The 144,179-nt window shown below is 43.2% G+C and overlaps 4 protein-coding genes and 2 pseudogenes across 10 annotated transcripts in view; 2 read left to right on the forward strand and 4 right to left on the reverse strand.

Moving 5' to 3' along the window:
- Positions 1 to 1,931: 1,931 nt before the first annotated feature.
- Positions 1,932 to 21,300, reverse strand: slc25a18 (solute carrier family 25 member 18). Of its 4 annotated transcripts, XM_023971728.2 has the most exons (11): positions 13,977 to 14,149; positions 13,623 to 13,814; positions 12,511 to 12,824; positions 12,116 to 12,238; positions 11,041 to 11,096; positions 10,648 to 10,738; positions 7,362 to 7,477; positions 7,068 to 7,251; positions 4,966 to 5,138; positions 3,328 to 3,403; positions 1,932 to 3,236 (listed from the first exon to the last, which is right to left on the reverse strand). In XM_023971728.2, exons 3-11 carry the CDS (start codon positions 12,528 to 12,530, stop codon positions 3,095 to 3,097), a joined length of 981 nt encoding a protein of 326 aa, XP_023827496.1. In that variant the 5' UTR covers positions 12,531 to 12,824; positions 13,623 to 13,814; positions 13,977 to 14,149; the 3' UTR covers positions 1,932 to 3,094. The 4 variants fall into 4 exon arrangements, with proteins under 4 accessions (XP_023827496.1, XP_023827497.1, XP_023827495.1 ...); XM_023971729.2 differs by lacking the exons at positions 13,623 to 13,814; positions 13,977 to 14,149 and adding an exon at positions 21,151 to 21,300; XM_023971727.2 differs by lacking the exon at positions 13,623 to 13,814.
- A 309-nt stretch (positions 21,301 to 21,609) lies between these two features.
- On the forward strand, positions 21,610 to 90,567 carry LOC111953013 (chromatin remodeling regulator CECR2-like). 2 transcript variants are annotated; one of them, XM_023972078.3, is made up of 19 exons: positions 21,610 to 21,932; positions 60,740 to 60,834; positions 62,365 to 62,548; positions 62,802 to 62,929; positions 63,356 to 63,436; positions 63,596 to 63,654; positions 63,958 to 64,118; positions 67,488 to 67,577; positions 67,673 to 67,829; positions 68,473 to 68,602; positions 71,947 to 71,984; positions 72,144 to 72,235; positions 72,375 to 72,501; positions 72,987 to 73,357; positions 73,563 to 73,703; positions 73,879 to 74,710; positions 86,585 to 88,436; positions 88,539 to 88,606; positions 88,725 to 90,567. In XM_023972078.3, the coding sequence occupies exons 1-18, from the start codon at positions 21,813 to 21,815 to the stop codon at positions 88,585 to 88,587; spliced, it is 4,707 nt and encodes a 1,568-aa protein (XP_023827846.1). In that variant the 5' UTR covers positions 21,610 to 21,812; the 3' UTR covers positions 88,588 to 88,606; positions 88,725 to 90,567. The 2 variants fall into 2 exon arrangements, with proteins under 2 accessions (XP_023827846.1, XP_023827844.1); XM_023972076.3 differs by having other exon boundaries at positions 21,611 to 21,932; positions 73,560 to 73,703.
- A 12,062-nt stretch (positions 90,568 to 102,629) lies between these two features.
- On the forward strand, positions 102,630 to 109,998 carry LOC139023021 (adenosine deaminase 2-A-like; annotated as a pseudogene).
- A 1,591-nt stretch (positions 109,999 to 111,589) lies between these two features.
- LOC111953058 (RIB43A-like with coiled-coils protein 2) lies at positions 111,590 to 113,027 on the reverse strand (annotated as a pseudogene).
- A 1,295-nt stretch (positions 113,028 to 114,322) lies between these two features.
- Positions 114,323 to 120,625, reverse strand: LOC111952999 (NADH dehydrogenase [ubiquinone] 1 alpha subcomplex subunit 9, mitochondrial). The gene is made up of 11 exons (XM_023972057.2): positions 120,519 to 120,625; positions 118,654 to 118,824; positions 118,327 to 118,424; positions 118,084 to 118,175; positions 117,654 to 117,795; positions 117,361 to 117,463; positions 115,540 to 115,610; positions 115,392 to 115,468; positions 114,937 to 115,032; positions 114,676 to 114,742; positions 114,323 to 114,584 (listed from the first exon to the last, which is right to left on the reverse strand). Exons 1-11 carry the CDS (start codon positions 120,571 to 120,573, stop codon positions 114,414 to 114,416), a joined length of 1,143 nt encoding a protein of 380 aa, XP_023827825.1. The 5' UTR covers positions 120,574 to 120,625; the 3' UTR covers positions 114,323 to 114,413.
- Positions 120,626 to 125,759: 5,134 nt separating this feature from the next.
- Positions 125,760 to 144,179, reverse strand: part of dyrk4 (dual-specificity tyrosine-(Y)-phosphorylation regulated kinase 4) — a 36,995-nt gene continuing 18,575 nt past the window's right edge. For 2 of the 3 annotated variants that reach the window (XM_023970740.2, XM_023970741.2), the window contains exons 2-13: positions 136,962 to 137,036; positions 135,406 to 135,555; positions 134,658 to 134,972; positions 133,878 to 134,014; positions 133,142 to 133,282; positions 131,492 to 131,630; positions 131,234 to 131,315; positions 130,938 to 131,110; positions 130,742 to 130,802; positions 128,636 to 128,765; positions 128,294 to 128,475; positions 125,760 to 128,157 (exon numbers count right to left, since the gene is read on the reverse strand). In XM_023970740.2, coding sequence (XP_023826508.1) covers positions 127,889 to 128,157; positions 128,294 to 128,475; positions 128,636 to 128,765; positions 130,742 to 130,802; positions 130,938 to 131,110; positions 131,234 to 131,315; positions 131,492 to 131,630; positions 133,142 to 133,282; positions 133,878 to 134,014; positions 134,658 to 134,972; positions 135,406 to 135,555; positions 136,962 to 137,036 — 1,854 coding nt within the window. In that variant the 3' untranslated portion in view covers positions 125,760 to 127,888. The remainder of the gene's footprint in view (positions 128,158 to 128,293; positions 128,476 to 128,635; positions 128,766 to 130,741; positions 130,803 to 130,937; positions 131,111 to 131,233; positions 131,316 to 131,491; positions 131,631 to 133,141; positions 133,283 to 133,877; positions 134,015 to 134,657; positions 134,973 to 135,405; positions 135,556 to 136,961; positions 137,037 to 144,179) is intronic. The other variant, XM_023970742.2, reaches the window with a different exon arrangement.

Consider the following 144,179-nt stretch of genomic DNA (forward strand, 5'->3'; position numbering starts at 1 on the left):
GTAGGTAACAACATCTCCACCCCGCTGATCCTCAACACTGGGGCCCCACAAGGGTGCGTTCTGAGCCCTCTCCTGTACTCCCTGTTCACCCACGACTGCGTGGCCATGCACGCCTCCAACTCAATCATCAAGTTTGCGGACGACACTACAGTGGTAGGCTTGATTACCAACAACGACGAGACGGCCTACAGGGAGCAGGTGAGGGCCCTCGGAGTGTGGTGTCAGGAAAATAACCTCACACTCAACGTCAACAAAACAAAGGAGATGATTGTGGACTTCAGGAAACAGCAGAGGGAGCACCCCTCTATCCACATCGACGGGACAGTAGTGGAGAGGGTAGTAAGGTTTAAGTTCCTCGGCGTACACATCACGGACAAACTGAATTGGTCCACCCACACAGACAGCGTTGTGAAGAAGGCGAGGCAGCGCCTCTTCAACCTCAGGAGGCTGAAGAAATTCGGTTTGTCACCAAAAGCACTCACAAACTTCTACAGATGCACAATCGAGAGCATCCTGTCAGGCTGTATCACCGCCTGGTACGGCAACTGGTCCGCTCACAACCGTAAGGCTCTCCAGAGGGTAGTGAGGTCTGCACAACGCATCACCGGGGGCAAACTACCTGCCCTCCAGGACACCTACACCACCCGATGTCACAGGAAGGCCATAAAAATCATCAAGGACAACAACCACCCGAGCCACTGCCTGTTCACCCCGCTATCATCCAGAAGGCGAGGTCAGTACAGGTGCATCAAAGCAGGGACCGAGAGACAGAAGCTGTTTTTCAATCTCAAGYCCATCAGACTGTTAAACAGCCACCACTAACATTTAGTGGCTGCTGCCAACATACTGACTCAACTCCAGCCACTTTAATAATGGGAATTGATGGAAATGTATGTGAAAATGTATCACTAGCCACTTTAAACAATGCAACTTAATATAATGTTTACATACCCTACATTACTCATCTCATATGTATATACTGTACTCTATATCATCTACTGCATCTTGCCATCTTTATGTAATACATGTATCACTAGCCACTTTAAACTATGCCACTTTGTTTATATACCCTACATTACTCATCTCATATGTATATACTGTACTCTATACCATCTACTGCATCTTGCCTATGCCGTTCTGTACCATCACTGTCACGTTCCTGACCTGATTTCCCTTATTTTGTATGTATTTAGTATGGTCAGGGCGTGAGTTGGGGTGGGTTTGTCTGTGTGTTTTCTATGTTGGGTTTTTTGTGTTCGGCCTGGTATGATTKTCAATCAGAGGCAGCTGTCAATCGTTGTCCCTGATTGAGAATCATACTTAGGCAGCCGGGGTTTCACGTGTGGTTTGTGGGTGTTTGTTCCTTGTTAGTGTTTTCGCCACACGGGACTGTCACGATAGTTTCATTTGTTATTTTGTATCGCATATTGTTTTCGTGTCTATTAAATTACCATGGAAACTAACTACTCTGCATATTGGTTCGATCCTTCTCGCCTCTCCTCGTCCGATGAGGAGGACGACATAGACTATCGTTACAATCACTCATTCATATATCTTTATGTAGATATTCTTTATCCCTTTACACTTGTGTGTGTATAAGGTAGTAGTTGTGGAATTGTTAGGTTAGATTACTCCTTGGTTATTACTGCATTGTCGGAACTAGAAGCACAAGCATTTCGCTATACTCGCATTAACATCTGCTAACCATGTGTATGTGACAAATAAAATTTGATTTGTGTGTGTGTGTATTTAGTGTTGAATGGGAATATATTGGATTAGAGAATGGATGAATTATTGTTACTTACCAATGTGATTAATACATACAGAAATGTGAATATTCAGTATTTTCATTTACAGTTTGTTCTCTCCAATTAATAATAAAATGGTTATTCCAGACCCATCACAAACTGTAGTGTTCGGCATTAAAAATGTACAAAACAAAATGCTTTTATTTCCACCATAGAGTTCGCAAGAAGCTAGTGCTTTAAAATGGCTCTTATCATAGGCTTCACTAAATTGTACATCAATACAGACATTCGAACACTTTCAACAATTATGCTGAATTCCAAATGTTAAGATTTACACACAAGTTAAATGTTGTGGACAAGAGATTCCATCAGCAAAATAAGGCTTTATTTGTATTATTTTTATTGTGTGAACCGACATGTCATTCATAGAAGCATTAAAAAAGTTAAGCTAACAGTAATACAGCTAGAGGAGGTTTGCTTCCGAGCCTCAGAGTTGTGGTGAACAGGAAGGTAAGGCCTCAGAGTGCAGGCCCAGCAGTCTAAACTATAGGAGAGGAGCCTGGCTGTTCAGCAGGTTACAGTACAGAGATAGGATTAAAGCATTAACAACTGACCCTATACAGTTAACTGCCAGTGCTTGACACAGAACGATTCCAAGATTACAACTCTGGACTCAAGGATGGGAAAGCAACTCACTGAGCTAATGTGGAGGTTAAGTCCTTTTTCATAAAACAAAACAAAAAGGATCTCTCTCTGTGAAAGGTGAACCATTTGCTTTCAAATGTGGGCCAAATTCTAGTTTAGACTTCTCATCAAACATGGCAATGTAGTCAACATTATACAACATTCATAAAAAGATTTGATAGTTTGAAAACAAATTTCAAGAGGGTTTTGTCACTGAAATAACACGATAGCTTGGCAACTTCCTTAGTGATGGCAAACTCAAGGACCCTTCTGCATAAGAACCATGGAGAGTTAGCTCTCAAATTGAAAATACAACCCTAAGACACCAACCTGGCTGAGACACACCTCCAGATTAGTCACATACATAAACACTCAGAAGCCTATATAACCTATAGAACCCTGCTTAGACATTTTAGAAATCTAGACAAACATAATTAGTGTGCAATGTTTCCCATGTTAGCAGTTAGAGCCTCCCCATCATACTTCACTCTCTTCCTCATCATTTGGTTAGCTGATTGTGACCTCTCTCTCGTTCGGTCTTTCTCTCGCTCCATGTACTCCGTGCWCATACAGTTAGGGCTACTCTCCCCTCTCTCCCTCCATTCACTTTCACTGCTGAATGAAGCAGTATGTTCTATACTGTAAAGGGTCACATTCTGCTGCTATTCCAGTAGCCCTAGCAACTGCTCTCCTACGCCCAGAAAGTAGACTCCCTGTGCGATGCCAAAGAGCGGAGCAATGACCAGAGCGCGACATGTCGCCCCCTTGAGGAATGTTGCCGGGCCCTCTTTACTCCAGATCCGCCTATGGAAAGGTGAGAAACCTGCTGTCGGTGAAAGGTTTACACATACACATTGGAGCAGCAAACGTGTGGGTTTTCCAGTGCATGCCTTACCGTGTGCAGTCAACAATGCCACGGTATGTGTCCTCCCCCTCCCCCTTCTGCAAGGTCTGTATACGAGTCTTTATGACTGCCAACAAACACACACACAGAAATCAATGTCAACTCAACTGCCCTTCTTTATAAAGTACAGACAATGAGGGCATCATTGTGCTCTGGGATTCCTGAGTTATTGATAATACCGTAGTTCATTCCATTGCACTTGGGGTATCATTTAATTGTAATCCGCTAAGTAAATTCAATAGCCTCTGCAACCCCAACCCAACACAGGATTCAGACCTTAAACTGTCKATTTTTAACATCTGCAGTGGCAAGAAAAGTGTGAACCCTTTGGAATTACCTGGATTTCTGCATAAATTGGTCATAAAATTTGATCTGATCTTCATCTAAGTCACAACAATAGACAAACACAGTCTGCTTAAACTAATAACACAAACAATTATACATTTATGTCTTTATTGAACACACTGTGGTAAACATTCAGTGTAATAACTGGTTGACCCGCCTTTGGCAGCAATAAACTSAACCAAATGTTTTCTGTAGTTGCGGATCAGACCTGCACAACGGTCAGGAGGAATTTTGGACCATTCATCATTACAAAACTATTTCAGCTCAACAATATACTTAGGATGTCTGGTGTGAACCGCTCTCGAGGTCATGCCACAGCATTTTAAAATCGGGTTGAGGTCAGGACTCTGARTGGGCCACTCCAGAAGGCGTATTTTCTTCTGTTGAAGCCATTCTGTTGTTGATTTACTTCTGTTTTGGGTCGTTGTCCTGTTGCATCACCCAACTTCTGTTGAGCTTCAATTGGTGGACAGATAYCCTTATATTCTCCTGCAAAATGTCTTGATAAACTTGAATTCATTTTTCCGTCGACGATAGCAAGCTGTCCAGGCCCCGAGGCAGCCCCAAACCATGATGCTCCCTCCACCATACTTTACAGCTGGGATGAGGTTGATGTTGGTGTGCTGTGCCTTTTTTTCTCCACACATAGTGTTGTGTGTTCCTCACAAACAACTCAACTTTAGTTTAAACTGTCCATAGATAAAGTAGCAACWGTGCTGAACTTTCTCCATTTATAGACAGTTTGTCTTACCGTGGARTGATGAACATCAAGGCTTTTAGAGATATTTTTGTAACCCTTTCCAACTTTATGCAAGTCAACAATTCTTACTCTTAGGTCTTCTGAGATCTCTTATATTCGAGGAATGGTTCACATCAGGCAATGCTTCTTGTGAATAGCAAACTCACATACTTCACATACTTTTTCCAACCTACACTGTAAATGTTTAAATTATGTATTCAATATAGACAAGAGAAATACGATAATTTGTGTGTTATTAGTTTAAGCACACTGTGTTTGTCTATTGTTGTGACTAAGATGAAGATCAGATAAAATMTTAGGACTYATTTCTGCAGAAATCCAGGTAATTCCAAAGGGTTCACATACTTTTTCTTGCCACTGTACATAAGGATTAGGTGGTGTWATTGTGGGCATTACAGTGTAGGACTGAACAACATGTACTGCTCCTGAATAACGCGTATGTTACTGAATGACACTGTGAATACAGAGGTTTATCTCTGCTTTATGGCGCTCCCCCAGCCCTTCCCTGTCTCTGTCTCTCTCACCGTCCAGTGGGGTGACAGCTACAGCTGCCACTGATCCAGCTGTGCAGCCTGCCATGAAGGACTGCAGGAAGGGGGCCCGCTCCTGCAGGTGTCCATGGCTACTCGGCTCTCCTCGGCCCAGCGCATTCAGGTTGGCGAACATCGGGAAGTAGATCATAGAGAAAGGGACGTCCCTGGAAAATGAAAAATAACAGAGGTATGCCTCAGTCCACAGGAGGATTAACCCTGCCAGACATAACTGCAAGAACCTATTGATTTGCAGTACCAGTCAATTTTGGACACACCTATTCATTCCAGGGTTTTTCTTTATTTTTACTATTTAATACGTTGTAGAATAATAGTGAAGACATCAAAAATATGAAATAACACATATGGAATCATGTAGTAACAAAAAAAGTGTTAAATCAAAATATATTTTATATTTGAGATTCTTCAAAATAGTCACCATTTGCCTTTATGACAGCTTTGCACATTCTTGGCATTCTCTCATTCTCTCAGCTTCATGTGGTAGTCACCTGGAATGCATTTCAATTAACAGTTCATTTGTGGAATTTCTTTCCTTAAWGCGTTTGAGTCAAATCAGTTGTGTTGTGACAAGGTAGGGGTGGCATACAGAAGATTGCCCTATTTGGTAAAAMACCAAGTCCATATTATGGCAAGAACAGCTCAAATAAGCAAAGAGAAATCGTTACTTTAAGAKATGAAGGTCAATACYGAAAATGTCAAGAACTTTGAAAGTTTCTTCAAGTGCAGTTGCAAAAACCATCAAGTGCTATGATGAAACTGACTCTCATGGMGACCGCCACAGGAAAGGAAGACCCAGAGTTACCTCTGCTGCAGAGGACAAGTTCATTAGAGTTAACTGCACCTCAGATTGCAGCCCAAATAAATGCTTCACAGAGTTCAAGTAACAGACACATCTCAACATCAATTGTTCAGAGGAGACTGCGTGAATTAGGCMTTKATGGTTGAATTGCTGCAAAGAAACCACTACTAAAGGACACCAATAAGAAGAAGAGACTTGCATGGGCCAAGAAACACYAGCAATGGACATTAGACCGGTAGAAATCTGTCCTTTGGTCTTGAGTCCAACCGCCGTGTCTTTGTGACACGCAGAGTAGGTGAACGGATGATCTCTGTATGTGTGGTTCCCACRGTGAAGCATGGAAGAGGTGTGATGGTGCTTTGCTGGTGACACTGTCAGTGATTTATTTAGAATTCAAGGCACACTTAACCAGCATGGCTACCACTGCATTCTGCAACGATACGCCATCCCATCTGGTTTGCGCTTAGTGGGACTATCATTTGTTTTTCAACAGGACAATGACCCAAAACACACCTCCAGGCTGTGTAAGGGCTATTTTACCAAGTGCTGATGGAGTGCTGCATCAGATGACCTGGCCTCCACAATCACCCGACCTCAACCCAATTGAGATGGTTTGGGATGAGTTAGACCACAGAGTGAAGGAAAAGCAGCCAACAAGTACTCAGCATATGTGGGAACTCCTTCAAGACTGTTGGAAAAGCATTCCTCTTGAAGCTGGTTGAGAGAATGCCAAGAGTGTGCAAAGCTGTCATCAAGGCAAATGGTGGCTACTTTGAAGAATCTAAAATATATTTTGATTTGTTTAACACCTTTTTGGTTACTACATGATTCCATGTGTTATTTCATAGTTTTGATGTCTTCACTWTTATTCTACAATGTAGAAAATACAAAAAAATTAAGAAAAACACTTGAATGAGTAGGTGTGTCCAAACTTTTGACTGGTACTGTATTTTGGGCTTGATTAGCCAGTGTGCCAGTCAGACCCGAGATGCACTGTACATAGAATGTAAGAGACAACTTATTTACAAAAAATMTCAAATGTTGAACAGAGGGATGCGATATGTGGTGTACGTAAATGAGGTAGCCTTCACCAGAAGTAAATCTGAAAGTCTTTGCCACGAACTAATCACCACTAATGAGACAATGAGACAAATCAGGCCTGACAGTGAGTCTAGCAGGTTACCTCAGTTCACTCAGTTCAGGACTACTCAGAACTGAGCAACAGAAACATGCTGTTGCCTATGTGAATTTGAGAGAAACAGAGAGAGTGTTTGACCTCATCAATGTGGCTCCTGCTCCCCGGTAGAGGCCAGGCAGGCCGCGTGTTTTCAGTAGCTCCAGGGTGATACGGATGGCAGTGGTCCGTGGTGGTGGGGCTGGCTGGGATGGAGGGGGGGCCACCAATGARGGCACTGGACCAGGAGCTGCAGTGGGTGCTTGGACCACTCTGGTTATGGCAGCTGTAACACACACACCACATCAGTGTCAAAAAACTTCAGCAGTAGAGTCATTATCACTGCCTAGCACACACTGAGCTGTGGCCTAAGGACAAATGGTTCACAGAACTCACCCAACCTTCCTGCGTCTTGCAACTGGATCTTGAGCATCTCCATGGGTGTGGTCACTATCACCTGACACGTCCCCGCCCCACATCCTGCCAGTATCTCCCCCCATAGGGGCAACTTCCTGTGGGACACAATGACWGGGTTAGCAGGCTAATAAATAACACATAGCAATGGCACCACCATTCTGATAAATAGACACAGTGCACTGTAGCAATAGCACCTCCGATCGTCTGACTTTATTACAGTAATGTTATGTTAACTAAGTATTATCCATCTGATGACCTTTTTGCATAAATACAGTTGAAGTCGGAAGTTTACATACACTTAGGTTGGAGTCATTAAAACCCATTTTTCAACCACTCCACAAATTTCTTGTTAACAAACTGTAGTTTTTGCAAGTTGGTTAGGACATCTACTTTGTGCATGACACAAGTAATTTTTCCAAAAATTGTTTACAGACAGATTATTCACTGTATCACAATTCCAATGGTCAGAAGTATACATACACTAAGTATACTGGTGCCTTTAAACAGCTTGGAAAATTCCAGAAAATTGTCATGGCTTTAGAAGCTTCTCATAGGCTAATTGACATTGAGTCAATTGGAGGTGTACCTGTGGATGTTTTCAAGGCCTACCTTCAAACTCAGTGCCTCTTTGCTTGACATCATGGGAAAATCAAAAGAAATCAGCCAAGACCCCAGAAAAAAATATTGTAGACCTCCACAAGTCTGGATCATCCTTGGGAGCAATTTCCCAATGCCTGAAGGTACCACGTTCATCTGTGTACAAACAATAGTATGCAAGTATAACACCATGGGACCACGCAGCCGTCATACCGCTCAGAAAGGAGACACGTTCTGTCTCCTAGAGATGAACATACTTTGGTGTGAAAAGTGCAAATAAACCCAGAACAACAGCAAGCACTTGTTAAGATGCTGGAGGAAACCGGTAAAAAGGTATCTATTTCCACAGTAAAACGAGTCCTATATCGACATAAGCTGAAAGGCGCTCAGCAAGGAAGAAGCCACTGCTCCAAAACCGCATAAAAATGCCAGACTATGGTTTGCAACTGCACATAGGAACAAGATCGTACTTTTTTAGAGAAATGTCCTCTGGTCTGATGAAACAAAAATGGCCATAAAGACCATCGTTATGTTTGGAGGAAAAGGGGGAGGCTTGCAAGGCGAAGAACACCATCCCAACCGTGAAACACGGGGGTGGCAGCATCACGTTATGGGGGTGCTTTGCTGCAGGGGACTGGTGCACTTAACAAAATAGATGGCATCATGAGGGAGGAAAATTATGTGGATATATTGAACAACATCTCAAGACATCAGTCAGGAAGTTAAAGCTTGGTCGCAAATGGGTCTTCCAAATGGACAATGACTCCAAGCATACTTCAAAGTTGTGGCAAAATGGCTTAAGGACAACAAAGTCAAGGTATTGGAGTGGCCATCACAAAGCCTGACCTCAATCCTATAGAAAATGTGTGGGCAGAACAAAAAGCGTATGTGAGCAAGGAGGCCTACAAACCTGACTCAGTTACACCAGCTCTGTCAGGAGGAATGGGCCAAAATTCACCCAACTTACTGTTGGAAGCATGTGGAAAGCTACCCTAAACGTTTGACCCAAGTCAAACAATTTTAAGGCAATGCTACCAAATACTAATTGAGTGTATGTAAACTTCTGACCCACTGGGAAAGTGATGAAAGAAATAAAAGCTGAAATAAATCACTCTACTATTATTTTGACATTTCACATTCTTAAAATAAAGTGGTGATCCTAACTGACCTAAGAGAGGGAATTTTTACTAGGATTAAATGTCAGGAATTGTGTAAAACTGAGTTTAAATGTATTTGACTAAGGTGTATGTAAACTTCCGACTTCAACTGTAAGTACTTTAAGGCAGGGGTTCTCGAAGTGGAGTCCTAATGCTGCCGTTTATCTCAATATCAAATCATTTCTGGATAACAATTAAGTACCTTACTGTGATTGTTTTCAATTAAGATTGTGCTATGCAGAAATCACTCCGCCATTTCCTAGTTGCTAAAACTATAATAATTTGCCTAATTTCAGTTTGTGACATAATAAGCTAGTATAGTGTAGAGAATCACTAAAACCATCTAAACCGCTGTGAAATATATTTTCATAACCAAAAATATTGTTGTTACAGCTGCTTGAAGCTGGTGCACAAAACAAAGTAAAAGAGAAATAGCATACATAGAATATACAGTATCTACCGCTTCATAGAGCTGCTTTCAAGTAGAATGATAGATCTATAACTCACATTTCTGTGTCAATTTGGTTGGGTCYCCCACAAATCTACATATTGCCACTTTCAAATGGTCAAAAAGAAACATAGCAAAGAGCAATTTCTCACACAATTTTGCTAGGATTGTCTGGGAGTGGTCTGAATGGTGAGGGGAAAACTGAAAATTAGCTGTTATTGGCAGAGAGGTTTGGGATTCTCTTTCTTATTGGTCTATTAACTAATTGAGGTCACCAGGAAGGCCAAAACTCCATCCCACCAAAACAGGCTGAAATTTCATGCAGCTCTTACACTAAAAGGGCATTGTCGTCAATTTCCCAGTATTATTCCAACCTCATAGTGTGGAAATGTATATAAAACACAGGAAAATCATGTTTTTGACTGCACTGGGCCTGACAACAGATTAAACAAAGTTTGGCCAAGGGATCCGTGGAATAAGTTTAGAGGGTGTAATACAATACAATGTAATATTATTAATCTACAATTTATGTTCTTAACCATGGGCAACATGGGTCTGTGYGGGATATTGGTATCCACAGTAATCCACCAATTATCAATTCTGTTTTCCTTACCCAATTTTTGGTTCATAAATGCACTGTATTTCTTTTGCTTTAAAAGTGCAACGTCTTCTCTCTGCCTCAAGGAAAAATCTAAAGTTGCAGGATATTACCTTTAAAGCTGCAACAACAAAACATCTCTCTGCCACATGACAAAATCTGTAGAATTGCAGGAAATCCGCTTGAACTGCAACATTTTCTCTCTGATGCCAAGAGGTGTGCCTTTTAAAATGTTCCTTCCCAGGGCCCAAAACTTTGTTCCTCCTGGCGATGCACTGCCGAAGTCATAGTAAAACTCCTTATATGCTGATTTATGAGGGGGTCCCTGATGAAATTGCTATCACAAAAGGGGTCCCCGGCCCCAAAACGTTTGTCCCCGGCCCCAAAAAGTGTTTCTGTTTATGTATCTTTCAGTTGAATTGTGACAAAAGTGTAGGTGCTGTTCTKGGACTAAATGTGAGTTACCCATCCTTGGAGAGTTTCTGTCTGAAGATATCATTTGCTGCCAGTTTGATGGCTTTTTCTGGTGTGACAAGAGTGAGATTCACTACTGCACCTGAGGGGTAATGGATTATAGCAACACAAAGTACTGTTAACGTCATACACAAAACCTTCCCCTGCACTGCACTGCCATATGATTAGCTCTAGGCTAGTTACTAACTATGAGCGCTTGATTGGTAGGCCGTCATTGTAAATAAGAATTTGTTCTTAACTGACTTGCCTTGTTAAATAAAATAAATTTAAAAATACTTTAAAAAAAGTACAATACAAGGTTTACCACAGTTATGTCAATTTAGGTAGTGTTAGCTAAATTCAAAACACAGAATTGTACATTCCATGAATCCAGGGAAATAGTACCTCTATACATCCCAAAGTAGCCTTCCATCTTAACGGTCTTCGTCAAACAGTCCAGCCTTCACATAACAAGGAGAAATATTAAGGTAAAATCAGTTTGGGTTTACTTTCTGAAGAATTCCATCCATGAAATTCATGATTTATTTTATAACATTTATAACTGATGCTTATTGACCATGCATAAACAATGAATACCTGAATGTTATGTAAATGTTGAGCGGCTTCACTGCAAGTAGATTGTATGTTTTAATAATAATAAAAAATGTAAAAATTAATACCATGTAGGTAATTTGCATTTCCTTACAATACAGTGTCTTGTAAATCTTAACATAAACCCTACATAGTTGAATGTTGGTTGTTTGGTATCACTTAAACACAGCTACAAACACAAACATAATTGATGGACACTTTACTTTAATTGGTTCACATTGGGATTATACATTGATGTGATCAACTTCATGAGCAGCTACTAGATTGTTACTTAATTAAAAGACCATGTGTAGTCAGGATGCCAAAGGATCACTCCTGTGCCAACCAGTAACTCACTGGGCCAACATTCTGTCTTCACCAAGGTAAATATAGGCACAATGCCCACTCAACCCTGTTGCCATAGCACTGTCTTATCTGTACAGATGTATAGAGATAGATAGCTGTCTGTACTAGACAACCAGTAGAGCCAAGAATGTCAAGAAGTAATACCATTGAGCCAGGAATAAGCTTGTTTCCCTGTCGGATTTATTGTGAAAGCCACTCTATAAATATAGCGCTCACCAATACAGCACCAAATTATTGTTTTGAATGCAGATGTGCAAAAACACATTTGACCCAATCTGCCCTCATGGACAGCTTAGTCGGATTACTTGTAAACAATTACTGTGTGTATGAGTCAAAACAGAACTATTTTCTCTTTTCTTCCAATTCAATAAACTGTATTCATCCCACAAGGGGAAACTCCCTCTTTCAAAAGGAGCGTCTCCCCGTCTCAAAGACCTCAAATCCCTGGTGCGAGTCAGAGGACAGGAAGTGTCTCAAGTCCCTTGTGTGGATAAAATAAAAGAGGAGCCAAGGCAGTACTCACATCCCGGTGTAGACTCGGGCACCCTGCTGGTTCTGCAGGCGGGTCTTAGCCAGATCAATAGGAAACACACAGGTCACACCCACCAGCCCTGCCACGCCCCCATTAATCAGCTTAGCAGGTAGGCTGCGGAGATGGAAACCACAAAACACAAGCACACGCACGCACGCAAGACGACAGAGGGAAACAAATCCATGCAAAACACCCGGACAAAGAGGAACAGATACATACATACATACATACATACATACATACATACACACACGGAAAGACACAGACATAAACACTATGTAAATGCACAATGTTAACATAGGGCAAAACAAAATGTTTTCTCCTTTCACTCTATTGTTAGATTGAATCCTCAAGGTTTTAGGTGAAGAGATATTGTAATTGTGTACCTAACTTTCTGCTCGGCCATCCTGGCTGTCACTGGGCTCCAGGCCCACGTCAGTTTCCTTCCTCCTCCTCCGATCGGCACACCTGCTCAGCCCCAAGGTGTCACAACTACCGTACCCTTACTGGCCCACCTGACTCCAGCACAAATGCAGCTTCCCGCCTCTATGGTATCAATGTGATGTTTGTTCTTCCACAGTGGGGAACCATTGGGGTTCCTCTCCGCTATAATGTGGCACCCACCACCTGAACTTAACCGGTGTCCTCTGGCCAGTCTTCCTGCTCTGCTGTGCTACACAGGAATACAAGTGGTCCCTGTCTGTTCCAAAAGAGCAAGGCCACACCAATGACATGGGTCAGGTTACCTTTTCCCATACCTCAGTATCATACAGAGGTCCTTTTATCTCTGTGTTAACTCTCTGAACTGCAGTGACAACTCTTTATAGCAATAGCTGTTCAGGGTATTGCAGAAATGTAATGTCCACAAACTGAATCAGAATTCTGAAGCCCATCCTGGTTATTATTGAAGCCCATCCTGGTCATTCATTACCAGGGTCCCAGATCTGTTTGCGCCATCATGCCACTCCTTGTCATGTTGGCATTGGACAAGGAGTTGAAGGTTAGCACAAACACGTCTGTTACCCAGGTAGGTCAGTCATAATACTGAGGCAGAATTTCCTGGGTCTCCCACATGTCTTAAGTCTCTCTAATCTTATTGCTAAAAGGGATAAGACTATTTGATCTACATAGGAGGGCAGACCTGAAAGATTTCCTTTTGCCGTGTATGAAAACTTGTAACATTGGTTTGACAACTTTTTTCTGCCAACAATGATTGTCAGAAGCTGGTCTGTACAACATTATTATAGATAATATTACCCAAGATGTAAAATTGACATCAGGTGTTCCCACCTTAAAAATTACCCTCTTCTCCTCTGTCCCCCCCTTACCCTTTTTTCCTTTCTTAATTTTTTCTCTCTCAGCTCCCTAACTAATCTCCCTCTTAATCTCCCCACCTCCATTCCCCTTCGGTCTATTTTTACCTCAGTAAACCTTCCCTCTATCCTCGCTTCTCTCTTCCTATTAAAATACAATCAATTCACCTTTCTCCATCTCTCACCTTTCTGTTGATTTCTCCTCAGTTCTTATCTTTCACCACAACCATCCTCCTCTTTTGAACCYTTCCTCTGGATCCCTCTCTTACTACAGCTCTGTACTTGCATTTCTAGTGCCCAATCACATTCTGCACATGCCTTTCACTGAGCCTCTCTGTGAAACTTTCTTTCAGCTCCGCTCCTTTCACACTAGTCCCCTGCCAAAACACAGYCAAGAGCGTCTACCCCACGCCAACCTCAAACCCAAAAGCCCCAACTTCTCCAATCTGCACCAGATCATCGAGCTCAGACAACATAGCTTGTTTTAAGTCTGACATTTTTCTTTTTTTTCATAAGAAAGATAGCAATGGGGAACTTACCCCTCTCAGTGCATKCCACAAGCAGGATCAAGCTGTCCACTTTTCTTTCGCTTCAACAATGTGTGCAGCAATGGTATTCAAGCGAGAGCGATCTGAGAGACCTAGTCGCCACTCAGGGGCCGTTGCACAAACACCAGCATTGTCCTCCTGCCTAAGTCCCTCCCTCTTGTGGTGACTCACTGTGACACAGCCCCGGCAACACAGCTCTGCACTAACGCAACGCGACATAAACTCTGCCTATAGTCACACCACAACGCTACAGAAACTCAACTCCCCACTCACATAACATGCTGACTGTGCAAAAATATTGCTAATATAATCCACAAAAACCTGAGCTGCAATACTAAGGCACTTTATGTATTCAGTAGCAGCACAAACATGACATAATACCGCAGCGACCCAATATGAGCCACAACTGAAAGTGACACTGATATTTAAAATTCAATTAAACAACAGTAAACAAAAACGAATAGTTGAAATTCTATTCAAGCATTTAAAAAAGAATTGTAAGAATAATATATAACTGAAACAACCAATGGAATAACAGCAACTCAGCATTACTGCAACAACTGATTCCACTAACACAAGCTCCACCCTGCCTTGCCCCAACTGGTTTATATAAGTATGGATTTTAGATTTATGTTAATGAGAAAACAACTTCTGACATTGAAAATCAGTCACATCAACTGGCAAATACTTGCATTCCAAAAGTAAATGTCGCTTTTCGATGGATATTTCTCATTTGGGTTACAATCTGTTGTCACGTTACAGTACAAAGACAAATGTAAAAAGGGCTGGTAGAACACTTTTTCTTATCTTTTGGAGTGGTACACAAGTCAGAGAGTCTTTGAAACTCAAGTGGAAACAGGTGCGAGCTTCATATTATACATTCTGCATGCAGACTGCAGAGACAGACTGGACTAAATTTTCAATTGCCATAACAAGACAGTGCTTGCAACCCCTGTTATATCCTATCTACAACTTTTATGTTTACATTTGTTATTATCTCATTATTGAGCATGTTTATTTTCTTCCACAATGACAAGGTCGTTGTAAGAGTGGAAGCATTATGGATGGTCTTTTTGTGGAGGAGAGGACTTGTCTTCTCCGAGCTGGCCGTTGAGCCTTTCAGAAAGCGCCAATGAGAGAGCGGCTCTCACACCAGTGTGTCGCAGTGGGTAAATGTGGCCCCCAGACTGCCTGGTGTCAGGTTACAAACACTGGACACCCCTTAAGTCCTGGTGAAGAGGATTTCACAGAGTAGACTGTGATTATGTAATGTATTCGTATTACAGAGATCCTTTGTTTGGCCATATTGAGTCAGTGAGTTCTGGCTCAAATACTGTACAAGTATGTCCAGAGGAACAGTAGACAAAGTCATCACTGACAACGTCATGGGTATGATATTGATGACCAACCTGGGGTTGGATGCATGATCCATACCTTTCCTATTGCCTCAGTTTCATCAATCAATGTCCTATAAGGTTACACATACAGACAGTACTCAGAATAGCACAACTATAGAGTACTTACACACTTTTGTCCCTTGCAACTAGAGTGCTTACACAACCAACTAGAATTCAACGCAAACTACATGATGACAAAGATCATGCTCACTGAGGTGACTCATTATTTGTAATCGTGCATGGTCTTTTAATCTTAAAACAATGGTCAGTCTATATTAGGACAAAGCTAGTGAGCTGCATGACATGGTATTGGATAGTCTTTTTGAGGCACATAGATGGCATGTTGTTGATCCCCTCTGAGAGTTGTGACTGGATGTTCTGAAAGAGCCTGGATCATTGAACAAAGTCCACGTTCTAAAATGAGTAGCCTACCTAAGCTCGACCACAGCCACACAGGACAACAGGCAGTCAGGATCTGTCTGTCTCCTAGCAACATGGCAGCACTGAAGGGGCACAGAGGCTCCCAGGGGACCTAAGCCCATCAGACCATTGACAGCACTGTGAAAGCTGTCCACCGCCTAGCCCTGAGGTGACTTCTCAATCAACCCCAGCCCTAATCAAATCAAAATCAAAATGTATTGGTTGCGTACACAGATTTGCTGGTGTTATAGCAGGTGCAGCAAAATTGTGTTTCTAACTCCAACYATGCAGTAGAATGTCTCACAAATACAATACAAGTAATTWAAAAAAATCCTTATTGATGTCACTTGTGAAATCCACTACAATTAGTGTCGATTAAGGGGAGGAGACAGGTTAAAGAAAGATCTTTAAGCCTTGAGACAATTGGTAGGTGCCAGGCGCACCGGTTTGTGTCAAGAGCTACAATGCTGCTGGGTTTTTCACGCTCAACAGTTTCCTGTGTGTATCAAGAATGACCCACCACCCAAAGGCCATCCAGCCAACTTGACACAACTGTGGGAAGCGTTGGCATCAAACTGGGCCAGCATCCCTGTGGAACGCTTTCGACACCTTTTAGAGTCCATGGCCTGACGAATTGAGGCTGTTCTGAGGGTAAAAGAGGTGGGGGTGCATCTCAATATTAGGAAGTTGTTCCTAATTTTTCGTATACTCAGTGTACATACAGCGTGAGTATACAACAGTATATAAACAGAATATGAGGTTGTCAGCGTATACACAGTGTACACGGTGCATTCGGAAAGTATTCACACCCCCTGACTTTTTCCGCATTTTGTTACGTTACAGCCTTATTCTAAAATGTTTTAACTTGTTTTTTCCCCCTCATCAATCTACACACAATACCCCATAATGACAAAGCAAACAGATTTTTGGACATTTTTGCAAATTTATTACAAATAAAAAACTGATATCACATTTACATCAGTATTCAGACCCTTTACTCAGTACTTTGTTGAAGCACCTTTGGCAGCTATTACAGCCTTGAGTCTTCTTGGGTATGACACAGAAGCTTGGCACGCCTGTATTTGAGGAGTTTCTCCCATTCTCTGCAGATCCTCTCAAGCTCTGTCAGGTTGGATGGGGAGTGTCGCTGCACAGCTATTTCAGGTCTCTCCAGAGATGTTAGATCGGGTTCAAGTCCGGGCTCTAGCTGGGCCACTCAAGGACATTCAGAGACCTGTCCCGAAGCCACTTCTGTGTTGTCTTGGCTGTGTGCTTATGGTCGTTGTGCTGTTGGAAGGAGAACCTTCGCCCCAGGCGGAGTTCCTGAGCGGTCTGGAGCAGGTTTTCATCAAGGATCTCTCTGTACTTTGCTCCGTTCATCTTTACCTCGATCCTGACTACTCTACCAATCCCTGCCGCTGAAAAACATCTCCACAGCATAATGGTGCCACCACCATGCTTCACCATAGAGATGGTGCCAGGTTTTCTCCAGATGTGACGCTTGGCATTCAGGCCAAAGAGTTCAATCTTGGTTTCATCAGACCAGAGAATCTTGTTTCCCATGGTCTGAGGGTCCTTTAAGTGCCTTTTGACAAATCATGTACCTTTTACTGAGGAGTGGCTTCCGTCTGGCCATTCTACCATAAAGGCCTGATTGGTGGAGTGCTGCAGAGATGGTTGTCCTTCTGGAAGGTTCTCCCATCTCCACAAAGGGACTCTGGAGCTCTGTCAGAGTGACCACCGGGTTTTAGGTCACCTCCTTGAACAAGGCCCTTCTCCCACGATTGCTCAGTTTGGCCGGGCGGCCAGCTCTTGGAAGAGTCTTGGTGGTTCCAAACTTGTTCCTTTTAAGAATGATGGAGGCCACTGTGTTCTTGGGGACCTTCAATGCTACAGACATTTTTTGGTACCCTTCCCCAGATCTGTGCCTCGACACAATCCTGTCTCTGAGCTCTACGGACAATTCCTTAGACCTCATGGCTTGGTTTTTGCTCTGACATGCACTGCCAACTGTGGGACCTTATATAGACAGGTGTGTGCCTTTCCAAATCATGTCCATAAATTCATTCAATCCATTTTAGAATAAGGCTGTGATGTAACAAAATGTGGAAAAAGGGGGTTTGAATACTTTCCGAAAGGCACTGTAAGGCATTAGTCTCAAGGTGCAGGAAAGAGTACCGAGCAGGTAGCTGGCTAGTGATGGCTGTTCAACAGTCTGATGGCCTGGAGATAGGAGCTGTTTTTAAGTCTCTCTGTCCCGGCTTTGACATCATTTTTTTTTTTTAAGTACAATGAGGGAGAGGATATTATCCTGGCACCACTCACCAGGCCTCTAACCTCCTGCCTGTAGGCTGTCTCGTCGTGGTTGGTAATCAGGCCTTCCACTGTCGTGTCATCAGCAAACTCTATGATTGAGTTGGAGTCGTGCGTAGCCACGCAGTCATGAGTCAATGGGGTCTGAGCACACACCTCTGGGGAGCCTCTGTGTAGAGGATCAGTGTGGTGGAGGTGTTGTTGCCTACTCTCACCACTGAGGAAGTATAGGACACAATTTCACAGGAAGGAGTTCAGACCCAGGGCTCTGAGCTTAGTGACAAGCTTGGAAGGAACTATGGTGTTGAAAGCAGAGCTGTAGTTGATGAACAGCATTCTCACATAGGTATTCCTCTTGTCCAGGTGGGATAGGACGGTGTGCAATGCAACAGCGTTTGCATTGTCTGTGGATCTGTCGGGCGGTATGCAAATTGTAGTGGGTCTAGGATGTCGGGCAAGGTGGAGGGGATATGGTCCTTGACTAGCCTCTCAAAGCAATTCATGATGACAAAGGTGAGTGCTACGGGGCAATAGTAATTTAGTTCAGTTACTTCAGCTTGTTTGGATACAGGAACAATGGTGGATATTTTGAAGCAAGTGGGGTCAACAGACTGGAATAGAGAGAGGTTGAATATGTCCGTAAACACCCCAGCCAGCTGGTCTACGCATGCACTMAGGACACAGCTTGGTATGCCGTCCYTGATGGCAACCTTGTGAGGGTTAACACGTTTGAAAGTCCTACTCACAGTGGCTACAGAGAATGGGAGCCACAGTCCTTGTCAGCAGCGGGGGCCCACGACGGCAGCTCGGTCTTGTTTTCCTCAAAGCGGGCAAAGAGCGTGTTAAGTTTGTCTGGGAGTGAGGCTTCGGTGTCCGATGTGGCTGGTTTTCCCTTTATAAGCCGTGATTGTCAGAAGTCCCTGCCCAGTGACGCGAGCTTACCAGATGAGCTAAATGCCTTCTTGCTTGCATCAAGGCAACCAAAACTGAACAATGCATGAGAGCACCAGCTGTTCCGGACAACTGTGTGATCACATAGTCCCTGTGCCCAAGAATGCCATGGTAACCTGCCTAAATGAGTACTGGGCCATAGCACTCACATCATGAAGTGCTTTGAAAGGCTGCATCAACACCATCATCCCAGAAACTCACTACAATTCGCATATGGCCCCAACAGATCCACAGATGACACAATCTCCATTGCACTCCACACTAGCCTTTACTACCTGGACAAAAGGAACACCTACGTGAGAATGCTGTTCGTTGACTCCAGCTCAGCGTTCAACACCATAGCGTCCTCAAAGCTCATTACTAAGCTAAGGACCCTGTGACTAAACACTTCCCTCTGCAACTGGATCCTGGACTCCCTGACAGGCCGCCACCAGGTGGTAAGGGTTTGCAACAACACATCTGCAGCGCGGGTGTGTGCTTCGTCCCCTCATGTACTCCCTGTTCACCCACAGCCACGTGGTGACACATGACTCCAACACCATCATTATGTTTGCTGATGATCACCGACAACGATGAGACAGCCTACAGGGAGAAGGTCAGTGACCTGTGAGTGTTGTGTCAGGACAACAACCTCTCCGTCCATGTGAGCAAGACAAAAGAGCTGATCGTGGACTATAAGAAAAGGGGGGCCGAGCACGCCCCGATTCACATCGACAGGGCTGTAGTGGAGCGGGTTGAGAGCTTCAAGTTCCTTGGCGTCCACATCGCTGATAAACTATCATGGTCCAAACACACCAAGACAGTCGCAAGAGGGTACGACAACCCCTATTCCCCCCTCAGGAGACTGAAAAGATTTGGCATGGGTCCTCAGATCCTCATAAAGTTCTACAGCCGCACCATCGAGAATGTCCTGACTGGATGCATCACCACTTGGTATGGCAACTGCTCTGTATCTGACAGCAAGGCGCTACAGAGGGTAGTACTTATGGCCCAGTACATCCCTGGGGCCAAGTTTCCTGACATCCAGGACCTTTATATCAGGCATTGTTATAAGGCCCAAAAAAATGTCATAGACTCCAGCCACACTAGTCATAGATCTCTCTGCTATCGCATGGCAAGCGGTACCGGAGTGCCAAGTCTAGGTCCAAAAGGCTACTTAACAGCTTCTACCCCCAAGCCATTAGACTGCTAAGCAAAATGGCTACCCGGACTATTTGCATTGACCCCCTTTTTTATGCTGCTGRTACTTGCTGTGTATTATCTATGCATAGTCACTTTACCCCTACCTACATGCACATATTACCTCAACTAACCTGTACCCCGCACATTGACACGGTATATAGCCTCGTTATTTCTATTTTGTGTTACTTTAGTAAAAATAAAAAATTATCTGCATTGTTGGTTAAGGGCTTTTAAGTAAGCATTTCACGGTAAGGCTACACCTGTTGTATTCGAGCATGTGACAAATACATTTTTGTTTTATTTGACATGCCTCTTGTGTCTGAGCCATTCAATTGCAACTCCACTTTGTTCCTGTAATGTTTTTGCCTCATTGATTGAATATAATAGAATACAGCTAGGTTAAATCGAAGGGCAGTTTCCATTTGTTACTGAATATGGCAATATGGAAAATGTTAAACAGATGGTTGTAGTCTGGAAATTGCAGTATTGCCCTTTGTCTTCAATCCATTGTAAAGTTGTGTAGCCTACTTATAAATTTGTGAATTATGCTATGTTATTTTGGTAGTCCGTTTTAAGATAGCCGCCCTATAATGGCAGTTCAGAGACAAAATAACAGCGTTTCAGGCCAGTGGTCACTCACCTCCTGATCAGTGCACACTTATCTCCTTTAGGCTACATGCGCTTTCCCCTTCCTGCGATGGGGGGAGCCACCGCTTTAGATTCTAAACGTACTTACTCTCCATTGAAGGAGACTGCCGTTACAAAACAAATGTATTCAAAACCTTTTACTCACTATTCTAGCTAACAAATCTACACTTAACTGTGCTTTTATATAAACTGCATGTTGAAATATGAAGGCTAATTGCTGGCCTATAATAGGAGTTGAATAAGGAGATTATTACCTAACTCATCATAACTGGACCAGGGAGGACAAAACAAAAGAAAAGCAACATCCAAAATACGGTCCAGTGATCAAATAAATGTAAGTCCATGTAAATGCACCTGCCGCTTTGCTTCAACTCTTGAAAACGCGCAACAGAAGAAGCACTCACAATTTTTATGCAGATACGGTACTTTTGAAAGACCATTCTGAAATCAGTAGCATACCCTTTAAATAGGGACCGGTCTATCAAGTCGAAGTGGTGGTGGATGTCTGCAGAAGATAGCATAAACAAAACAAATAAACCAGATAATCAAATGTTAGTACCAATATATATTAATTTAAGTAGAATTGCAAGTAAACAAATATTTTGATGTGTATTATAAAGGCTTGGTGGATTTTTGTATATTTTAATACGCTGCGTAAGTAACAACACCCCTCCTTGCGCCGAGGTGGTAGCACCACCCCATCTGTTCAGCTCTTGTGAAATTCTGATTGAAACAGATTGTAACTTGCTAGCTAGCACTCTCCGGACCGGGTTGTAATGGCAACTGACTGGATGGAACATCAACAGCAACTTTTGTAATTTATTTGAAGGAAGTTTCAATTAAGGAGGTTTTACACAAACCTTGAGGAAATTATTTCTAATGTGAGAAACCAAGTTATACAATTTTCGGTCCGAAAATGTCCCAGGGATGTACAATTTCTGTGGAAGAGATCCAGTCTTGGTGGGAAGTACCCGCCATAGCCCACTTCTGTTCGCTGTTCAGGACTGCATTCAACCTACCAGACTTTGAAATTGAGGTAAAGAAGTTCTGGAAAATACATTTAGAATTTTGGGAGACATTTTTTTTCTATTTTTGACTGCTATATTACAATTTCTTTATTTTTGCCTCGTAGAATGCGTTTGTAGGGTAGTTGAAAAGTACCAACAGTTAACGTTAGCTATAACTTAGCTCATCTTACTATTCAGTACTTCTCTGTTTAACTTACCTACTGTAGCTAGCCAAGTTAGCTAACGTTACTAACTAGCTAGTTGGCTAGCAAGTGCCTACAGTAGCTAGCTAAGTCAGAATGTTTGAAAACTCGTTAAGTCCCAGTTGAAATAAACGTGAACGTTCTATTTCATGGTATGTATGCTGTTACTTTGTATAACAAGCAATGTAACATGTAGCTACACCAATGGTTGTATTTTGATAACAACATTAACTAGCTAACGTTTAGTTCTTGCCAGCCGAAACAAAACCATGTGGTGGGATCCATTTGTTTTCATTTGGTGAAATCGAACGTTTCGCTTGTGTTTATAGCCATCCATAGTAAATCGCACGTCTTTGTCCAAATGTTAACCAAGTTATAGATTAAAACAAATGTAAATTATATCACCGTGAAATAGCTCGAAGTAATAGCTATTTGTAACGTAATTTATTAAGACGAGAGCCATAACTATTCTCTTTAGCGAATACTCTCAACGCAATAAATCACATGCACGTGAATAAAGGGTACTGTTACTTGCAGGTTGTATCTTACTTGTTTTTGATCCACTGTTGCCATGTTTTTATCAAATAGTCAAGTTCATGACGAGAGTTTCGAGTTTATTGTCTAGCAAGCCATCTGGCTTGGGTAGTATTTGACATTCTGCCATTGTTTTATTATCTCATGTTTTAACGTTAGAATGAMGAAACAGTCGTTCAAAATTGTTTTCTATGAAGCAAACAGAAATGCATGTCGAGCGTCAGCGTACATTAGTCGGTCATTTCGCGCGTTACTTAACTATGTGGGAATAATTTTACGTATTACACTTCTGTTACATAATTCAACTTTATCATCGGTTTCTAGCAATTCCAACAGAGTGGTTTCGTTTGTAGTTTGCTGCTCCATAATGAACACTGCTTGGCTGATTTAGTATGCAATAATGGGGATTGTTTGATCCATCGAAAAATGATGGGACTTGAAGAAAATGTGTAAGGTCAACAGCCCCCATTACCCATCCACCCCCACCCCTCTCGGGAGTGAAAATCACACGCAGGCATCGCTTTGTTATTGGATGAGGGATAGGGTGGGAAGCATCACCTCTAGTTTGTAGTAAAGTTGATATGATCTTTTATAACTGTTAACAGGATATATATGAATGCGTGTGAATATAAAACACAATACTGCAGCAATCGGCGAGTGATATCATGATACAAACGCCCCGATTCTGTAGAACTCCGTTTTGCACAATTGTGTTTTACGCGGTGCGCGTCTTGCAGCCACTGCGAGCGATTGACTGTCTATCTTTAACCGCATCACTAGGCACAGATCACTTGTGCTGCCTTGCCTGCATCCAATGTAGCTGATTTAGAGGAACATCTTATTCGATGGATCGTGTAATCATCGACGCATATCAATAACTACATCTATGATGGTGAGGTTTTGATAGCAGATTTGTCCTGCGCAAATGCGCACCATAAACCGAGCCACCGATTTGTGACACTTTAATTTATAGATTTGAAGTCTTAGTCAGGCACACTCTTTGTTGTCCAAGGTCACACGTCTATTGTGCTCTGGGCAATAAAGTTAAGAGTAGAACCTATATTTCAGAATGAATGTCAAAGCCCTTCACTTAATTGATATAGCCAATTCAATCTGCATACCACTTAAAGTGGTGAAAATCGACTTACCTCCATTTCAAAAATACTTCTGGGATTACGTAAAGGGAGAGTGTGCATACTCTAATCTGTCTTTGTCACTCTTAATTGCTAGAAGACAACATTGTAGAGAGTACAGATTGTATTGTGCTGTCTTTGAAACATTCATTTAGTAGATAACACTATCTGGAGCATTTGCTTAACATGTGGAAGGAAACAGTTATTCTCAGAATGTGCTTAACTTTGTTATGCATATTAATAAATGTGCCTTCTCACACCGCTACGGTGTGCAATAAATCCCTGGTACGCACCGTCTTTTGTGTGTTAATGCTCACTTAACCACTTTGCTTTCAGTATAGACCCAGTCGGTATTAGAATGCAGCCCTGTCTACCTGTGGGGGAAAACAACCTGTGGTTACCCCATTGGTTTACAGCAAAAACTACATTTAAGTCTAAAGATTACTTTTCAACATTCCCTGCTCCCGAGTGTTCTCAGTACTTAGAAAAACGTAATATTGTAGGGCTTCTTATGCCCCTTTTCACAAAGGTGCTAGCAGTCATGTGAGTGATTGCTAGCTAGCCAAGACCAACAACACAAACAAACTGACTATACAGATACAAATAGTGAGTGGAGTTTAGTATAGTCRGTTTTATAAGTTAAATGTCTTACCTGTGATAATGTTTTCCACACACATAGCTACATGTAGCCTACTTGGACACCGGGTCCACACATTTCTCACTCTTCCATGTCCCTACATGGGAGCATTGCAAACCATAGGTCGGGGTATTTGACCTTCTTACATGTACATTGACCAACACTCCAGCTTTTCAYCAGGTTTTGTTAATTCTGTATAACTAAAAGCTCTTTTACAATGGGAAATGTTTGTTTCCCTCTAAATTGTGGTTGAGGGGAATTCCTTATTACGTCAATATATCTCTTGTTTAGCTATAGAGAATCAAGCTTTCTGTGATACTGTAATGCAATGACAGATTTAGGGTGRGTTTGTAAATTAGCTCTGGCTATCTACTCCGATTTCAGAGTAGTGATAGTGCGCTGAATAACTGATGAATTAACGATTGCTCAACACCTGTTGAATATGGCCTGTGTTATCAAAAAATATAAAAAATTGGTGCCTGCAGCACAGTTACATGCTGACCAAACCGCTCGCATGCGCTCGCTTTGCAAAATAAATGTACACATGCATGTTATTCAATCATTGCACCCACATTGCTCGCGTGCGCCAACGAGTGTCTGCGTTGCCAGGCGCAAAAATAGTCGGTTCTATTCGTGAAGCTGAACGCGAGGCAAGTCCTGCCTCTCCCATCTCCTCATTGGTTTATAGAAGCAGATACCCACGTGCCATCTCCTTATTGGTTATCCCCACGTGGGCGATTGAAAGATGAACTGAGGTCGTCCAGTTGTGGGAATACACCTTAATATGAAAGTTCGATGCCAATCGCCGTAGAAATGGCCTGGAAGGAGGAGAGATGATTAGAAACGATTCGGGAGACTGTTTTGTGTGGCTTAATTGTCGGAGTAGAGGACCTTGTGCATTTCAGGGAAAATAACAACTCAACGTTTATGTCCCAGGACAAATTAGCCAGCAACAGCAAGCTAGCTAAATTGGACAAATTAATGCTAAATTGCCATAAATGTTTAGTGCCTTTTCTTTTATTCATAAATATATATATTTTTTACCCCCTTTTTTTTCTCCCCAATTTCGTGGTATCCAATTGGTAGTAGTTACAGTCTTGTCTCATCGCTGCAACTCCCGTACGGACTCGGGAGAGACGAAGGTCGAGAGCAATGCATCCTCTGAAAGACAACCCAACCAAGCCGCACTGCTTCTTAACACAGCYCACATCCAACCCGGAAGCCAGCCGCACCAATGTGTCAGAGGGAACACCGTACACCTGGCGACCTGGTCAGCGTGCACTGCGCCCGGCCCGCCACAGGAGTTGCTAGTGCGAGATGAGACGAGGATATCCCTGCCGGCCAAACCCTCCCTAACCTGGACGACGCTGGGCCAATTGTGCGCTGCACCATGGGCCTCCCGGTCGCGGCCGGCTGCGACAGAGCCTGGGCTCGGACCCAGAATCTCTGGTGGCACAGCTAGCACTGCGACGCAGTGCCTTAGACCACTGCGCCACCCGGGAGGTGTTTAATGCTTTTTCGACCTGTCCCAAAATTAACATAATTGGTTCGGTGTTTGTTTTGATATTTCAACCTGCGTGTTGTGATCACGTTTGGTGTGGGGGGACAAAATCAAGTTGCGCACGATGGCTTCCGTTTTGGGCATGGTGTTCGTCAACAACYCTCTGGATAACAACCTAACCAGCTCTGCCTGGGTGAGTAAAATGGTCAGTGAGGTGTCCTGTCATTTGTGTGTGGAAGTAGCTAGCTAGCCTACGTTAGCCAGTTAGAACGGCAGTCAAGCACTCATGCTGAGGTCAGAACGCTCGGAAACAACCCTACTCCTCAGCCAGAGCGTCCAGTGTGCACTCTGAAAGGGAAACGCTCTGATTTTATGTAAGGCAATCTGACAACGCTCTGAATTTACATTTACATTTACATTTAAGTCATTTAGCAGACGCTCTTATCCAGAGCGACTTACAAATTGGTGCATTCACCTTATGATATCCAGTGGAACAACCACTTTACAATAGTGCATCTAACTCTTTTAAGGCGGAGGGGGGGGTTAGGAGGATTACTTTATCCTATCCTAGGTATTCCTTAAAGAGGTGGGGTTTCAGGTGTCTCCGGAAGGTGGTGATTGACTCCGCTGACCTGGCGTCGTGAGGGAGTTTGTTCCACCATTGGGGTGCCAGAGCAGCGAACAGTTTTGACTGGGCTGAGCGGGAACTGTACTTCCTCAGAGGTAGGGAGGCGAGCAGCCCAGAGGTGGATGAACGCAGTGCCCTTGTTTGGGTGTAGGGCCTGATCAGAGCCTGAAGGTACGGAGGTGCCGTTCCCCTCACAGCTCTCTGGCAGCTTTACGGCACTCTGGCACTCCATAGTGAATTTACAAACGTGCCCTGAGATTCCCTGACGTATCAAAAAGTTTGTTCTGAAGTGTCTGTCCTATATCTAATGACAAAGTGAAACCTGTTTTTGCTTTGTCATTATGGGGTATTGTGTTTATTAATTTGAAATGTTTTATTTAACCCATTTTAGAAAATGGCTGTAATGTAACAACATGTGCAAAAATTCACGGGGTCTGAATACTTTCCAAATGCACTGTATATAGCTATAGCCAACGTGATATCACTCTCAACCAATCTGATATATTCATTGCATAACATGACATTATGTGTTTAGGGGCTCTGACATCAGTCATTTGGACATTATAATTGCAACCTAATTGAACCTTTTTTGTTGAAGCATTTATTAATAAAAGCAAGGTTTGTCTGAAAGCCTTACACAGGTAGGCTATTTATACACTGGCCCAAATGGAACTGAGCAGAAAGATTGCCGGTTCTCCTCACTGTTTGAGACAAACTAAGCCCAATCAGTGAATTGTGGTCCTGGGTGATCTAATGTGTTACATTAGCTTGCCTATAATGGAACAGCGCTTAGTGGATAGCTCTGTTCCTCATTTGGTTTGTTCTGTTTTTAGCCCTAATGTCTGCTCTTAAATGGCAGTGCTGATAAAAGCAGGTGGCTTGCTCAGTAAATAGCACACAAATCCAGGTTTAAGAGGATCTAGTGTCTTTGATGTGTCCTTGTCTATGGGGTGATCGTATGACCAAACCGGAGTAAATGATCAACTGAGATGAGACTAAACCTGTGTCTCACTTGACTGAACGGAGAGCCCAAGCACTTTAGGAGATCACTTCAAGCTCTTCCTGTATTCACCAGCATGTATACATATGCAGCCTAAATCACCTGTTGCCCAGACTAGATCTAATTACAATATTTTAATTGAAGGCTGCATTTGAGCCTTTAGGCCCACTTCTGGGATGTGAGTTCGAGTTTATAATGCTCAGTATATCTGCGAAGCCTTGAGGATATGTGGCCACACAGCTAGGATGTTCAAACTATGTTCGACCTGTTTGGATGGACTCCACGGTTCAGCGTATGTTTGAGAGAGCCCCCTCACTGGTGGTGTGGAGAGAGGGGTTCCTCTGAGGGGTTTCTCCTGGGGCTCGGTGAACACTCTGGGGCTCTGTGTTAAGGCAGGGGGGACGCTCTATATTTTTTTTAACGCTGCATACCATGAGATACCGTGGAGGCAAGCAGGCCTACAGTAACATGGTAGTCTTGACGAGTCCAGTCCACCATTGTCTCTGTCTTGAAGAGTAGTCCAACCGAAATGTTCCTTGTCTTAAATGTTTCCGGTTAAAACACCTATTTTTGGGTTTGATTAATTACGGCCAGTGAATAGAATGTTATTTCTTATCAAATCCTAGAACGTGAATAACATTCTTTACATAGAAGATGCAACCAGGCTGTTTCTTTGAACTCCACCACCACAGATCTTAGAAGATACTCATTTCCTGTGTTCGTACTGTCTGTGTCTTAGTGCTGCACAGAGCTAAGTGCCACCATCTGTGAGCATTGAGGTTGGGTTAGTGAAAGGAAAGATTCATCTATTTTGAATATTATCATTTTTGTGCATCTCTGAGCGATGTTCTATTGATCCTCGCGATTGTTTCATGTCTTCATGTGTATCTGAGCTATTGCCGTTCAAGCAAGTATAAATACAGCCGGTATGATGATTTTTGCAACTTTCCTTTTTAAAGAGTTGATGTGGAGGGAGGCAGGAAGTGGCTGTCATTCCCCTGACAGAATGGTCCGTCCTTCCTCTGGTATCGAGTGCTGGGTGATTTGAGTCAAACCTAGGTCAACATTTCATAAGTCTGTCTGTCCAGCATTTTGGACATAGCAACGCATGTCTCAGGGAGGCTGGTGTCCTGTCTTCCACATTCTCTAACACTGGATGCACAGGTTGGTCAACATTGTGTCCACTGAGCACTTCAACCAACTGTCCCTGACACATTCATTGGCTCTTGTTAATCTTCTGTTCTGGTTTTGTCCTCTTCTGTCAGAATTGGCAGTTGGGAGGAAAGCAGGGGTAAACGCACGTCTAAAATGTTTCGTATTGTAATTTGTGCTTGGCATCAGACTCATTTTGCGCATCAGTTGCAGTTCTGTATTCGGATGGGAATTCACAAATGGGCATTCAATCGGCAGGCAGCGCTCTGACTGTGTAGCTACTTTTCTTCAGTACTTTTTTCTCAGTGTAGCCTACTTTTAATAGGTAAAATATAAGATTTACTTCAAGCAAAACATTAGGAAATGTAGCTGGCTACATTCTGTCTATGATTAACAATATGATGGCCATGCTCATTTACTTGTGTGGCTGCTAGCCAAATAGCTTTGTGTTTAAGTTGTCATCTGATGAGAATTAAGCTATTTTCTGCCGAAATATGTTGCACTTATGTATTATCTGTGGAGGAAAACTATATTTGCACGTCGATCTCTTGATGTTCTGCGTTTTTAAAAATGCATATTTTTGAACTAGCACTTCTGAGTATTGGGCTTCTTGTGTGGAGAGAGTGTAAAGAAAAGTTTTAGGCCTATTTTGATACCGGTCATCTCTGCAGAGGAAATTATCAACATGCTAGAGAGGCAAACGTGTAAGGATTGACCTAAAGAATGTATGTAATGCCTTTTTCCCACAAGGTAGGGAGGGGCCTTAGCTCTACATGGGTCAAATAGCTTGTCTCTTGGTCATAAAGCTCAGGATGGTGGGAATGGCTCAGTGGGAAGAATGCACTGTGGATTTTTACCAGGAGCCCTCTTATGAATGTCACAGAGCAGAACTTTTGTACCTTGTGAAATCGCTACCAACTGGACATTAACAAATCCAGTGGGGAGGTGGTGTTGTCGAGCGGCTCTTCTTTTCCGGGCTGTGGTTCCGGTGGGTGGTGATGGAGATTTTTCTTGGCAGGGTCACAAAACGMCCCCTTGCACTTTGTTCCCCTGTTACACTTCACTGTCGCTCCCAGTCTCCCCTGGCCAAAGGGAGAGGGACTCTGCAGGAAGAGGCCTCGGCCAACCTGGCCGTCCCCCTGCTTCTTTGTCTCCGTGGAGGCACGCTTGATTTCCTGGCAGTGTGGCTGTGAAATGAGCCCTGAAATCTCAGAGCCTCCGAGCCTCCCCTGGATCCTCCAGGATGTGCCTTCCACCACCAGCACTGCCAGCCAGAGCCTATCCTTCTACTGGAGAAAGTTACATATCGGGATATTATTTTTGACAATATATCGTTCTGAAAATATCACACTATTTTTGTGCTAGTTTGCTGTCCCTGGACCAAAACTCCAGTATTTTTCATTCCTAGCTTGTTCTCAATCTTTTTAATTAGGGAGCCAATTTAGTTTTTAGCGCTTTTGTTTCTATAACTGATCAAAACTTGTTCACGTGGCTCTCTTGTCCCTCTACAGCAGACATAAACTCAGCAAAAAAATAAATGTCCTCTCACTTGTCAACTGTGTTTTATTTTCAGCAAACTTAACATGTGTAAATATTTGTGTGAACATAAGATCCAACAACTGAGACATAAACTGAACAAGTTCCACAGATGTGTTACTAACAAATGGAATAATGTGTCCCTGAACAACTGGGGGATCAAAATCAAAAGTAACAGTCAATATCTGGTGTGGCCACCAGCCGCATTAAGTACTGCAGTGCATCTCCTCCTCATGGACTGCACCAGATTTGCCAGTTCTTGCTGTGAGATGTTACCCCACTCTTCCACTAAGGCACCTGCAAGTTCCCGGACATTTCTGGGGGGAATGGCCCTAGCCCTCAACCCTCCGATCCAACAGGTCCCAGACGTGCTCAATGGTATTGAGATCCGGGCTCATTGCTGGCCATGGCAGAACACTGACATTTCTGTCTTGCAGGAAATCACGCACAGAAAGAGCAGTATGGCTGGTGGCATTGTCATGCTGAAGGGTCATGTCAGGATGAGCCTGCAGGAAAGGTACCACATGAGGGAGGAGGATGTCTTCCCCGTAAGGCACAGCGGTGAAATTGCCTGCAATGACCACAAGCTCAGTCCGATGATGCTGTGACACACCGCCCCAGACCATGACGGACCCTCCACCTCCAAATCAATCCCGCTCCAGAGTACAGGCCTCGGTGTAACGCTCATTCCTTTGACGATAAACCCGAATCCTACCATCCCCCCTGGTGAGACAAAATTGCAACTCGTCAGTGAAGAGCACTTTTTGCCAATCCTGTCTGGTCCAGCGACGGTGGGTTTGTGCCCATCGGCGCCGTTGTTGCCGGTGATGTGAGGACCTGCCTTACAACAGGCCTACAAGCCCGCAGTCCAACCTCTGTCCGCAATAGGCTGAGAGTCTGAGCACTGATGGAGAGATTGTACGTTCCTGGTGTAACTCAAGCAGTTGTTGCCATCCTGTACCTGTCCCGCAGGTGTAATGTTTGGATGTTGGATGTGCAGGTGTTGTTACACGTGGTCTGCCACTGCGAGGACGATCAGCTGTCCTCCCTGTAGCGCTGTCTTAGGCGTCTCACAGTACGGACATTGCAATTTATTGCCCTGGCCACATCTGCAGTCCTCATGCCTCCTTGCAGCATGCCTAAGGCGCATTCAGGAAGATGACCAGGGACCCTGGGCATCTTTCTTTTTGTGTTTTTCCAGAGTCTGTAGAAAAGCCTCTCTAGTGGCCTAAGTTTTCATAATTGTGACATTAATTGCCTACTGTCTGTAAGCTGTTAGTGTCTTAACGACCGTTCCACAGGTGCATGTTCATTTAATTGTTTATGGTTCATTGAACAAGCATGGGAAACAGTGTTTAAACCCTTTACAATGAAGGTCTGAAGTTATTTAGATTTTTACGAATTATCTTCCAAGACGGTCCTGAAGAAGGGACGTTTCTTGTTTTTGCTGAGTTTATATGGTGTGCAATATGTTTATGTTTAACATCAAGTTGCAATGATCACAGTATTGAAATGCATATTGAATTGTGAGAATCGCAAAACATATCGTATCATCACCTAAGTATCATGATAATATCGTATCGTGAGTTTCCTGGACATTCTTAGCCCTATTGGAGATGTGTTTGTCACTGTGCTGGTATTTGGTTCAGCGTGTCTGATTCCATACATCTTCATCAGCTGTCTGACGTTATCTGGAGAGCAGCAGGGAAATTGGCCTCTTTCTGGGGCTGTTTATTAAACTTGAGACAGGCAGAGGGATGAGAGCGAGGTACTAATTTGCTTTGAGGGTGAATCGATTAAGAGCCACGCTGAAGGCGGACGAGACGGAAATCTGTCTGCTTCAGCTGCTGCTATCTGCACAGACGATACACTGAAACAGGTTCTGGTCCGTAAAAGATCAGGGGCATTCTGCTCTTTCCATTCTTTATGGAGCCAACCTACTGTGGAGAAGAGCCACAGGACCTGACCAGGCAGTTCTCAACAAACTGAAATTAACAAGTAATGTAGGTTTCTAGGTCCTTTTACCATTGTGGATGTTGTTTATTGGTCTGAAGCCGTTGAAAGCATTTCACAACCACTGCGTTCTAATTCCTACTTTTAAACAAACTCCCGCCGCCATTAGGGCTGGGAATTCCCAGGGACCTCACGATACAGTATTATCACGATACTTAGATTCCGTTACAATATGTATTGCGACTCTCAAGATTATATATCAATTGCAATTTGATACTGCGATTGGAACATCAATACATTTCTCACTATATATATGGTTATCCACTAACTGCACACAGTGGGTAAATAAGCACTTTAGTGATATCACTCACTATTTGATATTAAACTCTCCTTAATTAGGTCTTTGATCTTTGTGAAATACATCAATCAGAGAACCTAAKGTTCTCAAACAGCCACATCAAAAGTGATTTGTATTTTGTATAGAGAAGGAGAATCCTCATCCACCCTACTAGCGAGGCCTCAGAGTGCAGACAGTCCAGTGTATTTTACCAAGACCCATATAGGTATTCATGTTCTGAATAATTCAGTGGGTCTTTCTAATATTTCATTAACAGTATATCCAAAAAGTTAGATTTTGAAATCTAATACATCCGATAATAAGCACCGAGCTCTGACAGAGCGGTGCAGCTTTCTTGCCACCACTTTGGACGATTTTACATATTGTGGTGGTCGTCTTCAAGGTTGTTTCTGCAGGTTGCAACAGAAAAGTGAGCCTGTCAGGTAGCCTTCGTTCTCGCACAGCATCCAGCCTAGCTGATGCGACATGAAGCATGAAAATGCTAATATACAGTGCATTCGGAAAGTTTTCAGACCCCTTAGCTTTTTCCACATTTTGTTATGTTACAGCCTTATTCTAAAATGGATGAAATCATTGTTTTCCCTCATTAATCTACACACAATACCACATAATGACAAAGCAAAAACAGGTTTTTAGAATTTTTTGCGAATGTATAAAAAGAAACACCTTATGTAAATAAGTATTTAGACTCTTTGCTATGACCAAAAAAAAAAAAATCCCCAGCAATCTACACACAATACCCCATAATGACAAAGTGAAAACAGGTTTATAGACATTTTTGCTTTTTTATTCATAATAAAAAAGATACCTTGTTTACATAAGTATTCAGACCCTTTGCTATGAGACTTGAAATTGAGCTCGGGTGCATCCTGTTTCCATTGATCATCCTTGATGTATCTACAACTTGATTGGAGTCCACCTGTGGTAAATTCAATTGATTGGACATGATTTGGAAAGGTACACACCTGTCTATATAAGGTCCCACAGTTGACAGTGCATGTGAGGGCATAAACCAAGCCATGAGGTCAAAGGAATTGTCCGTAGAGCTCCGAGACAGGATTGTGTCGAGGCACAGATCTGGAGAAGGGTACCACAACATTTCTGCAGCATTGAAGGTCCCCAAGAACAAAGTTGACTCCATCATTCTTAAATGGAAGAAGTTCGGAACCACCAAGACTCTTACTAGAGCTGGCCGCCCGGCCAAACTGGGCAGTCGGGGGAGAAGGACCTAGGTCAGGGAGGTGACCAAGAACCTGATGGTCACTCTGACAGAGCTCCAGAGTTCCTCTGTGGAGATGAGAGAAACTTCCAGACAGACAACCATCTCTGTAGCACTCCACCAATCAGGCCTTTATGGTAGAGTTGCCAGACGGAAGCCACTCCTCTGTAAAAGGCACGACTGCTTGCTTGAAGTTGGCCAAAAGGCACKWAATGGACTCGGGCCATGAGAAACAAGATTCTGGTCCTTACCCTGTAAGCAGTCAATGACTAACTTCTCTGAACAGGGAAGAAGAACAAAAATAACATCACAATTCTCTGGGATTACATTACATAGGATGAAGAAACTACTCTGAGCCGCAGCTCCATACTACTTGTCAGACAGAGAGCTGATACTATACACAGTGTGCAAAACATTAACAACACCAGGGATTGCAATTCAAGCAAAGCCAATATGCGGTGATAATGTATTGGGCCTATAGCCTACTGCACAAACCTAATTTGCTACAGTACTGGTTTAATAGGTTCATTTTGCATAGGCTTGCTTTTTAAGTCATGTTAAAATAAAAAAAATCTTGAGTGGTTGATCTTGGCTTGCATTTTGACTCTGATCTTGACTCAAAGTTAGTGTCCACTGATTGGATTTAACCATTAAGAGATCATAGCTTCCACTCGGATTCACCTGGTCAGTCTGTCATAATGTTTTGTACAGTGTGTGTGATTGCTGTTGGGGGGGGTCTGTGGATGGCTTTTGACAAAGTTTGGTCCAAATCGAAGGATTCATATAATACTCATATCTTTAAATGGCTTTTTTTTTTTTTGTGTGGAATCATTAGCTTAATTTCTTAAATTATATTTCAACAAACTGATGCATGAATGTTAATCTGATTCTAACAAACTATTTCAGAACAATCTGATGGTGGATGTCAATCCTTTTTATTGTACTTTTTGAGGTGGACTGACCCTACTAAGTTGAGTACATTTTCGAATATTATGTTTTAATGTCTGGATTCCGTCCGCATTCTCCGCACCACAGGTTTTTATAGCGCCCATGTCTCCCCACCCAACTTGGGCTGGGCTGTTCAGTGTGCCAGCGCTAAATAGCCTTTTATTCATCTAGCCACCAGAGCGGAGCGGCTCCAGCCCTGGCATCACCATGACTAAACCCCAGATGGTGGCTCTTTCTTTGCCTTCCCTCTGGAGGGTGGAGGTGCTGCTGACTGGGTGCTGCTGCAGCCTGTCTTGACTGGGTGGGGGCTTCTATTCTTCCTAGGCCTGCGCCTGATTGGAAAGGAAGATTTAGTCCTATTAGAGCGGGGAGCTGAGTGAGCAAGGCCTCTTGTCTAAAAGCAAATGGATTAGAGTGAAAGATCTATAGAGTTTGTGACGTCCCCCAAGTTTAGACGGTGCCCTCTGGTATCCGCTGATTTGCAGTGTGTGGATTATAAATCGGAGATAACAGTCACTTAAAGCGTGCTGCTGGAGTCTGGGTTGAATTAAGGGCTTTGATGTGAGGGTGGGGGGGGTCCTCAGTGGAGCTTCTGTGGTTTTTGGGAGTAAGTGAGCGTTGGTTGTGGGATCTGCGCTATCAATAAGGAATGGGTCAGCTGGCCATGTTGCAGCCAGCATAACGCTGTGTCTTGAAAAAGATCAGCGGTCATAGCTTTACCTTTTTTAACCCTGGCCTGCTCAGCTCTTTTGTCAGCCATACAACAATAATGAGCATTTCATCATCCGTGTGTTTTATCGTACCGTCTCAGCTGAATACATCCAGAGTTCTCTCGTAGCTCTGCGCTTCACACCACCCAGCCTCCCAACACATCCCACTCCGACTCATCCTCTGAATGTGCCACACCTGCAACCCTCACACAGCTATGTTGGGTAACTCAAAGTGCAATCCTTTTCACACCCTGCTGTAATCCCTCAAGGATATGGATCCTTCATTAATACACAGGCACTCATACACACATTCTTAGTCCTTTAGAGTGCATGTCTCTCTAACAACCATGCCCAGGCATATTGTAAGAGCCAGCTTCCCTCCCCCAGCTGTGATTGACAAGTGAGAGGAGCAGTACATGCATGAGATGGTTTCACATCAGGAGATGGGGGGTGAGGGTCACGTACACTGGGGTTTGTTTCAACCAGCTCCATTGTTGCTGCTCCCCATGGCTCCCTCTCTCTGTCTCCAGTCTGGGGCAGCCTCTACCCTCGCTGCTCTGCTCTCTCAAGGGCTCCTCTTGTTGTTGGCTTGTAGAGAAGATCGAACATGGTAGAAGGTACGTTACTTATGAGCTTCTCTGAATCAGGTCTTGTCTAGGGGGATTCCTTGAAAGCCAGCAAAAACTAAGCCTAACTAATATGTATTTAGTGTGCCTGGCAGCCGTGTGTTTGCGTGCCACGCTCAATACAGTGTGATGCAAGATCACACATTGAGCAGGTAAGAGCGGGGTGGGAAATCTTTCGGACAGGAGGGCAGTGCTGTTCTTCCCTCAAGACAACAGGGAAGAGGGGAGTGTGTGTTGGTGGGGGTGAGTGCATTAACCAGCGGGAATCTCCCCACCGCCTCAGACTGGGAGAGGGGGTTTGCTGTTTGTGTGTGAGGAAGGCGTCGATTGGGGAAGACGTGTGGGACTAGGGCTAAGGGAGGAGGGTTTAAGGTGGTATAGATGGGTACAGGCTTGAGTCTGTAGTCAGAACGACCTTAAACAAAGAGTGTTCTAAATGGTTCTGTCAAGCATGCGTTTCTCTGTGATTTGTTTTAAGTCAATGTTTCCTTGTCTTTAGTAGCCTACATGATGTTCCCTGTAAGTTATGCTGTGTTTTTAGTTTCACCTATTGCTCCTCCCTAGTTCCTGTCTCACTTCACTGTTCCGTTGTCTCACTTGTTGCCGTTTCCCCTGTCTCACTGCTGCTGTTCTCATGTTGCTGCAATTCTAGTCCTACCTCTGTTCTCCCATCTGCCTCGTGGTGTTTTCTCTGGCCCAATGCTCCCTCCCTCCTGCCTCCTCCAACCACATTGGTCAGATTTTTTTTCTTCTTTTTTCTAAATGTTAATGGGCCCTGTGAGTGTGTGTTGGTATACAATGTGGGAAATGAGACCATAGGTGGTTGGCGTAAAGCAGGAAACTCCAGTTCTGGGGGGGGTTAACTTCTTATGGCTGCAATCCCGTTAATGGGATGATATGACAACAGCCAGTGAAAGTGTAGGGCGCCAAATTCAAACAACAGAAATCTCATAATTAAAATTCCTCAAACATACATGTATCTTATACTATTTTAAAGGTAATCTTGTTGTTAATCCCACCAAAGTGGCCGATTTCAAATATGCTTTTCAGCGAAAGCGCCACAAACGATTATGTTAGGTCACCACCAAGTCACAGAAAAATTCAGCCATTTTTCCAGCCAAAGACAGGAGTCACAAAAAGCAGAAATATAGATAAAATGAATCACTAACCTTTGATCTTCATCAGATGACACTCATAGGACTTCATATTACACAATACATATGTCTTGTTCGATTAAGTTCATATTTATATCCAAAATCCTCCGTTTACATTGGCGCCATGTTCAGAAATGCCTCAAATATCCTGAGAAATTGCGAAGAGCCACGTCAAATAACAGAAATACTCATCATAAACTTTGATGAAAGATACATGTTTTACATAGAATTAAAGATACACTTGTTCTTAATGCAACCGCTGTGTCAGATTTCATAAAGCTTTACGGCAAAACACAATATTCAATCATCTGAAAACAGCGTTCAGCCACAAAAGCAAGCCATACAGTTACCCGCCCAAATTGTGCAGTCAACAAAACTCAAAAAAGCATTATAAATCTTCACTTTGCTGATCTTCGTCGGAATGCAGTCCCAGGACTCCCACTTCCACAAGAAATCATCATTTATGTCCAAATAGGTATTTTTGTTGCGTGTTTGGTATACAAATCCAAAGTCTGGGAAGTGCGTTCACTAAAACCTGACAATGTCCAAAAGTTCCGTAACAGTCCGTAGAAACATGTCAAACGTTGTATTGAATCAATCTTTAGAATGTTTTTAACATAAATCTGGATAACGTTCCAACCGGAGAATTACATTGACTTCAGATGAGCGATGGAACGGAGCTCCCTCTCATGTGAACGCGCATGGTCAAAGAATGGTCACCTCATGGCAGACCTGACTAATTCTCCTCTCATCCGGCCCCCCTCACAGTAGAGTCATCAGACAAAGTTCTACAGACTGTTGACATCTAGTGGAAGCCGTAGGAAGTGCAAACTCATCCATATCTCGCTGTGATTTCAATGGGAGCTTGGTTGAAAATCTACCAGCCTCAGAATTTCCACTTCCTGTTTGGATTTTTCCTCAGGTTTTTGCCTGCCATATGAGTTCTGTTATACTCAGACATCATTCAAACAGTGTTAGAAACTTGAGTGTTTTCTATCCAATACTAATAATAATATGCATATATTAGCAACTATGACTGAGGAACAGGCTGTTTACTCTGGGCACCTCTATGCACCTTTCTTCCAAGCTACTCAATACTGCCCCTGCAGCCATAATAAGTTAACGTGTTTACCCGTGTGGTTGTGTAGGAATGAGCGTTCTGATGCTGGCCTCCCATCTCCTGTGCTTAATGATCCACACCCAGGGGGCTCTGCTGTCTGCACGGCAGTGAGCACAGCCCAGGAAAGATCTGCCCAGCCACCTGTCACAACTGGCCCTGACCATTGACTGCAATGAAAATCAGCCGGAGCCCCTACTTGATCGATGGGAATCAGCAATTTGCTAAGTGTGTATGCCTCTGGTTTACCTATGGTCATTTCCGTGTAAAAGGACCCATGAGCACCAACATGTGAAGTTTATAGCATGTCAAATCTGGTGTCAAATGAAAGATAAGAGACCATATTTTTAAGAAAAGGCATATCCATTTTTCAATTTTTCTCCATCCTACAAATTTGGAATAAGTAAAGGCTTTGATTTCTGGTCAAGCAGCTGGAAAAGGAGTCTTAGACAACATCTACCAGAAAGTCGTTAAAAAGGTATTAGAAATAAATAGCCCTGCCAACTAATATCAACACTTGTAGTTTTGGATAAATGTTTCTGCCTTCTGTAAGTTTAAGAAACGTTGCCTCCTTTATGTAATTTTGTAATTCCTCTCCCTCATGAGGGAGGATAATGAAAGTTCGTACGTCTACCTTTAAGTTGTTACTTCTGTCAGTTTGTTAGTGTTTTCACTGATATCAATCTTTTTGAATTATTAAGTGATTAAAACACAATTCCGTTGCCAAATAGATAACGGAATTTCCGAAAATTCTGTAYAGGAATTTTTGCAATCGAGTTGGCCACAATGGGAATTCATAGTAGTTACAAACCACAGTTGGCTTCACAAGTTGACAGTACATCACAGTAAAGAAAAGTAGAATAGAGTACACTATAATGAACTGAACTATACTCTACTTTGCTGTACTGAAACCTGCTGTACTGCTCTCTGTCCAAACTTGTGAAACACAGATGTCTATGATAGGTTCGGAATTGGTCGGGACCAACAAATGTTGTCTTATTTGGGGGCAGAGCGCATTAAAATAATAGCCAGTGTGTAGAATAATACCCATTGTAGGTGAAAAAGTCCAATACCGTGGAATTGCCCCTATGTGTTATATGGTAAAGTAGTAGTAGAAGAGAATTCACATGTAAACAGTTTTGTTAAGTCCAGTCATTGTTTTCAGGGGCCAAATGGAGACCATAACCAGGTAGCACAGAGGGCATAATGTTAAATGTGGCAACATTGCTACGGGGCTTCACAGCTTGCAGCAGTAAGTGCGAGATGGGCGGACCCATCACAAGTTCCAACGAACTGATTATGCATCCGGGATAGGTGGTATGCAGGCAAGGCATCCATCTTATTTATCTATCTTCTCAAGGTCAGGTATGCAACTGACTTCTCTCGATGTTCTCCAGAACGAATGCATGGCACATCCTGAGGATGTGAGGGCGTCTTCCTGTGTTATGGTGTGTGCTTTGCTGCGTGTCGTGTGGGAGGGGAGGGTTGAGTGTTGTCAGTTGATGGCTCCTGGAGGAGAGTGGGGGGAGGTAAGTGAGAAGATAAGAGCTTTCACACAACGCAGATAGGCCTCCCCTCCCCCGACCCCCTCGTCTAACTGCCTGCTTGAACTCCTCCTGGAGCTGTAAACGGCACTGGCATGGAAAGCGTCTGGTGTGAGGCTCTTCAGAGAGAGGCCAGCCTTGATACCTCGGCCTCTCTGGGTCTGCTAGAGCTCTGGGGCCGCCAGATACAGTCTCAGCGGCAGGGCTTATCACACCAGGCTTTCTCTCCTTCACAGATATGGATTAGGCCACACATTGTCGTTGGGACACGAGCAATGATTGGGAGAACTGGGTGCGACTATATATATATATTTTTTATCTTAAAATGCACCTACCATGCTCCTCAGACTTTTCTGTTGATGAGAGGGTCAGGCTTGTGACTGACTGAGCACGTGTCCTGTTTTCTCTATAGTTTGGTCATATGGCAGATGACCATCCCCAGGAGGAGGGAGGGGGGGCTCTCTAAATGGGCAGTGGTCTTTGACCCCGGGCTTCCCTGGCTCTACCTGGGGTATCTGCCGGCCTGTGGAGCGAGGAGCTCTGGGCTCTTTGTGCTCACTTCCAGCCAACCTGCTGTGTTAACCCACCACAGAGGCCCTGTTTACACAATCAGCAAATGTTTGTGAAGCATGTGGGTGTTTTTCTCTCTGACCAAGAGGCTTGTGGTGGGGTTAGCCCATCGTTGACAGGAAATATGTCTTGTGTTACACGTTATGACAGTTCTATGCACCCATGACTGTAAGTCGCTTTGGATCAGGGGTGTCAAATTCATTCCATGGAGGGCCTTGTGTGTGCAGTTTTTTTCTTCTTCTTTCAATTAAGTCCTAGACAACCAGGTGAGGGGAGTTCCTTACTAATTAGTGACCTTAATTCATCAATGAAGTACAAGGGAGGAGCGAAAACCTTTAGATACTCGGCCCTCCGTGGAATGAGTTTGTCACATGTGCTTTGGATAAAAGTGTCTGCTAAATGGCATATATTATGCTGCTGATTTGCTCATGGCAGAGCCTGGAGTTCCTCTGCTGTGAGTCAGAATGCCGGACGCCAACCTCTGACCCTGTAGTCCAGGTGTGAAGCTGCAAGTGACCCCTGAGAAATAGCTGTCCAGGAGAAAAAAAATCCTATTACAAAATAATGGTTTTTAGCCTTTTCATTGATGGAAATACATTTGAGTGGTCATACTTATCGGTCAATAGGTTCATTTGTGGGAATGTGCATCTAGAAACATGGGCTGCGATACAGTACAGGAACGATAAGTTTTACTTGGTTTGCGATTTGGTTTGATTAGGGGAAAGAAGTGATCCAATACGGTTCGATACTATTCGATGCGCTAAAATGTTTTGCATGGACATTTTCCATTTATATATGTAAAATCTGCTGCTAATGGGAGCTCAAGAGCTGTGCCTCTCTGAGCTGGGATGACTTCTCTAAACTGTGTGTGTGTGCACCTGAGCGGAGCCATGGCGCAGACTGAGCATCTACCATCCCACAAATCACCCACTGATTAACTTGTTATTTTTGCAGATTAAACATTTTTTGAGCTAGTACTATGTCAATATTTATATTTTATATACAGTTGAAGTCGGAAGTTTACATACACTTAGGTTGGAGTCATTAACTTGTTTTTCAACCACTCCACAGTTTGTTAACAAGAAACTTGTGGTTTTGGCAAGTCGGTTAAGACATCAACTTTGTGCATGACACAAGTAATTTTTCCAACAATTGTTTACAGACAGATTATTTCACGTATAATTTACTGTATCACAATTCCAGTGGGTCAGAGGTTTACATACACTAAGTTGACTGTGCCTTTAAACAGCTTGGAAAATTCCAGGAAATGATGTCATGGCTTTAGAAGCTTCTAATAGGCTAATTGACATCATTTGAGTCAATTGGAGGTGTACCTGTGGATGTATTTCAAGGCCTACCTTCAAACTCAGAGCCTCTTTGTTTGACATCATGGGAAAATCAAAAGAAATCAGCCAAGACCTCAGAAAAATAATTGTACACCTCCACAAGTCTGGCTCATCATTGGGAGAAATTTCCAAACGCCTGAAGGTACCACGTTCATCTGTACAAACAATAGTACGCAAGTATAAACACCATGGGACCACGCAGCCGTTATACCTCTCAGGAAGGAGACGCGTTCTGTCTCCTAGAGATGAACGTACTATGGTGTGAAAAGTGCAAATAAATCCCAGAACAACAGCAAAGGACCTTGTGAAGATGCTGGAGGAAACGGGTACAAAAGTGTCTATATCCACAGTAAAACGAGTCCTATATCAACATAACCTGAAAGGCCATGCAGCAAGGAAGAAGCCACTGCTCAAAAACCGCCATAAAAAAGCCAGACTACGGTTTGCAACTGCACATGGGGACAAATATCGTACTTTTTGGAGAAATGTCCTCTGGTCTGAGGAAACAAAAATAGAGCTGTTTGGCCATAATGACCATCGTTATGTTTGGAGGAAAAAGGGGGAGGCTTGCAAGCCGAAGAACACTATCCCAACCGTGAAGCACGGTGGTGGCAGCATCATGTTGTGGGGGTGCTTTGCTACAGGAGGGACTGGTGCACTTCACAAAATAGATGGCATCATGACGAAGGAAAATTGTGGATATTGAAGCAGCATCTCAAGACATCAGTCAGGAAGTTAAAGCTTGGTCGCAAATGGGTCTTCCAAATGGACAAACCTCCATCCTATAGAAAATTTGTGGGCAGAACTGAAAAAGCATGTGCGAGCAAGGAGGCCTACAAACCTGACTCGGTTACACCAGCTCTGTCAGAAGGAATGGGCCAAAATTCACCCAACTTATTGTGGAAGGCTACCAGAAACTTTTGACCCAAGTTAAATAATTTAAAGGCAATGCTACCAAATACTAATTGAGTGTATGTAAACTTCTGACCCACTGGGAATGTGATGAAAGAAATAAAAGCTGAAATAAATCCTTCTCTCTACTATTATTCTGACATTTCACATTCTTAAAATAAAGTGGTGATCCTAACTGACCTAAAATGGGATTTTTACTTGGATTAAATGTCAGGAATTGTGAAACTGAGTTTAAATATATTTGGCTAAGGTGCATGTAAACTTCCGACTTCAACTGTATTAGCATGGCATTTAGCCAATTTAATTTAATGCACCTTTGGATTTTAACCGGTCTCAAAACAGAATGGTTTGTAATTTTACGGAGAGCTTCTCCTGCTCTCACCTATGAATAAATGCAAATTACCCTGTTCAATGAAAAATGACCAAATACACTGACTGTTTTTAAAGCAAAACTACCAAAACTATTTCTTAAGGTGAACAATCCAAAATTAAATCTGAATGATTGAAAACCCCCAGTGAGCATTTTGTGTTGTCTGCTCCGGTAGGCTACACGACTCAGATAAAACACTATTTTCTACAGTACATTTGGTAATGATTACCCTGCAAATTACATTGGTTGTCACTCAACTAATAAAGCCCATGATTTGACATTCTGTAAGCCATTTTACAAACATCTAAATGAAGCTGTATGAATGGTTTATTAGAACAGGCCTAGGTCTCGCTGGCGTGAGCAGCTGTGCCTCCAGCACTGTGCGCTTAGTTATCTAACAGTCATACGCAGTTACATGCATAAAATGTCTAAGCTACTGAACCGAAGTAGAGGACTCATTTCAGTCACAAAATGAGAGGTATTTTCGGGAATGAAACGATGAGTAAAAAACATTAGTGGAACCGGTAATTCATAACATTTCAATCGGTGACCGATGCATGCTTAATTTGGATTGGTTTGGGCTCCGGTGGAATCGTTATCCCTATTAATTTAGTTGAATTAAATTGGTGTGTGCATCTTCGTTAGTCCTTATGAGTCTTATCACATGTGCACATCATGCAAATACAGAGCCTACAGAGGTGCTGCTACAGCTCCTGTTGCTGCTGGAGTGTAATGTGATTTTTATAAGCCCAATCAGCGCAACAATTCTAAATGTAATCGCGTGTTAACAGTTTTGATGGCAGTTATTTTTAAAAAGTTTACTGTTTTTATTTCTCAACTGGTAATTGAAGCACGCTTCCCATTCACCATTCAAGTGCTTAGGCAACGGTAGGCAGGCTTCAGCGCATCACACCACTTTGCAATGTGAGCTGAAAGCATAATGCCTTTTTGAAAACGTTTACTTAATTGTGTGAAACCTTAACGTTTTACTTCATATTATGAGGCATTTCTTATCTTGCTTCAAAGTAGCCGAGACAAAATCCACTTATTATAAAAGTGGAGGCAATTATTTAATCAAGACTTCCATAGGCCATTGAAACCAGTAGGCTATTTCACATGTTCTACTGGTTTTCAAATCAACCTTTTGTCATTGTCCAATAGCCAAAGTCCCAATCTTAGTCATATTAGCAACTGAAACTGCTCGCATGTGGAGTGCGCTTTTGACAATTGTGTTTTCTAGGCTTGGGTGGTATACCCTATATCGGGGCATTTGGATACTGTTAACTTTTTTTTTTTTTTTTTTTTTTTTTTAAGTATACATGTTTATTTGTAACTACTTAAGTAAATACCTGCAGTCAACTTGTGCAATATGTTAGGAGATAAAGATGCTTGTGTTCATTTCACCTTTAACAATTTTTAATTAGGAAACTTACCGGTAGTCCCCAGTCACATGGTGTTTGTTTACAAGCCTTGATAGTCACTCACTGTTGTGTTGTGCCGCCAGGTGATCTACACTAGAGGTCGACCGATTTATTATATTTTTTTCAGCGCGGATACCGATTTATTGGAGGACCAAAAAAGCCGATACCGATTAACTTCTTATGGGCAGGTGGGACGTTAGCGTCCCACTTGACCAACATCCGGTGAAATTGCAGAGCGCGAATTACAAATGACAGAAATATAAATATTTAACATTCATGAAAAAACAAGTATTATACATCAAAATAAAGCTTAACTTGTTCATCCAACCGCTGTCAGATTTCAGAAAGGCTTTACGGTGAAAGCACACCATGAGGTTATCTGAGGACAGCACCCCGCATACAAAAACATGAAAAACATTTTTCAACCAGGCAGGTGCGACACGGAAGTCAGAAATAGCGATATAATAAATGCCTTACCTTTGAAGATCTTCTGATGGCACTCCAAAAGGTCCCAGTTACATCACAAATGGTCCTTTTGTTTGATAAAGTCCTTTTATATCCATAAAAACTCAGTTTAGCTATAATCCACTGGTTTCCCTCCAAAATGCATACAAAATGAATCCCAAACATTACCTATAGACTTATCCAAACAAGTCAAACAACGTTTATAATCAAACCTCAGGTACCCTGATACGTAAATAAACTATACAATTTAAGACGGGAATAGTATGTTCATTACCGCGCTTTCACCCATGTGCATGGAAACACTACAGCCAAAATGGGAACCAATCAATCAATCAAGTTTATTTTATATAGCCCTTCGTACATCAGCTAATATCTCGAAGTGCTGTACAGAAACCCAGCCTAAAACCCCAAACAGCAAGCAATGCAGGTGTAGTAGCACGGTGGCTAGGAAAAACTCCCTAGAAAGGCCAAAACCTAGGAAGAAACCTAGAGAGGAACCAGGCTATGAGGGGTGGCCAGTCCTCTTCTGGCTGTGCCGGGTGGAGATTATAACAGAACATGGCCAAGATGTTCAAAATGTTCATAAATGACAAGCATGGTCAAATAATAATCAGGAATAAATTCAGTTGGCTTTTCATAGCCGATCATTAAGAGTTGCAGCAGGTCTGGGACAGGTAGGGGTTCCATAACCGCAGGCAGAACAGTTGAACATGCAGGCAGGGCAGGGACTGGGGACAGCAAGGAGTCATCATGCCCGGTAGTCCTGACGTATGGTCCTAGGGCTCAGGTCTCGAAAGAGAGAAGGAGAGAATTAGAGAGAGCATACTTAAATTCACACAGGACACGGATAAGACAGGAGAAGTACTCCAGTAACAACTGACCCTAGCCCCCGACCTAACTACTGCAGCATAAATACTGGAGGCTGAGACAGGAGGGGTCAGGAGACACTGTGGCCCCATCCGATGATACCCCCGGACAGGGCCAAACAGGAAGGATATAACCCCACCCACTTTGCCAAAGCACAGCCCCCGCACCACTAGAGGGATATCTTCAACCACCAACTCACAATCCTGAGACAAGGCAGAGTATAGCCCACAAAGATCTCCACCACCGCACAAACCAAGGGGGGGCGCCAACCCAGACAGGAAGATCACGTCAGTAACTCAACCCACTCAAGTGACGCACCCCTCCTAGGGACGGCATGAAAGAGCACCAGTAAGCCAGTGACTCAGCCCCTGTAATAGGGTTAGAGGTAGAGAATCCCAGTGGAGAGAGGGGAACCGGCCAGGCAGAGACAGCAAGGGCGGTTCGTTGCTCCAAAGCCTTTRCGTTCACCTTCACTCCTGGGCCAGACTACACTCAATCATATGACCTACTGTAGAGATGAGTCTTCAATAAAAATGTAAAGGTTGAGACCGAGTCTGCGTCTCTCATATGGATAGGCAGACCATTCCATAAAAATGGAGATCTATAGGAGAAAGCCCTGCCTCCAGCTGTTTGCTTAGAAATTCTAGGGACAATTAGGAGGCCTGCGTCTTGTGACCGTAGCGTACGTGTAGGTATGTACGGCAGGACCAACTCGGAAAGATAGGTAGGAGCAAGCCCATGGAACGCTTTATAGGTTAACAGTAAAACCTTGAAATCAGCCCTTGCCTTAACAGGAAGCCAGTGTAGGGAAGCTAGCATTGGAGTAATATGATCAAATTTCTTGGTTCTAGTCAGGATTCTAGCAGCRGTATTTAGCACTAACTGAAGTTTATTTAGTGCTTTAGCCGGAAAGTAGAGCATTTCAGTAGTCTAACCTAGAAGTAACAAATGCATGGATTAATTTTTCTGTGTCATTTTTGGACAGAACGTTTCTGATTTTTGCAATGTTACGTAGATGGAAAAAAGCTGTCCTTGAAACAGTCTTGATATGTTCGTCAAAAGAGAGATCAGGGTCAAGAGTAACGCAGAGGTCCTTCACAGTTTATTTGAGACGACTTTACAACCATCAAGATTAATTGTCAGATTTAACAGAAGATCTCTTTGTTTCTTGGGACCTAGAACAAGCATCTCTGTTTTGTCCGAGTTTAAAAGTAGAAAGTTTMCAGCCATCCACTTCCTTATGTCTGAAACACAGGCTTCTAGCGAGMYCAATTTTGGGGCTTCACCATGTTTCATTGAAATGTACAGCTGTGTGTCATCCGCATAGCAGTGAAAGTTAACATTATGTTTTCGAATAACATCCCCAAGAGGTAAAATATATAGTGAAAACAATAGTGGTCCTAAAACGGAACCTTGAGGAACACCGAAATGTACAGTTGATTTGTCAGAGGACAAACCATTCACAGAGACAAACTGATATCTTTCCGACAGATAAGATCTAAACCAGGCCAGAACTTGTCCATGTAGACCAATTTGGGTTTCCAGTCTCTCCAAAAGAATGTGGTGATCGATGGTGTCAAAGGCAGCACTAAGGTCTAGTAGCACGAGGACATATGCAGAGCCTCGGTCTGACGCCATTAAAAGGTCATTTACCACCTTCACAAGTGCAGTCTCAGTGCTATGATGGGGTCTAAAACCAGACTGAAGCATTTCGTATACATTGTTTGTCTTCAGGAAGGCAGTGAGTTGCTGCGCAACAGCTTTTTCTAAAATTTTTGAAAGGAATGGAAGATTCGATATAGGCCGATAGTTTTTTATTTTTTCCGGGTCAAGGTTTGGCTTTTTCAAGAGAGGCTTTATTACTGCCACTTTTAGTGAGTTTGGTACACATCCGGTGGATAGAGAGCCGTTTATTATGTTCAACATAGGAGGGCCAAGCACATGAAGCAGCTCTTTCAGTAGTTTAGTTGGAATAGGATCCAGTATGCAGCTTGAAGGTTTAGAGGCCATGATTATTTTCYTCATTGTGTCAAGAGATATAGTACTAAAACACTTAAGTGTCTCTCCCGATCCCAGGCCCTGGCAGAGCTGTGCAGATCCAGGACAGCTAAGCCCTGGAGGAATACGCAGATTTAAAGAGGAGTCCGTAATTTGCTTTCTAATGATCATGATCTTTTCCTCAAAGAAGTTCATGAATTTATTACTGCTGAAGTGAAAGTCATCCTCTCTTGGGGAATGCTGCTTTTTAGTTAGCTTTGCAACAGTATCAAAAAGAAATTTTGGATTATTCTTATTTTCCTCAATTAAGTTGGAAAAGTAGGATGATCGAGCAGCAGTGAGGGCTCTTCGATACTGCACGGTACTGTCTTTCCAAGCTAGTCGGAAGACTTCCAGTTTGGTGTGGCGCCATTTCCGTTCCAATTTTCTGGAAGCTTGCTTCAGAGCTCGGGTATTTTCTAACCACTTAGAAAAACTACAACTTCTAACTTATTTTTCCAGAAACRAGCCTGAAACTCTTTCTAAAGACTTGACATCTAGTGGAAGCCCTAGGAACTGCAATCTAGGAGGTTTTGGCCTTGAAAGCCATTGGAAACATTGGTAGGCTGAAATAACATTTTTTTGGGTGGTTTGTCCTCGGGGTTTTGCCTGCCATATCGTTTTAGAAGCTTTAGAGTTTTCTATCCAAATCTACCAATTATATGCATATCCTAGCTTCTGGGCCTGAGTAACGGGCATATTACCTTGGGACACGCTTTTCATCTGGACGTGAAAATACTGCCCCCTACCCAAGAGGTTTATCGGCCGATTTTATAATATATTTTATATATATTTGTAATAATGACAATTGCAACAATACTGAATGAACAATACACACTTATTTTAACTTAATATAATACATAAATAAAATCTATTTAGTCTCAAATAAATAATGAAACATTTTCAATTTGGTTTGAATAATGCAAAAACAGTGTTGGAGAAAAAAGTAAAAGTGCAATATGTGCCATGTAAAAAAGCTAACGTTTAAGTTCCTTGCTCAGAACATGAGAACATATTACAGCTGGTCGCTCAATATACCCAGTTAAGGAGTTTTAGGTTGTGGTTATTATAGGAATTATGACGCGCCGACTTTATCTCTCTACCATTTGTATTTCATATACCTTTGACTATTGGATGTTCTTATAGGCACTTTAGTATTGCCAGCCTAATCTTGGGAGTTGATAGGCTTGAAGTCCATAAACAGCGCTGTGCTTCAAGCATTGCTAAGAGCTGCTGGCAAACGCACTAAAGTGCTGTTTGAATGAATGCTTATGAGCCTGCTGCTGCCTACCACTGCTCAGACTGCTCTATCAAATGTCAAGTCATAGTTAATTATAATCTAATAAACACAAATACAAGCCTTTGGTTATTAATATGGTCAAATCCGGTTAACTATCATTTCGAAAACAACATTTTTATTCTTTCAGTGAAATACGGAACCGTTCCGTATTTTATCGAACGGGCTGCAACCCTAAGTCTAAATATTGCTGTTACATTGCACAACCTTCAATGTTATGTCATAATTAGGAAACAGGAACGAGCCAGGCGGCCCAAACTGTTGCATATACCCTGACTCTGCGTGCACTGAACGCAAGAGAAGTGACACAATTTCCCTAGTTAATATTGCCTGCTAACATGCATTTATTTTAATTAAATATGCAGGCTTAAAAAAATATATACTTCTCTGTATTGATTTTAAGAAAGGCATTGATGTTTATGGTTAGGTACGTTTGTGCAAAGATTGTGCTTTTTTTCGGCAATGTGCTTTTGTGAAAACATCACCCGTTTGGCGAAGTTGAAGTAGGCTGCGATTCGATGATAATCAATGCGGTGCCTGTTAATTTATGTGCAACACAGGACAATCTAGTTAACTACACATGGTTGATGATATTACTATGTTAACTAGTGATTGTGAAGATTTGTTTTTTTATAAGATAAGTTTAATGCTAGCTAGCAACTGACCTTGGCTCCTTGCAGCCACAAGGTCCTTTTGTCGCTGCACTCGCATAACAGGTGGTCAGCCTGCCACGCAGTTTCCTCGTGGATTGCAATGTAATCGGCATCCAAAAATGCAGATTACTGATTGTTATGGTAACTTGAAATCGGCCCTAATTAATCAGCCATGCCGATTTTAATCGGTCGACCTCTAATCTACACTGAACATAAATATAAACACAGCATGTAACGTGTTGGTCCCATGTTTCATGAGATGAGATAATGTTCCTTAAGCACAAGCTTATTTCCCTCAATTTTGTGCACATATTTGTTAACATCCCTGTTAAAAACTTCTTAGGGCTGCGATCCCGGTAACGGGATCGATATGACAACAGCCAGTGAAAGTGTAGGGCGCCAAATTCAAAAACCAGAAATCTCATAATTAAAATTCCTCAGACATACATGTGTCTTATACCATTTTAACGGTAATCTTGTTGTTAATCGGACACCAAAGTGTCCGATTTCAAATATGCTTTTCAGCGAAAGCACCACAAACGATTGTTAGGTCACACCAAACCACAATAAGCACAGCCATTTTCCCAGCCAAAGACAGGAGTCACAAAAAGCACAAATAGAGAGAAAATTAATCACTAACCTTTGATCTTCATCAGATGACACTCATAGGACTTCATGTTACACAATACATGTATGTTTTGTTTGATAAAGTTTATATTTTAAAAATCTGAGTTTACATTGGCGTGTTACGTTCACTAGTTTCAAAAACATCCAGTAATTTTGCATAGCCACATCTATTCAACAGAAATACTCATCATAAATGTAGATGATAATACAAGTTATACACATGGAATTATAGATAAACCTCTCCTTAATGCAACCGCTGTGTCAGATTTAAACAAAACTTTACGGAAAAGCAAACCATGCAATAATCTGAGACGGCACTCAGAACAATAGTCAAATTAGCCGCCATGTTGGAGTCAACAGAAACCAGAAATTACATGATAAATGTTTCCTTACCTTTTGATGATCTTCATCACAATGTACTKCCAGGAATCCCAGGTCCACAATAAATGCTTGAGTTGTTCGATAATGTCTGTTATTTATGTCCAATTAGCTACTTTTGTTTGCGCGTTTGGTAAACAATTCCAAAGTCACGAAGCGCGTTCCCTAAAAGCTGACGAAATGACCAAAAGTTCAGTAACAGTCAGTAGAAACATGTCAAACGATGTATTGAATCAATCTTTAGAATGTTGTTAACATAAATCTTGAATAACGTTCCAACCGGAGAATTACATTGACTTCAGATGAGCGATGGAACAGAGCTCCCTCTTATGTGAACGCGCATGGTCAGGTCATGGCAGACTTGACTAATTCCTCTCTCATTCGGCCCCCCTCACAGTAGAGTCATCAGACAAAGTTCTACAGACTGTTGACATCTAGTGTAAGCCGTAGGAAGTGCAAACTCATCCATATCTCACTGTGAATTCAATGGGAGCTTGGTTGAAAATCTACCAGCCTCAGAATTCCCACTTCCTGTTTGGATTTTTTTCTCAGGTTTTTGCCTGCCATATGAGTTCTGTTATACTCAGACATCATTCAAACAGTTTTAGAKACTTCAGAGTGGTTTCTATCCAATACGAATAATAATATGCATATATTAGCAACTATGTCTGAGGATATTTTGTCACAGAACACAATGCCACAGATGTCTCAAGTTTTGAGGAAGTGTGCAATTGGCATGCTGACTGCAGGAATGTCCACCAGAGCCATTGTCAGAGAATTGAATGTTCATTGCTCTACCATAAGCTGCCTCCAATGTCGTTTTTAGAGAATTTGGCAGTACGTCCAACTGGCTTCACAACCGCAGACCYCTTGTAACCACCAGAGCAGGACCTGACACCAGCCACCCGGACAGCTGATGAAACTGTGGGTTTGCACAACAGAAGAATTTCTGCATAAACTGTCTCAAGGAAGCTCGTCTGCATGCTCGTTGTCCTCATCCTGGTCTTGACCTGAGTGCAGTTCTGCGTTGTAACCCAAATCAGTGGACAAATGCTCACCTTCGATTGGCACTGGCACACTGGAGAAGTTTGCTCTTCACGGATGAATCCCAGTTTCAACTGTAASGATCAGATTACGTTTTGTGGGTGGGTTTGCTGATGTCAATGTTGTGAATAGAGTGCCCAATGGTGGTGGTATGGTAAGGGCAYGTATAAGCTACAGAAAACGAACACAATTGTTTTATCGATGGTAATTTGCACAGAGATACTGTGACGAGATCTTGAGGCCCATTGTCATGCCATTCAGCTAACACCATTACCTAATGTTTCAGCATTATAATGAATGGCACCATGTCACAAAGATCTGTACACAATTCCTGGAAGCTGAAAATGTCCGTTCTTCCATGGCCTGCACACTCACCAGACATGTCACCCGTTGAGCATGTTTGGGATGCTCTGGATCGACGTGTACGACAGTGTTCCAGTTCCCGCCAATATCCAGCAACTTCGCACAACCATTGAAGAAGATGGGGACAACATTCCACAGGCCACAATCAACAGCCTGATCAATGTTATGCGACATGTGTTGTGCTGCATGAGGAAAAGGGTGGTCACACCAGTTACTGACTGGTTTTCTGATCCATGCCCCTGAGTTTCTAAAGTTTTTWAAAAAGTTATCTGTGACCAACATGCATATTGGTGTTCCCAGTCATGTGAAATCCATAGATTAGGGCCTGATGAATTTATTTCAATTGACTGTTTTCCTTATATGAATTTTAACTCAGTAAAATCTTTTAAATTGTTGTGTTTTATATTTTTGTTCAGTGTAGTTGCAGTATGGAATTCACAGAGAAATGTTTGCCGGCTAGATATCTTATAACTATTAAGTTAACTGTCTAAAATGTGCTAAATGCTCTGGATCAAGAGGCTTACTGTCCGTTTTTGTCATTAGCATTTAGTTATAATTCTCTTTGATTTTACATGTACTCTTTAGCATTGCTAACTGTCGGATTACAATAGCGCCCCTTATGTTCAGTGCCGGTATTACCGAATATCCTGGTATGGCACAAGGTCGGTATGACAATCCGCCCAAGCCTAGTGTTTGGGCGGATTGCATTATGGAATGAACATTCACGTGTAGCCTGCTGTGTGCGCGTTGCTGTGCAGCTAGAATGTGAAGTAATTTTTTTGCAACATTTTAAGCCAGAGTCACAACATTTTCTGAGTCAAGATCACTTTCACAGTCAAAAAGCAACCCGAGATCTACCGCTCAGATTTGTATTTTTTACGTGACTTACAATGTAACATTAACCTTTATAGAGTCACAAACCCGGATCCGGGATCCCCCCCCCATCAAAAAAGCTGACTAGCATAGCCTAGCCTAAAGCGACAGGGATATCATATAATCAGATGTTCATGAAATCACAAGTCCAAGACACCAAATGAAAGATACAGATCTTGTGAATCCAGCCATCATTTCCGATTTTTTTAAATGTTTTACAGGGAAGACAAAATATGTATTTCTATTAGCTAACCACCATAGCAAAAGACACAACTTTTTTTTGTCCACCATTTTTTTCCTGCATCAGTAGCTATCCCTAATTCGACTAAATAAGATATACAGTGGGGAGAACAAGTATTTGATACACTGCCGATTTTGCAGGTTTTCCTACTTACAAAGCATGTAGAGGTCTGTAATTTTTATCATAGGTACACTTCAACTGTGAGACGGAATCTAACAAAATCCGAAAATCACATTGTATGATTTTTAAGTAATTCATTTGCATTTTATTGCATGACATAAGTATTTGATCACCTACCAACCAGTAAGAATTCCGGCTCTCACAGACCTGTTCGTTTTTCTTTAAGAAGCCCTCCTGTTCTCCACTCATTACCTGTATTAACTGCACCTGTTTGAACTCGTTACCTGTATAAAAGACACCTGTCCACACACTCAATCAAACAGACTCCAACCTCTCCACAATGGCCAAGACCAGAGAGCTGTGTAAGGACATCAGGGATAAAATTGTAGACCTGCACAAGGCTGGGATGGCTACAGGACAATAGGCAAGCAGCTTGGTGAGAAGGCAACAACTGTTGGGCGCAATTATTAGAAAATAGAAGAAAATAGAGAAGTTCAAGATGATGGTCAATCACCCTCGGTCTGGGGCTCCATGCAAGATCTCACCTCGTGGGGCATCAATGATCATGAGGAAGGTGAGGGATCAGCCCAGAACTACACGCCAGACCTGGTCAATGACCTGAAGAGAGCTGGGACCACAGTCTCAAAGAAAACATTAGTAACACACTACGCCGTCATGGATTAAAATCCTGCAGCGCACACAAGGTCCCCCTGCTCAAGCAGGCGCATGTCAAGGCCCGTCTGAAGTTTGCCAATGACCATCTGGATGATCCAGAGGAGGAATGGGAGAAGGTCATGTGGTCTGATGATTCAAAAATAGAGCTTTTTGGTCTAAACTCCACTCGCCGTGTTTGGAGGAAGAAGAAGGATGAGTACAACCCCAAGAACACCATCCCAACCGTGAAGCATGGAGGTGGAAACATCATTCTTTGGGATGCTTTTCTGCAAGGGGACAGGACGACTTGCACCGTATTGAGGGAGGATGGATGGGGCCCATGTATTGCGAGATCTTAGCCAACAACCTCCTTCCCTCAGTAAGAGCATTGATGATGGGTCCGTGGCTGGGTCTTCCAGTATGACAACGACCCGAAACACACAGCCAGGGCAACTAAGAAGTGGCTCCGTAAGAAGTATCTCAAGGTCCTGGAGGTGGCCTAGCCAGTCTCCAGACCTGAACCCAATAAAAATCTTTGGAGGGAGCTGAAAGTCCGTATTGCCCAGCGACAGCCCCGAAACGCTGAAGATCTGGAGAAGGTCTGTATGGAGGAGTGGGCCAAAATCCCTGCTGCAGTGTGTGCAAACCTGGTCAAGAACTACAGGAAACGTATGATCTCTGTAATTGCAAACAAACGATTCTGTACCAAATATTAAGTTCTGCTTTTCTGATGTATCAAATACTTATGTCATGCAATAAAATGCTAATTAATTACTTAAAAATCATACAATGTGATTTTCGGGATTTTTGTTTTTGATTCCGTCTCTCATAGTTGAAGTGTACCTATGATAAAAATTACAGACCTCTACATGCTTTTTAAGTAGGAAAATCGGCAAAATCGGCAGTGTATCAAATACTTGTTCTCCCCACTGTATATAGCCACTAACCAAGAAACAACTTCATATGATGACAGTCTGATAACATATTTATGGTATAGGATATGTTTTTTTTGAAAAATGTGCATTTTTCAGGTATAAATCACAGTTGTACATTGCAGCTGCAATCTGAAATAGCGTTGGAAGCAGCCGGAATAATTACAGAGACCGACGTCAATTACCAAAATACTCATCCTAAAACATTTCTGAAAAATACACAGCCTACAGCAATCGAAAGACACAGATCTTGTGAATCCAGACAATATTTCAGATTTTCTAAGTGTTTTACAGCGAAAACACAATATATCGTTATATTAGCATACCACATGAGCTAACATCACCCCAGCATTAAATCAAGGCAAAGGGGCGATAACGTTATCGCCACCAAAATATATTCATTTTTTCACTAACCTTCTCAGAATTCTTCAGATGACAGTCCTGTAACATCATATTACACAATGCATATAGAGTTTGTTCGAAAATGTGCATATTTAGCCACAAAAATCGTGGTTATACAATGAGAAAAGTAGCTAAACTGGGCAGAAAATGTCGGGCGCCATCTTGGAGAGTGACTTAGTCTAATCATTAAATAATCATAAACTTGACTAAAAAATACAGCGTGGACAGCATTTGAAAGACAAATTAGTTCTTAATGCAATCGCTGAATTACATTTTTAAAATTAACCTTACTGCGCAATACAAGTTGCGCCAAAGCGAAGCTACCCCCKAAAAAATGGCAGCTTATYCGTTTAKCATTTTTCAACAGAACAACGATTTATCAGCATAAATAGTTCTTARTATTAGCTGAGCTTCCATCAGAATCTTGGGCAATGTGTCCTTTCTCCGGTCTAATCGTCTTTTGGTCGAAAMATGTKCTCTTGTCCTGTCGAAATGGCCACTAACGTTCGGCATGTACAGGGAAAGTGTCCAACTCTTGAAAGTGCGTCACAAAGAAATGCCAGAAAATCGCTATAAACTGAAATAATTCGGTTCAAAATAACAAGATTATGATGTCTTTAAAGCTTATATCGAATAAAACATGACCGGAATTATCTAAGGAGCTAAAACCAGAGCTTCCACAACGATACGCAAGGCTCCTCTTTGCYCCCGAGCGAAGATCCAAAAGATTGGCCACCGTGATTCCAATTCAATTTATAACCTTTGGGGACTACGCAGAGAGTCCATTTCAAGTCTCCCTATTCGCTGACACCCAGGGGAAGGCGTATGCAGTGCATCTCAACCAATAGAGGACAGGCAAATTAATACACAGGTCTCAGAGCAGCCAGTACAATTCTGAATTCTGACATACACATAGGAAAATTGCTCTAAGTCGAGTTCTGTTTCACCCACAGACATCATTCAAACGGTTTTAGAAACTAGAGATTGTTTTCTATCCAATAGTAATAATAATATGCATATTGTACGAGCAAGAATTGAGTACGAGGCAGTTTAATTTGGAGACGAATTTGGACTATGTCGAAATGGCACCCCCCTAGTGGCAAGAAGTTAACCTAATAAAAACAGTTATGTAGGGATAAGATTTGTGCAGAAGACTTCATAGGTTATCACAGCGTATTGGCTATATGCCTGCCAATATAGATCACTCGGTGTAGCAGTTGAGGCACAGCTGAGCATAAATGTGAAATAATTTGCTTTTTTATTTTACTGGACTGGTGGCGCTTTCAAGACAATTGGGAACTCAGGGGTGGGGAGGGAGGAGAAGAAGAAACTAGGTCAAATCTTGACGTCAGTGATCCTTAGTTTGGAAGGTCGGAGCTCTAGAAAGTTTGACCATTCCAAAAACATTTTCCCAGGCATTAGTCTCAGCGGAGGGATGTAGAGTTAAACTCACTCATAAAAACAGCAGTATCTCTGGTCATGGTTTTAAAAGTTATGAAATCTAAAGTAGACTATTAAACTTTGCTGTGGCTAGGTCATGGAATCTGTATGCACTGGGATTTGAGCTATCCGATTTGACCAGCGCAACTCGATTTTGCCACAAATCTCCCGGGCCTCTGGGTAGGCAGGGTTTGTCTTGTCAGACAAATGAAATGGTTCACAATGGGAACAACATTTGCCTACCTGGTGCGCATGGCTTCTGAATCCAGTACACCCACCGCCAACAGCACAACACGCATTCTAATGGAGCGGAAGTCTTTTATCATTGGCTTTTCTACAGAAATGTTTGGTGATCGACTAGGAATGCCTTGAAGGTAGATTGTGATCAACCGGTTGGTGACCACTGTTTTTTAAGGTTCTGATCTGTTGCATCAGTCTCAATGCTTTTTAAAGTTATTTTGATGTACTGGTTGTATACATTTGGGATCTGTCCCAGAGTTTGTTTGGAATAAGCTATTTTATTTTCCACACACAACGACAAGCTGAACAGTAGAATAGGTCAACTTTTCTATGGGAGACAGTAGATTGACATAGGCTAGTGATTTTGCTGTTGGCTGAGCAAGAACATTTGGACAATTATTCTAAAATCATGATGCGCATCGGAATTCGGTAAGTGGCATGTTCTGTTAAGATGAATTATGCCGTGGGTGGACGACATAATCAGGTTACACACCCAATGCGTAGGCCTATATGTCAAATTTTGAAATGCTTCCTGTCAAATGTCCAGAGCCACCCTGACACGAGCACACTCGCATTACTCCTCACTCTCATTTGCACTCTCCTGCTCTGACAGTGAGCCAGGCCAGCTACACTACCCTACCCTCAGTTTAGCAAGCTACAGCAGAGCCACTGACAGGCCTGAGGGGGTTTAGTGCTTTAGAGGATGTAACACACCTTTGACTTAACATTGACTCACCCTCCAATCATCCTTCAAGCATTTGACTCACTTGAGTGTTTACCAGCCTGCTGTCTAGTGCCTCGTGATAAGTCTGTCAACCCTCTGTGATTTGGACAAAGATGGAGATGGGCATATCTTTGTCTTAGACCATGGATATCTGTACCATGCACAGATCATCGGGGCGCTTCGGCGAGTGAGGCGTGTCCTCACTTTGTTTGCGGGGACCAGTGTTAGCTCCTTGCATGAGCGCTGCAGTGAGTGTCCCTCACGGCCCTTAATCAAGCCTTGTGTGTGCTTATTTTTTATTTTTTACGGTGAGCTCACAGAGGGATCTCCGCCATGCTGTGCACACACCACATTAATTTCAATCCTTTGCATTCTGAGCTGCCGAGTGGCACTTCAAAGGTGGAGTCGGGTGGTGTTAATCCAGGGCTGCTCCACTGGACTGGGCCCCGGCTCTCCCAGCCGGCCCCAGGTTTGAAGTGTGATCAAAGTGCAGCCTGCCCCTGATTGATGGGCCCTCTCCGGCCCAGGGGCTGGCTGTCAGGGGACCAGGAAGTGCCAGGAAGCGTGACACAGGATCTCAATGTCCTCCTGTTGACAGGAAGGGGGAGACCAGATCAGAATCAAGAGTCCTCCATGATAACCCCTACATACTGAAATGGGGGAAGACCCTACAAACTTACTGTAAGGGTCATCATGGAGGACAGTTGGTTCTGGTCTCCCCCTTGTCGACAGGAGGACACTGAGATAATGTCACTCTCCCTGGCACTTCCTGGTCTCCTGAGACATGGGTACAGACTTTTGTTCACAAGCCTGTACACACCCGCTGCTACACACAAGTTTTTGTTATTGCACATGTACACATACTGTACATGTGCTATCATAACACTGTGAGCGTAGCTGTTGAAAGAGCCCCATGTTCTATGACCGAAATGGCACTGAGGCTAGAGAGGTGCCTTTTTGATTAGGCGGTTGATGCACATGTGCAAATGCCATTGAATACTAAGCAAATCTTGTCTGCTAAATGAACCAGTGTAGCCCACAGCCGTAAGGCATAGCCATATCGGGGCCTAACATAAGGACTACTGTGTGCTATTCTGAAATCAACTACATTTTCGTCATATAATGTTTCTTTAGACCTGTCAAATAACTAATGGATTTATTGTGATGGTGTAGGCTATATTAAATGGAAAATCTACATTTTTAAAACATCTAAATCCAAAGGTCTGCATTAGTGGCTTGTAGGCTATGCGTGGACGCCAGGAGATGCTAAACGTGTTTATGTTAATTAACAGTCAATTACCCTGAGACGGGCAAATATTTGCTTAACAATCACCGGCTGACAAAATTGAATGACCCCCACAGCCCTACTCCCAGGAGCTAACCATGTTATTGTAGATTAGTCCCAGGCCCTCCCAGGGTTGTGATCTCCCCCTCCCAGGCTCTTCATATTGAATTATTCTGTAGATCCTTTAAAATCTTTCTAATTTGCCACTGTAAGCAGATTGATCAATAACTTTTTTTGCCATTAAAATGTGCTCAAGAAGCTTAATGAACTCTGTTTTGAATAAAAGGACTTGGAGATAATCAGCCCAGGCAGCTCCTCTTGCATGCTTCTGCTGCAGCACCAACCAGTCCTGAGTAGCTGTCTGAGGAGTTTTAACCCCAAAGCAGATGCATCCATCTTATCCTGTTTTTCAACCCCTCCCTCCCTCCATTTTTCATCCTGCTGACTGTTGACTCCTGTCTTCTGTGCCTCTCCACAGCCGGGAGGTGTGGAGACTGACCCCCAGTGACCCGGCACTCACCGTTTCTCTAGAGGGGCAGCAATCTGTAGGCTGCACAATGAAATGGGCCTCCTTGCCCTTGAGTTTATTCTGGACTGTCAACATGCTTTTTCTTTGGGGAGGTGGAGGGGTGATGTGTTTTATGCAGAGAATTTGGAAGTGAGTTCTTTAGCTAGAGACCGAGGGGCAGTCGGCTGCAGGCAGATTCCTTTTTAAAGAGGAAGGGCCAATGCTGAAGAGTCGCTTTGCATCTTGGGAAACGGGGGAGGGGTTAAGTGAAATGGACAGTTGGTTGATGGAGCACTTTTCATTAGCATTTTTTGCCCTCTCAGCCTCCCTTGTCTCTCCCCCGCCTCTGCTCTGTAGCCGAGGGCCTTTGGGTATCCCGGGGAGAGAGAAAAGCATGCTGGGTAATGGTGTGGGGTGCTGTGGCCTGGTTGGTCAGCGGAGGAGGGGGGGCGCGGGTCTGTAGCGGTGGCCTTAGTCTCCTGCTGCCGTCTCTCCTTGGCTATTTGAGGGCCTTTAGAGTTTGCTCTCCCGGTTACTGCCGCTTCATAAGCCCTAAACGGCGGCCACACAATGCCAGGCAGGAGAGGGGTCAGGGTTGAACTTGAACCTCGGCTCCAACCGCTGGCAGAAAGGACTCCTCTGAGAACATGTCTACTAATCCCTCCCACAGCAACTCAAACAGGTCCCCTACGCACAGCCTACCTCATACACACGTTCTATATGGTTGTTTGTCATGATCAAGAGTGTTAGACTSAAAAGCGTTAGAATACTGTCTGGTATTCTGGTCCCCTATGGCTCTTACAATATAAGTTACTAGTTCCAATATCCACACTTCAACCAAGTTTTGCTACAAGAGCTCCTGTTTCTTTGAAAATGTCAAACTATGTCTTGGAAGCCCTAAATTCCCATCACCACCTATGGTTTTACTCCAGGGCATCCGTATCACTCTGGAATCTTAATGCTTTTTTTTAACTGCACCGACCTGTGACTAACACCAACCATTAAATGTTATATGCCGACTTTAAAACTGAGATTTTCATGTGCCTTTAAAAAGTGGATCTCCATATAACTCAAAGGTTGACCTCTTGGCTGTGTCTCTCTCTCTGTGTGGTAGGAGCTGGAAGAGGCGCTACAGAAGCAGGACACAGACTTTCTGGCTGACCTCCTCGTCTCACTGCTGCAAGGATGCTACCAGCGCACAGACATCACGTAAGTAGTTCCCCCAGGTTTCCTACATTCTTTATTTATATGGGAGTTCAATATCCATACTTTTTCTTTCTAGAGAGCCTCAGAACTAGGCCTAACTTCTTAGCTCGCCAGCACACAGCAGCACATCTCTTTACCTTCTTTCTAACAGACCAGTCTTGGTGACAACATCCAGGGGCCGTATGGGCCTGAAACGGGAAGTTTGAGTCACACACCCTGTTTAGTAGTGAGCACATCAGTGTGCACAGCTTGTGTTGAAATCAGCCTTTGCAACTGAGTGAGGCTTCTCACAAAGGAAACTGGGGTTAGGCGGATTTTTCCCTGGGAGGGGGGGGGGGGGGGGGGGGGGGCAGTTCCTTGATGACTAAATGTGAGCGAGGGGAGTGGGAAGAGCAAAGGAAAGTGAAATAAATGTTCCAGCCCTGAAGGGGCCCCCACCCACCACCGCTACCTCCTCCTCTCCTGCTCTTGCTCCATCAGCACCACTGGGGTAGGCACCTATCAGCCTGTGACTCGGGAGGGATGAGGGAGGTTAAGGCTGATAGTTTCCACACCCAGGCATGCAGTAACAGGACAACCTGCCTTATTGGACAAGACAGCCGCTGGCATCCCGGGGGTGGCTCTGGCCTTTCAAAGAGCTGCCCTTTTCATCCGCACGCGTTAAACGCTCCGGCGGAGCTGGGGAGGGGGGCGGGGGTGTTGGCAGAGGAGGAGAAGGGGAGAGATGGGATAGTGGGGGGCCTGCAGCTGTGTGAAAGTGCAAACTGCTCTTTCAAGATAAGCCATTTTTTTTCTCCTCCTTTCTTTTCTGTTGTTGCATCGGCACTCACCCCTGCCCTGAGCCCTTGTTTCTGTTCGTCTGAGCAGGAACTGAAGGGTTCCAGATTAATCAGACAGATCTGACCCGGAACCAACATTTATTTACCAGCATCCAAAAGAACAATGAAACAAACCCACTCAAGTGCAAAGATATTGCTGTCTTTTTCCCCTCCTTTTCTCTCCAGAACCACTACGGTATGGCAGCTTGAATTATTTCTTGACTGTCTCTTTCACAATAGACAGCCTGTTGAAATTGAGAGGTTATATGCGCTTGCTTTACAAAGCACACTGTAAGGACAAGCATTTGCAAGTGAATGAATAGCGGTGCGCCATATTGTCGGATCCCAAGGACTCTAAAGGGCTATGTAGTAGCTCGACAAAAATAACAGCAATCGCCCTATCTCCCAATCAGCTTTTCTTTTGTTGTGTTGATTGGTATCAATACGAAGCACATGTTCCTTTTGACCTTTTGACACAGTAGGCGTTTGAGAATGAATGACTTCTAGTTGAAGAAATGAATGAGGTTGTGACATGAATGGGTTAGAAACAATTAACCTAGGCCTAAATTCTCACATTTTGTATGGGAACCCTTGAATAGTCCGCACCAACCAAATTCACTGCAGTAGATCTCTCTGATTTTCTATTACCTACCCCTCCTCACTACTGTATTGTCATACTAGCATATGGGACTAATCACTGTCCCGCCCCTCTTAGTCCCCAGGCGTTCAGCAGTTATCTGGACGACATCATCAACTACCGCTGGGAGCTGGAGGAGGGGAAGCCCAACCCCCTGCGCCAGGGGCCCTTTGAGGAGTTGACCCCGCGCACACAGGTGGAGCTGCTGCACAGGCTGTGTGACTACCGCCTGGACGCCGCAGACGTCTTCGACCTGCTCAAGGTGCTACACACACACACACCTTGTACCGCAAGCCTGCACCTGTTTTAAACTCCCGTTATTATGACCGTTTCAGAGTTAGCATGGGTAAACGGTCAAAACTGGGGAAACACTCATGTTTTGGTACCTGTAGTTTTGGTGATTTTTATTGGGATGCGGTTGATGGTGACTGACTTAAAAAAGTGCTGTCTAATGACGTAGTGAATTAAGTGGAACTGTAATATGCATCATTAATCCATGCAATGTTTGATCCCAGGGCCTGGATGCGGACAGCCTGCGCGTGGAGCCGCTGGGGCAAGATGGGAGCGGTGCCCTCTACTGGTACTTCTATGGTACCCGCATGTACAAAGAGGAGCCGGTCAAGAGGAAAGCGGAGCAGCTCGGGTAAGTGGGTTGCACCATCGGGCATCAGCTGTGGACGTTGGATGGTTTTGCTTGCCTGTAATTCACAGATAGAGGTCACAGAATGTGAACGCTATGCTGGTATATAACCAGTCATTTTTGTATCGATTCTCTGATACTCAGTGTATTGTTGTGTCTGCATTATATTATGTGTTACTGTGTATATATGCTCTATGGTTTCTGTAAGGCTATGAGATATGTAATATGTAAACAGTAGCACTTCCTACTGCTAATTCTGTTTTCTAACGAAGGACAAATTGAGCACCAACATAGTAATTACTATGTACCTACTAGCCTGTTAGAGGTTAATCATATGGGTCACTCCAGTAATAGCTACCCTGGTAAAAGGCCTGTGTAATTTAAAGTGTGGGCGGATATTTGTTTTTCACTCTGTTGTTGTCCTTGTAGTGAAGCCCCTGAGATCAAACCAACAGAGAAGAGGAAAAGGGGAAGACCACCAAAGAAGAAAGTGGAGGAGATCCAGCTAAGGTGAGACCAGCAGCAAACTCTGTCCTTAGTGGTCTCGCGTTCTCTCCACTCTCAAACGTCTCCAGAGACGTTCACCACCTTTATTCCCCAGACCTTGTTCATGCAATGCTTTGGAGTGGATGGTAAATACTGAATGGGCTGGCCTGTTGTTTTTTTCAGTGAGGTGGAGAGCGAAGTGAAGAAGGAGAATGGACTGGAAGGTCTACACTCAGGCACAGGTGAGAAAAAAGGCAGAGCTATCAGAAACATCTATCTAGATCGACTCCAACTCCTGATATTGATGCTGACGATTGAGACTTGTTTAAAAAAATATATATATATAGAATCAAAGTTTATTGGTCGTGTACATAGATTTCCATATGTTATCACAGGTGCAGCGAAATGCTTATTTTTCTAGCTCCAACAGTGCAGTCATATCTAGTAATACAATGACCATACACACAAAATCCCCTCCCCCTCAGAATGAGCAATGTCAGAGTCCGGAGTATGTTGGCCATGATGTTGTCTGTCCTTCCGTCCAGACCGGGAGCGCGGTGCCTGGTCCTTGGTGTGTGACACGGAGGAGCAGTGGGCCAGTCTGGCCGAGAGCATCAGAGACAAAACGTCTCCCCAGGACCGCCACCTCTACCGCATCATCAGCCAGAACTTCCTCCCTGAGATCAGCAGCATGATCGAGCACAAGGTCAGTCAGCTCTCTTCTTAGTCTCCTCCCTCCCCCTCCCCTTCTCAACCCATCAATCTTCATTCAGACACTGACTCAGTCAGCTGATGTGCTCTGTAAGGGCATAGCGTCTCAAATGGCTGCCTCCAGGAGGAATTGGGAAATGGAGGCTGTGTGGCGCGGCTGCAGGTGTGTGGAGGCAGACTGGTCTCTGCTTGCCCAGAACACTAGCTTCTAAACCCAWCTGAGCCCCGGGCCCAAAGCCGGACTGTCCAGTCTCTCTCATATCTGTGGCCCTGTGTGCAGCTTCTGCTGTAGTGACGGTCGAGGCCGGGAGTGCTGATTTGTCGCATGGTTTTTCTTCTGCGGAATGAGTCGCTGTTTTAACTGTTCAAATTCTGCCCTTTTTAATACATTGCATACTCATTTATCTTTTGAGTATACATAGCTAGACAGTAGAGAAGGACCAATGTGGATTTTTTTTTTTAGGGCTGATACCTAGGAAGCCGATGGAGGATAATTTTAGGTCGATTAAAAAAAAGAAATTATGACAAAATGTCATTAATGCATGCATTTTTTAAATAAAACGATATATTTGACTTTGTTTTTAGCAAACTACATAACATAATGGTAATAATTGTATTTGAATGGTAAATCTCTTAATAAACTGGGTAAGTTTAAGATGCATAGGCCTACTTGCAATATAGGTGAATGCATATTCAATAGGAGTGTGTGCATTGAGTTATTGATATTGTTTTGGCTGATCAGTGGATTCTATGGTGCTACACGTGACAATCTGTTTGCCTTTCATGTGGGACTTATTATCCTACTGATCAACAATATTCGCATAGACTCTTCACTCCAGCATGTCATGCCTGTATGGAAGGGCATCATATATGCACTGCTGTTAGTTTGAGAATATAAAATAACATCTATTCCATGCCAATGGGTACAACATAATGATTTGTGATCACGGATGCTTATGAAACTAGTATTTTTAGTAACTTTTCGTGATGGGACACATCTCTGAACAACTCAATTGGCTCGTTCAGCTATCTGTCAAGAAATGGGTGGGTTGTAACTTGATCCTACTGCTACAATTGGATAGAGCGAGGTTTTAATGCTGCTCTTTTTCACATCTCGCATATCTCTCTCGCTCATATCATTTACTTGCTACTATGAGAACTAGCTCAATGGCAATTACATGTTCTACAAAGCCATAAATGTGCATATTATCTAACAAGCAGAGCAAGGGTAGAGAAAAAATATGAAACAATTCATGTTTTGTGTGAATGACTCCAATCTGCCCATAGTTTGAAAAGTGAAAAAACACACGCACGCTGATCTATAGCTATCTTGGTCCATAACATGAAGAAAGACTCTTAGGTAGCTAAACCTATTGCCAACCTTTTAATTAGGCATTTTTAAACACTTTCCCTGTTACGGCAATCATGTACTCCAACTATCAATTGTCAATTTACAGATACGATTGTGGCTGGTCAGATCAGCAGCTGGCTTGTTGCCGWAAAATGATAACCAGCTAACGTTAGCTAGCTACGTTGGCCATTAGCTCTTATCTGATATCTTAGCACCATGTTTAGCTACCGAGCTAACACCACAGATGAAAGGGTTAGTTATCGTAATCTTTGCCAACAGGTCTCATAGCGATCTGCTTAGCTAGCTAGCTTGCTTATTAAGTGCATGTCCAGGCACGTCGACACAAGCCTTATGCATTAACACAAGCTGAATGCAGATTTACGTAATTCTGTAGTGATCAATGGGACCTTTCGCTTTAGCCATCCCTGTGATCGGGTCCGATAGAAGCTATAGAAACCCAACACAGCCTGCCTGTCCTTGTGGACTATGACGGTCAAAAGGTTTTTGGCCATTCTGTCGGCATGGGGTCATTCTCTAATGGTCATCCGATGGTGATCTGTCCTTCACGYCCAGCATGCCTGCCTGGCTGTTATCTATCTGGACATATTCACAGTTCTCAAGCTGCTGAACATTCCCACTGGATGCAGGCTCTGGCAGTACAGAGCAGACATCTGGGATGTCTGTGTGTGCGCATTCGCAGCATTATTGTGTGTGAGTGCGCACACAGCCATGGAGTCCTCCAGCTCCTGTCCACAGCACTGGCTGTCACAGCCATTTCGCGGGGCGCTGACGGGAGGCAGGCACTCACCTTGAGGCGGGATGGAGCCACTTGATTGACGACCTGCTGCGCTGCAGGATTGTCGACTTCTTAAGTGGCGACACCAGAGGCAGTCCATCTCCTGTGTGCGATTAAGTGCTGTGGGTAATGCACAGAGCAGAGGCAGGGTAGAGGAGCCCCGGGACACGCCGGTGCAGAGAGACAAGACTGGGGGATGGGAGCTGTAGCACATTCAGCACTTTGACAGCCCCTCTGGTGGTGGCCACCACTGGCCCAGTGGAGGAAGAGCAAGGCAGCTATCTAACACGTCCCCATGCTGCTGGCAGGCAAAACTCTACAGCGGGGGGAAAGGGCCTCTTGGTGGTGGTCACACGGCCCGTCCTGACATTTGAGTATTTACATTTGAGTCATTTAACAGACACTTTTTTTTTTTTTTCAGCGTGACTTAGTGCATTCATCTTAAGGTAACTAGGTGACAGAACCATATCAGTCATAGTAACTACATTTGTCCTCAATAAAGAATATAAAACATAACAAATAACACCACAGAAACAAAAGGCACAGGAGGTGGTGCAGCCCAGGAGGCAGGCGTCCATCTTGTTTCCCATAACGTCCAACGTACCAGACTCCATTACCCCCATGCTCTTGGAAACAACCATACCTTTTGGACTGCATTCCCTGACATAGATACTGCCTGGCCCAGATGGTTCTGCTCTGACTGCAGCTTCCTGCTGTTGTTTTTTCTTCCATGTTGTGGTTTGTATTCTGCAACCAATTCTGCTGCTCATATTAAGTATGTAACTTTCTTTCTAATTACTACATTATAGACTATAGGCTATTTCATCAAGTGGCAATGCTGTGGTCAGTTTGCAAATACAAGCACACGCACGTTACCGGCCGCTCCTCCAGCTTTTAGTGGAAATCGTTACGTGTGATTATTGTCACAGGGAGCATGGAGGGGTTTGATTTGTTTGGTTAGTCAGTGACCCACTAGGAGAGGGGTAGCAGGGTGGGTGGGATTTAAAGGGAGGGTAGTCGGGGGAGGAGGAGCAGAGCCTGGATCACCACTTCTCTCCTCACAGCTCTGCTGGAAGACCACAGCGGATTCCCCGGGGCCTGCTTGGGTATTAGCTCCCGTGGATGCGTTACTTGATCAAAGCGACTGTGTGTGATATTTGTGTGAATAATGAAACCACTTATTTGTGTTTTTAATCTTGATTCTTTTGCCTCTGCAGGTGAATGAGCAGAAGCAGAGGCTGCTGGATCCCACCCCAGTAAGCAGCTCTTACCGGCTCTCTGAGAAACGCATGAGCCAAGAGGAGGAGGTGAGACCAGCTGCGCGTGTGTAATTTATCGTTCTTAGTGTATGTCCCGTCTCCTGTGAGACCCAGTGGACTGATGGTTTCCTGTTTGTGTCCAGGACACGCTGCAGGCCATAGCCAACAGGGAGCAGCAGAAACAGAGGGATGAGGACATGGACAGGCAGGCCCTGCTGATGGAGCAGAGACGAGAAGAGGAGATGCTGCTGCAGGAGGAGCGCCAGAGAGAGGAGCTGGAGAGACTCCAAGCTGTGGAGGGTGAGTAGTGGAGCTGGGTTAGTGGGCAGGGTGGGGCTCAGGGTGGATTCTGAAAGACGGCCAACCCCGCACACACCTCTGCATTTGTATTGCCTGTACCGTTGAATGATCTATTGCCCTGGTTGTGAATTATATATTGCAATATATTACACGTATTGGGCTGCGAGTGAGTGGGAATATATAGCCCTTTGAATCACAGGAGTCCTTCTGATGTCACCTGTCAAGGGTTAATTAACTGGTGAAGGACCCTCATTAATGTATTATAGATGAACAGTGGGATCGGGCTGGGCTGCCTAGTCTCTGGTGGATCAGAGCAGTTGAATCCACCCTCCAACATATTTTAATCCGCACAGCAGGCGGGCGGTAGCCCGCAGCCTTTCATGTTGAGAGATAGTGTTCCTTTCTGTTCTCGCCTTTTTTTTTTATCAGCTAAGCCTGCTAAAGGATGGTCAATGAATCACTCATCTTCTCTGAACTCCTTCAGTCTCTCATGTTGTTCGGCCTGGTTTTTATTGACTCTGTGCACCAGCAGGCGACCGGATGGCCAACAGGTGCCCTTGAAACTGTAGTAAAGTACAATCCCTTATGCTGCTGCTGTTGTGTGTAATTAATTGTGGTTCCTGTGTTCTGCTGTTTCCCTCAGAGCGAGCGCGGCGGCGGAAACTGCGTGAGGAGAAGGCCTGGTTGATATCCCAGGGGAAGGACCTGCCCCCCGAACTGCTGCACCTGGAGCCCCACTCACCCATCCGACGCTCTCGCAGGACAAAAGAGTTGTAAGAGCCACACACTACTTCTCGACACTAGAGTACTGATAATTTATGGACAGCAAATTTTTGTTTCTTAGATGTTCTTGTTTTTCAAATCAGCAAACAAAACGCATTCCACATTCACAGATGTGGCAGACATAAGTAACATAATAAAATACATGTTAGCTATTTCAGCTTTAGCTGAGACAACGAGCAAATCATTTGTTTTACAGCACCTTACACAACATGTGTAAATACACACACACATTTCCTTAATCGCCCCATTCACTCTGTCCAATTTGAAATATAGTTCGGTATTGGAGACCAGAGTCTATCAAACTTGGGCTGTCTCTTGCGGAGGTCATAAGTGAGCTTTTCAAGAGGAAGAAAGTCAATCTGGTCAATTCACGTTTTAAATGTAAGGAAAGAATTAGAAGCTCAGGATGTTTTTTTTTTTAATGTTTTCTTTAGCAAAGTATATGATAGTCATAAACAAATTTTCCCTGTCTGGATCAAGAACACAGTCCTGCTGGGCATTAATATTAAGAAGATGGACACAGGGTCATATCAAACTGTACATCTGTTTTCTGTGCAGCAGTATGTATAGATTGCCAAAATCTGGTKATCTCTCTTCAGCTTGAATACATCCATGTAGAGGTACATCTTTTACAATCAGGAGAAATGTCTGTATTCATTCTAAGGAGTCTCGCTGGGGTGTAATAAAATTATCTTATTTGAAGATATCAACAACAACAAAAATGGATCTTGGCACATTGAATTCACTGCATAGCTCTTAAAKGGATTTCAGAMTAGTTGMGTTCTGATGAAACAGGCCGGAAAAGGTCCTGATCTATAGAGGATGCCAAAGGCTTTTGGCAAGTCTGGGTTGTACYCTATAGGCGAGTGGGAGCATATCTGGGAGGAAATGCCAAGGTATTTCTTAGTCATTCCATGCTAGTAGGGTGGTATAAATCACAAGGGTTTTGGGTATGTTGCCCACTTCACTAAAGTTATTAATGAATATAATTGAGCTTAGGGGCAATGAACCACAGGATTGGGCCTCTATCTGAATCCACGTTGAGTCTTGTCTGTCTGTGATCCATGTTAGGATGTTGAGGATTAGGGCAGACCAGTAGTACAATTGAAGGTAAAGACCACCCTTCGATTCAGGTTTTGATAGAGTGGAGAACTTGATCCTATTTTTTTTATTGCCCCATATACATTTGGTGATGCTTTGGTTGGTTGGTTTTTTAAAAAGAGAAGAAACTGGGCATCTGGATTTGAGCATCTGAAATAAATAGGTTTATCTAGGGAGGATGTTCATACGGTTAACATGGACTCTTCCCACTAAGCTAATTGGGAGGGAGATCCACGTTTGGAGATCTGGCTTTACAAAGATTCCAAGGTATGGAAACACCTGTGTTTTACATTGGAATGGACAGAGTGTCTTCATAGAGCTGGTCAGTGTAAGAATGAGGGGGCAAACAATGGACTTGTTCAAATGCATCTTATATTCTGAACTTGCTGTACTGAGCAATTGTCTGAAATGGGAGGGAGGGATTTCTCAGGGTTGGATAAGTAGAGCAAGACGACATCCGCGTAGAGCGAAATCTTATGCTGAAGGCCACCTGCAGAAACGCCCATAATACTTGGATTGCTCCTTATCAACRCCGCCCCCAACAAGTAGAGCAGGGGGGACAGCGAGCATCCCTTGTCTTGTGCCACATCCCAAAGGGAATCTGTCAGAGTTCAGACCGTTAGTAGACACCATGGCATTTGGATGAGAATATAGGGACCTAATCCATTTAATAAAGTTTGGGCKCATATTGAACTTTTCTAAGACTGAGAACAGAAAGTTGCACTCCATCCTGTCGAACGCCTTCTCAGCATCCAGTGAAGCCAGCAAGACAGGTGTCTTCTGTCCGTTTACTTGATCAATAATATCAAAAAGACGGCGAATGGATAGTCCGCTTTTATTATTTTGGGAAGAAGAATGTTTAGTCTTTTGGCCAGTAATTTGGTAATTATTTTGTAGTCTAAATCCAACAAGCTTCTGGTCCGGAAGGATGATCAGGATAGAGGCTCCTTGTCTTTTATAGCAGCACTGTAATGTGGACTGTGTACATAGTTTGGGAGAGCTCTGTTTTTGCAAAAATCATCCAGCATTGGCATGAAATTAGGGCTAAGCTGGGGCCAAAAAGCTTTGTAGAAGTCTCTGGGAAATCCATCTGGGCCTAGGGACTTGTTAGGTGGCATGGAGATAATTGCCTGTAGAACGACCRCGGGAATGAAGGGGGAGTTGATCTTCTTGGTCAGTCTCTGATCGTTTTGGTATCGAGATTCCCTCTAGGAAGGAATAGAGTTCTGCATCTGTATGTTTTCTCTCAGAAGTATATCATTTGCAGTAAAAGTTACACTTGTCTTATTTGGATCATATGTGACTTTGTCATCTGCTGTTCGGATGGCCATGATTGTACGTTCTGACTTCTCTTTTTTTCAGTTGGTATGCAATCAATCTGCTATACTTATTGCTGTACTCATGGTGTTTTTTTAGTAAAGATCACTTTTTATTTAATAAAGTTTAGTTTGGCTTTGGCTGCTTTAAGTTGACTCCAGGAGGTGCTGTCTGGAGATTGTTTATGTACATTTTCGCAGTGTTAAAGCTCCCTCAACATCTAACCTGTGTGTTTCCGTTGATTTTTTTCTTAGAGGAAGCATATGGAATTAGATGACCTCTTAGTGTGGCTTTGGCAGAGTCCCACATTATGGCCAGAGGAACAGGATAGTCTTTGTTGTCTTGTGTGTAGTTCTCTAGCCATGTAGTGACCAAATGTATGGAATGCTTTGTTTGATAACATGGAGGTGTTGAATTTCCAACTCTTTTGACCTCGGGATGTTTTTACAGAGGTCAAAGCGGAGGCGGACAAAGGCGTGATCTGAAAGCGCTATGGGTCCGATTGGACAAGTGGCAGAATTTGTGAAAATCTTTGGGATAAAAATGTAATCTATAAGAGAGTAGGTGTTATGGATATTGGATTAGTATGTATAATCCATAGAATAGCTATTAGTCTCTCTCCAGATATCTATCAGCCCCATCTCTTTAGTAAGAGTTTTCGATCTAGGGTTTGTGGTAAGGACTTGAGATGATTTGTCCAGAGTTGAGTTGAGGGTACAATTAATATCAGCCAGCCATCCAGCACTCCAAAGGAAACAATGCTCATTGAACAGGGATATCATTTTCAACATGAAAGCAGGAGTATGTGTTAGGGGCATATATATTTAAGATAGCAATTGGTTGCCCATACAGTGACCCAGTTATTAGAATAAATTAGTGAATTTGTTTTGAACATTTTCTCAATCTTTTATTACAGCTATGAAATTGATGATGATTATACGGCGTTGTACAAAGGTAATGTATATTCCCTGTCATTTATGCAATCATCACTGTATAATGTCTGCATGTGTATAGCATATTGACCTGCACATTTTTCTGGACAGCGAGCCAGGAGATTTCCTCTGTTCTGATTCCAACTGCCTTGGTCCTCCTCTCATTTTGCTCTCCCCACAGTGTTGGAGGCCCTGAGAGCCCACAAAGATGCCTGGCCCTTCTTGGAGCCTGTGGATGAATCCTATGCCCCCAACTATAATGCGGTCATTCAGGTGAGTTCACAGTGAAAAGGAAGGTTCCAAACTGTCAAATGACGTATGACTGAGGCATCTTACCGAGTTTTTGTAGTTGTAATTTGAGGTCGTCAATTTCACAATTAGTCATTTATGTTTGCCCTGATTTTTTTCTCAGACTCCGATGGACCTGTCCACCATCGAGACTAAGCTGAATGAAGGGGAGTATATTGCCAAGGAAGAGTTTGTGTCTGACATGAAGCTTATGTTTGAAAACTGCATCGAGTACAATGGGGAAGACAGCGGTAAACACCTCTTAATTTTGATCTAAAACCTCATTATTTTTTGTCAAATTTATAATGTCCCAAAAATGCCTCTAGAATATYCAAATGGTTTTTGGGTTGACTTTGGACTTGATTTATGAATATGAGATAGATCAATTTGACTAAGTGCACATGGTGGAGAGAATGGCTGTGTTGGGGGAGAGCTCTGTGTGACAGTGATGAATGGGGAGTGATTGAGCTGTGCATCAGGCCCTGCAGCATCCTGCCTGCTTGCCAGAGACATTCTAGCCTCTAGTTAAGCGCCCTGTCTGGAGCCATCCATCCGTCTGAATGCACTCCCAAGGGAGAGGCATGGGGGCTAGGGGGTCAACCACACCAAGGCCCTCTGAACAGGTCAACCTGCCGGCCAACGCTGGGGTCAACATCGCCTGGCCRCACAACAGACGAGTGCGTGTCTGTGTGCGTGGCATGCAGATAATACTCATGGTGCCTGTGCTTTTCTTCAGAGTACAGCATCATGGCAGAATCCCTGGAGCGTTGTTTCAGCCGGGCGCTACTCAAACACTTCCCGTCGGAGGACGGCGACACGGACGAGGAGTTCCACGTGAGCGGCGAGGACCGTGAGAGAGATCGCAAGGAGAAAAAGCGAAGCAAAGGCAACAAACAGGCAGGGCCAGAAAGCTTGATCCGAGCCACCGAGCAGGCCTCACGCAAACGGACACATCCAGGGGGCAAGGGCAGCACCCCAGTGGAGGAGGAGGGGAATAAGCCAGCACAGCCACCCCCTCCCCGCCACTGGGCCAATGGACCCCCACACCCCCATGGCATACCTCATGGACAACCCCATCCTGGGAACCTTTACTACACAGCACAGCAGGTAGCTGGCCATGCATGTCAAAAACAATATTTCACATAGGAGAAAGTATATTTTACTGCTTTAGGAGTTGGTAATGAATGAAGAGAAAGCGTCTAGGGTTTTCCCCCCCTTTTACAGAGGAGTTAAAAGGTAGTTCTAGATGAAGACAAATGAATGCATTACATTTTAGACATGAGATGTTGAACTGTCATCCATTCTGCAGCAGCTCCAGCGCCCCACTAATCCCCACGGCCCACACATGTACGGCCAGAGGATGGACCCCGGCTACGCCTACCCTGGACAGGGACACATGCCCCGGCCTGGGGACCCCAGTGCTCACCACATGCCTCAACATTACAACATGCAGGTGAGATCAGATAAGAAAACAATCGAAGGAGGTTTCACATATTTAATTCGGAGCTATCCAATATCTGCTGTACTCACACAATGTGCTCRGACTGAACAATGTTTTGTGTGTTTCTGATCTGTCGGTTGATTTTATATTTGCTGCTATGCACATACTAATAGATGTTGTATTCCAGCCACACATGGGGGATGGACACCACGTTGGCCATAGATACCAAATGGGGCCTGATGGCCGGCCTCTTCAGCCACAGCACCACCGGCAGCAGCACCCCTACATGGGTCCCACCCATGGTCCCTCACTGGGCCCCCGTCCCGTGGCCCTCCAGTCTGGGGGCCTCTGCACCCCCATGCCCGACAGCAGCATGTACTTGTCCCGCCAGCGCACCAACGGCCACCCCCTACACCCCGGAGGGAACTGCTACCCCGGGCCTGACGTCCCACCACGACACAACTACCCAGCCTTCCATCCAGGCATGGGCATGCCTCCTAACATGTGGTCAGGGATGAACCACCAAGGCCAGGAGAGGCCCAGCGGACCTGGGAAACAAGTGCAAAATATGGCTAACCACCAGCAGCTCTCTTATAGCCACGGGGGTCCACGTCCCATGGGCCCCAAACCCTGGCCAGAGCAGCCTGGGGGCCCTGGAGGGTACCCCTCTCATCCTAATGGCCAGTACAGGATTTCCACTGGCATCACCAGCTCCCCGGGACCCATGGCCCTGCGGACCCCCATGCCTCATCAGGACTCCAGGCAGTGTCTGGCCTCCATGCTGGAGAGCCCAGAGATGATTGCCCTGCAGCAGCTGTCTGCCTCCTCCACCGGACTCCCTGCTGGCTCCTCTCACCAGGACATGGGCAACTTTCAGCAGCAGCCCCCACAGGGTGTTGGCAGCGCCCCAACTCACTCCTCGCCGTACCGCCCTCCCCCTGAAATTCAGCTGCTGCGTCCTGCCAGAGACAATGGCCCGGACAGCCAGACTGCCCATCACGCAGATTTGAAGCCCAAAGGTAGGAATGACCTAATCTGCTTTAGAGCTCTACCTCACTAACTTTATGAAAATTGACCTTTTTTAAAACATTTTAATTCAGGACTTTTCTGTCATTCAGTCTATATTTCATAAGCAAACCCCTCAACTCCCCTCAACAATGCGATAATAATAATTTTTCACAGTAAGTGACAAATTTAAATATTGACCAGTTTAATGGAGTGTCTCGTGACTTGCTTTGAGAGATAACGTGTTAATTTTATCAGTCTTTTTTATTTAGTCTAGTCATTTAGACTAAAATGGTATTAAAGATGCACTATGCAGAAATCGCTCCATTTGCTGGTTGCAAAAATTTGAATAGTTCGCCTAATTTCAGTTTGTGACAAAACAAGCAAGTATAGTGTAAAGAATCAATCAAATGTATCCATGAAGCCCTTTTTACATCAGCCGATGTCACACAGTGCTATTAGTGCTAGGTTCCAGCCTAAAACCCCAAACAGCAAGTAATGCAGATGTAGAAGCACGGTGGCTAGGAAAAACTCCCTAGAAAGGCAAGAACCTAGCAAGAAACCTAGAGAGGAACCAGGCTCTGAGGGGTGGCCAGTCCTCTTCTGGCTGTGCCGGGTTGAGATTATAACAGTACATGGCCAAGATGTTCAAACGTACGTAGATGATCAGCAGGGTATAATCATCATCAGTGGGTTTAGAGGGTGTAACAGGTCAGCACCTCGGGAGTAAATGTCAGTTGGCTTTTCATAGCCGAGCATTCAGAGTTAGAGACAAGCAGGTCAGGGTTCCATAGTCGCAGGCAGAACAGTTGAAACTGGAGCAGCAGCACGACCAGGTGGACTGGGGACAGCAAGGAGTCATCAGGCCAGGTAGTCCTGAAGCATGGTCCCAGGGCTCAGGTCCTCCGGGAGGGAAAGAATCAATGTACCATCTAAACCGCTGTGAAATATCTTTTCCATAACCAAAAATATTGTATTTTCAGCTGTTTGAAGGTAGTGTATAAAACTGAAAGTAAAAGACGCAAAACCGGAAGTTAACWGAAAGCATAAAAATAGCGCACATTGAACAGATCTACCGCTTCTTTGACTTGCTTTCAATGCGAATAACCAATCTATAACCCACATTTCTATGTGAATTTGGTCTGGTCGCCCAGAAAGTTACATATTGCAGCTTTAAGTCTGTCACATTTTTGTAATTTGAATAATGATTTAGTCGAGTTGTGAAAATAATGAAAACAGTAGGACATTTTAGTCAACTATAAATGCCCTTTCATTTTAGTCATCACATTTGTATTGCCTCATTAACCTGTAGTAAACATAAGTCACTGACTTGTATACATAGCCTTGTCTAACTAACATATTTTTTCGCATGATATTCTATTTTATGATTCTATTCCCAACAGCTAAATTAGCAGAAGAACACATTACTCTGCACCATGTTAAAAATCACACCCCTTGACAGGGCTCCAGATGAACATTTTCCCCTGGTGGCACTAACTTTTTCCGTTTTTGGCACCAACCCATGATTTGATGGCACCATATTTTCCCGCGGCATCAAACAATAGAAAATGTATTATTCAAGATATTTTTATCTGCAAACTAACCCAATGATTGTCATGAATTGTGGGTTGACAATAAGGTATTGTTATATTTTACTGTTAAAGTAGGGCTCCAGAAAGTTTATTGTTCAATAGAGATATGGCTACATCTTTACATGCACTTTATCATAGGAACATTTATTTTGGGGCTAATTCACCACATGAGGAAGTGAGAACTCAAAACACAGCTAGATCGCTAATGCTAAATATAATACCCACTGCTAGTAGTCCTGTATTAATCTAACAGTACATTTAATGTCCTAAAAAAACGAGTTGTAGCCTTCTACCCTATGCACGCGCAATGGCTATTGCGCAGTTTGCAGTTCATATCTTAAAGCCATATCAGATATCTTGGTTGTAAAATAGTTGCTATTGAGCTCAATATTAAGAGATGACAAATACAAATCATACCCACAGAAAGCTGAGAACAACAGTAGTTGCTTCCAAAGCTATGTATTTCCCCGCAATTGGATTTTGAAATGTTATACAATCGAATGCCTTTTCTTACCTAAGAGCCCATCAAGTGGCTCGCTCATCACAGCAGCAGGCCCCAGCGAAACAGACCTAGGGGCTGGGCAGACACTCTCATTACAGGAATCATGAGGATAATGCACTTTACTGTTTTAACAGACAGAAATTAGGACGTTTTACAACTTTGGAGTGAGGTGATCATGTAGACCTAATGAATGTTCAGCTCGCACTGATGCAACCAATTAAAAATGTAATTCGCACAGCCAAGTCAAAGGGTCGCAAAAGGCAACTAAATGGTAGCAGTCTGGAGCCCTTCCCCTTTACATATTGTAGCTGTATTGTAGYCCTAATCAAAGTTCTGTCTGATAGGTTGCAGCAAACTAACTAGCTAGCATTATCAATATTTTATTACCTGATTGTGTGTATATGTATGTATATATAGTATATCACAAAAGTGAGTACACCCCTCACATTTTTGTAAATATTTGAGTATATKTTTTCATGTGACAACACTGAAGAAATGACACTTTGCTACAATGTAAAGTAGTGAGTGTACAGCTTGTATAACAGTGTACATTTGCTGTCCCCTCAAAATAACTCAACACACAGACATTAATGTCTAAACCGCTGGCAACAAAAGAAAAACTAACAGGTCTGTGAGAGCCGGAATTCTTACAGGTTGGTAGGTGATCAAATACTTATGTCATGCAATAAAATGCAGATGAATTACTTAAAAATCATACAATGTGAATTTCTGGATTTTTGTTTTAGATTCCGTCTCGCACAGTTGAGGTGTACCTATGATAAAAATTACAGACCTCTATATGCTTTGCAAGTAGGAAAACCTGCAAAATCGGCTATGTATGAAATACTTCTTCTCCCCACTGTGTGTGTGTGTATTATATATATATATATATATATATATAATATATTATATATATATATAATATATATATATATTATATATATATAATATATATATATATATATATTACACTGCTAAAAAAAAAAAGGGAACACTTAAACAACACAATGTAACTCCAAGTCAATCACACTTCTGTGAAATCAAACTGTCCACTTAGGAAGCAACACTGATTGACAATAAATTTCACATGCTGTTGTGCAAATGGAATAGACAAAAGGTGGAAATTATAGGCAATTGGCAAGACACCCCAATAAAGGAGTGGTTCTGCAGGTGGTGACCACAGACCACTTCTCAGTCCTATGCTTCCTGGCTGATGTTTTGGTCACTTTTGAATGCTGGCGGTGCTTTCACTCTAGTGGTAGCATGAGACGGAGTCTACAACCCACACAAGTGGCTCAGGTATGCAGCTCATCCAGGATGGCAAATCAATGCAAGCTGTGGCAAGAAGGTTTGCTGTGTCTGTCAGCGTAGTGTCCAGAGCATGGAGGCGCTACCAGGAGACAGGCCAGTACATCAGGAGACGTGGAGGAGGCCGTAGGAGGGCAACAACCCAGCAGCAGTACCGCTACCTCCGCCTTTGGCAAGGAGGAGCACTGCCAGAGCCCTGCAAAATGACCTTCAGCAGGACACAAATGATGTGTGTCAGCATATGGTCTCACAAAGGGTCTGAGGATCTCATCTCGGTACCTCATGGCAGTCAGGCTACCTCTGGCGAGCACATGGAGGGCTGTGCGGCCCACAAAGAAATGCCACCCCACACCATGACTACCCACCGCCAACCGGTCATGCTGGAGGATGTTGCAGGCAGCAGAACGTTCTCCACGGCGTCTCCAGACTCTGTCACGTCTGTCACATGTGCTCAGTGTGAACCTGCTTTCATCTGTGAAGAGCACAGGGCGCCAGTGGCGAATTTGCCAATCTTGGTGTTCTCTGGCAAATGTCAAACGTCCTGCACGGTGTTGGGCTGTAAGCACAACCCTCACCTGTGGACGTCGGGCCCTCATACCACCCTCATGGAGTCTGTTTCTGACCGTTTGCGCAGACACATGCACATTTGTGGCCTGCTGGAGGTCATTATATACACAAACAAACTCAGCAAAAAACAGGACCCTGACTTTCAAAGATAATTCGTAAAAATCCAAATAACGGTTTAAAAACTGTTTCCCATGTTTGTTCAATGAACCATAAACAATTAACGAACATGCACCTGTGGAACGGTCGTTAAGACACTAACAGCTTACAGACGGTAGGCAATTAAGGTCACAGTTATGAAAACTTAGGCCACGAGGCCTTTGTACTGATTCTGAAAAACACCAAAAGAAAGATGCCCAGGGTCTCTGCTCATCTGCGTGAACGTGCCTTAGGCATGCTGCAAAGAGGCATGAGGACTGCAGATGTCGCCAGGGCAATAAATTGCAATGTCCGTACTGTGAGACGCCTAAGACAGCGCTACAGGACGGACAGCTGATCGTTCTCGCAGTGGCAGACCACGTGTAACAAAACCTGCACAGGATCGGTACATCCGAACATCACACTGCGGGACAGGTACAGGATGGCAACAACAACTGCCCGAGTTACACCTGGAACGCACAATCCCTCCATCAGTGCTCAGACTGTCCGCAATAGGCTGAGAGAGGCTGGACTGAGGGCTTGTAGGCCTATTGTAAGGCAGGTCCTCACCTGACATCACCGGCAACAACGTCGCACAAACCTACCGTCGCTGGACCAGACAGGATTGGCAAGAAGTGCTCTTCACTGACGAGTTGCGGTTTTGTCTCACGAGTCACTGARGAGTCACGGTTTTGTCTGTACTGGGCCGTACGCACTACCCTCTGTAGTGCCTTGCGGTCGGAGGTCTAGCAGTTGCCATACCAGGCAGTGATGCAACCAGTCGGGATGCTCTCGATGGTGCAGCTGTAAAACCTTTTGAGGATCTGAGGACCCATGCCAAATCTTTTCAGTCTCCTGAGGGGGGAATAGGTTTTGTCGTGCCCTCTTCATGACTGTCTTGGTGTGCTTGGACCGTGTTAGTTTGTTGGTGACGTGGACCCAAGGAACTTGAAGCTCTCAACCTGCTCCACTACAGCCCCATCGATGAGGTTGGGGGCGTGCTCGGTTCTCCTTTTTCCTGTAGTCCACAATCATCTCCTTTGTCTTGATCACGTTGAGGGAGAGGTTGTTGTCCTGGCACCACACCGCCAGGTCTCTGACCTACCTATAGGCTGTCTCGTCGTTGTCAGTGATCAGACCTACCTCTGTTGTTATCGGCAAACTTAATGATGGTGTTGGAGTCATGCTAGGCCGTGCAGTCATGAGTGAACAGGGAGAACAGGAGGGGATTGGGCATGCACCCCTGAGGGATCCCTGTGTTGAGAATCAGAGTGGCGGATGTGTTGTTTCCTACCCTTACCACCTGGGGCGGCCCGTCAGGAAGTCCAGGATCCAGTTGCAGAGGGAGGTGTTTAGTCCCAGGGTCCTTAGCTTATTGATGAGCTGTGAGGGCGCTATGGTGTTGGATGCTGAGCTGTACAGTCGTGGCCAAAAGTTTTGAGAATGACACAAATATACATTTTCAGTCTGCTGCCTCAGTGTCTTTAGATATTTTTGTCAGATGTTACTATGGAATACTGAAGTATAATTACAAGCATTTCCTTACTGTCAAAGGCTTTTATTGACAATTACATGAAGTTGATGCGAAGAGTTAATATTTGCAGTGTTGACACTTCTTTTTCAAGACCTCTGCAATCCGCCCTGGCATGCTGTCAATTAACTTCTGGGCCACATCCTGACTGATGACAGCCCATTCTTGCATAATCAATGCTTGGAGTTTGTCAGAATTTGTGGGTTTTTGTTTGTCCACCCGCCTCTTGAGGATTGACCACAAGTTCTCAATTGGCTTAAGGTCTGGGGAGTTTCCTGGCCAAAATATCGATGTTTTGTTCCCCGAGCCACTTAGTTATCACTTTTGCCTTATGGTAAGGTGCTCCATCATGCTGGAAAAGGCATTGTTCCTCACCAAACTGTTCTTGGATGGTTGGGAGAAGTTGCTCTCGGAGGATGTTTTGGTACCATTCTTTATTCATGGCTGTGTTCTTAGGCAAAAGTGTGAGTGAGCCACTCCCTTGGCTGAGAAGCAACCCCACACATGAATGGTCTCAGGATGCTTTACTGTTGGCATGACACAGGACTGATGGTAGCGCTTACCTTGTCTTCTCCGGACAAGCTTTTTTCCAGATGCCCCAAACATTGGGAAAGGCGATTCATCCGAGAAAATGACTTTACCCCAGTCCTCAGCAGTCCAATCCCTGTACCTTTTGCAGAATATCAGTCTGTCCCTGATGTTTTTCCTGGAGATAAGTGGCTTCTTTGCTGCCCTTCTTGACACCAGGCCATCCTCAAAGTCTTCGCCTCACTGTGTGTGCAGATGCACTCACACCTGCCTGCTGCCATTCCTGAGCAAGCTCTGTACTGGTGGTGGCCCGATTTCCGCAGCTGAYTCAACTTTAGGAGACGGTCCTGACGCTTGCTGGACTTTCTTGGGCGCCCTGAAYCCGCCTTCACAACAATTGAACCGCTCTCCTTGAAGTTCTTGATGATCTGATAAATGGTTGATTTAGGTGCAATCTTACTGGCAGCAATATCCTTGCCTGTGAAGCCCTTTTTGTGCAAAGCAATGATGACGGCACGTGTTTCCTTGCAGGTAACTATGGTTGACAGAGGAAAAACAATGATTCCAAGCACCACCCTCCTTTTGAAGCTTCCAGTTATTCAAACTCAATCAGCATGACAGAGTGATCTCCAGCCTTGTCCTCGTCAACACTCACACCTGTGTTAACGAGAGAATCACTGACATGATGTCAGCTGGTCCTTTTGTGGCAGGGCTGAAATGCAATGGATTTTTGGGGGGGAGGATTCAGTTCATTTGCATGGCAAAGAGGGACTTTGCAATTAATTGCAATTCATCTGATCACTCTTCATAACATTCTGGAGTATATGCAAATTGCCATCATACAAACTGAGGCAGCAGACTTTGTGAAAATTAATATTTGTGTCATTCTCAAAACCTTTATCCAGGTGGGAAAAGGCAGTGTGGAGTGCAATAGAGATTGCATCATCAGTGGCTCTGTTAGGGCGGTATGCATGTTTCCCTTCATTGAAGTCCCCGGCTACTAGGAGCACCGCCTCTGAGTGAGTGTTTTCCTGTTTGCTTATGGTGGAATACAGCTCATTCAGTGCGGTCTTAGTGTAATCATCAGTCTGTGATGGTATGTAGACAGCTATGAAAAATACAGAAACTCTCTAGGTAGATTGTGTGGTCTACAGTTTATCATGAGATACTCTACCTCAGGCGAGCAATAGCTCGAGACTTTCTTAGATATCGTGCACCAGCTGTTATTTACGAAAATACATAGTCCGCAGCCCCTTGTCTTACCAGACGCCGCTGTTCTATCCTGCCAATACAGCGTATAACCATGTTGATAATGTCAACGTTCAGATATTATAGTTTTGAATGTCTCGTTGGTAGGTTAATCTCATCGATTTTTTWAAATATATTTTTTRCCCCCCCTCCAAAGATTGCACTTTTGCTAGCAGAATGGAAGGAAGTGTGGGTTTATTCGATCGTCTACGTATTCTCAGAAGGCAGCCCGCCCTCTGGTCCCTTTTTTTCTCCGCTTTCTCTTCACGCAAATGATGGGGATCTGGGCCTGTTCCTGGGAAAACAGTATATCATTCACGGCAGACTCGTTAAAGGGAAAAAAGGATTCTGCCAGTCCGTTGTGAGTAATCGCAGGTCTGATGTCCTGAAGTTCTTTTCGGTCATAAGAGACCGTAGCAGCAACATTATGTACAAAATAAGTTACAAACAACGCAAAGAAAATAACAAAAAAACACAATTGGTTAGGAATACGTAAAACGTCGMCCTTGTTCTCCGGTGTCATCTTCACCGCTAATGGTGGTAACACAATGTTAAACATTGAAATTGTGTTATTACAAGTCACATTGTTCTAAAGTAATCTCATTTTCAACTGGAGTATAAAAGTCAATTAATGTGTGGCTCCATCCCTCTGGAGCAAGATGGAAAGGAAAGAGAGCAGATCCATCAGGAGTCCAGTACATCAAGAGTTTTACTCTACTAATCAATCACTACTCTTATTATTTGATAGTCAGCAATGGAGTTCATTGGTTCCTCTCTGWCCTCACCTCTGTACTGCTGCTTGCCGCTCTCTCTCTCCATGGACTTCAACTTTCTGGCCAATGTTGGCTAGCTAGCGTGCTACGTACAGGGCTCAAGACMAACCTTTTTCCATCACCGTCCCGAAGTGCAATTTGAACCGTCCCAATTGACATAATGTATAAATAAATAATAAATGTAGGTATCACACACAGAGTACCAGTCACACCTACTCATTCAAGGGTTTTTCTTTATTTTGACTATTTTCTACATTGTAGAATAATAGTGAAGACATCATCTATGACCAACATATGGAATCATGTAATAACCAAAAAAGTGTTAAACAAATCAAAATATATTTTACTTTCTTCTAAGTAGCAACCCTTTGCTAAGTAGCAACTGCTTTGCACACTTTTCACATTTCTCGTCAACAATGGGGGAGTGGTTACTTCCTACAAGTGTACATTTCTAGACATCTTTGAAAAGCAAGTCAGGTAAAGAGCTTTTTTATGTCTTAAAGGGGCAGTGTTGTATTTTGAGATGGTCTTGAATAAGCTAAGTAGCCAATAGGCAGAGCGTAGTATAATTTGTCTGATTCTCTGTAATAATGGAAAATAATCTTTATATTCCTATTCTTGTAAAGTGGTTTCTTGCATCAAACAACACATTTTCTGTCACCTCCTTGTCTGAAGGACAAGTGGATAAACAGGTTAATGTCAAGCCCTGCATGTTTTTTTCAAAAGTCTCATGGAATGTAGACCTACATTGATCACCACACATTGGCTGCTACTGTAGGCTGAATGATAGAACAGCTATTTCCATGTTAAAATATTATGGTATGCATTTTCTCCATTGTTTTTGATGGTAGGCGACTCTGGTAGGCCTACATTATGATCAAATAGACACAGTAGCCTACTTGGCCACTGTTAAAACTGTAGCTTAAAGCATGTATGGCCTCCGTGTTCATATTAAACGCGCGATGGAAGTTGCACAGAATTCAAGTTTGCACAAAGCAGACCTGAAATTTGCTCATTGCCCAAAACAATTGGAGGGAACATTGCTTGTAGGCAATGTCATGGCGACATTGGCTAGCTAAGCTCATGCATCGAAACACGTCATTGGGTCTAACAGTTGTTTCATGCCGAACTGAGCATTTGCAGGCCATCAAATCAAAGGCACTCCTTCGATATAAAGTTGTTTTTGACTATAATGAAAACATGTTAGTTTATCACTGTCTTGAGGTTGGATTAATAACATGTTAAACTACTGAAGACATTGGCTTGAATTTAGGTTGTGCCTTCAGATTTTGAGGYAATGAACAACTAAGGAAGAATTCTTAACTTTTCTCATTGACTTCTCAAACACCTAAACCCGGCTTGATCTGTTTCGCAAGCATTCCCGGACGTCTCACAATGTTGCGCTTCTGGGTTTAGAAACTGTGTGGCGTGCTGCTCTCCTCTCACTCACGTGACTCAGCTGCCTATTGCCGTGCTGTGCTCAACGTGCGCGCACAAACACGGCCCTCCCTCCCCACAACAACACTCAGCAACAGCCTGCCTGAGTCAGCAGCAGCAGGTCAAAGTGAAATTATTATATATTTTTAAATGCCATGGCGCAATTTAGAAGTAGCCCAAAAACCTGCAACCCATGACCAAAACATTTTCATCCACAACAGTTTTCAAAGTATCCCAATTTAGCCGGAAAACCGCGGACATGGCAACCCTGCCAGGCAAAGAGGTGACTCGTGAATGACCTGGGCATGAAACTTCGGCACTTTTTCAATACTAGAACATGAAAAACAGTTCGATACTAGAATTTTTGTTACTTTCAGTACTTCTGTCAAATATCTCATGTCATATACGGATTGAGAGGATAGTCTGTCTAGTAATTTGTTTTGAAATTTCAAGGGGGCAGTAGTAAGCTGGCCAGGCTGCTTGTGCACGCAGCTGACACAGGCTCCAGAAGCGAACTTTGGGAATACTTTGCTTACAGAGCAGATGGTGAGGGCAAGCCCACCGAAACAACTATGCAAGAGGTGTTATAAAGCAGTGCAAGGGAGGTTGGGTGGCAAAACGACAAACTATTTTAGACATGACATTTGCATTGTACTGCTATTCTACTAGCAACTAAATTATAACTATGAGTGACAATGCCATGAACATATATTCAGCGTGACATTCATGTGAGTACTGAGCATTATAATATGATTACAACCCAAAAGTAACGTGAAATGCACTCAACTTAGCAATGACAGCAATATATTTAGACTACTTCGCATTTGTCTGGGATTAGTAGCAGTAGCCAGCCAGCAGCCCTAGGTGGAGCATTACACCTTGGGAGTTGAAATGCACTCTGGGAATCGTAGTATGCTGTGTAAAATCCATAGTATTTCTATGGTGTGTAAACTATTGCAATATAGAAGCTTCAGAAATGAGCTTGAAGGTGTTTTTTATGTAGTTTTGGCACTAAACTATTTATTTAATATATTAAGTTATTTCGCTTTAATGAATCACAGGTCTAATGAATGTCATTTGATCTAATATTATGGCCATTTTAATTAACCCTGACGTGTAAAATTAAATGTTGAAACAGTTGAGATTTTGTGGGCCTCCCAAGTGGCGCAGCGGTCTAAGGTGTTGCAGTGCTAGAGGCGTCACTACAGACCCGGGTTCGATCCCGGGCTGGATCACAACAGGCTGTGATCGGTAGTCTCTTAGGGCGGTGCACAATTGGCCCAGCATCGTCCGGGTTAGGGGAGGGTTTGGCAGAAGGGGCTTTACTTGGCTCATTGCGCTCTAGTGACTCCTTGTGGTGGGCCGGGCACCTGCAGGCTGACCAATGTTGTTGGTTGGACAGTGTTTCCTCCGACACATTGGTGCGGCTGGCTTCTGGGTGAAGCGGGAGGGTGTTAAGAAGCGCGGTTTGGTGGGTGATGTTTTGGAAGACGCATGACTCGACCTTCGCCTCTCCCGAGCCCGTTCGGGAGTTGCAACGATGAAACAAGATTGCAATTGGCTATCATGAAAAGGGGGTAAAATGAGAAATGTTTTAATAGATATTCTGTTTATTTTAATTGGTTATCAAGATATTGTTCAATGTATAAAAAAAATATATATATATATCCCAGTGGTTATTCTGTGTTTAACTAATACCCTTTTTAAATTGTATTTTTTATTATTTTTTGCCGTGGTATCGTTTCGGTATCGAGTATCGTGATATTAAACCTGGTATCAAAGTCAAAATTCTGGTATTGTGACAACACTACCGCAGTGCAACATTGCAATGAGAAAGCCTTACAATTTCACTAATGTCATAAAAAAGCTCTCAATCTCTCCAAAAACTATTGTCCAGTCCACTTACTAGTCAGATTTTAGTCAAAGATAATTTAGTTGTTTGTTTTTTCTGGGTCTATTTAGTCTGGTCAATTGCCACTGAAAAATGTATTTCCGTTACTTTTTTCGTTGATGAAATTAGCACTGCAGCTACCCTAGCAAGATGTTTTGATATGGAAGGATGAACCCAACATTTTTCACGTACAAATGTAATCAAAGATCGTTTTTAAAATTGTGTATCAATTAATTTGACCATTTTGAGTCTTTGCCAGGAAATGTAATAGGACACGTTCTCAGTCTTGAGGCATTCATTCAGATGCTGTTGTACAAATCGATTCTTTGTTTTCACTGTAACAACCTTCCACTCACTAAATGATCTGTCTTGACAGGGTCCACGTCAGATCCCAAAACATCCAACAACCATGCAGGAGCTCGGGTAACCCCCGTCCCATCTGAACAGGAACGCACCTCGTTCCCCAGTCCCACAGAGCCTCCCAGTCGCCCCACTCGGGGCATGCAGAGCCCCTCTGTTCCAAACTGGGGCAGATCACAGGAGAGGGTTAGCGGGACCCGGGAGCAGGCTGCGTCTGGGCTGGGACTCCCACAGAGCTCAGAGACAAACGACAACCAAGAGGGGGAGAGCAGAGGACAATCTGTCAGCCAGACTCCCCCTCATCAGAACAACCCTTCCATTGTTCATCCTCCTCACCCCCAGAATGCAACTCACTCCCAGAATGCTCCACAGCATATTACCCAGAGCCCCCCCCAGCAAATCCTAGAGAATGCCACTCGCCTTAAGAACGCCCATCAACACAATACCCAGAATGCACAGCAACAAAACATCCCTCAACATATCACTCGGAATGCTCCACAGCAAGGATCCGAAAACCCCCACCAACAAAACTCTCAGAACACACCTCCACATGTGGCTCAGAATGTCCCTCAACCAATTTCCATGCATGGAATGCCACAGAACACCCCCCAGGGGGCCCAGCCTGGCCCTGGTCCACCCCAGCCAGCACCTCTCACCTCCCTGCCCCCCAGCCACCCTGTGTCCCAGTTGCCTCCCCAGCCCAGCCCAGCCGACCAGGGTGACCAGAGGCCAAGCGAGCCCACTAGCAGGAGGGACTCTGGAGGCAGTTCTGGTAACTCCAGCATGATGAAGTCTGGACCTCCAAATGGCATCTATAAACAACAGTCGTTCAGTCCCAAGGTACAACAGACACAGCCCGGTAACCAGGGGCCAAGGGGTCACAACCCAGCCATGGCTCCCCACTCCCAGGGCCAGGACAATGGAGCCATGGGTCAATATGGCATGGGCAGCCCAACACATCTGCACTATGGTCAACCTATGGGCAAACCCATGCCCCCTTCAAATCAACAGCCTTACCCGAACCAAGCTGTTTCCCAGACCATGAACCCCCACCATAACCCTGCCGGCTACCCCACCTACCACCAGCAAGGAGCTTCCTATCCATACCACATGGCCCAGCAGCAGKATCCCCAGGGCCACCCTAACATGTATCCCCAGTACCAGCAGCAACACTTCTACCCCCAGCCCCAGGGCAACAGCCGGGGAGGCTACCCCTCCGAGGAGTGGCACAGGCAGCAGCAGTACCAGCCTCGCCACCCCATGCCCTCCAACACCTACCTGCTTGCAACTAGTGCCAATGTCAATGGGTGCCTGAAGGAGGGCAGCAGCATGGGCTCCCCCCTGGGCTCTGAGGGCTCCGGGGGCAGCCTGATGTCCCCCAATCCCCTGCCCGAGGGCCCCCGTGGAGGATCTGTGGAGAAGGAGAGTAGGGAAGCCGGCAGCCCTGTGAAGCAACAGCCTGCTCGGGTGGAGGAGAGCTCAGAGCGGCCAGAGAGCCCCAAAGAGATCCTGGACCTGGACAGCCACAACGCTGCCGCACGCCGCCGGAGTGCCCAGCCCCCACCTCACGTGGGCAACTTCCTGTACGATTCCCGAGCAGTGCATACTGGGATGCAGCAGGGCGGGGCCCAGCCTCCCCACATGTCTCATGCTCCATACCCCAACCAGCCAGGTTACCCCAGTGGACACTACGCCCCCCAGAGACCCCACCCCCACCTCATGGAAGCCCTGCACCGGCCCCAGCACCTTCCCTTTCCCCCGGGGCAGACCCGCATGGCGATGTACAGACATCCCCAGGCCGGAGGCCACTTCCAGGGCATGATGGTCCAGCAGAGAGGCCTGGCGCCCGAACACTTCCTTCACCCAGGGTAAGAAAGAGCTACACTGGAGATTCTAACTGTTCATTTATGTTATTTTGCTTTGATGGCTAGGAAGAGGAGGTTACTGATATCTATTATGTAATGTTGTAGGCAGCAGATGATGTCTCCGAGTGGTCCCAGCAGTAAACAGGGAGTTTGAGCAACTCTGTGGGCGCAGGGTGAGCGATTATTCAATGGCGGAGGAGGGTGAAGGGCTATCACCAATCAATATTTCAGAATCCCAGTCATGTTTCAATGATTAATCTCCTTTTTTCATTCCTTTTCCCCACGATCCAGGTAAAGGACAAAAGCAACAAACACCTGTACACAAAGCAGTGCCTGCATATCATCCATCCATGACGATTGCCTGTGTCTCCTGTCATAAGCCTTTAAAATGTGACTGTGCTGTTGGAACCATGATGTTCTCTGCTGTGGAGCGGCTCAAAATGGAGTCTTGTCCGTTGTCTTTTCTCTGTCTGTGTCACGGAGCACCAGTAACTACTGCTCTCACTGCATCAGACAGAAGATATGCAGTGTGTGCAGACAAGGGAAACATATTTATTTGAGAATCTCTTTAGGGAATGAGTTCTTTGCCCCTCGGGGATGTCTGTCTGCTTCATGTGGAACCCTCACTGAGACATGGCCCTGTCTGCCAGTGGACTTCCAGTTCAGACTGTGTGTACAGCTGGTCCCTTCCTGCAAGAACATCTGGAGATCCTCCTCTGTCTGCAGCCTCACACTGGTTGGACAAAGCTACTGGTCATTGGGTTTTGTCTGGAGGAAGGCTCTTCCCCTGACTATAGCTCTCCTATGGACCTCCAGCCCCTTCGGTCCTATCAGAACCTCTACAGAAGAGGAAAAATGGATCCGGTGATGAGAAGAGAGGGCTGGTGTTATTGTTTCTTTGGGTTTTTTTCCCCAAACGTTTTTAAACTCAGGTGTAGAAAAGGAGGAACTTTAAGACTGTAGAGAAGCCGTCATCAGAACCCTGTCGACAGACAGGCCTTGCCGTTTCCTTTTTGTTGAATGTATGTGTGAATGATAGATATAGACCTGCAGAGAGCCTTCTCTGCTATGCACTAGGGATAGTCTACACATACTGGAGTGGCCTTGGAATTTTTACGTTGGTGCTTGTTTTATATATAGTTGAAGTCGGAGGTTTACATACACCTTAGCCAAATACATTTAAACTCAGTTTTTCACAATTCCTGACGTTTAATCCCAGTAACAATTCCCTGTCTTAGGTCAGTTAGGATCACCACTTTATTTTAAGAATGTGAAATGTCAGAATAATAGTAGAGAATGATTTATTTCTGCTTTTATTTCTTTCATCACATTCCCAGTGGGTCAGAAGTTTACATACACTCAATTAGTATTTGGTAGCATTGCCTTTTCAATTGTTTAACTTGGGTCAAACGTTTCAGGTAGCCTTCCACAAGCTTCCCACAATAAGTTGGGTAAATTTTGGCCCATTCCTCAGGTTTGTAGGCCTCCTTGCTCGCACAAGCTTTTTCAGTTCTGCTCACAAATGTTCTATAGGATTGAGGTCAGGGCTTTGTGATGGCCACTACAATACCTTGACTTAGTTGTCCTTAAGCCATTTTGCCACAACTTTGGAAGTATGCTTGGGGTCATTGTTCATTTGGAAGACCCATTTGCGACCAAGCTTTAACTTCCTGACGGATGTCTTGATGTTGCTTCAATATATCCACATACTTTTACTCCTTCATGATGCCATCTATTTTGTMAAGTGCACCAGTCCCTCCTGCAGCAATGCACCCCCACAACATGATGCTGCCACTCCCGTGCTTCACGGTTGGGATGGTGTTCTTCGGCTTGCAAGCCTCCCCCTTTTTCCTCCAAACATAATGGTCATTATGGCCAAACAGTTCTATTTTTGTTTCATCAGACCAGAGGACATTTCTCCAAAAAGTAGGATCTTTGTCCCCATGTGCAGTTGCAAACCATAGTCTGGCTTTTTTATGGCGGTTTTGGAGCAGTGGCTTCTTCCTTGCTGAGCGGCCTTTCAGGTTATGTCGCTATAGGACTCATTTTACTGTGGATATAGATACTTTTGTACCTGTTTCCTCCAGCATCTTCACATGGTCCTTTGCTGTTGTTCTGGGATTGATTTGCACTTTTCACAGTTTTATACCTGTCTCTTATACACATCTAGATGTGTATAAGAGACAGGATGGACGTGGTACCTTCAGGCATTTGGAAATTGCTCCCAAGGATGAACCAGACTTGAGGAGGTCTACAAATTATTTTCTGAGGTCTTGGCTGATTTCTTTTGATTTTCCCATGATGTCAAGCAAAGAGGCTCTGATTTTGAAGGTCGGCATTGAAATACATCCACAGGTACACCTCCAATTGACTCAAATYATGTCAATTAGCCTATTAGAAGCTTCTAAAGCCATGACATCATTTCCTGGAATTTTCCAAGCTGTTTAAAGGCACAGTKAACTTAGTGTATGTAAACTTCTGACCCACTGGAATTGTGATACAGTGAAATAGTCGGTCTGTAAACAATTGTTGGAAAAATTACTTGTGTCATGCACAAAGTAGATGTCCTAACCGACTTCCCCAAACTATAGTTTGTTAACAAGAAATTTGTGGAGTGGTTGAAAAACGAGTTTTCATGACTCCGACATAAGTGTATGTAAACTTCCGACTTCAACTCTGACTCTTCACTGTAGTTGACCTCTTGTCTCAAACTAGGGAATTATGTTGGATGGTTTTCCACACTTCCATGTGTCCTGCTGGTTGGTATACGCACTAAGTGAACATGAGTTAGAATCAACAATTGATGTATGCTAAGGTCTTTTTTTTATGTTGTCATCTTTACAGCCCATTTCTTTTAACCTGTACCATGTATTGCATTCCATACATTTGGCGAAAAATAATACCTAACACGGTAGTCCCACTGTAGCTCCTTTTTATGGTGAGTTTTAGTATTCTATTCGTAACGGTGAAGATTGTATCCACAATTGCACCCATGCATGATTATTTCTTCACGTCAGTGCTTCATCCTCCCCAATTCAATTAACCTTTTATATGTCCTCAGGGTGTACAGTTTTATACGGGTATTTTAATGAATTATTTGAAGGACAAGAAAATATGACTGGAATTGTGACAAATGAATCAACCTAATTTTATGTGAAGAAACTGATAAACCAATATTGTTTTTGCAAGATTCTGTGTTATTTTCAGTCCTCTTGTGATAGTGGGGGGTCTTGCTCACTGCCAACCTGTTTGCTTTGTTTGGGGTTAAATAAAATGTCTATTCCGTTTTGTACTAATTGGAATAGTTGAGTTTTTCGACATTCCAGTTTGTTTTTTGTTTAATATTGTTGCTCTTGTCATTGCCACTATACAGTACCAGTCAGAAGTTAGGACACCTACTCATTCAAGGGTTTTTCTTTATCCTTACTATTTTCTACATTGTAGAATAATAGTGAAGAAGACATCAAAACTATGAAATGACGCATATGGTGTCATGCAGTAACCAAAAAAAGTGTTAAATCAAAATATATGTGATATTCTTCAAAGTAAGCCACTGTTTGCCTTGACAGCTTTGCACACTCTTGGCATTCTCTCAACCAGTTTCACCTGGAATGCTTTTCCATCAGTCTTGAAGGAGTTCCCACATATGCTGAGCACTTGTTGCCTGGTTTTTCTTTCACTCTGCAGTCCAACTCATCCCAAACCATCTCAATTGAGTTGCGGTTGGGTGATTGTGGAGGCCAGGTCATCTGATGCAGCACTTCATCACTCTCCTTCTTGGTCAAATAGCCCTTACACAGCCTGGAGGTGTGTGGGGTCATTGTCCTGTTGAAAAGCAAATGATAGTCTCACTAGGAGCAAACCAGATGGGATGGTGTGTCGCTGCAGGATGCTGTGGTAACCATGCTGGTTAAGTGTGCCTTGAATTCTAAATATATAACTTACCGTGTCACCAGCAAAGCTCTCCCCCACCGTCACACCACCACTTCCATGCTTCACGGTGGGAACTAGACATGCGGAGATCATCCGTTCACCTGCTCTGCGTCTCACAAAAACACCTTGGTTGAAAACAAAAATCTCAAATTTGGACTCATCAGACTAAAGGACAGATTTCCACCATTCTAATGTCCATTGCTCGTGTTTCTTGGCCCAAGTAATATTCTTATTAGTGTCCTTTAGTAGTGGTTTCTTTGCAGCAATTTGACCATGGAGGCCTGATTTCACATGGTCTCCTCTGAACAATTGATGTTGAGATGTGTCTGTTACTTGAACTCTGTGAAGCATTTATTTGGGCTGCAATCTGAGGTGCAGTTAACTCTAATGAACTTGTCCTCTGCAGCAGAGGTAACTCTGGGTCTTCCTTTCCTGTGGCGGTCCTTATAAGAGCCAGTTTCATTATAGCGCTTGATTGTTTTTGCAACTGCACTTGAAGAAACGTTCAAAGTTCTTAATTTTCTGCATTGACTGACCTTCATGTCTTAAAGTAATGATGGACTGTTTGTCTTTGCTTATTTGAGCTGTTCTTGCCATAATATGAACTTGGGCTAACTAATGTATACCACCCCTACACAACTGATAGACTCAAATTCATTAAGAAGGAAAGAAATTCCACAAATGAACTTTTAACAAGGCACACTTGTTAATTGAAATGCATTCCAGGTGACTACCTCATGAAGCTGGTTGAGAGAATGCCAAGAGTATGCAAAGCTGTCATCAAGGCAAATGGTGGCTACTTTCAAGAATATCAAAGCATCCAGGGATGTATCACATCCGGCCATGATTGGGAGACCCATAGAGCGGTGCACAATTGGCCCAGTGTTGTCCGTGTTTGGCTGGGGTAGGCAGTCATTGTAAATAAGTCAGTTAAGAAAAAATTATCTAGTTAAATTAAATAAATAAAAWAATCAGCATCTAATAAATATATTTTGATTTGTTTAACACTTTTTTGGTTACTACATGATTCCATATGTTATTTCATAGTTTTGATGTCTACACTGTTATTCTACAATATAAAGAAAAACCCTTGAATGAGTAGGTATGTTCAAACTTTTGACTGGTACTGTACACGGCGAGTGATTTTGTCTTTGAACAATTGATCTGTGTAGATTGAAGTCTTCCCCATCTTATCATATCCATGTTGCGCCTGTGAGTCCCACAGGTATAGTGATGGCAACGAATGAATCTACCTCATAGCCAGTCCACTGGCATCAACTAAGTCCCTCCACTCACCAGAGTCAGTCCCCAGCACACAAATGGCCTAACACTACTATTGTCATGACTATTGTCTAATTTTCCCAGTGCCAAGTCATGGTACTGTCCTGATCAAAAGTGTAGCGGACCCGTCCATGACACATTTTATTGTAAGGTTATTTGTGTCATCGGGGGAGTTAAAGGGCATATGTCTGAGGTCATCAGAAAAGGGCTCTTTTAAATATGATCTTGTCTAATCAGCTGTATAGATTGCATGCCTTCCTGCCACAGAGTGAGGTGAGTAGACAACCTGAGCCGTGTGGTTCTACTGGATCTGTGTTAGGCAGCATAGAGTTGGCAGTGTAGTTCCCTCAATTATAGACACCTAATGCATTAAAAGGAAATGTGCTCAAGGAGGGATGAATATAGGAAAATACTAGAAGCWGTGAGACATTATTGATTTGTCCCAGGATACTGTATAACAGGGATCATCAACTAGATTCAGCCGCAGGCCAATTTTCTTTCTTGAGTGGATGGTCGGGGGGCCGGAACATAATTACAAATCATTTGTACACTGCAATTTGACCGTAAGAAGCCCAAAAATATATATTTCACTAAAACATCATTTCAAACCTTGCTTACATTTGTATACGATCACATGTATCTCTCTATTATGTGTYGGAATTCTTAGGAACAAGTTTTGCTCAGAAAACTTGGGGGGACAAATAAAACCACCCTGCGGGCCGCCAGTTGGAGAACCCTGCTGTTTTAAGGATGTATTGTTTTACTTGCTAGGGATTTTTAGTACTAGATGAGGTCTTCTCGGAGGTAGTGTGATCATTTGCGCTGTCCATGTATGAAGGACAGTGTAGTTGTAAATGGTCTGTGAGGTTATCATACTGTTATGCAGCTTTGTTGTCSCTGATGTGTAGTCTGCACAAGACATGGAAGTCTGTATGCCACTCACTTCACTCCACTTCTACTCTGTCATCCAGTTCGTCTGCACTAGTAAAATATCTAGATTTGATTAAATGTGAATCATATTTATTTGCTCTTAAATGTTGTACATTGTGACTTTTTTTTAATATAAATGTTATCTCTGGTTGTTTTTTGTTTTTAAGCAGTTGACATTTACCTCTGTAGTATAGCAGCATCAAAAAAGACCCTGTATGTTTCATCTGACTGACATAGATTATTTTGGAAATGGACTGAAGTATTTTCTATACTGCACATTTCTTAGAATAAATAACTTTTCCTGAATTGAAGTATGTTGCTTGTTCTCCATTTTCTTTGGTAGGGGAGGGAGAGCTGAGGCTTGGGTGATGTTACTGTAATATGCTTAGGTCTATCAAAGGACAGTTTCTTGTAAAGGAGTATCCTATTGAATAGGCCTACTGGTATGGCAGATAAGTAGGTGTAAGGCTTCTGAATTGATTATTTAAATAATGCAAGACTGTTTATGCCTTGATGAATTGGGGAAAAAACTAAGACCTGGCTTCTGCATTGATGTTTCTGTCTTGAAATGTTCGTCAGTGTCCTCGTTTTAGTACACTTTTATAATCAATGTTAAATCCAATAATAAAATGGGATACTCTTAGCCATGGTCAGAATTCCAGCGTTGTATTCAGGTACAGTAACTGTGGATCCATATGTGCAAGGCATGGACTTATGGACCTGCAACCTTATAACTGTCAAAAAATCAATACACAATATTTTTCACTTTTTTTCCAGAGCTTTTTTTTTCTTTTTTCGTGTAGGACCAGGCTTGTGCCTTGATGGATATTTGTCCTGATGAAGTACTTCATGGTGAAGTATTCATTGAGGGTCCTCAATCTCCTCTCCAGTATACCTATACATACTTGTACTTGTGGGAGCTCAGCCAGGTGCTGTAGTACATGGGCTGAGCAGCYTAGTAGGGTAGCCACAGCAATAGGTGGGCTGGCAGTGGTCGCCCAGGTGTGTCATCTGCTAATAGATCTCTGGTTTCTTCACCGGCATGCCATTTGACCATGTGCCCAGGGTCTCAAMCTTCAGAAGGGTCTCTGGGTTGAGCTTTTCTTGAAGGCTGCGCCAGTGTCCTGGTTGCCAGGGCAGGTAGTGGCCGCACTTCACCATCTCACAGATTTCTGTAGTCAGGTCCTTTGCAAAGAGTCTCAGGAGACAGCCAGTCACTGCCAAACATAATGAAATAAAATAAATGTTTCTCGTGTTCATGGTCACTATACCTGCTTGGCACACCATAAAGTAGCCTAGTTGAGAGACTATGACCAACTGAATATTGGAAAATGGTGCACAGAAATACATTTAGTAGGCTAATAGAAAGCAGTGACCCTGCTATTTTAAGTGGCCATCAAAACTGCTTTCAAAAGTGTTTTCCCWCAACTGTTAAGAAATGTGCAGTCGCTGGGCATGGATGTTTCTCCCTCTGGCACTTGCAAATTTTAAAGCGCCCTTGGGGGAATATTTRTTGCATAGAGTTCGACAAGCTGACCAATTGAATAGGTAAACCATTCTGATTTTGCTGTTGGTTACTCGTGTTGTTGGCTGAGGAAAATTAAATATGCACAACAATTTTCATTAGATATTGCAAAATTTGCTTAACCAAAGGTACCGGACTCAGCTCTGCACCTGGCTCTTACTGGCTGCTGGTCTCAGAGCATTTCGTATTATTCTGTACATAAATCTGAGACACTCCGTTTAGTATGATGTGTTACGTTTCGTATGGTATGCATCATCCATTTCGTATGATATTTTATGAATAATGTCACATTTCCAAAACATGTTATGTTATAAATTCCAATTTGTTGTGGCTAAAGTTAGCTAGGTAACTAACGTTAGCTAGGTTAGAGGACTGGTTAGCTAAAGGGTTAAGGTTAGGGGAAGGGTTAGCTAACATGCAAAGTAGTTAAAGTTGCTAATCAGCTAAAATGCTAATGTCTGTAACGCAACACCCCAACCAACCACCATCCTTTCGTTTTTTGCCTTAAGTGACCTTCTGTCTTATGTTACATTTGGTATGGTAACATATCATATTTACGTTTACTATGCTACGTCTAGTCTGATGCCAGGCTGCTCATTTGGAGTATAGCTGCAGGATCTCAGCCCCAGACCAATTTTTACCCCTGGTAGCATAAGTAACAGCACACGAGAAATTACAGTCTGTAGTTTGTGAGTGACATGAAGGTCTTGGTTCCAAAAGTGTCAGGAAGGCCTATTGTATTGGCATGGTCTGTTTGTGGTGCTCTATCTGACCTTTTATAATGATTTCTCTTGCTTTATTAAGTCAATCAGGTTTGTGAAGGTGTCACAAATTAATTATTCAGTTTGCTAAAATGCAGTTATCTTTTTTCAGTATAACCATATAAATACATGTTCCTACACTAAATAACAACCTTTGAAATGAAGGTTAATTAGGTTCACATCATTTCTGATTCTTTGTATCACTGACAGTCCGTTAAAATAACTGAAAAAATGGCATCTATTGAAATGCAAACAGACAAAACAAGAGGACATCTGCGACACAAAGCATTAATCTATTGTGGCACTGCATGTTGTCTTCTCTCATCAGCTTCATCCACTTGACATGTGAATCAACCCCCCTCAACGAGCGAGACCGGGTGACRCGCTGTTTTGGGAAGTGAGTAGGAGGTAGTGGTACACTTGTAGGCTACAGAACCGAAAACAGCTAGTTGTTATCATTGAGCAATATAGGAGCACCAATTCATCCCTTCACTTTCACGGACAGGTTTCTTAATAAGTGTTGAGAAACATTGTCTAATAATAATTGAGGCAATGTTCAACAACATGTTATATGTATCCATCTGTTCAGTGTGAACGCGATCTCTGTTACATTGTTACACGTTTGAATTGTTGTTAAATACATCATTGTTACGTTGGTAGTTACATTGAAATCGCCAACGTGTCAAACCYTCGCGTAGCACAGCCTGGTCTCATTGCAGTCGTAGCCCTTAACTTTAAACTGAACAACATGTATWTGCGACCGGCTGAAGCATGGGGGGGTCAAGCTCAACAACTCAACTCTGTTACATGAAATAAAGAGAGAACTATTACTTATCAAAACGATTTTTTATTGCAAAAATGTATGCAATTTCAAAATMTCATGCATGCCATGTGGTCTCCTGTTCTTCACCATATGAGCAGCAGTGGCCATTTTAAGGTGAAAAACTCAACCCCATCTCACTCACCCCCATTACTTTTTGATCAATAACAGGGTTGTGAGACTGTGACAGGTTTGAGTTTGTCACTATATGTGAAGTTARCCAATTATTCAAATTCATTGTTATTGTTCATCTTCATTCTTATACATGCATATGTTGGCTGTAATGTCCATGTTAAAGGTCAAATTTTGGGCCAAAACACCAAAATAACAGCTTTAAGCTATAACTGATCATACCAGGGTTTTTAATGCTTAACCGATGAATAACAAATTATTACAAATGTTGAATACGATATTTGGCTACTGAAGTGCAATTTCTTACCGATCTCTACAGCTTCCATCCAAAAACAAATCATGTGAAATGACGTTAACACATACTGGAGGAGTTACTGGGTAGCTACAGCGGCTAGCTTAGCTAACAAGCTAACTATGTTGGTTGCGGCGTGAATGATGAGAATGAAGCATCGATGAGCCACCAAAGGGACAACCCATTTCTGTTTGAAAATTGAGAAAGAGGCGGAGTTGGACCATTTTTGTGCCCAAAGTCGACCTTTAAGAATATATACTGTAGTCCACAGGCCTATTTGAGTGAAGTCACTGGAGAATCCACTTGTATATAGGCCTATTGAGTGAAGTCACTGGCGAATCCACTTGTATATAGGCCTATTGAGTGAAGTCACTGGAGAATATAGGATATATAGGCCTATAGGATATACTGTAGGCCTATAGGATATACATTACGCACAATAGAAAAACATAAGCCCACAGATGTAGCTAGCTATATGCTCTCTCGGCTAAATAAATTAAACTTGCTACAGTAGGTTAATCTTTTTGATTGTGAACTGTATTACTGTATTATATTAATTGTGCACACCGACCAAACCATGATAAAGCAGGGAGAGAACATTCTGGTMCTGCACATGCGGCCTACAAAGTTAGAGTATAGGCTAGATTGTATTTCATACAGTTGAAATCGGAAGTTTACATACACCTTAGCCAAATACATTTAAACTCGGTTTTTCACAATTCCTGACATTTTATCCTAGTAACAATTCCTTGTCTTAGGTCAGTTAGGATCACCACTTTATTTTAAGAATGTGAAATGTCAGAATAATAGTAGAGAGAATGATTTATTTCAGCATTTCTTTCTTTCATCACATTCCCAGTGGGTCAGAAGTACACTCAATTAGTATTTGGTAGCATTGCCTTTAAATTGTTTAACTTGGGTCAAATGTTTTGAGTAGCCTTCCACAAGCTTCCCACAATAAAGTTGGGTGAATTTTGGCCCATTCCTCCTGACAGAGCTGGTGTAATGGAGTCAGGTTTGTAGGCCTCCTTGCTCGCACATGCTTTTTCAGTTCTGCACACAAATTTTCTATAGGATTGAGGTCAGGGCTTTGTGATGGCCACTACAATACCTTGACTTTGTTGTCCTTAAGCCATTTTGCCACAACTTTGGAAGTATGCTTGGGGTCATTGTCCATTTGGAAGACCCATTTGCGACCAAGCTTTAACTTCCTGACTGATGTCTTGAGATGTTGCTTCAATATATCCACATACTTTTCCTGCCTCATGATGCCATCTATTTTGTGAAGTGCACCAGTCCTCCTGCCAAAGCACCCCCAACATGATGCTGCACCCCCATGCTTCACGGTTGGGATGGTGTTCTTTGGCTAGCAAGCCCCCTTTTTCCTCCAAACATAACGATGGTCATTATGGCCAAACAGTTCTATTTTTGTTTCATCAGACCAGGACATTTCGCAAAAAAGTACTATCTTTGTCTCCATGTGCAGTTGCAAACCGTAGTCTGGCTTTTTTATGGCGGTTTTTGAGCAGTGGCTTCTTCCTTGCTGAGCGGCCTTTCAGGCTATGTTGATATAGGACTTTACTGTGGATTAGATACTTTTGTTACCCAGTTGTCCTGCAGCATCTTCACAAGGTCCTTTGCTGTTGTTCTGGGATTGATTTACACTTTTCGCACCAAAGTACGTTCATCTCTAGGAGACAGAACGTGTCTCCTTCCTGAGCGGTATGACGGCTGCGTGGTCCCATGGTGTTTATACTTGCGTACTATTGTTTGTACAGATGAACGTGGTACCTTCAGGTGTTTGGAAATTGCTCCCAAGGATGAACCAGACTTGTGGAGGTCTACAATTTTTTGCTGAGGTCTTGGCTGATTTCTTTTGATTTTCCCATGATGTCAAGTAAAGAGGCACTGAGTTTGAAGGTCGGCCTTGAAATACATCCACAGGTACACCTCCAAATGACTCAAATGATGTCAATTAGCCTATCAGAACCTTTTAAAGCCATAATTTTCTGGAATTTTCCAAGCTGTTTAAAGGCACAGTCAACTTGGTGTATGTAAACTTCTGACCCACTGGAATTGTGATACACTGAATTAWAAGTGAAATAATCTGTCTTTAAACAATTGTCGTAAAAATTACTTGTCATACACAAGTAGATGTCCTAACCAACTTGCCAAACTATAGTTTGTTAATGTGTGGAATGGTTGAAAAACAAGTTTTAATGACTCCAACCTAGGTGTATGTAAACTTCCGACATCAACTGTATACAGTATATAACCATAAAATGAGGACAATATAAACTAAGCAAAAAAATAAACGTCCCTTTTCAGGACCCTGTCTTTCAAAGATAATACTGAAAAATCCAAATAACTTCACAGATCTTCATTGTAAAGTGTTTAAACACTGTTTCCATGCTTGTTCAATGAACCATAAACAATTAATGAACATGCACCWGTGGAACGGTCATTAAGACACTAACAGCTTACAGACGGTAGGCAATTAAGGTCACAGTTATGAAAACTTAGGCCACTAAAGAGGCCTTTTTACTGACTCTGAAAACACCAAAAGAAGGATGCCCAGGGTCCTTGCTCATCTGCGTGAACATGCCTTAGGCATGCTGCAAGAAGGCATGAGGACTGCAGATGTGGCCAGGGCAATAAATTGCAATGTCTGTACTGTGAGACGCCTAAGACAGTGCTACAGGGAAACAGGACGGACAGCTGATCGTCCTTGCAGTGGCAGACCACGTGTAACAAAACCTGCACAGGATCGGTACATCTGAACATCCCACCTGCGGGACAGGTACAGGATGGCAGCAACAACTGCCTGAGTTACACCAGGAACGCACAATCCCTCCATCAGTGCTCAGACTGTCCGCAATAGGCTGAGAGAGATTGGACTGAGGGCTTGTAGGCCTATTGTAAGGCAGGTCCTCACCAGACATTACCGGCAACAACGTCGCCTATGGCCACAAACCCACCGTCGCTGGACCAGACAGGATTGGCAAAAAGTGCTCTTCACTGACGAGTTGCAATTTTCTCTCACCAGGGGGGATGGTAGGATTCGGGTTTATCGTCAAAGGAATGAGCGTTACACCGAGGCCCGTACTCTGGAGCGGGATTGATTTGGAGGTGGAGGGTCCATCATGGTCTGGGGCGGTGTGCCACAGCATCATCGGACTGAGCTTGTTGTCATTGCAGGCAATCTCAACGCTGTGCCTTACAGCTCATCCTGACATGACCCTCCAGCATGACCATGCCACCAGCCATACTGCTCGTTCTGTGCGTGATTTCCTGCAAGATAGGAATGTCAGTGTTCTGCCATGGCCAGCGAAGAGCCCGCATCTCAATCCCATTGAGCGCGTCTGGGACCTGTTGGATCGGAGGGTGAGGGCTAAGGCCATTCCCCCCAGAAATGTCCGGGAACTTGCAGGTGCCTTGCTTGGTGGAAGAGTGGGGTAACATCTCACAGCAAGAACTGGCAAATCTGGAGCAGTCCATGAGGAGGAGATGCACTGCAGTACTTAATGTAGCTGGTGGCCACACCAGATACTGACTGTTACTTTTGATTTTGACCCCCCCCCCCTTTGTTCAGGGACACATTATTCAATTTCTGTTAGTCATATGTCTGTGGAACTTCTTCAGTTTATGTCTCAGTTGTTGAATGTTGCTATGTTCATACAAATATTTACACATGTTAAGTTTGCTGAAAATAATCACAGTTGACAGTGAAAGGACGTGAGTTTACAAATGTTGAAGTCCATAACGTACCGTGTTGGTGGAATGACCTATTTATAAAATGTATATTTTGGTTTAACACATTGATCATAACCTAAACAAACAAAAGTATTAGGCATAAGCCATCAACCGTATTCACAAGTCAACAACACAAGGTCTGTGAATCACAAAGTGGTTTGTTGACAACCAACAGCTGGTGATGGTGCTGCTGTCTTTGACCACATCCACCACCAGGGCGCACTAGACTACTAACAGACAATGCCTGAAATTGGCTACAATTACGCTCAAAACTATATTAAATGAATTAATTGAGCATGTATGTATCAAATTCAGATGTAAATGCAACCTTTGTAGCCTCTGAGGTCCTGCAGACCCTCTACTCTAAATATTAAATATTATTCCTAGGAAGCTTTGATGGGAAATGGGAACTAGACCTGAGTAAGCTATTGGTTGAGACTTTTTGTTTGTTTCAAGAGGAACTAAATGTTCTGAGGAAGTAAGCATAAGAAAGGAATAATGTGGATGTTCTGAATGTTCTGCAAAGCAGTAAGCTTACACTAAACCACAGCCACTGGGCGCAGACATCAATTTAATGTCTATTCTATGTTGGTTCAATGTAATTTCATTAATATTATGTGAAAACAACATTGATTCAACCAGTGTGTGCCCAGTGGACAAGCTCTGTTGATCTTGTTTTTGGCACTAGATTACCTTCACCATATTTTTCTTTCTCRTTTTAGCTTTTTTTATTCAGTGTTGACCAACATTGATTAGCCACACCTTCAGCATGCTGTGCTGGCCAGAGAGCCACCAAGTGTCTGTGTTGTCAGTCTTGCTGTGCTGGTGCAGCCCTGACCCTGGGCTCAGAGTCTCTGATGCAGCAGGAGGCCTCCCAGACAGGGGGCAGGCTGCTGCTTACATGGGAACTACTGTGACTGAGTGCACAGCTGCACAAAGGAGCAGGAGATGGAGAGCTCAGACTTCCCTCCTGCCTTCAAGGCAAAGCCCTCATCCAGTGCAGCCCCATCTACAGCCTACCGCAGAGGATGCCCAAGGTACACCTGATCTCAAATGGACCCCCACCCCATCCTCTTTGCATTTGTGAGGATCTGAGAGGATAGGTGTAAGCAATAAGGGAACACAAAATAAAGAAAACACTTGAGTAAATGAAGGATACAAAGTTTATTGAAAGCAGGTGCTTCCACACGTGTGGTTCCTGAGTTATTAAGCAATTAACATTCCTTCATGCTTAGGGTCATGTATAAAAATGCTGGGCAGGCCATTATTTTGGCTAGCATGGCTATGCCCCCATAAGATGATGATAACCCCATCTACAGGGCAAGAGTGGTCACTGAATGGTTTGAGGAGCATGAAAACGATGTCACCAGATTTGAAATCAATTGGACACTTATGGGAGATTCTGGAGCGGCGCCTGAGACAGCGTTTTCCATCAACAAAACACAAAATTATGGAATTTCTTGTGGAAGAATGGTGTCGCATCCCTCCAATAGAGTTCTAGACACTTGTAAAATCTATGCCAAGGTGCAATGAAGCTGTTCTGGCTTGTGGTGGCCCAACGCCCTATTAAGACACTATGTTGGTGTTTCCTTTATTTTGGCAGTTACCTGTATATAATGTACTTCATTGTAAGCCACACAGGTTACGATTACCTCTTATCTGTTTTAGGGGAAGCTCTTCATGTCCATGACTTCTCCATGGTGGGAGTGGAGTGGCTGGTGAGGAATGTGACGTACCGGCCACACCATGTGCTTTACATAGGACCAGTCAGTCCGGTTCCTCTACTGCTCTTGGCAACCAAATCCAATACCTCAGTGCTCCTCTTGTATGCTGCTGGAGCAGTGGCAATTTTAGCATTTACATCTTGGTGGGGCAAACTAATAAAAAATGTTTTAGATGCATGCCAGCAAAGCCACAACACTAAACAATACATTAATTACATTAATAAGTGACAAACGGTGCCCACAAACTATATTTTTTATTTTATTTGACTAGGCAAGTCAGTTAAGAACAAATTCTTATTTACAATGACGGCCTACCAAAAGGCCTCCAGCAGGGACAGGGGCTGGGATTAAAAATACAAATAAATTAAATAAGAGACACAACACTACATAAAGAGAGACCTAAAACGACAACACAGCATGGTAGCAACACAACGTGGCAGCAGCACATCATGGTACAAACATTATTTGGCACAGACAACAGCACAAAGGGCAAGAAGGTAGAGACAATAATACATGACGCAAAGCAGCCACAACTGACAGTAAGAGTGTCCATGATTTGAGTCTTTGAATGAAGAGATTGAGATAAAACTGTCCAGTTTGAGTGTTTGTTGCAGCTCGTTCCAGACGTTAGCTGCAGTGAACTGAAAAGACGAGCGACCCAGAGATGTGTGTGCTTTGGTGACCTTTAACAGAATGTGACTGGCAAAACGGGTGTTTTGGGTATGTGGAGGATGTGGAGGATGAGGGATGCAGTAGATATCTCAGATAGGGGGGAAGTGAGGCCTAAGAGGGTTTTATATATAAGCATCAACCAGTGGGTCTTGCGACGGGTATACAGAGGCCGGATTACAGAAGAGTATAGAGTGCAGTGATGTGATGTGTCCTATAAGGAGCAGTGGGTGGCAAATCTGATGGCCGAATGGTAAAGAACACCTAGCCGCTCGACAGCACCCTTACCTGCCGATCTATAAATTATGTCTCCGTAATCTAGCATGGGTAGGATGGTCATCTGAATCAGGGTTAGTTTGGCAACTGGTGTGAAAGAGTAGCGATTACAATAGAGGAAACCAAGTCAAGATTTAACTTTAGCCTGCAGCTTTGATATGTGCTGAGAGAAAGACAGTGTACTGTCTATCCATACTCCCAAGTACTTGTATGAGGTGACTACCTCAAGCTTTAAACCCTCAGAGGTAGTACTCACACCTGTGGGGAGAGGGGCATCCTTACCAAATCGCATGACCTTTGTTGTGGAGGTGTTCAGAACAAGGTTAAGGGAATAGAAAGCCTACCTACATAAAGCTGTCCCAACAGCAGAGCTTTATTTTCAGCACCATGGAGTGACTCCTTACCACTGCTACACCTGGTCATCAGCAGAGCCTTGTCTGGCAGCAAAACAGTTCATTCAGCCTCATTTACTGCCTTATAAAAAACACAGCTGATATGGCTGACTTGCTTAAACAAATGTGATTTCTACTGGCAATTGAGATGTACAAACTATGGCATAAGGAGACCACGAGCAGATGAGGCAATCCATAATTTTGATTAACACATTGAGAGAACTAGGACAGACATAGTCAATATAACTATTTGTTCAGCACTTTTGAAATGTACAGCGACAGAATTCAGAACATGGGCCGTTCTTAGAGTATTCTCCTTGTACACCAAGTCAGAACCGTAGGATAAATAAAGGGGGCATATAAGCAGACAATGAAAACAATATTAGATTAGATATTACAATATTAGATGATTAAATGTCTCTAAAACAGGCTATGGGCTACATGTGCACAACCAAGTCAGAACAGTAGGCTAAGTTAGTTACACCAGCTCTGTCAGGAGGAATGGGCCAAAATTCTCCCAACTTATTGTGGGAAGCTTGTGGAAGGCTACCCGAAACGTTTGACCCAAGTTAAACAATTTAAAGGCAATGCTACCAAATACTAATTGAGTGTATGTAAACTTCTGACCCACTGGGAATGTGATGAAATAAATAAAATATGAAATAAATCATTCTCTCTCCTATTATTCTGACATTTCACATTCTTAAAATAAAGTGGTGATCCTAACTGACCTAAGACGGGGAATTGTTACTAGGATTAAATGACAGGAATTGTGAAAAACTGAGATTAAATGTATTTGGCTAAGGTGTATGTAAACTTCCGACTTCAACTGTATTAACGGTACCATATTTTAGGGTGAGGCACATGGGCTACTAACAGCCTACTACACAACATACACTTAGTATTACTTAGCTACAGTGTACATATCTCCCTGGCATATTACATCATTTATGCAGCAGCATACAAGACATTTTTGGACACACCTTGTTGTGCTGTGCTCACTTGAACAGGAAGGTGGTGCGGCGCTCCTTGTGGGCAAATTTTGTCATCAGAGTCTGGCATTCTCTGGTTTTATGGTGCGTTCAAGACAACTGGGAACTCTGAAAAAAACAAGGTTGAATCATGATGTCAGTGATCTTCAGGTCAGAGCTCTAGAAAGAGCATTCCCGACTTGGAATTCCGAGTTGGTTGACTGTTCAAAACATATTTTCCCATTCGGAGCTATGTTTTTATCGAGTTCCCAGTTGTCTTGAACTCACTGAAGTCTGAGTTTTCCCAGTTCCGAGTTTCCAGTTGTTTTGAACGCCGCAGAAGTCATGCTGGATTGACAGCATGAATGTTTGTCCTTTTAAGCTTGGAAAAGAGAATCTTAAACCCAGACTTGGACCACACATGCACTCCACTGAATAGCAGGCTAGTGATTGCTTTGCAATGCTTGCAGTTAGCCCCTGATTCCTTCCAAACCACTCATTGTTGAATTTGGGATTTTCAACTTGTTGTGTAATGTTTATGTCCAACGGCCGATGAGCACCGATACATTAGATCTATAATTTTTCTTCATATGACAATGATTGAAAAGGATTTGCCAGTAGATTGTCAATGTGATTCATGATGATGACTGCTTGTCTAGCTTGCTAGCTATGATTTTTAAAGTATGATGTTGACATGATCACTCCAATCAAAGCTATGGTAGATATAATGTGATTTTATTTGTGGCCAATGACCTTGAGCCTTCTTGGATGGGCACTTCTAATGTAACTCTATGGCAGCACCCAAGGGGCTTGAATTTTCAAGCTCTCCCTGTAGATTTTGCGGTGACGTAGTGTCCCCATGAGTGACAGAACACTGAGCCAATCACGGCGCAACTAGAGAACATTACCAACCCCTACGCTCCGTATTTGCCGCTGGCTGCCCCACCACCACAGAAAGCACTGAAGTAGGTTGTAACACCTATATTTTGGAGCTGCCTTACTCAAGAAAGCAAAAAAGAGACCATGTTTGTATTTTTTATTTAACTAGGCAAGTCAGTTAAGAACAAGTTCTTATTTTACAATGACGGCCTACTCCGGCCAAACCCTCCCCTAACCCAGGAAGACGCTGGGCCAATTGTGCGCTGCCCTATGGGACTCCCGATCACAGCCGGTTGTGATACAGCCCGGGATCGAACCAGGGTCTGTAGTGATGCCTCTAGCACTGAGATGCAGTGCTTTAGACCGCTCCAACACTCGGGAGTGGATTGTGTATGTGTGCCAGTCAGTTGGTGAATGGGCAAGACAAAACATTTAAGTGCCTTTGAACGGGGTATGGTAGTAGGTGCCAGACGCACTGGTTTGAGTGTGTCAAGAACTACAACGCTCATAGCTGGCGGTGCTGAATTATCTGCACTACAGACAGCTATATTGGTCAACCAATACAGGACTAGTAAAGGCCCAGTGCACAATTATAATTTATTTCTATTTTTTTTTTTATTCCGATTTATTTCTATTTTTTTGTAATGTTTTGGGGGGTACTGCCTCACTCTCAGCACCCTTACTTCCCATGGCTATGGCAACGCTGCTAAGTTTTTCACGCTCATCAGTTTCCCGTGTGTATCAAGAATGGTCCACCAGAAACTCAATATTAATGTTTTGTACATTCAGTGTATAGGTCATTAAATGCCATTACATACTTTTGCATATATAGTGTATGTGGACACCCCTTAACATTTGTGGATTCGGCTATTTCAGCCACACCCATTGTTGACAGATGTATAAAATCGAGCACACAGCCATGCAATCTCCATAGACAGACATTGGCCTTACTGAAGATCTCAGTGACTTTCAACGTGGCACCGTCATAGGCTGCCACCTTTCCAACAAGCCAGTTAGTCAAATTTCTGACCTTCTAGATTTGCCCCGGTCAACTGTAAGTGCTGTTATTGTGAAGTGGAAACGTCTATGAGCAACAATGGCTCAGCCTCAAAGTGGTAGGCCACACAAGCTCACAGAACAGGACCGCCTAGTCCTGAAGCGCGCAACGTGTTGCATCACTCACTATCGAGTTCCAAACTGCCTCTGGAAATACGTTCTCTGGAGTGATGAAGCACGCTTCACCATCTGGCAGTCCGACGGATGAATCTGGGTTTGGCGGATGCCAGGAGAACGCTACCTGCCCGAATGCATTGTGCCAACTGTAAAGTTTGGTGGAGGATGAATAATGTGTTCATGGTTTAGGCTTGACATTTTAGACAATTCTGTGCTTTTAACTTTGTGGCAACAGTTTGGGGAAGGCCCTTTCCTGTTTCAGCATGACAATGCCCCCGTGCACAAAGCCAGGTCCATACAGAAATGGTTTGTCGAGATCGGTGTGGAAGAACTTGACTGGCCTGGACAGAGCCCTGATGTCAACCCCATCAAACAGCTTTGGGATGAATTGGAACGCCGACTGCGAGCCAGGCCTAATCGCCCAACATCAGTGCCTGACCTCACTAATGCTCTTGCGCCTGAATGGAAGAAAGTCCCCATAGCAATGTTCCAACATTTAGTGGAAAGCCTTCCCAGAAGAGTGGAGGCTGTTATAGCAGCAAAGGGGGACCAACTCCACATTAATGCCAATGATTTTGGAATGAGATGTTCAACGAGCAGGTGTCCACATACTTTGGTCAAGTAGTGTATTTTATGTCATTTATATGTCATGGTCATACTATGTCTACTCACACAAGCATCTCCCTGGGGGAATACATACACAATTGATTTTGTATTTGACCCACATATTTCCTATTTCATGGACTCTTCATTTAATCTGGTCCTCCACTGAAGATCCAGAGACTGCATACCCCAGCCAAGACGTCATTTGGAAGAGGTTTGAGCAGGCCTTCATTATGTCTTGGGGACTAGTCACCTACGCTACTGTATTCAAGGACTTACTATAAGGGCCTGAGCTGAGGTCATTGGTTCCAGATGTAGACAATACACACACACACACACACACACACAGAAATGCATGTATATTGTTCAAGCCATGTTATATGACTTTAGTTGTGACTGATTAAGTTGTTAGAATCATTCCAAACACAGAATAGATTGAGTTGACCAACCATTTTCAAGTTTTGACCCAACTGTATTGTCACATAAAATACACTGTGTAATTCTTACATGTTTATTACTGATGCACAGACATACAAGCTGGATGGGAGCACACATGACAGTGCATGGGACCTCAAGACCTATCAGGACGAGACCAGGCAGTTTGTGCCAGAACACCCAGACTTCCTGGGAGCTCGGGTCCTCTTCACTGGGCACAGGTGACTATGTAGGTACATCCTTTAATCACAAGACTCCTCAAAATTGTCTAATCTCTTTTAGGGGAAAAAAACATGATTTATATGGACTTCATTTATTAATTACTTTCATTACTAGGTTTATTACTAAATAGGTATAGGTTGTGCAGGGTGTTGTTGACGTGTCTGATGTTTTCTTCTGGTATTTGGTGGAAGACCACTCTGGTACTTCAAGGAGGCTTTGTCTCTGCCAGGCGAGAGAAGAGTCCACCATCCCTACTTCCATGCAGGAGAAACTGGTGAGCACATGAACCCTTACACCACATCTGAAGTGTTCGTATTAAGTCTAAACTCATGTAATAAGTCTGTCACAGTATAAGCCAATTGATCCCTTGTAGTATTTTGTGTTGAGAATGAAGTTTGTACAGCACAGATAAGTGATTACTATCATCTACATTGATGACATTGATTGACCTCACTGTCATTCGCAGATGAAGACGGCATTGATATGGATGGGAGCCTACTGGATGCTCTACTGTTCAACGCGTCTTGCACCGGCCACAGCTTTTCCCTGCTGCGCCACCCAGTGGCCAAGGAGTTCTCTAGGAAGAGAGGGGTGGTGTTAAAGGTGTTGGAAGGCCCAAAGGGTTTCCCAAACTCTCAAGGAACTGGCTATGAACTCCATCAGGTGAGGCCAAGCATCGTACAAGATTGGTGGAATATCCTGGACTTGCTTAGTTACCTGCAACCGCTTATGTCATGGTATGATAGAGTAAGAATTCTGACTTTAAATGTTTTCTGTCTATGTTCCAGGTATAGCTCTGTCTCCACAGRTGAAGGACAAAGCCTTGACCTTGTGGCAGAGAAAATGGGAAACATTTGTCTCAGAGAACTCACGATGGAGACCTGCTTGGGGAGAGGCCTGGGGCAGAGGAGTGTTCATTTGGACGCTGACTGTGACAGTGGCATCACCTCAGACCTTGAGCCTGTTGCTTGTGCCCCATAAGTGTTATCATATGAAGGGAAGGATATTTTCCATGGTGTTCCCAAATGACAAATGGACACAATTAGGACAAGGGAAAMGATGCAGTTGTTATTTAAACATTATTTCATATGAATACGGAGCTCCAGACAGTTTGGCAAATTAAGTTTGAGAAGAAAAAGAACGAGCTCATATCGCCCTCCAGTGGATTTGGTTAGTATAACACTCCTGTAAAAAAAACAATCAGCAGACCACACTGCTGTCAGTTCCCACAAAATGGAGGCCCCTGACAAGAGTTGACAGGAGTGAAATTCACTAGTCAGATAGTCATGAAAGGACGCTGTTTGTCAAATGCCTTTGTATGAAAACAATTATTTTTCTTCTGTTGCGGAAGATTGTATTTGCATTTTAATTGCAAATTCAGGGAGGCTCTATATGGTAATAGTGGCATAAGGTGGACTGTGTGAAAATGCTTACACTGTATGAACTGACCAGCTAGTCTTTGATTTATTTAATTGTGTTGGAGGCCGATAATGTATTTAAGAAAGCAAACATGATTTTGTTATGGGATTGATTTGATTGATTGATTGATTTGATTGATTTTGATTTGATTGGATTTAATGGAGAACATGGTCATTTTATTTCTTTTTCAGATTTAGTCTGGAAATAAGCTACATTTCATTCATTATACCTATTTTAACAAGGTATACACGTTATGACAAACTAATGTAGGCAGCCTTAAGCATGGACACACAATTCTCTATGAAGATTTTTGATTTGAAGTAGTGAAAACGTTTTGAGTAAATTGAAGGAAAACATCAAAGATTAGTACTATTATAATTTTTTTGCTGTGTTACAAATCATTTATTATGCCCATTCAATTTATTTCCATAGACAATAAATGTATCTCTCCAATAGTGCACGACCCTGTAATCCTTTATCGACTGCTGGTGTTGAACTGGGAGAAGTAACTGTCATCTGGGATGTTAGTGTACACATTATCCAAGTACTTTTTCCTGAAAAGAGAAGAAAAATGCATTTGGAATTTGATAGTGTATGTCATCTATTGTTGGGCAGGTCAGCACGTTGTTGTTGATTTGTTCCGTCCATTAACTGTGCTAATCCTGTTGGTGACAGTTTCTTCTGCCCAATTTAATTCACAATTCAAAATAAAATGACTGACATCAAGCATGTGAATGATACTGTACATTAATGGACTGAAAACAACAAACAGATCAAAATGTGTACAGGTGTGTCCATGTGTCTAAACCTAATCCATGTGGAAAGCTTCTTACTGCTCACGGTGGGCCTCAGACAGCTGTGCGTTGGCGTTATCCAGGGTGCGACGGAGCTGCTTGTTGATGCAGGCCTGCCGTCTCTCCAGTAGTAAGGCGGTGCGAGCTGAGGTCACACAGAACCGATCATGGCGGAGCTCCTCCTTCTGCTGCTCAGCCTGCACAACCAAACATGAAGAGAGAGTTTCATTCCATTCGATGCTTCTCGATGAGAAAAAATAAGAATTGGAATTTAATTTTCATTCCTGAATTGAACTGGAATTGACCCAAAACCTGGTCTGCATTCATGGTTGTTGCTATCCACCCCATTTCCTCTTTTAGAACTGTTTAATTGTCAAATATCTTTGACTGCTCAACGCAGACATCCCAAAACAGGCAAAAGAGACAGACAGACCGATGTGGCAGATGTACACTCTTCTCCTCTATCCGTTGCTGATGGCAGTCGATGACGTGCTGCAGCTGCTCGTTTGTGAGGCCCTTGCAACTGTCAGGCCTGAGGTGGGGTAGACCCAGCACACTGATGCCCTGCTCCCGGCTCTTACTCAGCAGCACCCCCTGAAGCTGGTTTAGGATGTCTGTCCTGTTGTCCTCCTCCTGCTGCCACTTTTCCAACTGCTTCTCTGTATTCTCTGCTGCCTACAAACAGAGACAATGTCACACAGTAAACATATTTTGACAGAAGGATGTCCTATTCCACTACATACAAAGAACAGGAATGACCACCACACCTGGTTAGAAAAGGCTACTGTACTACCAATACTAATAACGCACCTTTGCCAGTTTGACAACCACACCTGGTTAAGCATCAGGTAAAGTATAATGACTCACCTTTGCCAGATTGAAATCCTTTGTAGCCAGGGCTGCGGCTCTCTTCCTCGATCTTCTGGAGCTGGAGAGCTTGGATGTCCAGGTCCACTCTGTCCTGGTCATACTGCTGCTCTGCAATGGTGAGGCAGAGAGTGTTTGAGATGAGGCAGTGTGAATGTATGAGAGTCGAGCGACAGGCCAGTTTGTGTTGAGTTGTTTCCTACCTTCCAGTCTCTGCTGGTGTCGTGCTGTGGCCAGCTCATGTTGCTGCTGGACGGACCACTCTCTGAGCTGCTCCTGCTGCTTCTTCAGCCTCCCCTGGCTGTCTGGGTCCTCACCCACAAGCCCCGGCAGCATCTGGATCCCGTCCTGATTCATAACTTTGTCCGGGTTGCTTAAGTCATACTCTCGTCGGCTCCACCGCGGCTGGAAGTCCTCTATGGCTCCCTGCAGCAGACGCTCATCCTTGAGTTGGCGTTGTTTAAGTAGAGAGGCAGCCTTGTCGTAGAGGGCATGCATTCGACAGACATAGCCTATGACACTAGCTACTAAACAGAATTCCATTGAATCTCATGAATAGAAGCTTATAGAGCTCTATTATAGGCCTATCAATCATCACATTGAATTGAAACACCTTAGTCCTTTGTGTTTTTGCCAGATATAAAAACGTCCGCCCATACTGTATTTTATTGCACTTGCCATATGCTTTTAGTGACTCTTGGCTTTTCTTTCTTTCATTCACTTGGGATTCAAGAGCCACTTTATCTATCTGTCAGTAAGAGAAAATTGTGACAAAATGGCTTTACAACTYACATGAATGGACAGATGTCACAGCCGGTTACAAAGTTGCTAGCAAAGTTGTAATAATTTACCCCAATTGTTCTAACTTTAGCATTGAAAATCCTATCTTGACGTTGCGCCTCTCCAAACTATCCGCAGCAATGCGGTCCGAAAGTAATTCTATATTGTACATTTTCTATCTTGTAATGAGGTTTTCCCGTACTGTCTCGCTGCAGTTAGAATCAAAGAACGATGGGCCGAATGCACTCCGCCAACATATTCGTTGCTAGGATACCTGGCTTCCGGATACTTTCAGGTCTTCTGGGTCTCAGACTAGTATTCTGCCAGCGACACAAATGACGTCACCTTTGTATGGTAATGAAATCAAATGTTTTATTTGTCACATGCACCAAATACAACAGGTGTAGACCTTACAGTGAAATGCTTACTTACAAGCCCTTAACCAACAATGCAGTTTTAATAAGAATACCAACAAAAAAAGTAACATAAATGAAAGAGCAGCAGTAAAATAACAATAGCGAGGCTATATACAAGGGGTACCGGCAAAGAGTCAATGTGCAGGGGCAGCGGTTCGTCGACGTAATATGTAGGTAGAGTTATTAAAGTGACTATGCATAGATAAGCGTAGCAACAGTAAAAAAAGGGGGGGGGGGGGCTAGACTTGATGCTCTGGTATAGCTTGCCATGAGGTACTTGAAATACTCAGTAGGGTTTCTACTAAGCAAATATGTTTAGTTTGAGGGGCCGGCCTGCTGCTGGCTTTTCACTCCGCCCCCAATGCAATATTTTTMGGGAACTGGGTCTATGCACACTCACTGCACTCTTCCCACACACATACTACACTGACACTCCAATACACACACACACACACATGCTGCTGCTACTGTTTATAAATTCTGATTGCCTTGTCACTGTTACCCCTACCTACATGTACATACTGTATTACCTCGTACCCCTGCACATTGGCTTGGCACTGTACTCCTTGTATTGTCTTACTATTACTTTTTAACTCTGCATTCTTTGGAAAGGGRTCATAAGTAAGCATTTCACGGTTAAGTCTACACCTGTTCTATTTGGCGCATGTGACCATTTTGTTTATTTGATTACATTGTAATAGACTGTACATGGGATATATTTAGCTTGAAGAGAACTTTTCAACACCTCTCAGCTAAAGTGGGGTGACTTTTTTGCTACACAATGAAAGTCATTTTCATGGATCCATGGAATCCATTAAAGACTAAAAACAGTCARGACAAAATAGTTTGACTCATTTATTTATGTACAGAATATTTGTATAGGAGGATCAGCCTGTGGCTATAGTGGTGGTGCTGGGCTGATAGACAAGCTACTCAATAGTTAACTGTCTTGGCTGGCTTGGTATCGGCCAGCTCAGCCTCCAGGAAGCGGAAGCGGCGGTGGCGACGCAGGACCTCAATGGCCTTCTGCTCTACGGAGGCAGGGACGATGCCCAGGTCCTCCAAGCCAGGAAGCCCTGGATACTTCATATCTGTGGTGTGGAACTAGAACAAACACATTCATGTCATCACACAAATCCATCATAAGACAGTGTAAAATAAGCTTTACAAGGCTGTTCATGTTGCTTTTTCTTACCCGATCTACTTTGTCAGGAGTTGTCCAAGGCTCGAATGGGTTCATTGCAAAGAAACTTGCAACAAGACTGAAATCAGAGACAAAGGTAAGACATTTTTATCACAGTATCTGAAAGGATTGCATTTAACCAAACCAACCAAGCTTCCTTGCCACCTCAACTAACAGCTTGGCACACAACTTTATCAGACAGCCTATACAGTACATTTTCTTCTGAAACTAATTGAGGTTACCATGCAGAATCAGCAGTGGGTGCATACTCACTGATAGAGAGGGCGTGGGAGTGGGTAGGGCACAAAGGGCCTGTGTGCCACAGCATATACATACTCCACCAGATCATGAAGGAGATAACGGTTAGGTCTGTGTGATGGAAAAACAAATCTAACCAAATGGCTGAGAAACAGGTTGGTTGCTACGGACCTTTTAAAAATAATGTACTGCATGTGTGAGAATGAAATTGCCATTGCACAATCTATTTTATTTTAGATTCAAGAGAAGTCCCATATCCTGGATGAGAACAAGATACAAACCAATGGCACACAAAAAGCAACTCATCAATGAGATGATCAATCGTTTATGACTAGGTTTACCTTATATTCATTGATAATGAACAGTTTCTAGTCAACGGATTGAATGTTACTTCATTCTCTGAACTGATTAATGCAATTGACACATCCCTAACAAAACAGACAAAAGTCAAGCCCATAACAAGTCCTTACCCGACTAGTGCATATGTCTTTCCATTAGCATCAGGGTCTTTGATGGCGTTGATGATAGCCTTTGCCACATCCACCACCTGAGAAGAGCAGAAGCAGAGTGAGTCTGTTGAGTACACAGGGCTGACATCATGAGGACAGACACACTCACATGAACAGGCTGCTTCACGGTCTTCTTTCCCATGGAGATAAGAGGCACAGCACTCCCAAACCAACGCATGTCTGTGCAATGGGGGGGGACAAATTCAAAACAATGACTGAGAACTCATCCTGTTTTAAARGATAATAGCATTGCATCAAGACCAATTGGAACTGTTAGATCACCTTAACTTCTTATGGCTGCAGGGGCAGTATTGAGTAGCTTGGATGAAAGGTGCCCATAGTAAACTGCCTGCTCCTCAGTCCCAGTTGCTAATATATGCATATTATTATTCGTATTGGATAGAAACCACTCTGAAGTTTCTAAAACTGTTTGAATGATGTCTGAGTATAACAGAACTCATATGACAGGCAAAAACCTGAGATAAAATCCAAACAGGAAGTGGGAATTCTGAGGCTGGTCGATTTTCAACCAAGATCCTATTGAATTCACAGTGAGATATGGATGAGTTTGCACTTTCTACGGCTTCCACTAGATGTCAACAGTCTGGAGAACCTTGTCTGATGCCTCTACTGTGAAGTGGGGCCGAAGGAGACAGGAATTAGTCAGGTCTATCATGACCTGACCATGAGCGTTCACATGAGAGGGAGCTKTGTTCCATCGCWCATCTGAAGTCAATGTAATTCTCCGGTTGGAACGTTATTCAAGATTTATGTTAAACATTCTAAAGATTGATTCAATACATTGTTTGACATGTTTCTACTGACTGTTACGGAACTTTTGGACATTTCGCCTGCTTTTAGTGAACGCGCTTCCTGACGTTGGATTTGTTTACCAAACACGCTAACAAAAATAGCTATTTGGACATAAATGATGGACATTACCGAACAAAACAAACATTTCTTGTGGGAGTCCTGGGAGTGCATTCCGACGAAGATCAGCAAATGTAACTGAAGATTTATAATGCTTTTTATGAGTTTTATTGACTGCACAATTTGGCGGGTAACTGTATGGCTTGCTTGTGGCTGAACGCTGTTCAGATTATTGAATATTGTGTTTTGCCGTAAAGCTTTTTGAAATCTGACACAGCGGTTGCATTAAGAACAAGTGTATCTTTAATTTTATGTAAAACATGTATCTTTCATCAAAGTTTATGATGAGTATTTATGTTATTTGACGTGGCTCTCTGCAATTTCTCCGGATATTTTGAAGGCATTTCTGAACATGGCGCCAATGTAAACTGAGGTTTTTGGATATAAATATGAACTTTACCGAACAAAACATATGTATTGTGTAACATGAAGTCCTATGAGTGTCATCTGATGAAGATCATCAAAGGTTAGTGATTCATTTTATCTCTTTCTGCTTTTTGTGACTCCTGTCTTTGGCTGGAAAAATGACTGTTTGTCTGTGATTTTGCGGTGACCTAACAATCGTTTGTGGTGCTTTCGCTGAAAAGCCTATTTGAAATTGGCCACTTTGGTGGGATTAACAACAAGATTACCTTTGAAATGGTATAAAATACATGTATGTTTGAGGAATTGTAATTATGAGATTTCTGTTGTTTGAATTTAGCGCCCTGCACTTTCACTGGCTGTTGTCATATCACCCCGTTAACGGGATTGCAGCCATAAAAAGTTAACAAATCTTTATTTTGGCCACACTGCAAATTCAAGTGTTCAACCATGCAACAAACAGCTCCATCCACAGTTGTCATTCCTATACAGTCAACGAAGGCTGTGTAATTATGCTAACATGATCCCACAAATATTGACACTGTCTGCTTAGCATTCTGACAAGTCACAAATAAAAGATCATTTCACTTTTGAACAGTTTTTACACTGAAATTAACTCTATGCTCTGCTAACTCACTGGCAAAATGGTTGAAGAATCTGTCTTCCCTTCCAAACATCTCAGAGGGCTTCATGATGATGGCATCAGGGAATTCTTCTCTCACAGCCATCTCACCTACTGCCTGCAAGGTAACATCACACATGACTTCATCATGACATATTAAACCAAATGTCAAGCTTTACCGATTTTCACCCATCTGAATATTCAGAATTGTTACGCATATCAGGCAAATAAATCAATATTTGAACCTAAAATGAAATATGTTCAAATGACACTGAAAGAGTTCAACCGTGCCCTGCATTGGCCAGTACCTTGTTCCTAAGGTATTTGGAGGGGCTGCGGATGTCAGCGTTGAGGTGAGATACGTGGATCAGCTTTGTGATGCCTGCCTCCCTGGTGGCCTTGGCAATCTGCTGAGGGATGCTCACATAGGTGTCCTCAAAGGGATAGTTCCTTTATARACAGAAAGAGGAAGAACAGAACACTGAGTACAGCCAAGTACATCAAACATTTTCCAGAAAGCTGTAAAATAAGTGTACCCAATGGTGGAAGCACTGTTGAGGTCCTTTGCTCCACTAAGGAGTAAGTCAAGCCTCACTGGTGTAGTTAAAAGTAGGGAGATTCATATATTGATGGAGTGATGGAGKAACTCTTTATAAGAATGTTAACCACCAGTGGGTTCTTTTTAGATACAATGTATTTCTCAAAAATATTTTCTGTGTTTAGTCAGTTGGGCCATACTTCGTCTCCCACTCTCGTCCCACCAAGTTGATAACCACATTGGAGTGCGCCAAGGCTTCTCTGATAGAATCCTTGTTCCTGGCATCCCACTCCTGAAATAAAGTAAGATGGAGGGGAACATATGAGGCGTGGCATAACTTGGCATGAGAAAAAAACAACACTTAGCTAACAAATGACGAGATGAAGGGACTTCAAAATGAAATGGTTTGAGATGTCACACCTGATAAATAGTATTTCTCTCACCATAAAGATGATCTGGCCGAGATCCCCCATGGGCCTGAGGTACATGAGGTCATACTGGTCACATCGGTGAGGAATCACAATCTGAGAACCCATACGACCTGCAAAACCGCTAGACAGGTCAACAAACACATAACTGCTCCATAGGAAACCCTTGTATGGAGTCACTACAGTGTATCCAAAAAGGATTAGCACATTACCAAACAAATGAAGGCATCCCTCACAATCACATAGAAACATAAGACATAAGTAAAAGAAGACCAAGGAGCTGCTATGTCATTTGAAAGGTTATCATGTGAAGCCTTTGGGACAGATGATGGTGAAACTTACCCAGGCGGTTGACAACATATCTGCCCAGGAAGCCGGTGGCTCCGAAGACTGTGGCTGCTACCCCACTGGAGGAGGAGCGCCCCCCTTTCCCTCTGGGGATGACAGCATGGTGGACCTTCCTCTGCTGGACTGTCAAAGGGATGGCTGACAGCACCACAGGGGAGCAGGAGCCTGCAGGGGGAGCAGTGCAGAGGACGCTGTAGTCAAATTGCCCAAATCAGAAATTGTCAACCAACCAAAAACATAGGCCTAGTTAGCGATGTTGCATGAGATCACAAACAGATCTTAAATTACATTTTTTAGCCCTTTTTTTCCTCCCCAAATTTGTCATATCCAATTGGTAGTTAGTCTTAGTAGAAAGAGGAGGAAGGGAAMCACTACTAAGGTACACAATAGTATATTTGGTATACAGAAGGTGCTCTTTGGTAAAAGGGGTAAATTGGTAATCAAAAAGAAAGGAGGACCAAGGCACTCTTAATTATAATTATATGAAGAGTGCCTTGGTCCTCCATTCTTTTTGGTAGTTAGTCTTGTCCCATCGCTGCAACTCCCCTACTGACTCGGAAGAGGCGAAGGTCGAGAGCCATGCGTTCTCCGAAACACGACCCTGCCAAGCCGCGCTGCTTCTTGACACACTGCTTGCTTAAGCCGGAAGCCAGCCGCACCAATGTGTCAGAGGAAACACCGTCCAGCTGGCGACTGAAGTCAGCTTGCCCGCCATAAGGAGTCGTTAGAGCACGATGAGACGAGCCGCCCAAACCCTCCCCTAACCTGGACGATGCTGGGCTGTGACACAGCCTGGGATTGAACCAGGATTTGTAGCCTCAAGCACTGCGATGTAGTGCCTTAGACCGCTGCGCTTCTCAGGAGGCCACAAACAGATATTTTAACTACTTTTGGGACACAACATCAGGAGTCTGTATTTGTTGGATTCCCTGAGTTGTGAATCCTTCTGGTGGGTGGCGACAGAAAACAACCCTACCAGAATATAGCCGGCTACACCCCCCCCCCCKAAAAAAAATCCTGTCAACAAAGGCATATGTATAATCTATAGGAACTCTACTTACCAGATGTAAAGTGAAATGTGACCCTCGCTATCAAATAAAAGTCTGAATCCAACTTTTGTCCAAAATGCACCATATTCCTGCTATGTAGACAGTGGTAGATTTTGTGGTAGGAAGTCTTGCGTGAAATGCGTGGTTTAATGGCATCCCGCTGTCTAACTCAACAGGAATATGATACACAACTCAGGGAGCCCAACCAATAGACAGACTCCCGATGTTGTGTCCCAAAGCTACTTTTAACTAACCTTAGTATTGGTCACTGGGATACAACGAAGGTCCACTAAATAGGTACCACAGTAAACAGCAGACATAACCTGGCATGCATATTGACAACCACGGTCTGTCTAGACGAACTAGCTAGGTAACGTTAGCTAGTTGGCTAACTAAATGGGGAAATTGGGAGATAACTAGCTAACTGTTTGGCCGTGGAGTTAATCCAGTGAAAGTGATACAAATAACTTTATAAATTGGTCATGACTGCCAAAATGGATATACAGGACTGTCAGGAGCATAGCTTTTTATTGGTTTACATATGACATGGTGCTAGAAACCAGATCGCTACGTAGTTAGTCGTATTCGTCGGCAAGAGTTAGCTAGCTAACCGGCTCCTGTTAGTTACCTAGCTAACGTTAGCTCGCTATCTTAGCTAGGTCATAGCACAAACAGGGTCACAGATGGTTGCAACGTTGCTTAAAAACAATTATGTGTTCAGGATAAACATTATTGTTCCCACTTTCTCGCAACAGTGCAGCTATCAGTGCATTTCTATAATATAAAATTGCATGTTTTGGTGTTACTCACTAGAAAACCTGGGAAGGACACTCGCAGGACGGCTAACGAGCACAGCAGCCGCCATGTTTCTTGCTACGGTATGACAGACCGGTCAAAAGCAAATCAACCGAAAAATTCWATTCTGCGTTTTTCGTGGAGGTAATAGATTTCTGCATGTAGGTATGTATCTTGTTTGTATAGGTACCTTGTTTTATGTTTGTTTGAACATTGTATAATTAACGTGTTGACAATGTAAATGTCGGTAATTTGCTATAATGTAATCACTGTTTTGAAACGTTACCAGCCAGCCAGGGGCTGAAGATGGAAATTATCATAGTGATTCTATTAAATTACTAGTATTCCAATTCATAATGCTATGGAAATTAGCCTGTCGTCAAATATGGTGTAATATTAATAAATTCTATAAAAAAAGATTGATCATCAGGTATTCTTACTGATCTTATAATATATTTTTGCTCTTGCAGTGCATTGTTCTTCTGTGTTATTAAGGTGACCAAACCGGTGTGATGATGATATAACTTGATCCGGTGGAATCGATACGAGCGCTCCGTAAGCCACGCCCCAGTGGGCAGAGCTAGGCACGTTCAAATCAAATCAAATCAAATTGTATTGGTCACATATACGTGTTTAGCAGATGTTATTGCGGATGTAGCGAAATGCTTGTGCTTCTATTTCCGACAGTGCAGCAATATCTAACAAGTATTATCTAAAAATTCCACAGCAAATACCTAATACACACAAATCTAAGTCTAAGGATTGGTACACGTTTTAATATGATGAAAAGCCTCTCATTTTACAGTGGGCCCGCCATGGTTCTGTGTAGCCTAGTTTTGCTAATATATTTGAGACCAGTGTATTGCAGTTAAATTCGTCTTTGATTTAATAAGTCAAATATATTTTGACTAGTAAACAGGGAAACAACAACGAGTCTCCGGGCATCGCTTACTAGGCTACCTAAATTATTGGGATCATCTGGTTACCACAAGTCTTACAATACATTGAGCCCGTTGACAAAACAGACCATGGAACGCCTTTTCCCAATAAAGTCCGCGGTGCGTCTGTGTAAATTATGCGATTATAATGGAGACAGTTTTATAGCAGTAAATGGCATCTATTAATTTACTCATATAGTATTTCTAAGTAGAAGCCATATGAGCCAGGGAAACTAATTGTTCTCACTTTATGATAGAACATTCAGATTTGTCTGTCTGACTGTTGGGGTTCTTTACCGGAATTATTGGAAGTTTCTTGTGATCACGACAAAACTACCTACATTTGCTCAAATAGAGATATAATTTAATTGTGTTTCAATGAAACGATGGGCCTGGATGAGCATATAACATTCCGCCACAGTGTGGCGCTGTTTATCGCATTTATCTGGATTATCTTGTGACCAGAACAAAGCGATTTATTTGACTCAACTATAGACTGAAATAAATGGTGTTTCTTAATGAAAAAATAATAATAAACAGGACATTTAATGATACCTGAATTGACTCAGAAAAYTAACATAAGAAGGCTTACAGTATCACAGCTAGGTCAAACAGGTGTGCCTGAGGCTCTTGGACTGCTACTAGCCTGTTGTTTCCTACATTGGTTCTTTCTCCCCCTCAAGTCACTGACCCCACACAGACAGAAACTTGCATTCCATTACTTACCATGACGTCTTTATGAAAAGCCATCTTTCCAGCTGACCAGGGCTCAGGTCAAATGTCGCGCATTATAGAGGGGAAAGTTATAGGGAATAGGGTGCCCTTTGGGACCCATAGCCTGTTGTATTTATTATGAATCAACATTAGCTGCTGACAACAATTAAAACGTTACATTTCATATTTCTGTATTTTGAAAGTTACATATCTTGATGGCTAACAATCAAAACATTCTGGGACTATGTCAACAATAGACTAATGAAACAAATACCAAAATATAGTTTTGGGGTGGAATTTTCCTTTAAGTATGTGCGCTCAGGCCACTACTCTACAACACAAAATCCATGTGTATGTGTATGTGTATGTGTATGTGCGTCTGTGTATGTGTGTGTCACTGCACAGTCTCCGCTGTTCCATAAGGTCTATTTTTATCTGACTTACTGCTTGCATGACTTACTTGATGTTGAATAGAGTTCCATGTTGCAGTAGTGTAAAGTACTTAAGTAAAAATACTTTAAATCAAATCAAACTTTATTTGTCACAAGTACCGAATACAACAAGTGTAGACCTTACCGTGAAATGCTTACTTACATACAAGCCCTTAACCAACAGTGCAGTTCAAGAAGAAAAAAAAATAACACAATAACATAACAATAACGAGGCTATATACAGGGGGTACCGGTACAGAGTCAGTGTGCGGGGGTACAGGTTAGAGGTAATGTGTACCTGTAGGTAGGGGTGAAGTGACTATGCATAGATAATAAACAGTGAGTAGCAGCAGTGTAAAAGCTAATTTHYMMGMSSGMGGGGGGGGGTCAATGTAAATAGTCCGGGTGGCCATTTGATTAATTGTTCTTCAGTCTTATGGCTTGGGGGTAGAAACTGTTAAGGAGCCTTTTGGTCCTAGACTTGGCGCTCTTGTACCGCTTGCCGTGCGGTAGCAGAGAAAACAGTCTATAACTTGGATGACTGGAGTCTCTGACAATTTGATTTGCTTGCCACTGATACGGCCTATTATATAGGTCCTGGATGGCAGGAAGCTTGGCCCATTGATGTACTGGTCCGTACGCACAACCGTCTGTAGTGTCTTACAGTCAGATGCCGAGCAGTTGCCATGCCAGGTGGTGATGCAACCGGTCAGGATGCTCTCGATGGTGCAACTGTAGAACTTTTTGAGGATCTGGGGACCCATGCCAAATCTTTTCAGTCTCCTGAGGGGGAAAAGGTTTTGTTGTGCCCTCTTCACAACTGTCTTGGTCTGTTTGGACCATGATAGATCGTTGGTGATGTGGACACCAAGGAACTTGAAACTCTCGACCCGCTCCACTACAGCCCCGTTGATGTWAATGGGGGCCTGTTCGGCTCGCCTTTTCCTGTAGTCCACGATCAGCTCCTTTGTCTTGCTCACATTGAGGGAAACGTTGTTGTCCTGGCACCACATTGCCAGTTATCTGACCTCCTCCCTATAGGCTGTCTCATGGGTGTCACATTCATGACACCCAGGTTAAAATACCAAAACCAACTGGGAACTATATTCATTTGGGGAGGTCAAAACACATATGAACATAATTTTCATAGACGTTTAGCTAGCATGCTGCTGTTAGCTAATTTATCCTGGGAGATAAACATTGGGTTATTTTACCTGAAATAGATATGGTCTTTTTTTTTCTGGATCTTTGAAGGATTTTGACCTATTTTGATTAAAACCAAATTGTGTGTTCTCTACTCCGACAATTAATCCATATATAAAAGGGGAAACCTAGATAGTTTTTAGTTTTCTTTGATTATTCTCGCCTCGTTCGTTCTTCTTCTGTTGATTTTATATGGAGGTTGGCAACCAACTTTAAAGTGTTTGGCGGATCCCATCCACCTTTTAAGGGAAATACACCGCCATCTATTGTACTGGAGTGTGATGCCAGTCATTGCCTACCTACATTAAATTCTCTTCATTAGCCTCAGCAGGTGTCATCCTGAAGGGACCCACACACAATCTCAGGGCCCTTGACTGTATCCTATCTAGCGTTTTGGCTGTCAATCCATATACAAAGCCACCCATAATCCAAAGACAACCTGATCAATGCCTGATACATACACAACAGTGTTTGTCTATCTGACCTCCAATCATATCCTGCCACTGCCCTCATGGGGTTCAGCACCTTCCTACACTTAATATACTCAACATGTCTCTTATCTAACCACATACCAAAATACTTAAACRCAGACACCCTACCTATATCCTGGCTGTATATTTGCTGCCTAACATCTTTAACCTTCCTCCTAGAAAACACCATAAAGCAGGACTTGGCCACAGACATCCTAAACCCCCATGTTAGAGGCCAATCTTCCACAACTCCCACAGCTTCTTGCATCTTCCTCATCACATATTTTACATTCCCACCACTCTTCCATACAGCCCCATCATCAGCATACAAGACCACACCCACTCCCTGTTCCACCTTAAAAATGTCATCTATCATCAGGGTGAACAACACTGGACTAACCACACTTCCCTGAGGAGTACCAGTGTCAACTTCAAACCACATTGACAATTCTGACCCCATCCTCACCCGCATGACCTGATCGAACAGGAAGTCCATGATACAGTTATACAGACATCCCCCAATGCCTAATGTACTCAACTTGACCAACAACCCTTCCCTCCATATGGTATCGTAAGCTTTCTCAATGTCAAAACTTGTTCATCTTTCAATCACCCACGTGGGTATATGCTCGTAAATAACCAATGAGTAGATGGGAGAGGCGGGACTTGCAGCTAGTCAATTATATAAAATAGAACAAGTTCTGGTGCCTGGCTACGCAGATGCTCGTTGATGCGCGTGAGCAGTTTGGACAAAATGATTGAACATGTACACTGAACAGAAATATAAATGCATAATGCAACAATTACAGTTACAGTTCATATAAGGAAATCAGTCAATTGAATTAAATTCATTAGGCCCTAATATATGGATTTCACATGACTGGGAATACAGATATGCATCTGTTGGTCACAGATACCTTAAAAGAAATAGGCCTCACAATGGGCCTCAGGTACTCGTCACGGTATTTCTGTGCATTCAAATTACCATCGCTAAAATGCAATTGTGTTCTTTGTCCGTAGTTTATGCCTGCCTATACCATAACCCTACCGCCACCATGGGGAGCTCTGTTCACAACGTTGACATCAGCAAACCGCTCGCCCACACGACGCCATACATGTGATCTGCAGTTGTGAGGCCGGTTGGACATACTGCCTTATTCTCTAAAACGAAGTTGGAGGTGGTTTATGGTAGTGAAATTAACATAAAATTACCTGTCAACAGTTCTGGTGGACATTCCTGCAGTCAGCATGCCAATTGCATGCTCCCTCAAAACTTGAGACAGCTGTGGCATTGTTTTGTGTGACAAAACTGCACATTTAGAGTGGCCTTTTATTGTTCCCAGCACAAGGTGCACCTGTGTAATGATCATGCTGTTTGATCAGCTTCTTGATATGCCACGCCTGTCAGGTGGATGGATTCAAAGGAGAAATACTCACTAACAGGGATGTAAACACATTTATGCACAACATTTGAGAGAAATAAGCTTTTTATGCGTATAGAACATTTCTGTGATCTTTTATTTCAGCTCATGAAACATGGGACTGTGACATTTAGTCACACAAATAAAGATTGACGAGTAACAGGATTGAACAAGAATATGAGTGGAAAGTGAGTAATTTCATGTTATGTTTATATTTTTGTTCAGTGTATGTGTACATTTATTTTGCAACGCTCGCGCACGAGGCACGGACGCTTTGGTCAGCAATTACGCTGTTATTTCTCTGCAAGTAAACTAGCATATGATTATATGTAATGGAATGGGTTTACATGGCATAGTCTTCTAATTATACAAGACCTGCAGTTTGGTTGTTATTTGTGTGTGAATAATTAAGATCAAAGACTGAGACATACAAGTTGAAGCAACTATTTAATTTCACAATAAAAATGACTCACTTTCCACTTATATTCTTGTTCAATCCTGTTACTCTTCAATCTTTATTTGTGTGACTAAGTGTCACAGTCAATTCATTTAGTTGTATATACTATTGAGATACAGACAGATTATGGTGACTCTCCCTGTATGCTTGTGTAGCTAGTTCATTTATCAGATGCAAGTGAAATGACAGCATACATTTCACAAAACACTGTACTCTGGCCTTACAGCTACAAAGACATTATGTCACCAATACAAAGATGTTTAATATGTTCTATTCTTTGCCATTACATTGACTTATAGAAATTGCCATGGGATAACACACAATGATGCTACTCCCTAGCTGAATATTTCCTGGCAAGCAATATCAATAATTACATAATTCTCATCTGATTACTTTTACATGGAGAATCTTAGTCTTTTATCCCAGGTACATACAGAGGTAACCTGGTCCCCAGGCTCGAATTGCTGGCATCTCAACAGAGAGAGCAGCCGGCTGGTGGGCGAGATAAATACAGAGGTAAAGTGCAAGGATTCTAATACTGCAAGGCACAAACTATTAATAGGATTGTCTCTGTCTAATAGTAAAAACAATTCCAAACACAAACATAATCGAGTACAAAATGTTTTTTTTTTCATACATAGATAATACAAGTAAAACCTTGTCTACACTTTACAATAACCTGTAACATACTCCATACATTCTTTTCTGCATTACATACATCAACCATCACAGCAGGTATGTACAGGGAAAACAAGCCATTACAAACATACCCTCTATGTCTGGATAAATGTACATAAACAATCCTCATAATCATCCGCATAATAACCATGATAATAATGTAATATCGTGCCAATCTTATTATTCAATCTAATAAAGACGCCAGTCATAAAGGTTTGAATAGCACACTTTTTCTTCCAGGGCACAACTGAGCTGAAAGATCAGTAGTGACAAAAATGTCTCAGCCTGTATTGCACACGCTCCATCAGAAACGAAGAGCCATTTTGTTGAATGTAAAACCATTTAAAGGAAGATCTGTTTTTTTMTTTTTTTGTTTAAGCCATGCAAAATATTGCGCAACACAGAGYCTTTGGTTTGGAATATCTACACAAAAAGTACAGTAGTAAAAGATGAACCTAAAATAGAAATAATACATTGTAAGAAGTAAATGTACAAAAGGTAACACTAGGTGGGACTGAGGATTGTGGTCTTGGATACAAAGGGGGCACATAACAAAAGCGTAACGCTGTCGTGCGTGCCAGGGTATTCRGCATGTGTAACTTCAACTGATCCTGTCTCTGAGCCTCTTTTATACAGTAAATGGAACATCAACAATAACCTTTGTTTCAGTCAGGATTGGTAGCTTGCCAAACTATCAATATTTGCTCTCCTKCATGACAAGTAGACAATGCAGGGTTTCCCAAACTTGGTCCTCGGGACCCCAGGGGGTGCACGTTTAGTTTTTTTCCCTAGCACTACACAGCTGATTCAATTAATCAGCTAATCATCAAGCTTTGATCATCTGAATCAGCTGTGTAGTGTTAAGGCAAAAAACAAAACGTGCTCTTCTTAGGTCCCGAGTTTGGGAAACCCTGAGCTAAGGTGACTTTATTAAACGTATTGAATGCGTGTCATAGACCACAGGAATGTTACAAAACAGGAGATCCCCTAGACATGACCACAYTATTCATTATCCACTGTGCCTCTTTGAGGATGTTAAAGTCCATAACGCCTAGTGCTGCCTGCCTGTGCTGCTACATGATAGGGGGCAGACACTGGGATGACTCCTGGCACTCTCCGTCGGTGCCCACATCTAGATGAGGCTTGATGACGATGTGCACGGGCCTCTCCTCGCTCGCCTCATGATTGGTGTCCCTGTTGACCTTGGCCACGCCCTCACACAACTGCTCCTCTGCTGACGCTCCAATGGGACGTAGTCGCTCAGCGGTCACCATCTTGCCCCCTGCCTTGGCGGAGAGGTCCCTCTTCAGCTTGTTGTTGCTATCGGACCCGATCTTCTCAGCTGCAATGTAAAATGGGAGGACATGGTGTTTCACACATACACACATACAAAATGATGTGGTTTAATCCATAAATTGATCTGACACATTGTGAAGATTGATTTTAGAGAAAAAAGCAAGCGAGAGGCCTGGTCTTACCTGTTCTGTTAGTAACTACTTTGCYGTAAGTGGCCTTGTAGTTGTTTTCTGTGCTGCTCATGCTTTCACTGGGCTTCCTCATCATGGGTCGTGTTTTGGGCCTGAGCTTGTTGAGACGGGCCTCCTGGATCCACTCATGCTGCATCGCCTCATCTGGTGTCATACGCTTGGTTGGATCCCACCTAGATAGCACAGGAATACACAGTGAGTGTGGGTGGAGAAGATGGAGCAAACTACCAGAAATCTCATGACAACAGTAACTCTGCTATTCATGACGGTGTCACCATAGCGTAATAAGCCTGTGCTGAATGATAGATTTCTAGTGTGTTGGTGTTGACATACATGAGGCAGCGTCGAAGGAAGTCCAGGAACAGAGGATCATTGGTTTTCAACACACTGGCCAGGTCTTTGGAATTGGGTCGCCTCTTCTTCCCTTTGCTGTTTGTGATGTTTCTGGGGTTTCCTTTGGAGTCTGCAACAAGTCATCAAACACGCCAGTTAGAGTGTCACGTTCCTGACCTGTTTTCTATTGTTTTGTATGTGTTTAGTTGGTCAGGGCGTGAGTTGGGATGGGCAGTCTGTGTTTGTTCTATGTGGGAGTGTGTTGGTTAATTAGCCTTATATGGTTCTCAATCAGGGACAGGTGTTATTCATTTCCTCATTGAGAATCATATATAGGTTGGCTGTTCTCACTGTTTGTTTGTGGGTGATTGTCTTCCGTGTCTGTGTCTGTGTCTGTGTCTGTGTCTGTGTCTGTGTCTGTGTCTGTGTCTGTGTCTGTGTCTGTGTCTGTGTCTGTGCACCACACGGGACTGTTTTCGGTTTGTTCGTTTTATGTAGTCTATTCCTGTTCGTGAGTTCTTTCGTGTCTTTATGTAAGTTCCATGTTCAGGTTTCGTCTACGTCGTTTTGTTATTTTGTATCATTTCAAGTATAGTTCGTTTTGTTCTTGTTGAAATAAACTTCAGTATGTCATTTCAACGCGCTGCACCTTGGTTTAATCRCTGCTCCTCCTCTTCGTATGAAGAGAGAGAGGAACGCCGTTACATAGAGACTACTTTTGTTTATTTTATTTTTTTATTTTWATTTTATTTATTTATTTAATTTTTTTAGGGGTGGATCAGCTTAATATTGCGGAAAGAATGTTGCTTCCAATGTAATTGTCTGCATCATTTCCAATCCCCCATATTTTTTGGGGTAAATATATATATCCATACACGCATGCATACATATACACATGTATACATACACATACCTATATAGACATACATACTTTTTTAAAGAATATACCTTTATTATTATTCCCCGCAACCCTACCACCGCTCCCCCAATTGGAGTAAACTAATAAACACTTCTGCTTTTACCTTCAATTTATACATCTTATACCTATTTTACAGACACAGTCTACTTTACAATAGTTCTCTCTTGTTTGTTCTTAGTCCTTCCTCTATTTCTGTTGTCCATCCAATTTTATTTCCACTTGTAACTGTGCTATTTCACAAAAGCTCCGCACCTATACACATTTCACAGATCCCGCATGCCCTACATTGTTTATCCTGTTATTAGTCCCACCCTTCAGTTCCACTCAACCCCTCCCATCTATCTTCCAACATCATCCATTTCGGATTTTTATTTGCCATATATTTTTCAACTGTGCTGTGATGCTTCACAAAAGATTTGAACCTTCCTATTCTCATAGCTTCTACAGATTGTAAATTAAAAAAACATTTTTGCTAAAATAATTATTATATTATTGATTGACTATGGCTTTTCAAATCCCCCAGTATTGCTATCTGTAGCGTTAGTTCTAGGCAAATGTTGCAATTCTTCAGCCATTCCTGGACCTGTGACCAAAAACGAGCTACATATGGACAATACCAAAATAAATGATCTAATGACTCTGCCTCCTCACAACAGAATCTGCAGAGCTGGGAAGATTGTATACCCCATATATATAACATTCTATTAGTTGCAAGAATTTTGTACAGTAATTTAAATTGAAAAATTCGAAGTTTTGAATCCGGCGTTGTTTTCCGTATCAATTCATAAACCATGTGCCATGGAATGGGTACATCGAAAATCTCTTCCCAACTATTTTGCAATTTATATGGCACAGCTGCCAGTTAGAGACTTACCAAACCTCATGCTTCAAACACAACCCAGAGATTCATCTGATTAATCCTAGACATAATCCTTTGTTAAAATGTTTTATTGCTTGCATTGTATACGTCTATACGGCTGCGTTTAGACAGGCAGCCCAATTCAGATTTATTTTCTCACTAATTGGGTTTTTGAATATCAGATTTGAAAAGATCTGATGTGATTTGTCAAAAGACCAATTAGTGGAAAAAAACATCAGAATTAGGCCGCCTATCTAAACGCAGCCTACCTTATATATCCGAGCTAAAGAAACAKATTTTTACTGTACAAACCACAGAAAGTTCTTACCGAAAAACAATCTTTTCCTGGATGCCGTCTGCACAAAATCATTGGGAGGCATACCGAATACCTAAGAAATAAAATAACAAGAAGGTTCTTGAATGGTGATGGATAAATGGATTGCTAAAAACATCCAACATCAGATAGTCCAATTGGCTAGCGTTGAGGTCTGAGGCTGTATGTCTGCAGGTGGTTGGTTGTGTACCTCCATGATGCAGGCGATCTGCTCCACCTCGCTCTCCCCAGGGAAGAGCGGGAAGCCGGTGTAGAGCTCAGCCATGATGCAGCCCAGGCTCCACATGTCGATGGCCATGCTGTAGGGGTGGCCCAGAATCACCTCTGGGGAGCGGTAGAAACGACTCTGGATGTAGGTGTAGACTACAATGGCAGGCAAGGAGAAGAAGAGGGAGAGAACAGTGTTTATGTTCAAATTTGGCTCCTGTATATGAGTGCAGACTTATACCAAGTGTAACAGGTATTTAAATCAGGTGAGACACTCACCTCTCTGCTGCTCATAACAGCTGGACCCAAAGTCCACCACCTTGATATTTCCTTGTCCTTTCTGAGACAGAAGGATGTTCTCCTTTTGTGAAAAAGAGAAGCAATGTTCATTTTCCAAGTAACCAATCAAAGTGCAGCGCAATTCATTTTCTTTATAGAGCACTGGAACTGTGCATTAGCATGTCTGACTCATCAGCCAAATATTATTTGTGTTATTACTCTATGCAGAGCCGATACAGTATGTCTGAGGAACCTTACCGGTTTGAGGTCACAGTGAATGATCTTCTCCTTATGCAGCATCTGCAGGCACTTGAGCAGGGAGTGGGTGAAACGACGAATCAAGGCCAGACTGAAGCCCTGGAAGTTGTTCTTCTTGATCAGCTCATACAGGTTGACTCTATAAGAAGACACAAAGACACAATCATTTAAAGACCTGGTAGACCGATAAACACAGCTTTCTGCCACTAGTCTCAGTCTCGCTTCTTTCTCTTTTTCCCACACTTGCACTTGGCCTCAAATGTTCCAGTTTATTAGTCCTCTAGAGGGCAGCACTTCAGTGTTTTTTTTCATGCCATGGCTCTGTCAAATCTAGCAGGACCATGCAGTTTAGTAATCAGATATAGAAACGGAAGTGAACATGCTATATCAGATTACTGAACATTCTAGAATGTCTTAACATTAAGAAGAGAGACTTAAGAAGAGAGATATTCCTGGTATTTTTCAGTACTTATGTGAAGCACAAATTTCTCTGGTCAGTGTAACCGGAGCCTTCACACCCCGAGCAGGCAGAGGATAGAGATAGGGCCCTAATCAAGGCATTAACTAAGGGATTGGGTGACGGTAACGCTAGACAGGGCAAGGTGGCAGTCTACGACGTCTACTAAAGGTCAGCCAGACTGGTATAGAAGGGTTGTTCCACTAAATTAGTCCCTTTGATATTTTAGGTTGAAATTGTGCACAAATATTGCATTTTAAAAGCCTGATATATTAAATGAAGTGCCCTTAAATATAAACCACATGGAAAATTCAATACATCAGTTTTTTTTATATGAATAAAGGTTTGCTAAAGTGCCAAAATTATGCATTTTGACATGTCCCTCTGTGACTTCTAGGAAGATTTTAACCCACCCACTTAACCCCAACATTTCTACAAGTTTTACCATCATTGTAAAGCCCTCGTTATTTTGTTGCTTTGCCAATGTAATTTCTGAAGATGATTATTTATTTCACGTGATTCATTTTAAGGTCAAATAAAAACCTCTCATTTTAAGGTCAACCCTGTTACGTGAACTGATCTCTTGTTTTTATATGGTTAAACTATTTATATAATTACACTACTCAAAAAGGTACTCAATTGGTGGAATGACCCAGAAGACTATCTTGTCTCRGAGGGAACCTAAGGCTAGTTTGTTTGAGGCAGATTGTTCTAGGTGGGAAGCTCACTTTGCTCAAGTAGTGCAGCACATGGAGTGACTAGTGATAAGCGAGCTGTGTATGTGATAGGGGAGTTCAGGGCTTAAGTCTTGTTGTTGTGCCCCGGGAGAGGTGCCCAACCTTGAATACCTTTGAGTAACACATTCATTATTCAGGATTTCATTTATCTTCTACCGGGACTATTTTGATCGTATTTGCGCATGTGTGTGTGTCAGGGCTGGGGTCAATTCACGAAGTGATTTTAATTTCAAATTCAAAAATGGAAAACATTTGAAATAAATATCTTCTACTTCTCAGTTTATTGATWAGTCATTGCAAATAGATGCCCCGTTATTCAAATGTTGAATTGCATTTAAAGTTTATTTTGTGAATTGACTGCCTTCAATTCGAATTGACCCCAGCCCTGGTGTGTGTGATCGTTTAATCACAGCCTAATTCCAGTTGTCTTATAATAGTGTTATACACACTACACACCCTAGCAGCTCGAAGGAGATGCAGAGATGGTTGCGGAAGTAGAAGTATTCCTTCATATGGATGACATTGTGGCAGTTTTCCCTGTCTTTCCTCCTCACAGCATCCAGGATCTTTAGTTCCACTAGGGCCTGGTGATGAAACCTGAAGTCCAATAAGAGTTAGTCAGGTCATATCTCCATTCTGGATTTAACCATTCAAAACAGTATGAAAGCCCAACAAAAATAATATAATATGAATCACAGTGACAGATTTTTACTGACAAGCTTTAGTTTTGCAGTGACCATGGAAAATCTTTTAGCTAATATTTTTCAATTCCAGTTTTAATGTCCTTTGATGTGAGAAATTATGACAGCTGTAAAGAAGGGAAAAGCTCCTCTCCCAGGAGAAACAAGATTTTTGAGAGAGGGCTTTGTTCAAGACAAGGCCACAGTGGCGAGACCAAGGCAGCCCTGAGGCGTTAGGCGCCTATTTTGTTTTCTGCATTATTGAAGGGCAGTAAGCACTGATGACATCTGCATCAATCAAAGTCAAAGAGGAGAAGGGGGAGTACCATTGACACACAGAGCTTTGGATCACCTGAGAGAGGACTAGTAAAGCAATAGCGAGGAGACTCCTTTGGACCTCCCCATGAAAAGGTCACGAAGAGGTCCATGTTTAATGACCTCACACAAGAAGGTCAGTTTCAGAGTCTTTGAGCACTGGATGCACATTCAAAAGCAAAACATTTTGTTTCTACCTTTTCTTGTTGCGAATGACCTTGATGGCAACCAGTTCTTGGGTCTTGTGGTCCAGACATTTCAGAACCTGTCCAAAGGATCCCTTCCCGATTACCTCCAACACCTCAAAGCGGAAGCCAATGTGGTCGTGTAGAACCTGGATACGGGACAGACAGAACATTCAATAGGATGTTTTTGGTGTACTGTGGTGTATGGTATGTCGGACAATATTGTTTAAATACAAGAGCTTCATTGTACGTACTTAATTAGCAGTTCATGATACAGTACAATGCCATCCTTTAATGATGGTTGTTTGTAATGACTACATAAGGAACATTTCCCCTACTACTTCCAGTGCCAAACACTAGTTCTGGTCATGAGTCTAAACAATCCTCACAATGCATTGGACTGCTGTTCTTGTGCCTTAACGTCATTTCAAAGAAGTTTACCTTGAAACTGAGACAGAGCTCACAGCATAATGTCTTGCAAATAAACAAAAACCCTCCAACTTCTTAACTTAAGGAACCACAATAATATTTATACATTTTTTTATTTAACCTTTATTTTGACAGGGAGTCATGCTGAGACCAAGGTCTCTTTCACATATGGGCCCTGTATATACATCAATAGACATCAAACACATCAATATACACATCAATATTCACATCAATATACACATCAATATTCACATCAATATTCACATCAATATTCACATCAATACACAAAAAGCAAAACACAATCATAGAAAATAAACACATGCTTATGAGAAACATGTATTCAAATCCTTGATGAAACGTTACCTTGTTGTAGCTGCCGTGCTCGTCGTCGTAGCCTGCGTTCTGAGGAATCCCGTGAGAGCCCTCAATCTTCTTGGTCTCCAGACCCAGGAACCAGATCTCTGAGTAATCCATGATCTCCTCCTGCTCAAACTCTGTCAGACGCCCCTGGAAGTGCCTCAGTGCCTCTGTGGGAGACATGGGCAGCCTCTGTCCCTCATAAAGCTTCTTCTCCTCCAGCTTGTTGCTGAGGCTCTTGGTGGTGATGGAGTCAGACAGGTTCTCCACGGAGGAGCCGAACCGCATGGGGAACTGGGAGGAGGGCTTTGATCTCTCATCCTGCCAATCACAAAGGACAGAAGAGGTCAGCTGATCTGATCTCACAACACTGTGGCACTATCACTTAGCCTAACCCTGATGAAACAGGTCTCACTTCCTTTTACATTGCTGGGAGCGATACATGTCAGATACAGCTCAGAGCACAGGAGGCTGGTGGCACCTTAATTGGGGAGAACGGTCTCGTGGTAACGGAGCGGAATCAGTGGAATGGTATCAAATACATCAAACACATGGTTTCCATGTGTTTAATGCCATTCCATTTGCTCTGTTGTTATGAGCTGTTCCTCCTGGGGCTCAGAGGGTTCATCTGAAGATGTATAAACTATCAGCGACATATTATTTACATGTGCATTTACAATTGACAACTGGAGTCAAGTGATCTACTGTTGGAGGCCAACAGTATAGTGTGACACAGTGTGAAATGTAGCCTCACCTGGTGTGTCTGGTAGTTGCTCTGCACCCCCTTGTTGACGATGTGGGGCAGGATGCTATCGGACWGCTGGTGGTGTAGTTTGGCATTGCTGACAACCACCTGTATCACTGGGGGCTCCAGATGGGGCAAGGTCCCCTCCGAGTTAAACTTCTACAGGAGAGAGAAAAAGGTTCAAATAAAGGAAGTTTTTTTTAAACATGCAGATGAAAACAGTAAAAGTGCAATAACATATTGTATCGTCGTAACTAGTCTTGCTTGCCAGACTCATGGCGCTCTAACCCCAGTGTTGTCAGAATTACAGCGGCTGTGGGAAGAGACTATGTGATCACATACTTTATAGCCAAGGTTTGGAGAAGGGAGAGGGAGTTGGAGCAAAAATAAAGGGAGGGATAGAGGGAGAGATCTGCTCTGGCCATTCTAAATGTGGTGGCTCAGGTAACCAGGACCCCCAGGGTTGAGGCTGGAATTACTGAGCAGGGTGAGAGTGAGTCGGGGACAAAACATCGGAGACTGGGCCCTGACAGACCGCGTCAGCACTAACTGCTGCTGTGGGGGAGCTGAACTGGAGCAGGCCTTTCTCTAGCTGACATCCTGCTTGCTGTAGGAGCAGGTTTACATGTGTCACTGGCTGCCTTGCAGGCATAGCCAAGCTAATGATGGGGAAAGGAGACCTCTAACCTAGACTGCAACAACGGCAGGGATCATGAGTTTATTCAGAAAATCATAAAAATGATGCATACCAGTAACATATTTAATGACTTCCTACACGGTAATGACTGTATCAGCCTGTATAAATAATGTAAATACATTGATGTTATTATAGACAGTTATTGTATATTGGAACCGGTAGTTATATATCCCTTTGCTTTGGCTACAGCAAACTGTAGCCTCACCTGGTGTGAGACTACAGTTTGGTTACAGCAGCCCAATGTTCCGTTACAGCAGCCCAAAGCAACAGGTTGAAAAGTGCACCCTAATCTATACATAGCGGTGATATTTAATCGCACGTGCACAGGCTGCTGCAGTAGCGGCCAACTTGGTCATGAGGCATAGAGACACAGGCTGCWGCAGTAGCGGCCAACTTGGTCATGACGCATAGAGACACAGGCTGCTGCAGTAGCTGCCAACTTGGTCATGACGCATAGAGACACAGGCTGCTGCAGTAGCGGCCAACTTGGTCATGACGCATAGAGACACAGGCTAAATATAGGTCCAAGCACCTGCCATAACAAGCACATGGATGCAAATACAGTATCATGCTTATGCACAACTGGATTCACGCTGACTAGACTACTACTCTGTGTTCTTAAACACATCCAGGTCTGACAGTGAGCAGCACCATGATTTTACCCCTTGGGAGTGGTTACGAGGTAGTTGCTCCATATATTCCGTGTACTCCAGTGCCCTCCAGTAGCATGACCTAGCTAGGGTAATGAGTTCTGGTGGAGTGAAAGGGGAGGGCGTCGCACAGACAGAAAGATACAGGATTGAAAGAGTGGGTCTGCAGGGGCTCAAATGCTCTGCAGGTCAGGGGTCACCTGTGAGTAAAGGCTCACCTGTAAATAGGGCCGGTTGGTTGCCTGTTGGGTCTGMAGTCTGTGTGAGTGGGGGAAGGCCTCTGGTTTTGAAGACTGTGGAGGAATATGGGAGACTTGACTTAACATTACATTTACACACAAAACTCGCTTCTATATACCTCTTTAAGTCAGTGAGGGGGCGGCGATGGATACAGCATTGCCAAGGGAATCTCTCTAAAATCAGATTCAGTTTTGTTAAATAGATTCAATATGACTCATAACAAGTCATTGAGGTCATTCATCTGAATTATAAATCACTTCTTTTTTTGATTTATATTTTTTTGTAACCGAAACTGATTAACTTCAAAGCGTCTCTGTGAATGAGGAGAATAAACAGCCTGGTTGTTGCTGGTGGGACTTTCAGCACAGCGGTGGGTCCCACAGATATAAACAGCCAGTGGGCAGTGAAGTAGGATTATTACCACGCAAGCAAAGATGATGCACACTCCCTGAAATTAGAGTATTTTATGCACGTCGCTACCACAGTAAAAATGGTCTCTTTATCACTCAGTTTTTCCACAACCTGCAATCCTTTCCTGGAGCATAGGCTCTGATGTTCTATGAAGAGTGTAAGGGTGTGGTGATGATGGTGGTAATGGAGAGGAGAGCAGAGGGCTGTTGACTTCATTTCACAAAGCACAATTCAGTCTGGTGCCAGGCTATATGAGCCACTGCAATTCTATTAGTTCTGGTGCAACATTGTCAGCGTAGCTGTACTAACGCGTGCCTTAATCAGAGGGGAGCATGTCAACTAACAGTCTGTTGAGAGACTGAGAGACACCYTATGGGTGGACTAAAACCTCCAGCCCAGATGGGCACAGGCTAAACTCTGAGAGCCTGAGAGGGCATGGGCAACGGTTGGCTGGGTACTTGGGTAGCAGAGCAGATTTATAATTGAACTTGACCTAGACCTCCAGTAACACTATACTTTTTCACGAGTTCACTAAACAGATATCTCTTCCATCCATATGCTCAATATTCCTACTGACCCAGTTGGGTTCCTTTGCGAGAATATGACAGTATTTTGATTCCCATGCATACATACCCAGGGCCATGTATAAAAGGATATGACAGTATTTTGATTCCCATGCATACATACCCAGGGCCATGTATAAAAGGATATGACAGTATTTTGATTCCCATGCATACATACCCAGGGCCATGTATAAAAGGATATGGCCCGGTATTTTGTGTGGATTTAGAGTCGTAGGACAACAGTGCCCACACCATTGGCTGTTTGGAATCTGAGTTCAAGGCAGCACACACACACATTCAAATATTAATGCAGGATGCACACATAACACAACCTTGGCTGCCCCCTGTGAGGTTTGTGAGAGTGAGGGTTGTACTGCGATGTGGGTCACTGTGGTAGGGCACTAAACTTTACTGTAGTAATAATTATTATTTTTTGGTGGGTGCTTTTATTTATGCAATTTCACACATGTACAAGTGTGTATTGGAAATGTTGTTGTTTTTTGCATATCCCAACTCCCCCTCCAGCTGAGACAACCTCAGAGAGTGGGATCACAGCCAGGGTCTGCCATTATCAATGGTGACCCTGGAGCAATTATTGTTAAGTGACTTGCCCAAGGGCACATAGACAGATGTTTCACCTTGTCGGGTAGAGGATTCGAACTAGCATCCTTTTGGTTTCTGGCCAAACACTCTAACCGCTAGGCTACCTGCCGCCTACTGTCAGCAGATACAATCCAACAAAACAGCTCCTCCATTTGAAATGGGCACTCAGCAGACATATATTATACCAACAAGTCACATACTACATGAAGGAGGGGCACTTTTCYAGAAGGATGTGTAGGCTACATAAGCAAAGGAGCATTCCAAGCAGGCAATACGTCTGTGTGCAATGATTTGTCTTATATAGGCCTACTGTCGTATTACAAATAGTCCAGTATCTGATAACTGAAGTAACTTTTTTCTCTGGTGTCACAATATGTGTTACACTATATTTCCACTTGGGCTGTTTCCATAGTGGTCATGAGAGGAAGTTTTGCAACAGCGATAGGTTTAGGCTACTACATGATACTCTAATTTTCCCTATACCCATCATGAGGTTGCTACAACCTAGCCTATGAATGAAAGTTTACAATGTAGGTGCCCACAATATATTAGTAATACCAAAAGCTTACCTTGATTTGGAAGAGTTCCAAATGTGTTGGGAAGTCATAGCAAGCTAGCTAAAATAGCATCCCTCTGTTACTTTGAGCAGGGTGTTTCAGTAGGCTAAACTAGCTAGCTGCATTTGCTAGCTAAGTAAGTGAATTACTCAGAAAAATGACACACTCTCTATTTCTCTCTTGCTTTTCCTCCAGTTTGGAAGAAATGTATTTGTTCAAAACTGTTAAACTACTGTCTTTCTTTCTCTTTGAGTCAATGACTCACAGCATGTTATACACTGCAGTGCTAGTTATCTGTAGCTTATGCCTTCAGTACTAGATTCATTCTCTGATCCTTTGATTGGGTGGACAACATGTCAGTTCATGCTGCAAGAGCTCTGATAGATTGGAGGACGTCTTCCGGATGTTGTCATAATTACTGTGTAAATCTATGGAAGGGGGTGAGAACCATGAGCCTCCTAGGTTTTGTATTGAAGTCAATGTATCCAGAGGAGTACGGAAGCTATCTGTCCTCTGGCTACACCATGGTGCTACCCTAAAGAGTGCTGTTGAGGCTACTGTAGACCTTTGCAAAATAGTGTGTTTTAATCGTTTTTAATATTTTACAATTAAACATTTTATAAATTCACTGAGGAGGATGGTCCTCCCCTTCCTGTTATGCTGGTGAATGAGGACCCAAAAGCGACGTAATAGAAACAGAGTCTTTATTCCAGTATCAAACAAACAATGATTCTCCTGGATATATCAAAGGTAAATCCAAAACAGGAAACTGAAATCCTCTCGTCCAGTAAGAGGGAACGACTGAGACGCGACCACAGACTGCAGGTCGCTTCAGGAAGGCACAGGCCGTAGCTGACATAGACACCTGCTCACACGCAGCATCTGAAGAAGGCAAAAACACGACAGGGCGGAACAAGGACACAGGACAGCAAACATCAAACAAGAATCCGACAAGGACAGAAGCGGAAAACAGAGGGAGAAATAGGGACTCTAATCAGAGGGCAAAATAGGGGACAGGTGTGAAAGAGTAAATGAGGTCGTTAGGAGAATGAGAAACAGCTGGGAGCAGGAACGGAACGATAGAGAGAGAGAGCGGGAGAGGGAGAGAGGGAGGAGGAGAGAGAGGGATAGAAAGAGGGAAAGAACCTAATAAGACCAGCAGAGGGAYGCACAGGGACAAGACATGATGATCAAAGACAAAACATGACACTTCCACCTCTGAGGAGCCTCCACTGGTCTAGGTGGGTCAGTTGGTCTGAGGGCAACAACAAAAAAACGTTGCTCAGAGCAATAACGAAGCTACCCCATTAATTGGTTGCAGTGCACATCTCACTGGATACTGGAAAGGTCCTTGAAAGGGATCACAGTATTCCAAATACACTACATGACCAAAAGTATGTGGACACCTGCTCGTTGAACATCTCATTCCAAAATCATGGTCATTTATATGTAGTTGGTCCCCCTTTGCTGCTATAACAGCCTCCACCCTGGGAAGGCTTTCCACTAGATGTTGGAACATTTCTGCAGGGACTTGCTTCCATTCAGCCACAAGAGCATTAGTGAGGTCGGGCACTGATGTTAGGTGATTAGGCCTGGCTCGCAGTCGGCGTTCCAATTCATCCCAAAGGTCTTTGATAGGGTTGAGGTCAGGGCTTTGTGCAGGCCAGTCAAGATATTTCTGTATGGTGTTGCTTTGTGCACAGGGGCATTGTCATGCTGAKACAGGAAATGGCCTTCCCCAAACTGTTGCCACAAAGTTGAAAGCACAGAATCGTCTAGAATATCATTGTATGCTGTAACATTAAGATTTCCCTTCACTGGAATTAAGGGGCCTAGAAAACCATGAAAAACAGCCCCAGACCATTATTACTCTTCCACCAGACTTTACAGTTGACACTATGCATTGGGGCAGGTAGCGTTCTCCTGGCATCCGCCAAACCCAGATTTGTCCGTCGGACTGACAGATTGTGAAGCGGGATTAATCTCTCCAGAGAACACGTTTTCACTGCTGCAGAGTCCAATGGCGGCGAGCTTTACATCACTCCAGCCGACGCTTGGTATTGCACATGGCGATCTTAGGCTTGTGTGCGGCTGCTCGGCCATGGAAACCCATTTTATGAAGCTCTAGACAAACAGTTCTTGTGCTTCCAGAGGCAATTTGGAACTCCGTAGTGAGTGTTGCAACCGAGGACAGAAGATTTTTATGCGCACGCACTTCAGCACTCAAAGGTCCTGTTCTGTGAGCTCGTGTGGCCTACCACTTCGCGGCTGAGGCGTTGTTGCTCCTAGATGTTTTCACTTCACAATAACAGTACTAACAGTTGACCGGGGCAGATTTAGCAGGGCGAACTGACTTGTTGGAAAGGTGGCATCCTATGACGGCGCCATGTTGAAAGTCACTGAGTTCTTCAGTTAATTTTTTTATTTCATCTTTATTTAACCAGGTAGGCTAGCTGAGAACAAGTTCTCATTTACAACTGCGACCTGGCCAAGATAAAGCAAAGTAGTTTGACACATACAACAACACAGAGTTACACATGGAATAAACAAACATACAGTACAGTCAATAATAAGGTAGAAAAAAGTCTATATACAGTGTGTGCAAATGAGGTAAGATAAGGGAGGTAAGGCAATAAATAGGCCATAGTGGCGAGGTAATTACGATATAGCAATTAAACACTGGAGTGATAGATGTGCAGAAGATGAATGTGCAAGTAGAGATACTGGGGTGCAAATGAGCAAAATAAATAAATAAATGCAGTATGGGGAATTGGCTTTGGGGGTGACCAGTGAAATATACCTGCTGGAGCGCGTGCTGCGGGTGGGTGCTGCTATGGTGACCAGTGAGCTGAGATAAGGCGGGGCTTTACCTAGCAGAGACTTGTAGATAACCTGGAGCCAGTGGGTTTGGCGACGGATATGAAGCGAGGGCCAGCCAACGAGAGCATATGGGGCTTTGGGGATAAAACGGGTGGCACTGTGGTAGACTACATCCAATTTGCTGAGTAGAGTGTTGGAGGCTATTTTGTAAAGGACATCGCCGAAGTCAAGGATCGGTAGGATAGTCAGTTTTACGAGGGTATGTTTGGCAGCATGAGTGAAGGATGCTTTGTTGCAAAATAGGAAGCCGATTCTAGATTTAATTTTGGATTGGAGATGCTTAATGTGGGCCTGGAAGGAGAGTTTACAGTCTAACTAGATACCTAGGTATTTGTAGTTGTCCACATATTCTAAGTCAGAACCATCCAGAGTAGTGATGCTGGTCGGGCGGGCAGGTGCGGGCAGCGATCGGTTGAAGAGCATGCATTTAGTTTTACTTGCATTTAAGAGCAGTTGGCAGCCACGGAAGGAGAGTTGTATGGCATTGGAGCTCGTCTGGAGGTTAGTTAGCACAGTGTCCAAAGAAGGACCAGAAGTATACAGAATGGTGTCGTCTGCGTGGAGGTGGATCAGAGAAACACCAGCAGCAAGAGCGACATCATTGATGTATACAGAGAAGAGAGCCGGCCCGAGAATTGAACCCTGTGGCACCCCCATATGCCAAAGGTCCGGACAACAGGCCCTCTGATTTGACACACTGAACTCTATCAGAGAAGTAGTTGGTGAACCAGGCGAGGCAGTCATTTGAGAAACCATGGCTGTTGAGTCTGCCGATAAGAATGCGGTGATTGACAGAGTCGAAAGCCTTGGCCAGGTCGATGAATACGGCTGCACAGTATTGTCTCTTATCGATGGCAGTTATGATATCGCTTAGGACCTTGAGCGTGGCTGAGGTGCACTCATGACCAGCTCGGAAACCAGATTGCATAGCGGAGAAGGTACGGTGGGATTCTAAATGGTCGGTGATCTGTTTGTTGACTTGGCTTTCAAAGACTTTAGAAAGGCAGGGTAGGATAGATATAGGTCTGTAGCAGTTTGGGTCTAGAGTGTCTCTCCCTTTGAAGAGGGGGATGACCGCGGCAGCTTTCCAATCTTTGGGGATCTCAGACGATACGAAAGAGAGGTTGAACAGGCTAGTAATAGGGGTTGCAACAATTTCGGCAGATCATTTTAGAAAGAGAGGGTCCAGATTGTCTAGCCCGGCTGATTTGTAGGGGTCCAGATATTGCAGCTCTTTCAGAACATCAGCTATCTGGATTTGGGTGAAGGAGAAATGGGGAGGCTTGGGCGAGTTGCTGTGGGGGGTGCAGGGCAGATGACCGGGGTAGGGGTAGCCAGGTGGAAAGCATGGCCAGCCGTAGAAATAATCTTATTGAAATTTTCAGTTATTGTGGATTTATCGGTGATGACAGTGTTTCCTAGCCTCAGTGCAGCGGGCAGCTGGGAGGAGGTGCTCTTATTCTCCATGGACTTTACAGTGTCCCAGAACTTTTTTGAGTTTGTGTTACAGGATGCACATTTCTGTTTGAAAAAGCTAGCCTTAGCTTTCCTAACTGCCTGTGTATATTGGTTCCTAACTTCCCTGAAAAGTTGCATATCACAGGGGCTATTTGATGCTAGTGCAGTACGCCACAGGATGTGTTTGTYCTGGTCAAGGGCAGTCAGGTCTGGAGTGAACCAAGAGCTATATCTATTCCTGGTTCTAAATGTTTTGAATGGGGCATGCTTATTTAAGATGGTGAGGAAGGCACTTCTACTTCTACAGTAAGGCTATTCTACTGCCAATGTTTGTCTATGGAGATTGCATGGCTGTGCGCTCGATTTTATACACTTGTCAGCAACGGATATGGCTGAAATAGCCGAATCCAATTATTTGAAGGGGTGTCCACATACACCATATATACAAAAGTATGTATTTTCTGAGACTCATATGACACCAGTTACAGTAAAGCATGAGGAAAGTAACGCTTCAATGTCAATGATAATCAAAGTATAGAAAATATTGAATTGACAATTGCAAACAACAACTGTCTTGGAGTTCAATAGTTTATAAGTAGAATTGTTTTAAGATTTCCAGTAGCTATACTCAAAATAAAGCCTTTTTGCTCATGAAAAAGAGAGTATCAACCCTATCAAGAAGAGCTGAATAAGAGCAACAAACCTTTGCTATTCATATCAAATA

The sequence above is a fragment of the Salvelinus sp. IW2-2015 genome, linkage group LG26 (assembly GCF_002910315.2).
Source record: "Salvelinus sp. IW2-2015 linkage group LG26, ASM291031v2, whole genome shotgun sequence".
Classification (NCBI taxonomy): Eukaryota; Metazoa; Chordata; class Actinopteri; order Salmoniformes; family Salmonidae; genus Salvelinus; species Salvelinus sp. IW2-2015.

What these genes read in the sequence shown, in the direction of transcription:
- LOC111952999 (XM_023972057.2), bottom strand. Translation starts at nt 120,573, where the DNA reads ATGGCGGCTGCTGTGCTCGTTAGCCGTCCTGCGAGTGTCCTTCCCAGG. An exon ending in ATATGTTGTCAACCGCCTGG is followed by an intron (nt 118,425 to 118,653) that starts GTAAGTTTCACC and finishes GCGGTTTTGCAG; the next exon opens with GTCGTATGGGTTCTCAGATT. An exon ending in ATTCTTCAACCATTTTGCCA is followed by an intron (nt 115,611 to 117,360) that starts GTGAGTTAGCAG and finishes CCCATTGCACAG; the next exon opens with ACATGCGTTGGTTTGGGAGT.